General features: G+C 43.3%; 2 protein-coding genes across 2 annotated transcripts; both read right to left on the bottom strand.

Moving 5' to 3' along the window:
• Positions 1-47,606: 47,606 nt before the first annotated feature.
• On the bottom strand, positions 47,607-48,906 carry LOC147885257 (uncharacterized). The gene is made up of 3 exons (XM_087397290.1): positions 48,378-48,906; positions 48,004-48,177; positions 47,607-47,883 (listed from the first exon to the last, which is right to left on the bottom strand). Exons 1-3 carry the CDS (start codon positions 48,851-48,853, stop codon positions 47,607-47,609), a joined length of 927 nt encoding a protein of 308 aa, XP_087253416.1. The 5' UTR covers positions 48,854-48,906.
• A 45,811-nt stretch (positions 48,907-94,717) lies between these two features.
• Positions 94,718-142,481, bottom strand: RAN1 (copper-exporting ATPase / responsive-to-antagonist 1 / copper-transporting ATPase (RAN1)). Its single transcript, XM_087397141.1, has 9 exons — positions 141,839-142,481; positions 118,275-118,895; positions 117,729-118,158; positions 116,138-116,463; positions 101,432-101,490; positions 100,982-101,324; positions 95,914-96,099; positions 95,579-95,836; positions 94,718-95,395 (listed from the first exon to the last, which is right to left on the bottom strand). The coding sequence occupies exons 1-9, from the start codon at positions 142,151-142,153 to the stop codon at positions 94,919-94,921; spliced, it is 3,015 nt and encodes a 1,004-aa protein (XP_087253267.1). The 5' UTR covers positions 142,154-142,481; the 3' UTR covers positions 94,718-94,918.
• Between the last annotated feature and the right edge of the window lie 1,698 nt (positions 142,482-144,179).

Raw genomic sequence — 144,179 nt, 5'->3', positions numbered from 1 at the left:
ATTCATTTTTACACAACATAATTTTCTTATTTAGAGACATCCCTTTGTACCCCTGTTATTACCTTAAAAAAGTGTTGATTCCTTTAAGAAACATTCCTCATAATCACTCTCAATGTAATAATACTATGCATATATAATTACTTATTAACACATTTATATCATATGGAAATATCTTTTTAGTGTTTTTATAGCATATTTATGGACATGTTTCTAAAGAAGTTTAAATTACTATAAATAAGTATTAACTTGGGCTTATATATCACTCTCATAAAATACGTGTAATATTTAATACTATATATGGAAGATTTTCCAAAATATAACTCCATAGATGTGCTCAAATGGGGTGTTCCGATCAATTTGAGTGGTTGAATGACTATATTTGGACATTGGATATGAAAGTTATGTCACTTTTAAAAGTGCTGCCCAAGGTAGTTTCGCCAGCAAAACTACCTTGGGAGACTTGCTTCAAAGGGGTTTCGCTGGCGAAACTACCTGGATGGCTTGCTTCAATGAGTTTTCTTTGAAGAAACTCTTTCATGAAGATAGGTTGAGAGAGGGTTTTCAATGTCACCCCCTATTAAGTAAAAGTTGTAAGAAGGATCATAAGGGAATTTTCATAGAGAAGTCTACTCTACATGTGGGTTTCTTCAAAAGCCATCCCATTATGCTCTCACCATTCCTTCAGATTCACCTAAAGATTTTTGTATAAAATAGGCATTGTTATAATACTTTGCATATTTCTAAGTGAAACTATGTTTTCTTCTGATCGATTTTTGCCATATTTATGCATAGTTGGAAGCTTTTTTTTTCCTTCGCTCGGATGCTCGGAAGATTTCGCTCAGAAAATGCTCGTCCCCTCAATTGCATTAGTGCAAGAATTTGATATTCAATTGAGATATAAAAAGGGATAATTCAAAGTGGTAGTTGATTCCCCAAGCTGAATGCCAATGGTTAATGAAATTGAATTTTACTCAATTCCATCAGCTAATGCCAATGGTTAATGAATTGAGTTTTACTCAATTCCATAATGATTTCCTAAAGTCCCTATAAGGAAAATGTGCATCATCCTCACATTTTTGAAATATGGAAAGCTATTATTGAGAGGGATCCGATACATTGAGGAGCATTCATTTAAAAGTCACATGGTAATGGTGACACACCATAGGTTGGTGATAAAGGACTCAAGTGGAAAAAATATAATACTGAAAACAGCTACCTACTCTACAAAAGTAGAGTATGTGTCCTAGATAATAATGATTTAAGACACAAAATTCTTTCTGAGTGTCATTTTAGCCCTAGTACAAGACACTCAGGAATTCAAAAGACGTATGTACTTCAAAAAATACAATTCTTTTGGCTTGGAATAAATAAAGACATCCAAGATTATATATTGAATTGCAAAAATGCCAAGTTAATAAAGTTGAATGTCTTAAGCTAGGTGATCTTCTACATCCCTTTGAGATACCGTCTGGCAAATGGAAAAGCATCTCCATATATTTTATTGTTGGTTACCTAGGACACAGAGGGGGTACAACTCTGCATCTGATATTGTGGATCAATTGACAAGATGGCTTAATTAATTCCAACCAACGACGAGGTTAAAACTCTAGAATTAGCATAGCTATTTGTGGATCATATCCTTTGGATTCATCCACTAGGGCAAAGTAATTGGGAACAATATTTATCCATATTATAATTTTATACAATAGTGCCTAACATTCAACAACATGTTTCAGTCCATTCATGATGGTGTATAGAAATTCCAACCTGAAGAACTAATTGCAATGGAACTCAAAAAAAAGAAGGTTCAAGCAACTAATACCTTGAAGCAATGAATCAAACATTTAAGTTAACCAAGGATATAATTATAAAGGCTCAAGATAGAGCAAGAAGTATGCAAATCCACACTACAAAGTTGGAATTTGAAGAAAAAGAAAAAGTCTATCTTAGGTTGTTAGAATCTCCTAGGTACCATGAGCCATTCCTTACACGTAAGAGAATCGGAGACCTTGCTTGCAACATTATCTTTACCATAAATATGTAGAGTCCATCAAGCTTTTCATGTAAGTAACCTCAAAAGGAAACTAGGAGATGATGATAATCATATAGGAAACGAAGTCCTAGGTGAACGCAGTGAACCTACTTCTTTACCACATGAACCAAAAAAGGTTAGATAGACAAGAAAAAAGAACAAGACATACAATATATCAAGATTGTCCAATTAAATGGAAAAATAGACTGGGGTGAGTTCAATATAAAAAAGGGTAAGCTATCTCCAAAGAGGTTTCTCCATTTCAATATGGAAAAGGGTAAGAAATATCCAAAGCAATCTCAATATGTGAAACCCGTGGCTAGGAGGATCAATAACCCTTACTTGTGTTAGAATTACATGGCCTCAAGGACAATGTCAGGGAGTTCACATTTGGTTTAAATAGGTAGGTTTGTCTTACTTTTTGCCAATTCACATTTTTGTTTCTTGATGTAAAGATATTGCGATGCATAAAACAAAGAATATGTAGTAATGAAAATGCTCTTGATAATTTGCTTAGGGAGAATTGAGAACTAGACAAGGTGAAAAAAAGGATGATGTTTTCCAGTGTCATGCATAGACAATGTGGTTCTCAAGTACCACATTTCACAACAAACCTGTATTTGTCTTGCTAGTATAGGTGACAGGAGAAAATAGGTGGTAGTTTGCTTTCCCTTGACTCGAACACCGATAACAATGCATGGTACGTTTATCTAGTGAGGTTGATGTGGAAGATGTCAAGAATGTTACTATCACATCACAATGGACTCTAAGGGATGTTCAATAGCACTCGTTTGTCATGGAGGATTGCATGTCTGAGTTTTTGAACTTTGCCTTGAATGGTGTAAGGGTGGGCAAGGGCAAAAAAGTGCACTCACAGTGTTAATTCATCCCTCATGCAACATTAAATATAGTAAGCAAATTGATTTACTAATGTGGGCACTAATTTGGGGATGATATCTCGATATGTAATTTGTGTACGTTCGGGGAGGGGGGCCACAAGAAGGGGGGGGGGAAGGGTTTGTGATGGGATGGATGAGAGGGTTTCTTAGGGGATAGTGAATGATGGGATTACTCACCAACTTGCGAAGATTGTGAGGGGAGATGTCACGAATTTCTAAGAGAATTCTGGAGGGATGGATGATGTATTTGCTAAGAGAATTTCAAGGGGATGGTTAAGGGGAATACTCTCAAGAGCGAAGGGTGCACTTAGAGGATGCCATGGTGCTAGAGGAAGAGCATTAGCCCATGTCGTTATGGGAGATTTGGAGTCAAAAAGGGCCTTATATGGACATGATTAGGGAATGAGTAATCTCCTTAATTTCATGGGGAAAACCATTGGTAAGATGCATTAACTGAGATGATTTCATGGGTCATAAATGTGTCTCTAATAATTTTGAAATAGGCGACTTTCTTGGATAGTCGACATTCATCAAGGATGATGATCCAAGGGATCAAAGGGTCCTAAAAGGCACCTAGATTATAGTCGTAATATCTTCTCCATCTAATGACTCTTGCGTGGTGGTATATTTGAGCTTAGCCATATGATCTAAGGGCATGCAAGTGAGCATGGGAGATCCAATGGATAGCATAGAGCACCAAATCTTGACCATTGATTGCATCTATTCATCCAATGGGCCACGTCGAGCACCAAATATTGAGCTTTGATCACATACACTCATCTGAGGGCTCGTGGCGTGCATTGTTTAATAGCCCTTAGATCGTTGTAGGATCCAAGTTCTCCCAAGTCACCATCCATACTGAAGCCGCCACCTTTAAATGCATGGAGGCATGCCTTTTAAATGCCCCTGCAAGTTAGACCTGCCCGCAATCCCCATGCACCATGTGTCAAATGCCATCCACCATAGCCAGTAGATCTAGTATAGATCTAATGGCCCAAAGTTGGTTGTCAAGCCTCACGTGCGCCATCGTCAGATCTTCCAAGATCAATGACCATCATGGATACCAATTGTAGACCCTTGATGCTCTACTTTAATCCAATGGCCACGATTATTTGCTAACATTTCAAATTCCCCCTTACCATGGTGAAAGGGGTAAACATTCTGACACGGAATTCCTTCCACCAATAAGGAGGAAAATTGCCAACATTCTTTAAATACTTGAGCCTCCTCATTGGTGGATTCCTATTTTTTTAATTAGAGCACAAATTAGTCCCTTAGGCAAAGGGCCCTTTTTGACTCCAAATCTCCCCTAGTGTAATATTCTACTAAGGTCTTGCATTGGAAGGTTTGGGTCTAGCCATGCTTTTACTCCTTCCATAGACAATGAGCATGTTTAAGTTAAAAGATGCCTTATATTCTTTAATAGAGTTCTTTTAGCCCTGTCATTCTAATTAGCACTTGCCATGAGCGCATACTTACACACACATACACACCCAACTCCATGCTTACATACCCAAATTTCTCAAATTTTAGAACAAGTCTTTGACTCCAAATAGTGTTTCACTTTATTCATCACATAGCAATGTACATTCATTCAATAGCAATGTACATCATACAGCGCTTGCCATGAGCGCATACTAACACACACATACACAACCAACTCCATGCTTACATACCCAAATTTCTCAAATTTTAGAACAATTCTTTGTCTCCAAATAGTGTTCACTTTATTCATCATATAGCAATGTACATTCATTCAATAGCCTCGACTTGTCAATGGGCCCTTCAATTGCCTTATCCCATCTTCTATGTACCAAATTGTGACTCCACACCATCTATATGACTTCCAAGCAACATGTCTCTTCGTCTCTATCACAAGGTGAATGTTTTTGCAATTTAAGAGGCTTATGCCCTCCTTATGCCTCACTCTTGAGAGTCCTACCTGACAAACATATATACAACCAGTCAAGCAGCTCATGTAGTGCATCGCTATATGTGATTCCACCAACATGCTTTGAATTCTTGAAGTTAATGTTTCTCTATAGTGCAATTTCACCATGATGTGTCCAAAATCGACAAGGAACCCCCTTTCTCCACAAACTATGCCGATAATGAATATGATACAAACATCAACACATATTATCTTAACATAAATTTAAATGAAACCAATGCCAATGATGGGAAGATTACCACATAATGCATAGCAAATGACGCCCCCATGGTATTATCACTAATAACCCTATGAGTTCTCGCAATGCCATTCTAAATCTTTCATAAAGCATCTAACTTAGCCAAAGCAATTTTATTAACAGATCAAAATTTGCCCACATATTTGCACTCAAAGGATGATTACTAGTGCACTCACATAAAGCTTTCCAATACTCCCAACCCAAGATGCTCAACTTGGTTGCTATGAGACTAATTGTGTTTTTTTGTCATGGCATTTTGGTTGGACAAGAATCTCCTTGCCTTTCCTTTACCCATAGACTCTTCAACAAGAAAATCCCTAACATTTTCTTGTCCTCCTTAAGATTCACTAGGCGTCTAAGGAATCCCACTCTTAAAAGAAGTTCTTCAACTTTTACACTGCAACATGTAAACATTTCTTCGGACCTCAAATTTCAAGCATAAACCATATGCAAATATAGCAACTTGTTAACATGCAAAGTATATATGTATACATACTCTCTCCAATGGCGTAGGCAAAATGGGATCTCACTTAGGATTCTTTCCCCTCTTGTAGTGATTGAGGGTTACCTTTTGGTTACAAGAGAGTGGCATTTTCCCATTGCAAGCATCTCTTTCTACCCATTGAGAGTGGGTGTAGTACAAGATTGTGTATTTTGCCATTCCCCCTGTGTCACAACCATGTAAGTACTTGAGTGCCTTTAAATCACAAACAAGATGCCGTTCAATTCAAAATGTTCGATGCACATCTACCAATAGTATTTGCCCTTCCTCTTGTCTTCGAATAGTTAATGAGATTCTTGAATCTACTTCAATGTTTTGTAGCATCTCCTTTGGAGTCTCACAAATGGCAAGCCACCATATGTCCTTAGATTAGACCAAGAAATCTTACACAACTTCCTCGTCCCCTAAACCAACCATAGGACCTTGTTCATAATGTAAATGTTTAATCTCTCTAGCTTGTCTTCTTTGACTAATTTACCTTCGTCTATTTTCATTAAAAAATCACCTTATGTGTGCACTCTATTGCATGAATGAGTAACTTGTTAGGATACATAAAAGGAAACTAAGTAACACACAACACAAAGACAAGAGTTACTCTTACCATCTTTCATTCAAAATTTGACCATGGCTTTTTATACTTTTTGAACATCGAAGCAGACATTATTAAAAGAATTCATCCCAAATGATTGAATAGTATCTTTCCATGAAGTATGTCAAATCATTATGCTACTTACACAACAACATCCTCCAAGCATTTCGATAGCACAATGGTTTGTTTCCTATCGGGCAAACCCCAATTGTTGATAGAGACACTACAGATATCAAAACCTTTGTTGCAATTAAGGACTTCAATATTTTTTACACAATTGTATAAGCTAGCATCACAAGCGTCTCCTTTACATTCATAATGCCTTACAAGTCCATCACGTTTGGAGTAACTTGCATGTGCAAGCCTACGTTTTTTATCCTTTAGCGATACAGATACATGAGCTAGCATCTGTAAAATTTTCAAGAAGTATGAAGTGTGAATATCATCCATGTCCATTGCTACCATTATATCCTCCATGAGGTTTCTAAAGAAGAGCAAAAGCAAGTTCATAGAAGAAACAAAGCAACAGCATGGATATTCTACAAGATAACATTTTATGTAAAGACTTTACACCAACCTCATATCCCAAATTCTCCTCATGATTAATAGTGTATCCATAGGTTATAGACCTCCTTTCTTGTCCTTCAACAAGTTTCTACACTCATAAGTCATCTTCTCGTAATCCTTTATAAAGAACTATTACATCTAGGAATGCATAGATCTTTTCAAAGACTTTTTGTGACCACCTAGGTCGAATCTTGCAACCCCTGTAAATTCAAGGCCTTCACATTTGCTTTGTCATTCTCCCAACATGCCAATTGGTTTGCTTGGACTACACACCCTTCTTATTTTCATAGCCATTATCTAAGCATGGACCATTCAACTATAATAACCAAGAAATCAAGCATTTCCATCTATGACATACTGAACAAAATAATGCATTGTATGAAATGGAGGAGCCTAGTTTGTTGAAGAGTCCTTAGGATAAAAGCTTCCTTCCACCCAAAAGTCAATGAGCCACTTTCCTTGCAAAGGAAGACATTTTGATCAACTCTCCTAGCCAATTTGCATGTCCTTGCATATTGAGCCTTCAACTACAAGTTCAAATAGTACTTATTTGAAATGCTTTCAAATGGCGCCATGAGTAGTAACAAAGTATGGAGAGAGCATAGGAGGCCCTAATAGAGAATTGACATGGAGGAAATAGAAGATAAGGAAACATGATATGAGACTAAGGCAAAAATGGAGGAGGAAAAGAGGCTAGCGAGGATGAAAAAGGAGGGAGAAAGAGTAGGTGTGGACAAAGGAGAGAGTATGCAAGAGGGAGGAGAAAGAGAAGAGAGCATGCAAGAGCATGAGGAGAAAGAGGACAAGACGAAACAATGTGGTCATGGGAAAAAGGAGAAGGAGCAAACACATAGCAACAAGGAAGAGGAAGGTGGTGAAAGTGGAAGGAGAGAAGCTGGAGAGAGGCGCAGGGAGGAGAGGAGCCAAGTTCAAATTTTAAAATTTTAAATGTGGCCCCTGAGAGGGAAGGAAGAATGAGAAGCACAAGGGGGTGAGAGTCAGAGAGAGAGTAGACACCAAAGATGCGGGTGTGAAGTGATGAGCCACACCACAAACTCATTAGTTTTATTAGGATTAGGTTTTACCCTATGACTGTCTTAAGACAGTCATAGGTGTCCTATCTTTAATAAAGGGGTGGCAATGTGCCTTTACCCCAACAACCTCCCACCTAAAGGCCAATGTGCCTAAAGGGGAGAAAAGAATAAAAATTACAGCAATATACAGTTACTGTATACAAGACCATAAAATAAGAATGGTCTTATCCTAATCCCATGATGTGGCGGCAATGTGCAAACCGCTCTGTAGGCAAGCTCTTAGTGAGCAAATCTGCAGGATTATCATCAGTGTGCACTTTCACAAGCTCGAGTCGCTTGTCTTCCAGTACCTCCCTTATGAAATGATATTTCACATCAATGTGCTTGGTCTTTTGATGAAAGACCGGATTCTTTGCCAACATGATAGCACTCTAACTATCACAATGCAAAACTGGCATATCTCCTGTAATGCCCAAATCTCCCACCAGCCGAGTAAGCCACATTGCTTCCTTGCAAGCCTCAGTGGCTGCAACATATTCAGCTTCAGTGGTTGACAGTACAATGCATTTCTGCAACCGAGACACCCATGATATAGCACCTCCTGCAAATGTGAAAATATAACCGGTAGTAGACTTCCGGTTATCTGCATTCCCTGCATAGTCTGAATCTGTAAAACCATGCACCAATGCATCTTGCCTACCATAGCATATGCACAAGTCTTTGGTACCCTTGTGATACCTCAAGACACCTTTCACTGCTTCCCAGTGCCTCTTGCCTGGATTTGCCATATACCTGCTGATGACTCCCACCGCAAAGGCAATATCCGAACGAGTGGCAACCATGGCATACATCAAAGATCCAACTGCAGATGCATACGGAACCTTGGCCATTTCAGCCTTATCATCATCTGATCTGGGGCTGTCCTTACTGCTGAGTTTTAAATGTGGAGGCAACGGGGTACTAATAGACTTCCCCCCCTCCATTTTAAACCGCTGCAGTACTTTGTCAATGTACTCCTTCTGTGACAGAAACAAAAGTCCCTTGGACCTGTCACGAGTAATCCGCATGCCAAGAATATGATTTGCATCACCCAAGTCTTTCATGTCAAAAGACTTATGCAGTTGTTTCTTCAAAGCACTAATCTCATGCTGAGATTTACTGGCAATAAGCATGTCATCCACATATAGAATGAGTAGCATCAAACTGCCATCCTTTGCCCGTTTGGTGTACAAGCAATGATCGGTCTCATACCTATGATACCCTTGGGACTGCATGAAGGCATCAAACTTCTTGTACCATTCTCTTGGCGCCTGTTTGAGTCCATACAAGCTCCTCTTGAGCTTACACACAAGCTGCTCTTTCCCTTTAACAGCATATCCCTCTGGCTGACTCATATAGATCTCATCATGGAGATCTCCGTGAAGAAAAGCTGTCTTCACATCCATCTGACATAAATCCATGTCGTCATGAGCAACAAGAGCTAACACTGCTCTCAAAGTAGTCATCTTGACTACAGGGGAAAAGATCTCATCAAAGTCAATGCCCTTCTCCTGCTTAAATCCCTTGGCAACCAATCTGGCCTTATACCTCGGTAAAGCATTTGAATCCACTTTGACTTTGTAAACCCACTTGCATGGCAAAACCTTTCTGCCTGCAGGTAGCTGCACCAAGTCCCATGTATCATTTTGAAGTAGGGAGTCCATTTCTGACTGCATGGCTTTCTCCCACTTCTTTTTCTCTGTTCTTCCCATAGCTTCCTTGAAGCTAGAAGGCTCACCACAATCTGTCAGCATGATAAAATCAGCCACATTATTGGCTCCTGGAACAAACCTTGCAGGCCGTTGTACACGGGTGCTCCTCCTAACAAAATGTTCCGGATTAGGCTGCTGTCCAGCCTGTTCGTCATGCATGACGGGTGGCTGTACCACCATATCTGGCTGTTCTACAGCCCCATCTGCTGGCATATCCAGTGGTGCATCATTGGCAAAATTATCTGGCTGATTTTCAACCTGTTTACCCTCTTGAACAAGGTTATCTGCAGCAACCTGCTGCTGCATATAAATGGGCATTCTTTGCTGTCCGACATCATCATAAATAACCCTCCTGTATTCCACAGGTTGCACGGGTTCCTTGTGTACACTATCGTCTTTAAAGATGACATCATTGCTGCGTATAATCTTCCGTTTAACGGGATCCCATAACCTGTACCCCATTTCACCTTCGTCACCATAACCCATAAAGATGCATCTGATAGACTTTGGATCCAGTTTGGTGCACAGTTCTTTGCGTACATGAGCAAAGCACTCGCAGCCAAATACAAGTAAGTGCTTATATGAAGGTGGCTTGCCAGACCACACCTCCTCTGGCACTTTCAACTCCAAAGCCTTGTTTGGCGACCTGTTAATAATGTGAACTGCTGTTTGCACGGCTTCTACCCAAAAGCCATGGGATAATGCAGCATAAGACAACATACATCGAACCTTCTCCTGAATAGTTCGATTCATCCGCTCACTTGCACCATTTTGAGATGCATTATGAGGGGCTGTGAGTTCCTGTTTGATGCCCTTAGCTTCGCAAAACTGCACAAAAGCATGTGACACATACTCACCCCCATTATCGGATCTGAGGCATTTCAGCCTACGACCTGTCCGATTCTCAACCTGAGCGACAAACTTCTTGAAAGCATCTAAGGCATCGCCCTTATGCTTCAAGAAATAGACCCACACTTTGCGTGTGGCATCATCAATGAAAGTAATAAAATATTTTGCACCCCCTAGTGATAACTGTGGCATCTCACACAAATCAGTGTGCACTAGATCAAGCGGTGCTCTATTCTGGGGAGTTCTCCTCTTATGAGGAGTCACAGAATGCTTGCCAAATATGCAATGATCACAAGTAGGCAAATCTGAAAAAGAAAGAGACAGCAGATAACCCAAACGTGACAGTTCTTGCATTCCTTTAACAGACATGTGTCCCAACCGGCTATGCCACAATGAAACCTTTGGCAGCTCGGTTATGGCAACAACATGATTACCCACACTGGAAACTTCTTGGCTTTCTGATCCCGTATGAACTTAAAGCACTTAGACTTCACATGTCCCTTCTTGCCACAGTAAAAGCATTCAATATCCTTTTTACCACGGGACTGACTGCGGGATTTGGACTTACCAGCAGATCTGTCCTTCTGCTGAGTCCTGCCTCTATCCTGTACCTGCAAGGCATTGGAAGACTTGCTGATCGCATTATTCTTCCTGCTCATCTCCTCCATAAGGAGAGAGCTCTCTACATCAGCATACATAAGAGTGACATTCGAATTTGACAGGGTGGTCTTGAAAGTGTCCCAACTCTCGGGGAGGGTACACAACAAGAAAGTAGCCTTGAACTCCTCATCAAGGTTCACTCCCTGTGCAATAAGCTGTGTAAAGATGGCATTGAACTCACTCAAGTGTGAGGTCATAGCTGTACCTTCCTTCATGCGAAGATCAACATGCTTCTTCAACCAATAAACCTTACCGGCTGAGCTCTTTTGGGCATACAACTCTTCTAGCCTCTGCCATAGGCCATAAGAGGTCTTTTCAGCCTGAACATTGAACACAAGAGTATCAGAAATAGTGAGCATGATAGCTGCCCTTGCGGACAAATCAAGCTCTTCCCAGTCATCATTTGTCATGTCAGATGGGTTGACACCCTTCACCCTTATGGGCTTAGAAATCTTCTTTAACAAAAGTACATTCAAACACTGTTCTGCCCATAATGCATAATTGTGTGCCCCTTCCAATTTCTTTATGTTCAGAATTGATGATTCACTTCCCCCTGATGCCATATCAGATAAGGAAAGTACCTGACTCCCTGTAAGTCAAGAAAGACTGAATAAAATTCTGATTTCTCAGAAAAAACCTGCTCTATCAAGAGCCAGGAGCACTCACAATAGTGCTGTTTTTTACTGTCAGAAAATCTGCAGCAAAACAGAAAATTCCCTCCAGTTACTGTACCTTTTGACACACTGTACCGTGCTCAAATAGGCATAAAAACAGTAATTTCAGAATGCTGCAGCTGCTCCACAAGTGCTTTAACAGTGCATCATCAGCTGACAAAGCACAAAACACTGCTGTACTGATCACTTCTCCCACCTCAGATGAGGTATTGCACTGATTTAATATGCATAAACCACTTGGCATACATTTGTTCACCAAAAAAAAATCAGAGACTTCAGCCTGTCACAAACCTGCAACAGAAAATGGGATAAATCCCAAGCAATCACCCTTCTGCCAAGGGGATAAAAGGCATCTGAAGATCTCTGACAGTAACCCAAGTGTTCTCAAGCAAAATCTGGGCAAAAGCCCCTTGATCTGACACTTGTACCAAGTGAAAACAACCTCAACAATGAGGGATAAGGCATACAATGTGCAAATCTCTCTGACAAAATCAACTAATAGTGTAATGCAAATACTGCCCTGTGTAGAAAAGGCATACACAGATCCCAACGTACAAACACTCAATGAGGAACCTTTTGAGCACTGTCAACGATGGACAGTTAGGGACCGAGTAAACTCGATGCGCCCTGGCCAAGCGTGGCTCAACTGAGGTTCTCTGAGTGTTGCACAAGAAATGTGACCTGCATGAAAATGTCACCTCCACACTGCGGAAATCGAGACAAATGTGTGCTCTCTGGCACCACACTACCTCAAGGCATACAAAGCATCAACTGCCAGGCAAAAGCCCTATGATCTGCTCACCCGTAAACTGAGATTCAAACCCAGTAAAAGCATAAGAGTCCTCTGCAAAATCAAGGCATTTCCTTCACGAAAACAGATAACTGTGCAATCAACCACACACTGTGGTTCTATTCACCTCAAGCACGAGGGAGATGAAGGTACTTGCTGTACTTTCAAGAAAACACAGTTTTGAGAACTGAAAGATGATCCTGAATGAAGAGCAGAGTGCTCTTTCTCCTTCTCTTTCTTCCCCAAAAAAAAGATGTACCTGCTATACTTTTGTACCTGTGTACCTGTGCAGGGTACAAATGTACCTGCTGTGCTTTTGAAGAAAATCGGAATTTTCTTCTTCTTCCTCGAATGCCACCTAGGCCTGCGTGCCTAGATGCCTAACGCTGCTTCCTGCAGACAAAAGGGAACACCTCCCTGTCGCAGTTACCAAGGGACAGTACGGCGACGTCCGTACTGTACGGACGCCTGTACGGAGTCCGTACGACGATACGGACGGCCGTACGGCCGTACACCTGCGCGCACCTGCGCGCCGCCTGGACGAAGCCCGAAGGCTGTAGCAGCTAGCAGCTGCTGGCGCGGCTCGGCGCCACCCTACTGCAGCTTGCCCTGCGTTCCTGCCCGCGCCCTACGGTCCTGACCGCGCTATCCCGCTGGCCCGCGATGCGCCGCCCTTGCTGCTGCTGCCGCTGCTTTGCTCGCTGCTGAGGGTGCTGAGGGCACAAGGCCCGAGGGGCTAGGTAGTGGAGAAGGAGGATAGGAGAGGCTGGCTCTGATACCAGTTGAGAGGGAAGGAAGAATGAGAAGCACAAGGGGGTGAGAGTCAGAGAGAGAGTAGACACCAAAGATGCGGGTGTGAAGTGATGAGCCACACCACAAACTCATTAGTTTTATTAGGATTAGGTTTTACCCTATGACTGTCTTAAGACAGTCATAGGTGTCCTATCTTTAATAAAGGGGTGGCAATGTGCCTTTACCCCAACAGCCCCCTCCCATGATGATGTGTAAAGTAATAAGTGGTCCACTGACATCTTTGAATTTCTTTGCCTATCCTACCTAAGGTCTCAAAATTTTTAAAAACGTTTCAATTGTTTTGAACTAGCTTCTTTATATCTTCTAATTTCGCATGGTTGCTCACTCTTTTTAGCCTCAACTTTCTTCTTCTTCTTCTTAAAGTTCATGGAAGCTAAGCTCTTCTTCAACCATATGGGCTTCACATAAGACTCAACAAAGCTAAGCTCTTCTTCAACCATAAGGGTTTCACATAAGTCTCAACAAAGCTTACACAAGGCTGAGTAATTATATTGAGAAACACATTTCGAGGCGAATAATGTTTTAGCTAACCGATAGTTGAATCCAAAGCCAATTGTCAATCGTGGAAGCACACAATCTATATACCGTGATACCAATCTTAAAGGTTAACAGCATTACTTACAGGCCCCATGTCATCTAGATGCATGAGAACACTAAGGTTCAAAAACTTCAAAGCGATGTCAAGTTGAAGAAGGTTGAAGATCTTGGTAGAAACATCTATAGGATGAGCAGAAAGTGCAATCAGTAGTAGGAAGGAGCAGTAGGCAAATCACATTTGATACGATAGGTCTAGGTGACAATTGCCAACGATGAACATATTGTTGGAAAATAGGGTCCATTATCCCACCTGTAAGGGTGTTTACAGACTCGCGCACCATGAGCACCGCCCACGGATCATGGACATGCAAGATTGCTCGCCCACGGCTCAAATGCATTCAATGCACGATGGATGGGCAGGGGCGGCTCTAGTCTGTAAACACCCTAACCCCATATGACCAATGTTAGGAATGGGGTATGAGAGTCTGCTGTGTGCGTCATGGGCAGATCTGAGATATCCACAGAACAGCCACGTGGGCAGCAATGTAGGCTGCCCTGTGTACTGCTACAGAGTCCATTATTAGAGGTGGGCAGGAGCTGTCGATTACAGCAAACCTGTGAGCAGCATAGGGATTGTATAAGAGCAGGTACGGATGGTACAGCAGCATGTACGGAGGCCAGAACAGGACATCTGGTACAGCAGCAGGTATAACGTAATGCAGTGAGATGGAACAGCCATGGCAGAGCATCCACAATGGTCGTGGACTCGTGGATCTGTTGCGTGGCTGCTGCGCAAGTGTTGCCACAGACGGACATGGTGGTAGGCCGTTGCAGGGAAGAAAGGGGCCAGAAGGCTGCACGTATACATGGGCCAGGGAAGACTGCCAGCCCGGACAGTCTGTGGACTTGTCAGGGCAGCAGAAATGGGCCTTATAAAGGCCTGATCAAGTTGGCACCAACTCACAGAAGCAGACTGGCCGGCCAGTCTAGAGAGCCTAAAGCCCTATAATAGGGCCATTTGTGGGGACAAGTAGTTCAGACTGGAAGCAGGAGCGATGCTCGGTGCACACGTACAGCCAGTCGGAGAGCATATGTTTGCTAGAAGGTGCTATCTAAGGGACTCGCACTACGGATGGCAACTGAAGCTCATCGAGGAGCAAGCAACCTGAGGAGTGCAAGGACACACGTAGGAGAGGTACTTGTGCTCACCATAGATCGTCCACAGAAGTGGATTGCTGCATGTTTTGAGATCTCTGGTGGAGCTTTCTGTAAGGAGTTTTTCGCTCTGATTTCGTCCAATACACTCAGAGATATTTTGGACTGTTCTACTGTAGTGTATCTCCCCAGTTTGGTGCTTGTGAGTTCTCTTGCGAGCACAGAAAGTTGAAGTTTTGAATTAAAGCATTAGAGGGTCAAACATGAATGAAGTCATTGGGGATATGGTGGATGTACGAAATGGGCAAGAGATGGCAAGGATAGTTAGGGAGTCAGATAGTTCTATAAAAGCGTCTGCAAGATTAGCCAAAAAGATTTATATAAAAAGCTAAAAGCTGATTTAAGACTACAAAAAACTAAATAAAGTAATCTTGCGCATTCTAACGCATGAAAATCTAGGTTAATTGTGGTATTATTATACAATAGAACTAGTATTTAAATTTCAGTAATACGTTAGGTTGAACGAGCTGGATCTGCTCCATGATCCCTTTACCCTTACATCTACTGAAAACATTTCAAAGTGAAACTTAAGAGTTACCTAGACTTTCTAAGGCTTAACACATAGACTAAAGGTCTCAGAAATTATATACCTAGATGAATCCAGGAACATTCCCAAACTCATCCTCTAAAAACACAACATAGTGCAGTTTCAATCTCATGATAGTCACTCACAAGGTTGAAAACCATAAACTCCATCATGCATAGCAGGGACTAGCTACTATGACATCCCCACTGACGTCATCAGCACCCAACAGTGGGTGTAGACCATAGTATAAAATATGCTCTCACACATACAAATCCACACACCCACACATACTTGAGCATCCATTTATACAAAGTCTTCGTACTGAGTTTCTGTCGGCACTCCGGAGGTGAAGGGCAGACTCAGCCATGATGAAGGCTAGCACTAAAGGAGAAGGCTAATCAAAAGGTAGTCCAAATTAAAGGTCTCAGAAATTAACCATTTTTTTCCCAATTGATTTCTATAATGTGCTAGCGTTCTTCAGTGCCTAGAGTGCAGCAATGACTAGGATTTACTCGACCAAATATGTTCACTAAAACTAACATGCACTAATGGTCTTAAAGGCGCTTGTAGACGTGTATTCCTCAATCACCAATAAAGCTGACCCCCCAAGTCATTGAGGAATGATTTTTAAAAGTAAAGAGTGAGTAGGTGGCATAAGGGGGGAAAAGAGATGTTTGGTGGGACACAAAGACCGCTCTCAAAGCAAAACAGTAGGTCTTGCAATTTAACAAGTAAATCTAGTACTTGAACAATCCAGCTATGGTCGCTATATATCGAAGGTAGTCTCTATTTACTTCTCAAGCCTTTGTACGGCTCTAATCTCTTGGAAAGGGGTCCACGTCATGTAAAGTTCTATAAAAAAGAACATATTTACATAACATCTATAATATGTGCACAAAATAAATTCCTGGCCTCCATCAAGAATAAAGCATGGTGTTGCTTGCCTTCCATGCAACCTCTGCAAACTTCTTGTTTCCCTCCACCATGCCTGCCTTTCGCATCTCTGTCAAACCTGAGAATGCAATGTGACTGAACCCCTCATACCATAATCTTGACATTCCTGCATCTCCTTGTACCATCATTATACTAATCTTGTGGGTCCTCCTTCAATGCCTTGAGCAATCACCTTATCTGTTGCTTTGGACTTGATGATCAATTCATCGAGATAACTCTCATCCTGCTTTTAGAAAATCAACTAGCTGAAAGTAAATTTTTACACGAATCCCGTACATACAAGACAGTTTCACTACCTTATCCTTGACAATACTTCTTGTGAGGAAGCTTCGATTATTGTCCACTCTAACAGATGATCCAGCACTAACATTAGTGTGGTTCTTGAACCTTTTATTTGTCTTTGACATGAGCTTTGGGGCTCCACTATCAACGTACCAATCATCTCCTCCACCTGTCATTGCAAGTGATGAACATCTCTCTTGCCTTGACATCTCTCTCTTGCCTTGACCATGAAGAGTTCCTTTGTAATGGCGTTTGCAGCCTCCGATTTGGTCTCTCCTTTTTTACTTGTGTAAATCCTTCCTTTTTTGGTCTGCTTTCTTCTTTTTACTTGTGTAACTTCTGTGAGAGAATGCGGAGAGAGAGAGAGAGCAAGAGAGTGAGAGCTTGAGAGCTGAAAGCTTGAGAGCTGAGTTGCAATAGAAGAGTATAAAGAGTACAACTGAAAGTGTAAGAGATAAGGTTTTGTCCTAGTGACAAAACCTTAGTAGTCACTAACCATAGTAAGTGAACTAACTGTGGTTAGGGGGAAAAACCTCTTAAAGAGGGAAAAGTACCCCTAACTAGCTTATTAAATTACATTGGTCACTGCTGAATTATATCTATAATTCTAACACCCCCCTGCAGTGCCAATGTCATGTACAAGGGTGATCAATCACCAAATGGATATAAGTTCAGGGCACTGCGAAATGCCTCAAACTTTTCACGTGGTAGTGCTTTGGTGAAAATATCTGCAACGTTGTCATGTGTGGACACAAAGATCATACTGATCTCTCATGCATGCAACTTCTCTCTGACGTAGTGATAGTGAACCTCAATGTGCTTCGTGCGAGCATGAAACACTGGATTCTTTGCCACTGCAATGGCACTCTGACTATCAGTGAGAATTGGAGAAGGACCCTCCAAAGACAGATGAAGATCAGCAAATAGATGTCGCAGCCAGACACATTCAACTGTTGCTGTGAAAGCTGCCTTGTACTCAGCTTCACAGGATGAGGTAGCCACTGTAGATTGTTTCTTGCTCAGCCAGGAAATGCAAGATTTACCCAAAAAGAAACAATTGCCACTAGTGGACTGCCTAGTGTCATAATCACCAGCCCAATCTGAATCACTGTAGGCATGCATCTGCAAGTCACCCCCCCTGGGAAATAGCAAGCCAAAAGACTTCGTGCCCTGCAAATAACGGAAGATGCCCTTAACTGCTTGCCAATGCATAGTTTTTGGGCTGTGCATGTACCTGCTCACCTGAGATACTGCAAACTGAATATCAGGTCTAGTGTTGCAGAGATATATGAGGCATCCAACAGCCTGACTGTAAAGTGTGGCATCAACTAATTCTCCTACATCATGCATTGTGAGTTTCAGCCCCGGCTCCATGGGAGTGGCTATGGGCTTACAATCATGCATGTTAAATCTGTCCAAGAGTTTCAGTACATACTTGGACTCAGACATAACAATGCCACGTCTCTCATGAGAGAACTAGATCCCCAAATAAAAGTGAAGCAGCCCCAAAGCTGACATGTCAAAGTTGGTCTGCAAATCAGCTTTGAAATCTGCAATTTTGTCTTCATTGGACCCTGTGAGCAGTAAGTCATCGACATAAAGAAGGATGACTAAAATTTCCCCCCCATCCATCTTGATGTAGAGGGTGCTCTCAGTAGGACTATTGTGCAGCCCCTTGCTGGTCAAAAAGGCATGAATCTTGGCATACCATGCACGAGGGGCCTGTTTCAGCCCATATAAAGCTTTGTTTAGCTTGCATACTTGAAGTGCATTTGCTGTAATTTCAAAGCCTGGAGGTTGTTTGACATACACCTCTTCCAGCAAGTCCCCATTTAAGAAGGCTGTTTTTATGTCCAACTGATGAACATTCCACTCAAAATGTGTAGCCATTGCAATAACTGATCGGATGGTGGTCATCCGGGATGTAGGATTGAATGTCTCCTCATAATCTATGCCCTTTTTTTGAGCATAGCCTTTAGCAACCAGCCTTGCCTTGTATCTGTCAATGGAGCCATCTGGCTTCCGTTTGACCTTGAAAACCCATCGAGTGCCAATGGCATGTTTACCTGGTGGCAAGTCTACAACATCCCAAGTCTGATTTTTTTCAATGGACTGCAACTCATCGTGCATGGCATGCATCCAATGCACATTGTCCTTTGCCTCTTCGAATGTGGCAGGCTCTTCCTCATCAAGAAGAGTACCTGCATATGCTGATTCCACTGAATTAGCACCTTCCATGTGCCTTGCTGCACTACGAGTCCTGCCAGGTAACGGAGCATCAATTTTACTCTCCCTGAGAGTCTGTAACAGCCAGTTTGGGACTGTTTTTGCTGCATATATGTCTGCAATTTCTTGCTGCACCACCTATTCCACTGCCTGTGGAGGGGGCAAGACATCCTGTGGCGAAACTAAAGCATCTGGAGGTGGCTGTAAATTCTAATTTGCATCAGAAATATCAGCAGGGGAACCCAAGGCAATGGGTAGCAACCCCTCAAAGACATCCTCTGAAGAAGAAGGGATTTGAAATTCAGCCTGAGTGTGAGCTGAATTTTCAGCAAATATCACATCTCTACTAACTATGATCTTGCGTGTAGCAGGATTGTAGAGACGGTACCCCTTGCTTTCTGAACTGTACCCAACAAATATGCACTTAATGGCTTTATCTGACAACTTGTGCCTAAATTTAACTGGCACATGAGCATAAGCAAGGCATCCAAAGACTCGGAAGTGATCCACTGAAGGCTTTCTCCCATTCCAAACCTCATAGGGAGTTTTTGTTTTTAAAGCCTTAGTGGAAGCCCGATTCAAAATGTAATTGGCACACATCAGACCCTCAAGCCAGAATTTGTGAGGCATGTGTATGCTTTTCAGCATACATCTGTCCATCTCCATGAGAGTTCTATTTTTCCTCTCAGCTTTGCCATTTTGCTGAGGGGTCAGCCTGACTATGAGCTGATGCACAATACCCTTGCCTTTCAGAAATGCATCAAAATCTGCAGACAAGTATTTCCCACCTCTATCTGTGTGCAATGTCTGTATCTTGAGTCCGGTTTCATTTTCAACCATGGCTGAAAAGTGTTTAAACACCATGAACACTTCTGATTTGCGCTTCAGCCCAAAGACCCAAGTGAAATTGGAGTAATCATCAATAAATGTAACGAAGTAGAGATGACCACCCAACGATGGAATATATGCATCTTGCCTAAAATGCACCCTTCACAGGCATGTGGAGGAGGTATCTCAAGACGTGGCAATGCATCAACCATGGAATGCTTCTGAAGTGTCATCAAGCTGTTGTAATGCATGTGGCCATATCGGGCATGCCATAATTCTGCATTCTGCATGGCAGCAGTAGGGGTGGAAACTGCAAGAGCATGGGCTGCTCTTTTTTCAAAAAGATCAAGCTGAAAAAGCCCACGCAGCAGAGTACCAGATAATCTTAAGGCATAATCATCTTCCCTGTCTCCGACAGCACATTTGTCATCCTCAAAGATGACCTGAAATCCAGCTCTGTTAAGAGTGGACACTGAAAGAAGATTTTTGGTTATACCAGGCACATATAAGACATCTGAAAGTCTGAAAATTGAGCCATCAATGGCAGTGAGCTCGACATCTTCTGTGCCACGTACTGAATATGATGAGTTATTGGCACAAGTGACTTTCTTACCAACAGGAGGTGGATGCAAGGAAGTAAAAAGACACTTTCTAGAAGTGATGTGCTTGATGCACCGCTGTCAAAATACCAAGTGTTCAGTGTTTCATTGACACTGAAAGCAGATGCATCCGTAGAAGAGTCATAACTGCAAGTCAAAAATGCATAAGTATCATCATTACAAGTGGCTGTACTATCCCGAGCATCTGGAGCAGCCAGCCTAGAATCTGAAATGCAAGATAAAAAGGCATAATCCTGTCCAACAAAGTTGGCTGCAGCATCCCCACTGTCAGATACACGAGGAGCTGAACCTGAAACAGCCATACCGGAGCTGTTTTTCTTCTCTTTTGCAAGCCTTTTCCTGCATTCTGCAATGTGATGACCTGGCTTTTTGCAGTAGTGACAAAAACTCTTCTTCTTGGGCTTACTTGCATCATTTTTAGCCTTTTGTGAAGGCTGTCCTGACCCACTGGAAGGCTGATTTACTGATGTCTTTGCCTGTCCCTTTGTTTTTTATTTAAACTTTGAGAGCATAGCTTGTTCACCTGCACGTGAAGCCAAGTTTTTCCTAGTCCCCTCTTCCTGAAGCAGAAGTCCTATCAACTCATGAAAAGTGAGAGGATTTGCACCCTCCCTCAATGATAAGTTCAGCGAGGTATGAAAGCTGAGATAAGACTCAGGAAGAGAATTCAGAGTGGTTGTAATCATCTCTGAATCAGGAATAATTTCACCTATGTTTAACAATTGCTCTCTGAGATTCTGTAGCTTTGTGAGGTGGACCGACATGGAGTCACCCTCTTCCATATGTGTATTACTTAACTCTCTCTTCTCAAGAAAGATACCCTTGCATCATTCCGGGCTGCATACATGCTTTCTAAAATATCCCACGCTGCCTTCGAGGTCTTACACGACCGGATATGCGGAATGATAAATCTTTTCACTGAAAGAGAGATGCATGACAAAGCTAAGGCATCCCATGAATCCCATCTCTTCTGCTCTGAGTAGTGGCTATAGCTGCACCAACAACTTGTTCTGCAGCTGCCCCCTGTGCACGACCTCTTCCACCTCCTTGCTGAGGAGGGGTATTAGGTGCCATACCTACTAGTCGGATCTCACCCCCATTCACATAATCCCATAAATTGCGAGAAATCAGAATATTGCTTACCATAAAACTCCAGAGGGAGTAGTTGGTACCATCCAACTTGTCTTCGTGTGAAAGACCATTGAACTGGAAGTCATTCTGATTTTGTTGGGCCATATCTGAGAAAGAGATTTAAGCAGTTATAAAACTGAATTCCCTTACTGGGAATGAAATGCACAACTCCCAAAAAACACAGCCAAGCACTGGCTGTAAATGCAACTCAGATTTCTGTACTTGCACTGTCAGAAATCTGTCCAAGCATCAAAAACTCTCCAGAATCTGCCAAAAGTGCTACAAAACACTTCAAGGAAGGCAGTATGAACTGAAAACTCCAAAAATTGCTCTCCCAACACAAAAGCCCCAAAATAGGCCCGAAATTGCAACCAAAAAGGGGCAAATTGATCAAAAGCCCCAAATGTTGCAAGAATTGAGCTCTGTCTGCAAAAGCACTAAAATTCACTGCCAAAGTGCAGTGTAATTACAAAATTCCAAAATTTCTACAAGAAATTGTACTGCAGAATCAAAAGCCCCAAATTTCGAGCTTGAAATTGCAACCAGAAAGGGGCAGAAACTCAGAAATCCCCAAATTTTGCAATTTCAGCAGAAAGCCCCAAATTTCAGACCAAATCTACAATGTTTGCTCCAAGTGCAGCCCCAAATTTCTTCCAAAAAACTGAGCCAAACAATGGCTATCTACAAACAATGCCTGCCAAAAAACTAATTGCTCGAGTACCTGCAGAAATAAAAAATCTGCACAGAAGGCCTGCAACAAAAGTGTACGGACACTTTCAATCTTCAATGAGCTGACAGTACGGAACTATCAGTGTACGGTCTTGTACGAAATTCATACGTTGTACGGATGACTGTACGAAGGTACGGAGTACGAACGACTGGAGCTGTACGGAGTACGGACGACGGCACCACACGTGTTGCAGATCTGTACGGCGGTACGGGGGCGTTGGTACGTACGGGGCTGTACGGCGATGAGTCGTACAGTCGCACGGTACTTCGAGTCTGCATGTACGGAAGGTACGGATGCACTTCAAAACTGCAGGTACGAAAGGTACAAAGGCAACAGGAGCAGTACGGCAAGTACGGTACGGCAAGGTACGGACATGCAGATACCACGTACGGATTCCGTACAGTCGTACGGACTGTACGGGCGAGGTGTAGCAGCAGGAGCGTGGGCTGTAGGCTGGAGCTGAATGGGGAAGAAGCAGGGAGCTGGATCAATTGCTCTGATACCAAATGTGAGAGAATGCGGAGAGAGAGAGAGCAAGAGAGTGAGAGCTTGAGAGCTGAAAGCTTGAGAGCTCAGTTGCAATAGAAGAGTGTAAAGAGTACAACTGAAAGTGTAAGAGATAAGGTTTTGTCCTAGTGACAAAACCTTAGTAGTCACTAACCATAGTTAGTGAACTAACTGCGGTTAGGGGGAAAAACCTTTTAAAGAGGGAAAAGTGCCCCTAACTAGCTTATTAAATTACATTGGTCACTGCTGAATTATATCTATAATTCTAACAACTTCTTCCTTTTCTGGTCTGCTTTCTTCTTTCTGCAACCCTCTGCAAAGTGTCCTGGCTTCTCGCAGTAGAAGCACTTCTTTTTCTTAGAATCTCTTGCCTTGTCATCTTTGCAGTTTCCCATCAAACTACGACTTACCCTTGGCGGACATACCCTTGTCTTTCCCCTTTGCAAGCAACGCTATGTAACTAAATCCATTCAACTTCTTCTCTAGAGCTTCTTCCTGCAAGATTAGGGACACCAGCTCCTCGAATGTAGCTAGTGCCAATTGTTGCCCTATAATCATTGTGGGTACAAATCCTTCACAGCTCCAGAGGAGCATGCCAAGCACAATCCTAGCAATCCAAAACAAATGCATTTGTTGACCAACTACCAAGAGTTGGCCCCTTCCTATCTTCATCTTTGTGATGTGACCATGTACCGAATCCCCCTCATCTATCTTCATGTGTAAAGTTTGGTCTTGAGGTCAAGGACCCTTGCTACTTTGTTAATCTCATATGTGCCATTCAAAATAGTCCATGCTTGAAACGTCGTATCTGCAAGCTGAATGTGGTACAACCAAGTCCGCGGTCATCATGGCTAGGGCCTTTACATCATGCAATCTCCCAAATCACGACAAGGTGGCTCGAGATCTTCGTCTTCCAAAGTGGGTAACTTGTGACATCTAGCTTTTCTAAATCCCCGAAGCTTGGGATGGGTAATCTATTGGCCATGACAAGGATGTAAAAGGCTGAGAAAGGGAGTGTTCACGTGTGTCAGAAGTCAAGTGCTTTCTGTAACACTTGTACAAAGTGCCCAACAGTATATTGTAAATGACTTCTGATGTGCAGAAGGTATGACAGCAAGTAGGATCTAAAAAAGAACCCAATATATTCATCCACAGAAGTGGGAATCTAGCTCACAGTACAGCACAAACTTCATCAGGTGGTGGGTAAAATACAACCAAGGATGCTGTGTCAAGACTGAGGAAGATGAAGACTGCAGCTACTCCATTCTGTGTATGCGCTTGTGTGCTTCTGAAAAAAAGGGCTTCAGTTGGATGCATAGATTGACGCAAGAGCCCCTCCTTATATAGGCAGCCAAACAGACTGTAAGAACGGACACAAGTAGGTAGCCAACAAGACCAGGCTGACCTGGTCTGTTGCAGGTGCAGCATACTTGGTCAAACTTTGACCCAACCAGCAGGTTGGATCTGCTGACTGCAACTGTCAGTTCTGCACACCGTTCCAGGCACTTCATCTTGCTGATCTGATCCAGTTCTGCTACTGCTAGTGGTTGCAAACAGCAAGCCTAAACTGCTGCCAATCACCTCAGTTTGAGGTCTTCGCAGCTGTTAGACGCCTGTGCCTACCCCACCTAACCCCTAGATCTACTGCCCCTGTAAGGCTGCCCTTGGACCTGTCAGAAGATGAGTCTGCCTGTTTTGATGAAGCTGTGTCCTTGTATTTAGATTTGCCCTTGTCCTTCGACCAACAATCCTTTGCCAGGTGACCTCTCTTCGCACAGGCATAGCATTGGCTCCGACAGTTCTTTTACACTGTCGAAAGTGCCAGGTGACCTATCTTCCCATAGGCATAGCATTGGCTCCGACATTTGTTTTACTCTGTCAAAAGTGCCGATCACTACCATGAGACACCTTCAGCTTACCCTAGGATAGTAAAACAGATTCCTCCTCCAAGAGAAGGGAGAAGAGGTCATCAAAATCCAGCTGATTTGTCATGACTTGCCAGCACAATGCTCGAGAAACCGTATCATACTCTTGTGGAAGCTTCGTAAGGATAACTACAGCCAGCTGAGTAGAGGATAAGGCAGCACCAATTGCCAGTAGCTAATCATGGTGACTTGGCCTTCACTAAGCGCGACTGCATCAAGTTACCTGCAAGAGACTAAAGACTGTACAGCTGCTGACCCTGCAAAATAACAAACCGCATAAAGAATCCCGGGCATAGAGATCCTCCAACTTGGACCACACTTCAGAAGCACTAGTCAAGGTTTGCATTGCTGGGGACACCACCTTCGTAATGGTCCGCACCAACACCAAGTGTGCTTTAGAATCATAGTCCTCCCAATCTTGGAATTCCTCAAGAAAAAAGCTCCTCCTGGTCAGTGTCCCAACGCATGCTTCCTCTATACCCCTGAACGATTTCCAGAGGCCCTTGTGCATGAATGAGATGTTCATGTCCAGCTTTCAATGAGCACAGTTGTATCCGTCGAGTTTGTCCTCCTTGCTCATACACGGGGGTGCCATGGATCCACTCCAAGCACTCACACACTTGTGTTGGGAGGGTGAATTAGAAATAAGAGATAGGGAGGGTCATTGGGGAAAGAAGAAGAGATAGGGAGGATGGCTGAGGAAAGAAGAGAAGGGAGGCTAGATGGGTAGGAAAGAAGAAGAGGCTGCTACGACACTTCCTCGAAAAATTCAGAACCCCTTGTTGTCCATGCTTGCAACAGCCTTCTCCAGACAGTCACCCCCTGTGTCCAGGCTAGCCACGCCCTCAGATCGCCTTCAATTGTGGTTCAGTGCAACCGGCCTTCACACATCTAAAGGGCAGTAATCTTCCTCTACTCAATCATAACCTCATTAGCCACAATGCAAGCTTCAGTCACTTTAATCACTTAACAACACTTAGAAATAAACTTCAACAACAACAATGGTGAGGCTAGAATGCCCCTCCTCAGTGAAAACAGTACACAACACGCCCACTGGCCCCAAATGCCTTGGTGCCCCTTTCGGTATTTATTTAATGTTTCTGAAAGGAAATGCTTTACACCAGGGGCTCACCCCTGCCCTGTTTCTCTCTGCAAATCCTCTGTCTGTCTTCTGGGCATCTAATCCAAGTGCCCCACTAGAATCCAACTGGCAAGGCAGTCTTAGGCATCTACTTCTGACCTGACCCAACTGAAAGGCATCCAAACATCCAACCACTAGCAAACTATACCCAAGCAGCCTCAAGGCTTTCACATGCAACACACTGGCCCTCTGGCCTTTCCCTAGGCAAACCCTTTGCTTCTGAGTTCTTGCTTACGCCTGTACCGACCAGAAAATACTGCAAAACACCACACATGCACTGCAAAATGCTTCAAAGCAAGAAATGCAAACAAATGGAAGTCCAAATCCAAATACCCGCTGTCCGTGGAGCTCTGCTCCTTGCGCCTTTCCCCTGTTAGGCTAAAGGGCGGAAGAGGTTCACAGGCTTGCAGATCTGCCCAAAGCCTCGACCTTGGGATCTGGGCCTCAAACTTTGCTTCCAACCAGCCACTGATCACCTCGGGAGTTGTGCTTGCCTCGAAAAGCGTGCCAAAGAATCCATATAGCCAACCCCAGGAACTATGCCTCAGATCCATACAATCCCGTACGGCTGTATGGAGTACAATAAATGCATCGTACAATGCCTTGGGATTTGTGCCAGCAGCCGTACACTACCGCAGGATGCGTGTCTAGAGCAGGGCTGCCTCAAAATCCGTGCAAGAGCTGAAGGAGCAGCCAGAGCAACAGCAGAACAGCAGCAAGAGCCAAAAAGTGCAACAAAAACTGAGTGGAGAGCTTCTGCTAGGCCTACCAGACTCCAAGAGTCAGCACGATGCAGGTGACTTCTAACTTCAGGGAGAAGAGAAATAGAGCAAAAAGAAGGCAGAAGGGAGGCTAGTGCGAGGGGAGAGAGATGGTAGGTGGTAGAAGGGCATGCACCTGCATGCATGACAAGTGGCCCTTCATTAAAGCTCTAACCCACCGGACCAAGGCCAATGTTGGTTGTCCTTGGGGCCAACTTTTAGACCCCTCTCTAGTGCCTATGTCTTGCTCCTAGGACCTAGTGGTGCTCCTAGACTTTGCCCCTAGGAACTTCTAGCAAGTGTGCACATCCTCTAGCCAGTCCCTCGCGGCCAAAAATTGAGGCATCCCGTGATGTTTAAACACATGAGACATAAAAAGTCTCGCCATCTGGTCTGCTGTAATCTTCTTCCTTACGCCAGGAATAAAGTGGGCCTGCTTGCTGAATCTGCGAATAATGGTCCATATCCCATCATGTCCCAATGGTGTACGAGGAAGATCGAAGATAAAATCCATGGCAATGCTTTGCCGGGTCGATCAGGAATACGTAAAGGCTGCAGCAGTCCAACCGGCTTCTGTCTATCATATTTCACCTTCTGGCAGGTGAGGTACGTCCTGACATATGCCTTGACATCCTTCCTCAACGATGGCCAAAAGAAATAATGCTCCACAGCTTTGATGGTGGCATCAATGCCTCTGTGTCCTGCATGGGGTGGGGCATGACTTTCAATCAACACTTTTGGCCTCAACTATTTCGTGACACACAATCTGCCATGCATCATAAAAAAACCCTCTTTGAGAGTATAGTGCTCATGTCTTTGTCCATCGACCAACTGATCATAAATTCGTGCAAAATCAGCATCATTGGCATATTGATCCTTCATGGCATCAAACTCATCATGACATGCAATGGTCACTGTTTTGAAACTTGCGGCTTAACAGACACCTTTTGTGAGAGTGCATCTTCAACAACATTCTTCTTCCCAAGCACATGCACAATCTGAAAATACTAACAGCAGTAAGAGCCAGAAAGTCCAACGAAACTGAGTGGAGAGCTTCTGCTAGGCCTGCTAGACTCCAGGAGGGTGAGGGGAGAGAGATGGTAGATGGTAGAAGGGCATGCACCTGCATGCATGACAAATGGCCCTTCATTAAAGGGTTAACCCACCTAACCAAGGACTTGGACCTAACTTTTAGTCCCCTCTCTAGTGCCTAGGCCTTGCCCTTAGGACCTAGTGGTGCACCTAGACTTTGCCCCTAGGAACTTCTACCAAGTGTGCACTTCCTCTAGCCAGTCCCTCACCGCCAAACCATTACTAGACTTAACCACGACTAACCTCGGGTTAAGTATGGGTTGAGTTACAAAGTACTTTACATCATTTTTCACGTCCTCGTGACATTCACCTTCTTGCTCGCTACACTATATTGCGCAATCAACACACAATCAAGACACGGGTGATGGTTTCATCCATGTGCGATGCAATTAAGGGTGGGTGGGATATAGACAATGACAATATCCTGGATTCAAGAGCAACAACCTCCGAACTGTTCAAGCCCGCCAACAATAAGCTGTGTCAGCCCTAAACGCTCTCCAGGTCCAAGCACAAGGTTCTAGATGATCTTCATCTCTGATACCATGTCAACATTGCAAATTGCAAAAGCATAAACTTGAGAGAGAAAGAAAGAAATATGTATATATTAACGTCTTTAGAAGCCCTCACGGGACTATGAGACAAAGCGCACACATCAAAAGGGTAAACACCAAACAGCAGTTATAGACTTAGAGTCTCTTAGAAGTGCATATACCACTCCTAAAGTTATTATAGAGTAGCTACATTGTACTAAGTAAGATAATATGCCTGTATTACATCAGTTTAAGACTAAGAGTCCTTGGGTTTGGATTTAAAGTCTTTGATAATATGCCTGTATTACATCAGTTTAAGACTAAGAGTCCTTGGGTTTGGATTTAAAGTCCTTGGGTTTGGATTTAAAGTCCTTCACTTTGTTTAGTTCTGTGGACTTCATCTTGAGCTGAGTTGGGGTGAGCTCCTCTAATATCCATAACTTGGTACCTCTCAACTAACTTGTTTGCATAAGAATCTTGGTTCTTATACCTAGATGAATCCAAGAACATTCCCAAACTCATCCTCTAAAAACTCATCCCAGGGTTAGGGTCATTGTCTAGGACCCCAGTATTTCAGATGATCACATCATGCTACAGCGACCCGATGGGTCTTTCTTCCGCTAGAGATTTGAGGTTGCAGGTCGGCAGGACCAGTGCAGGATTTGCAGATCCTCGGGGCACTTCGCCAAAGATTGCCCAAAGAAGAAAAAGAGGCCCACAAAGCAACCAGCTCGTACTCGCTTACGACAGAGAGTTGGAGCAGGACCGACTGCTCCACAGACACGGGCTCCCCCCTCTCCTAGGGCTACTCGAGTCCCTTCGGCACCCCGCCCCATCTCTGGCCCACGGCGGGTTCCGGTCGCAGCTAGGCCCTCTACTCTAGTTCACTCCTCCACCTCTTCGGAGGCTACCCCCTTGGAGCCTCAGGAGGAGACTACTGTTCAGGAGCCTTGTTTGACTCCACCCTTGGATTAGGCTGTACCTTCCTCAGCAGCGCAAGTAGTTGGCACCTCGTCTACACCACTTTTTGATCAGGATCTAGTACAGGTACCTCCCTCTTTGGACAGAGGGAAGGGGGTTCTACATTCTCTTCCTGCTTCGGTAGGAATCCTTCGTACCCCCGGACTGGCTCAGTGGAACTCTTTTTTCGCTTTGGAGGACCTATCTAGCCTCCCAGATGATGATTTTGTACCCTCTACTTTTGGAGAGCCAGTTATCGGCATCCCTTTTGAGAGATCCTTCTCTCTCTCACCTGTGGACTTTCCTCCCCTCGGACCTCGTGTGTATGGCAGGAGGTCTGCTCCGGTAGAGGCTTCTGTTTCCGCCACCAGGTCGGGTAAGATATTCCAACCCACTTCCTCCCGCCGATGAGGATAGCCAGTTGGAATATACAGGGATTGGGCGGCATCCCTCATAGCCGTTGCAGATAGCTGATCAGGAATCAGCTCCATCCAGGTGTTTCAGGTGGTTCCATAGACATTCTTTTTCTTCAGAAACACAAACTGGATTTCAGAGATTGCTTCAAGTCAGGTAAGCTGCTTTCAGGCCGTACTTTTTGGCTTCCTGCCTTGGGAACCAGAGGAGGTACATGCATTTCAGTTTCAGACTCTATTCTCCCTCTGGTCATTGGACACGGTACCATAACCCCCTCCAGGACCCAGTGGGTTTTACTTCTGATTGACGGACGTAAGGTTGGTTTCCTTAACCTTTATGCTCCGAACAACAGAGGGGACCGTGTTTTGTTTTGGAAAGAGTTGCTCTCGTGGGCTGACATTGCGGATTCATGGATTATTGGAGGTGACTTCAACATGGTTGAGGCACCTTCTGATAAGAAAGGGGGCAGAGAAGGTGGTATCCACTCCCTTGAGAGAGCAGCCTGGGATGCCTTTTTGTTCAGGTTTAGTGGCAGAAATGTTTGGTTAGATGATGTTGAAGAGGGCGTGGGCGTCGCCAGCCTGCTGCAGTACAGCAGCATAGTTGCTGTGTTTTACAGCAGTTCTTACATCAGCTGTACGGACAGTCCGTACAGCCGTACGGACTGCCGTACAACTTTGTACGGGAGCTTTGGCGTTGTTGTGTACTGTACGGCAGGTACAGTACGGCTGGCGCCGACATCAGCTGGGTACAAAAGTACAGCTTTTCTTTGCTGCAAAAATCTCGTTTTTTTTTTGGGGGAACTGTGCACCGATAGTACATAGGTACTCTGCAGGGACAAAAGTACAGCAGCAGGTACTTTGCAGGTACTGGAAAGTACAGCACATTTTCTAATTGGAAGAGGGATAATCCTGAAGCATTCTAGCAGTATACTGTGCATTTGTTGAGGTACATCAGGTACTCTCGTGTCACTCACGCTTGAGGTGACTTGTGCCACAGTGGTGGTGTTTGTGCAGTTACTTGTCATTCAGGAAGGTCAGATGCTTGCAGAAGCTTCTATGCATTTACTGAGTGCAATTCTCAGTTTTGGGTGATCTTATCAAAGGGCTTTTGCCTGGATGTGGTTGCAGTATATGCCTTGAGGCAGTGTGTAGCCAGGGAGCACACATTTGCTTTATTTCCGCAGTGCATTTGGTGACATTTGTTGCAGGTCACATTCTTTGTACACACCTTGAAAATCTCAGTTGAGCCACGCTTGGTCAGGGCGCATCGAGTTTACTCGGTCCCTAACTGCCCATCGTTGACAGTGCTCAAAAGATTTTCTTCTTGGTGTCTGTACGTTGTGATTTGTGTTGTTACTGAGTACACAGGGGCAGCCTATGCATTACACATTGTCAGGTACAAGTGTCAGAGAGATTTCATTTTGCATGCTACCTCAGTGTTGAGGTGTTCTCCACTTGATTCAGGTGTCAGATCAAGGGGCTTTTGCCCAAACTTTGTTTGATAGTACGTGGGATACCGACAGAGATCTTCAGATGCATTTTCTCCCCTTGGTATAAGGGTGATTGCTTGGGATTTATCCCATTTACTGTTGCAGGTTTTGTGACAGGCTGAAGGGTCATTTACTGTTTTTTTTTTGGGGTGTTTGTCAAGTGGTTTCTGCAATTTGAGTCAGTGTCATACCTCATCTGAGGTGGGAGAAGTGATCAGTACAGTCAGTACAGCAGTGTTTACAGCAGTGTTGGTGGTTTTGTCAGATAATTATGCACTGTTAAGCTCTTGTTGAGCAGCAGCAGCAGTCTGAAATTACTGTTTTTATGCCTCTTTGAGCTCAGAACAGTTTGTCAGAAGGTACAGTATTTGCAGGGACATTTACTGTTTTGCTGCAAAATTTCACTGACAGTAAAAACAGCACCATTGAGAGTGCTTCTGGCTCTTGAATAGAGCAGGCTTTTCTGAGAAATCAGAACTTTTATTCAGTCCTTTTACTTCCAGGGAGTCAGGTACTTTCCTCATCTGATATGGCATCAGGAGGAGGTGATTCTTCAATTCTGAACATAAAGAAACTGGAAGGAGCACATAACTATGCATTATGGGCAGAACAGTGCTTGAATGTCCTTCTGTTAAAGAAGATTGCTAAGCCCATAAGGGTAAAGGGTGTCAAGCCATCTGATATGGCAGCTGATGACTGGGAAGAGCTTGATTTGTCCGCGAGGGCAGCTATCATGCTCACTATTTCAGACACTCTTGTGTTCAATGTACAGGCTGAAAAGACTTCTTATGGTCTATGGCAAAGACTAGAAGAATTATATGCCCAAAAGAGCTCAGCCAGTAAGGTTTATTGGCTGAAGAAGCTGGTTGATCTTCGCATGAAGGAAGGTACAGCTATGACCTCACACTTGAGTGAGTTCAATGCTATCTTTACACAGCTGATTGCACAGGGGTTGAACCTTGATGAGGAGTTCAAGGCTACTTTCTTGTTGTGTACTCTTCCTGAGAGTTGGGACACTTTCAAGACCACCCTGTCAAACTCAAATGCCACTCTTATTTATGCTGATGTAGAGAGCTCTCTTCTTATGGAGGAGATGAGCAGGAAGAATAATGCGGGCAGCAAGTCTTCAAATGCTTTGCAGGTACAGGACAGAGGCAGGACTCAGCAGAAGGGGAGATTTGCTAGTAAGTCCAAATCCCGTAGTCAGTCCCGTGGCAAAAAGGACATTGAATGCTTTTATTGTGGCAAGAAGGGACATGTGAAGTCGAAGTGCTTCAAGTTCATACGGGATCAGAAAGCCAAGAAGGCTGAAACAAAGGATGCAGGAAATGCAAGCAAAGGCCAAGGCAAGGCCAAGGCAGATGACTTGGATGCAGTGAATGTTGCAGCGGAGGACAGTGACAGTGACATACATGATGTTTTATGCTCTTCTGCTATAATAGCACATGCTTTGGTTATTGATGGCCATGACATGCACACCTGGCTCTTGGATTCAGGTGCCTCTTTTCATGTTACACCTCATAGGGAGTGGTTTACTTCCTACACAGGTACTCATGGAGTTGTTCATCTTGGGAACAACTATGCATGTCAGAGTGCAGGGATTGGCAGTATACAGATAGTATTTCCTGATGGACAGTCATTTATGCTTGATGGTGTTCGCCATGTGCCGCAAATCAAGAAAAATCTGATTAGCACTGGCTTATTAGATGACAGTGGTTACCACACCACATTTGGGGATTCCAAATGGGTGATTACTGATGGCCAACAGTAGTGGCTGAGGGTTTTAAGAGTGACACCTTGTACCCTCTTTATGTTTCCAGTGTGGGTAATCATGTTGTTGCCATAACCGAGCTGCCAAAGGTTTCATTGTGGCATAGCCGGTTAGGACACATGTCTGTTAAAGGAATGCAAGAACTGTCACGTTTGGGTTATCTGCCGTCTCTCTCTTTTTCAGATTTGCCTACTTGTGATCATTGTATTTTTGGCAAGCATTCTGTGACTCCTCATAAGAGGAGAACTCCCCAGAATAGAGCACCACTTGATCTAGTGCACACTGATTTGTGTGAGATGCCACAGTTATCACTAGGGGGTGCCAAATATTTTATTACTTTTATTGATGATGCCACACGTAAGGTGTGGGTCTATTTCTTGAAGCATAAGGGAGATGCCCTAGATGCTTTCAAGAGGTTTGTCGCTCAGGTTGAAAATCGGACAGGTCGTAGGCTGAAATGCCTCAGATCCAATAATGGGGGTGAGTATGTGTCACATGCTTTTGTGCAGTTTTGCCAAGCTAAGGGCATCAAACAGGAACTCACAGCCCCTCATAATGCATCTCAAAATGGTGCAAGTGAGCGGATGAATCGAACTATTCAGGAGAAGGTTCGATGTATGTTGTCTTATGCTGCATTACCCCATGGCTTTTGGGCAGAAGCCGTGCAAACAGCAGTTCACATTATTAACAGGTCACCAAATAAGGCTTTGGAGTTGAAAGTGCCAGAGGAGGTGTGGCCTGGCAAGCCACCCTCATATAAGCACTTACGGGTATTTGGCTGCGAGTGCTTTGCTCATGTACGCAAAGATCTCCGCACCAAACTGGATCCAAAGTCTATCAGATGCATCTTTATGGGATATGGTGACGAAGGTGAAATGGGGTACAGGTTATGGGATCCCGTTAAACGGAAGATTATACGCAGCAATGATGTCATCTTTAAAGAAGATAGTGTACACAAGGAACCCGTGCAACCTGTGGAATACAGGAGGGTTATTTATGATGATGTTGGACAGCAAAGAATGCCCATTTATATGCAGCAGCAGCCTGCTGCAGATCACCCTGTTCAAGAGGGTATACAGGCTGAAAATCAGCCAGATAATTTTGCCAATGATGCACCACTGGATGTGCCAACAGATGGGGCTGTAGAACAGCCAGATATGGTGGTACAGCCACCCGTCATGCATGAAGACCAGGCTGGACAGCAGCCTAATCCGGAACATTTTGTGAGGAGGAGCACCCGTGCACAACGGCCTCCTGCCAGGTTTGTTCCTGGAGCCAATAATGTGGCTGATTTTATCATGCTGACAGATTGTGGTGAGCCTTCCAGCTTCAAGGAAGCTATGGGAAGAACAGAGAGAAAGAAGTGGGAGAAAGCCATGCAGTCAGAAATGGACTCCCTACTTCAGAATGATACATGGGACTTGGTGCAGTTACCTGCAGGCAGAAAAGTTTTGCCATGCAAGTGGGTTTACAAAGTCAAAGTGGATTCAAATGCTTTACCTCGGTATAAGGCCAGATTGGTTGCCAAGGGATTTAAGCAAGAAAAGGGCATTGACTTTGATGAGATCTTTTCCCCTGTAGTCAAGATGACTACTTTGAGAGCAGTGTTAGCTCTTGTTGCTCATGATGACATGGATTTATGTCAGATGGATGTGAAGACAGCTTTTCTTCACGGAGATCTTCATGATGAGATCTATATGAGTCAGCCAGAGGGATATGCTGTTAAAGGGAAAGAACAGCTTGTGTGTAAGCTCAAGAGGAGCTTGTATGGACTCAAGCAGGCGCCAAGAGAATGGTACAAGAAGTTTGATGCCTTCATGCAGTCCCAAGGGTATCATCGGTGTGAGACGATCATTGCTTGTACACCAAACGGGCAAAGGATGGCAGTTTGATGCTACTCATTCTATATGTGGATGACATGCTTATTGCCAGTAAATCTCAGCATGAGATTAGTGCTTTGAAGAAACAACTGCATAAGTCTTTTGACATGAAAGACTTGGGTGATGCAAATCATATTCTTGGCATGCGTATTACTCGTGACAGGTCCAAGGGACTTTTGTTTCTGTCACAGAAAGAGTATATTGACAAAGTACTGTAGAGGTTTAAAATGGAGGGGGGGAAGTCCATTAGTACCCCGTTGCCTCCACATTTAAAACTCAGCAGTAAGGACAGCCCCAGATCAGATGATGATAAGGCTGAAATGGCCAAGGTTCCGTATGCATCTGCAGTTGGATCTTTGATGTATGCCATGGTTGCCACTCGTCCGGATATTGCTTTTGCGGTGGGAGTCATCAGCAGGTATATGGCAAATCCAGGCAAGCGGCATTGGGAAGCAGTGAAAGGTGTCTTGAGGTACCTCAAAGGTACCAAAGACTTGTGCATATGCTATGGTAGGCAGGATGCATTGGTGCATGGTTTTTACAGATTCAGACTATGCAGGGAATGCAGATAACCGGAAGTCTACTACCGGTTATATTTTCACATTTGCAGGAGGTGCTATATCATGGGTGTCTCGGTTGCAGAAATGCGTTGCACTGTCAACCACAGAAGCTGAATATGTTGCAGCCACTGAGGCCTGCAAGGAAGCAATATGGCTTACTCGACTGGTGGGAGATTTGGGCATTACAGGAGATATGCCAGTTTTGCATTGTGATAGTCAAAGTGCTATCATGTTGGCAAAGAATCCGGTCTTTCATCAGAAGACCAAGCACATAGAAGTGAAATATCATTTCATCAGGGAGGTACTGGAAGACAAGCGTCTTGAGCTTGTGAAAGTACATACTGATGATAATCCTGCAGATTTGCTCACTAAAAGCTTGCCTACAGAGCGGTTTGCACATTGCCGCCACATCATGGGATTAGGATGAGACCATTCTTACTTTATGGTCTTGTATACAGTAACTGTATATTGCTGTATTTTTATTCTTTTCTCCCCTTTAGGCACATTGGCCTTTAGGTGGGAGGTTGTTGGGGTAAAGGCACATTGCCTACCCTTAATTAAAGAATTAAAGATAGGACACCTATGACTGTCTTAAGACAGTCATAGGGTAAACCTAATCCTAATAAAAACATAAGTGAGTTTGTGGTGTGACTCACTCATCACTTCACACCCGCACTAGTGTGTCTCTCTTACTCTCACTCTCTTGCTCCCTTCCTCCTCTCTTCCCCCTCACAATGCTATTATTGGAAACAGTAATACATGCGTACAAGTTTGTATGTATGTATGTATGCATGCATGTACACACACAGTGTAGGTATTACCGCTTAAAGGTACTTAAAAGTATACCAAAATAGAGGTTTATCATGAGGATAGCATCCATACGTGTTGTCTATCATCCGTAATGTGGCAGCCCAGCATAGTTACCAGCCGAAACGGAAGAAACGGAAGAAACGGAAGAAACGGAGTTTCCGGGCCCCGCCGAAACGAAAACGGAAGAAACGGCAATATGATACAATTTATGTATAAAATTTTATTTTTTATACATAATATAATTATCAATAGAGTGCAATTTGCAAATCATACATAATACAATTATCTATACTTGAAGCTTCAGCCTTCAAGCATCAATGCATCATTCATACTTCTTGGAGTCACTACCTCCTTTATAACTATCTAGGAGGTAGACATGGACCCAATAAGCATCTCTCGGCATTGAGGAGGATGGAGAGGTCACAAGTGAGAAAGGATGGAGAGGTAGAAGGAGGATGGAGAGCTTAGAGGTAAAAGAGGATGGAGAGGTGGAAGGAGCATGGAGGATCAGAGGTAGAAGTGAAGGAGGATGGAGAGGTTACAGGTAAGATTAAAGAGAGGATGGAGAGAAGTAGGATGGAGGGATGGAGAGCAGGCTGCCAAGCTGCAGCTTTTGCAAGATGGAGAAGATGGAGCAAAGGATGAAGAGGATGGAGGGAGAAGGATGGAGGTTCGAGGAAAACGGGATGGAGAGTCCAAGAGCAAAGGATGGAGGGATGGAGAGAGCTTAGAGAAGGTGGAGAGAGCAGCAAGGATGCACAGGAGGAGTGCAATCAGCGGGAGGCGGCGAAAAATGGAGCCAGGCGGCGAAATCACGACTTTTGGGATTTAGGGCAAAAACAGGTTTTACGAAACGGTGTTTCTTCAAGAAACGGCGTTTCCGTTTCGCCGTTTCCGTTTCCGGCCACGAAACGGCCGTTTCGTGCAACTATGCAGCCCAGCTCTGGTCCGCTTAATGAGGATACATGGAAACATCAAGGGCAAAAAGCAAGGATTATGGTAAATGATTATGCCACACATAATTTCTTAAACTACTCGTTAGTTAAGAAATTGAAGTTGCCTAAGAGTCCAAGTGCCCATAAATATTGGTCTCTCTTGCAAAGGGCAGTGACAACAAAGTTTGGGATACCATGATACATGGTATAGAGGTGGATATTCAAGGCTATCAAAATGTTTGGATTTCCAAATTATGCATCTCGATCGAACATATGTTCTTCTTGGTCGAGAATGGCTTTATAGTCTTGGGCATAGCTTGCAATGGGGTTATTTAAATAACTCTATCATTTTTTAAGAACATGGCAGAGCCTTCCAGATGCAAGGGGAACATGATGTAACCAATTCTCCACTTATTTGTGTGATGGAATTGAACCGACTTCTACATCAAACAAGAATGCAAAGGTATATATTTGTGAACTCGGTTTTTTTGCTGATTTTATTTCTTTTGCAATTGAAAGAAGTAAACCTTTGCTTGATGTTGTTGAAAAGCATAAAGCTTTGTTTAATAATTTAAAGATGTTTTTCCATCTAATTTGCCTAACGGTTAGATCATAAATATAGAGATATCTCCAGATCTACCCCTGCTTGTAAACACCCTAACATAAGGTAGAAATACAACTAACTAGATATCTTCGAAAGGCCAATTCGACCAAGTAGCTCACCTTGGTCTTTATCAGTATTACTAGTAAAGAAAAAGGAACTATGTATGCATAGATTAACGATCTTTCAATAAAACTACAATAAAAAATAAGTATCCTATGCCTCGCATTGATGAGCTCTTTGATCAATTGCAAGAGCTAAATATTTTACTAAAATTGATTTAAGATCTGGATATCATCTCGTACGAATTAGAGAAGAGGATGTCCCTAAGGCATCATTTCATACTAGGTGTGGGCATTATTGATTTAGAGTAATGCCATTTGGTTTAACTAACTCTCTAGCAACATATATGAATATTTGAGAAAGGTGTTCCAGTTGCTTAGAGATAAGTCTCTTTTTATAAATGTATCTAAGTGTGAACTCTTTGCAAAAGAAGTATGGTAATTGGGACATGTCATATCCCAAGAAGAGATTTGTATGGATCCTGACAAGGTAAGGATCATAATAGAATGGCCACCTTCTAAAAACCTAGAGAATTCACAAATATTCTTATGTTTGTCCGGATTTTATAGCAGATTCATCCCACGGTATGCTAAAATAGCTATTCCAATGACGGACTAGCTTAACGGAAAGGAAAGTACCTTCATATGGGATAAACCTCAAAGGAACAGATTTGAAAAGTTAAAAGTAGCTATCGTTGCAGCTCCAGTCTTAAAAGTAGCGGATCCCAATGAACCATTCTGCGGTTTGGGAAATACTTCTACAAAAGTGTCAACCAATAGCTTTTGAAAGTAAAAAGTTGGACCATGCTCAATGGAATTACTAGGCATATGAGAAGGAACTATATGCCATAGTTTACGCTTTAAAGAAATGGAGGCACTATTTGTATGGTGCTAAGTTTGAGATCATTTTAGGAAAGTATCAAATGGAGAAAGGAAGAAAAGCTAGGTGGCTGACATAATGCAAGAGTTTGATATCCAATTGACAAAACGAAAGGGAAATTTTAATGAGTTTGATATCCAATTGACAAACCGAATGCCAATGGTTAATGAGTTGGGTTTTACTCAATTTCAAAATCTGAAAACTATGTCCAAATGTTCTGAATGTTATCCTCCAACTTTACTAAAACATTGATATCACCACCAAAGAACGTTCCGACTAACTTTCGGTACATCGAAGGGATCTTTTCCATCATGCAATCTGTTAGCACCTATGTGTTGGGAGTGTAGGGTGACACCTTAGGTGTAGGCCCGGGGCACTTTTTACTCCAGCTAGTGGAGGTTTTTTCCCCCGAGCTTGGCAGGCACACTTCCATGTGACCTGCAGGGTGTGCTTAGGAAGCGCAACCCTATCCATGTATATGATGTGACTTTAGTCACATCTTCTCTATCAATCATTCCAATCATTGCTATTGCTCACTCCTCGTGTGTCTTGTCTCTGCACCAACAAATGGTATCAGAGCACAACCTGTGAGACCACTGCTCTACGTGCAGTCATCTTCTTCCAGCCGCCGCTGCCAAGCTCGTGGACGTCGCTATCACCTTGCAGCCCTACGCCTTTGCTGTTGCTGCTCGTAAAGCTGCTGAGTGTGGAGCCTGATGCTCGGCTTTGCCTTGCCTGTGGTGATAGTCGCCTGTGCATAGCCGCTCTAGCCCAGCTCTACGGCTGGCTGCACGTCGTAGAGACCTGTATCATCCCGTTTGGAGGTAGTCGTACATGATGCGACATGTGCTTGTGGCCAAAGGCTTTGGGGGCATTGTGAATGGCACTCAATTGCGTCCACATGCACCTGCTCCTTCACCCAGTTCAGAGGGTGAGTCGTCTCGAATTACAGAGATATCTCATGCACCTACTCCAGAGCAGAGTCGATGGGATGGCCGAGATGCCAATGCACATGCCTTAATAGCATTATCTGTTAAAAGAAGCATTATTCCTCACATCCGCTCATGCAAAACAACAAGGGCAGCTTGGGAAAGTTTGGCAAACTTGTACCAAGTCAGGAATGAAGCCCGTGTGGCATACTTGAAGACGAAATTGGAGACTCTTAATAGGCTTGATGGTGATTCCATGGATGATTATCTCACGTAGGTAAAGGATTTACGGGATCAATTAGCATCTGTGGATGAGATTATTCCGGATGACTCGTTGGTTTCTACAGTGTTGTAGGCCATCCCCGACACGTATCAGAATGTGTCCACTACTATGCGGCTCTTGATGAAGGGTAATCCCAATTCGATTACCTTCGATGAGCTTGTTTCTGTACTCTTGCAAGAGGGATCAGCCACACGCATCACGCATCAGGTAAGGCTGCGTTTCAGGGGGGGCAGCAAGCCCAAGAAAGATGCAGGCCAGCCATCTGGCAAGTATGAAAAAGAGGGTGATAAACCCAAGAAAAAGGGGAAGTGCAACTATTGCAGGAAGCCAGGACATTACATTAATGAATGTCGCAAGAGGCTTGAGAAGGAAAAGAGCAAAGAGGCCAGCATGGCAGTGACGGATAATGTCCCCAAGTCGGATAACAAAGAGGCTGCAAATTACACTTATACATCCTCCCATGATGAGGAATGGGCTTTTACAGTGTTATGCAGTTACAATCCGTCTGTTCATGATGCATGCCTATCTGTGAGTGATGCCAATGTATGGTATTTTGACAGTGGTGCTAGCAAGCATATTACCTCACAGAAGGATTTGTTTACATCTTATGCAGCTGGTTCTCATGGAGGCACGGTGACATGTGCCAACAACTCTTCCCATCCTGTGCAAGGAGTGGGAAAGATTGTACTTACCACAGCAAATGGTGGTGCATTTACACTCTCTGATGTGCTATGGGTGCCTGGCATCAAAAAGAATTTGCTTTCAGTTTCAGCCATTGCCCGTGGTGGCTTAATGGTGAAGTTTTTGGATGACAGATGCACCGTACATGACATTAGTGATGGTGATACAATTGTGGCTTCTGGATCTTTATGCCATGGTCTTTACAGACTTGATCACTATGAGAGTGCTTTGCATGATGCTTTATTCACCACCACCCCATCACAGTGGGCAAATGCTGAATTATGGCATGCTCGATTTGGCCATCTCAATTTCAGAAGTTTGCTGCATTTACACAGCCATGAAATGGTGTCCGAGATGCCACACATACATACTCCGACTCGCCATGTATGCGAGGGATGTATCTTGGGGAAGATGCATTGCACACCGATTTCCAAAGATGGGACAGTCAGAGCCCGGAGATTACAGCTTATACACAGTGATGTTTGTGGTCCTATGAGGACTCCATCTATTGGGGGATATCTGTATTTTGTCACTTTCATTGATGATTTCTCTCATTTCACGTGGCTCTACCCATTGAAGGAGAAGTCAGAGGTGTTTACAAAATTCAGACATTTTATTACTCAGGCTGAGAATTATGCCTCAGAAAAAGTGGGGACACTTCGCACTGATCGAGGGGGGGGAATACATGTCCAAGGAATTTCATGCATATCTTGCAGAGAGAGGCATCATCCATCAGTGTACCACTCCATACACCCCAGAGCAAAATGGGCTGGCTGAAAGGAAAAACAGGTCGGAAATGGAGATGGGTAGATGTATGCTCAAAGGCAAAGGTTTGCCCAACAGGTTCTGGATTGAAGCTCTCATGTGTGCAAATTATGTGCTTAACAGATGTCCCACAAAGACCTTGCATAATCTCACCCCGTATGAGGCATGGCATGGTAGAAAGCCTTCTGTTGCTCATCTCAGAGTATTTGGTTGCTTGGCCTATGCACATGTGCCACAGCAACATCGTACTAAACTTGATGATAAGGCTCTCAAATGCATTTTCGTGGGGTACAATGTTGAAAGCAAAGGGTATCAGCTGTATCATCCCTCCAGCAAGAGGATTATTACAAGCAGAGATGTCATTTTTGCTGAGGATTCCACTCAGCCATTGCTGTCCTGTCAAAAACAGCCTGATGTCTACTCCAGGGATGTGTTTGAACAAATGCTGCCCATGACAACTGAAGGTCCCTCATTTTCAGAACATTCCAGTTTGATTCCCCATGCTGTTACGCAGGCCAGTACAGCACCTAATCAGCCTATTGTGGCTGAACCACATATGCCTATGGATGAGGTAAATATTGACCAGGCAGTTGATGAGGAAAGGACAGCCATTCAGTCATCCAAACGGGTGCCCAGGTGGCTGATTGAAACATTACGGGACAGCAGGTTACATACTCCTTTACCTGCAAGGACTCGTGCAAAATCTCATCATGCATCTGGGTTGTTTACTGATTATGCCTTTCAGAGCACATGCAGTGATGAAGAACCTTTGACATTTGAGGATGCTGCAGAGGACAGTAATTGGATGGCAGCCATGCATTCAGAATATGATTCTATCATGCAAAATAAAACATGGCACTTGGCTGAATTGCCTCCAGGCAAAAAGGCCATTGGTACTAAGTGGGTTTACAAGATTAAGCGGAAGGCTGATGGTTCAATAGACCGCTTTAAAGCAAGGCTTGTTGCGAAAGGGTATGCTCAGCAAAAGGGTATTGATTTTGATGGATGATTGCCATGGCAGCCCATCATGGATGGCAAGTACATCAGTTGGACATCAAAACAGCGTTCCTACATGGAGACTTGCATGAGGAGGTTTATGTTACACAGCCTCGTGGATTTGTGCAGGATGGTCAGGAACACTTGGTGTGCAGGCTTCACAAAGCTCTGTATGGCCTTAAGCAGGCACCTAGAGCTTGGTATGAGAAGATGCACACTTACTTGGTTGCCCAGGGATTCCGCAACAGTCCAACTGAGAGTACCTTCTATGTTAAGAGGACTCGGAATATTTTTTTGGTCATTGTTTTATATGTTGATGACATGCTGCTCACAGGCCCCAATTGCAGCCTTCAAGGCTGAATTACATTCCTCATTTGAGATGAGTGATCTGGGCCCTTTGCATTTTTATTTGGGCATTCAGTTTATATAGCGGGATGATGGTATTGTTCTGAAACAAACTAAATACATCCAGAAGTTGCTTCAGCGGTTCTCTTTCCAGGATTGCAAGCCAGTTGCAACTCCTGTGGAGCCTAGCATGAAATTCAGCATTGAAGATTCTGGAGATGCCTTTGATCAGACATTGTACCAGTAGGCTGTGGGCTGTTTGATTTATTTGTGCAATACACGGCCAGATATTCAGTTTGGGGTCTCCTTACTGAGCAGATTCATGCATTGCCTAGGAACTAAGCATTGGCAGGCTGTTAAGCAGGTGTTCCGCTATTTGCACGGTACTATGCACCTTGGTTTATTCTTTCCCAGGGGGGCTGATCCACAGCTGCATGCTTTCTGTGACTCCGATTGGGCAGGATGCTTTGACACAAGAGTGTCCACTTCAGGTTTTTGCTTCTACTTTGGGCAGTCATGCATCTCTTGGTTGAGTAAGAAGCAACCCTCCGTGGCCACTTCCAGTTGTGAAGCTGAGTACAGGGCAGCTTTCACAACCACCGTTGAGTGTGTTTGGCTCAGGCGATTATTTGCTGATTTGGGTATGAGACAGGAGTCTGCTACCTCTATTTTTACAGACAGTCAAAGTGCTTTGGCAGTTGCGAAGAATCCCGTCTTCCATGCTCGCACAAAGCATATTGAGGTTCATTATCATTATGTCAGAGAGAGATTGTCTGCCTCAGAAATCAGCATGATCTATGTGCCTACACATGACAATGTGGCAGATATATTCACCAAAGCATTGTCTCGTGAGAAGTTCGAAGGCTTTCGCAAACTTCTGAACTTACTTCCTTTGGGTGATTGATATCACATTTGCGTTGTACATTGTCACCACTTCACTCCAGGGGGGTTTGTTAGCACCTATGTGTTGGGAGTGTAGGGTAACACCTTAGGTGTAGGCCCGGGGCACTTTTTACTCCAGCTAGTGGAGGTTTTTTCCCCCGAGCTTGGCAAGCACACTTCCATGTGACCTGCAAGGTGTGCTTAGCAAGCGCAACCCTATCCATGTATATGATGTGACTTTAGTCACATCTTCTCTATCAATCATTCCAATCATTGCTATTGCACTTGCTCACTCCTCGTGTGTCTTGTCTCTGCACCAACACAATCTAAAGTAGACAAGGCACACCTGAGACTAAATGGAACCACAAAATACGCTATGTGGAGCACGGAAAGTGGTCCTGCGTATGTCTTCATATAGCAAACCATCATTATTCCATGAACATTTATTTCATTTTCAGGTCATTCATTCTTATTCATCTTGCACACATGTTTACCTACCACACATTAGCATTTTGTGTGAGTTCTTTGTCCAAGACTGCACACTTGACCAATTATCTTCATCAATGACTATCTTCAGTTATAGTGATATCACTCTTTTTCATAGTTTATAAACACCAATTTCACAACTATTTTACTATGGTGATGGCACCTTCTATGCGAGGCGTGAGGATACCCACAAGGACTTTTCATACAATGTACAGCCAGCCAATTCCAGGTGACAAGAGGTTGGAAGCTAATGCATGGAGTAGCTTCGACAACCCACAAGGTTCTTCAAGACCATAGGGCTTTTTTCTTGGATCACCCTGCCCAAACTCATCCTTTGAAAACACAACAAATAGTGAAGTTTCAATCTCAAGACAATCACTCACCAGGTTGAAAACTATAAATTCTATCACATAGCAAGGACTACCTATATGACATCCCTACAGACATCATTAACCCAACAATGGGTATAGAGCACATTATAAATATATCCTGAAATACAAATCCACACACACACACACTTGAGCATCCACTTACACAAAGGTTTTTGTACTGAGTTTTTGTGCACTCTGAAGATAAAGGGGAGACTCGGCCATGGCATTTCATCTTAGTCTCTAAGCAAAAAATGCTTGGAAAAGAGAGCTAATACAGCACTGCACCACTCAAAGATAGATTGAAAGATTAAATTTTACTTAATTGAAATATTAAATTTTAGAATATTTATTTAAATTTAAAGATATTTACTGTCAAAGATGTTTCTGCTTTTCAGTTGCTTTCTAGCTTTTTCTACTTTCTATTGTTAAGATTGGGGGTGTATGCATGTTCCAGCTTCCTTGTTCATTCTCACATGTTCTGTGCAAGAATTCATGCATGCTCTTGCAAAACCAGCCAGCTTATCTCCATCTTTCACAATAGCCTGCTGCTCCTCCCACACCTGTGATTCGATTCCAGCCATCTTTGTGCACTCCTAGCACATACAACCCATTTTCACCCAGTGTCACAAGAAACGTTTCTAGAAACATGTTTCTAGATTTTTACAGGCGTTTCGTCTAGAAACGCCTAAAAATACTATATTTTATAGAAGTTATATATACTTTATAAATAATTTAGTTGAAAGAGTAAAAAGATGTGTCACGCAGCCTATGGATTGAGGTTTACAAAGACATAGATCTTCCAGTTTACAAATTACTATTAACTAATTAGTTGCAAGTGCATATGGCTGCTAGCATATGCCATGGCCCATAGTTCAAACAATAAACTTTTAACTTTATAATTCAAATTTCATAATCAAATTTCAAGATCCAAGATTCAAAATATAACAAAATGTATTATGTATTACTGTTTACATCATACATGTAACATGCCATAATGATATATTGGTAACTGTATGGTGTAAACTGTATACATAATCAAAGCCCGTCGCCTGCAAGCCAGCTGCTAACAACTGCAGTGTACACAGTACACTCTAGAGTCTAGTCTCGACTGTCTAGAGCTAGGGACCGCTGCCCTCTCCAAGATCTGCTGCCTCATCACTGTCATCATCAGCACTAGAATCAGCAGATGGATCTATATCCTCTGTGGAGGAACAGGAAGTGCCACCCTCGAACCAAGTAGGGACTCGCAACTGATCTGAGTCCTCTGAGTCTGCACTATCTACCAATGCCGCCTCCTCCTCTGGCTCATCTCTGCCTCGACGTCCTCAGGATGACGATGCAAGAACAGATACATGTGATTCCCCTCGTGAGGCTCGTGCTCGACGTTGATAACCACGAATCTAGGGTGTCCCTGTATCCTCTGCAACAGTAGCAGCACGTACTCGTGGTGCACGAGCTCGAGCCATCGAATGTGTGTCTGATTTCGGAATCGAGGCATATCCTATCGCAGGAACTCGTAAGCATCATCATTCTCTCGACTGTGCTGGATGATGGACATGTCGACAGGTTTTAGCTTGATCTTGTCAGGATTGACTTGCTTGGGCTTTCACTCGATGCTACCGGTACCATCTGCAGACCTATACTTCTCAAGTAGATGTAGGTTGGCATTGACATATACCAACCTATTGAGCTGCTCCACGCTCAACCTGACATAGTTTACAAAGCATAAAGAAGTCAATTCTCACGACTTAAGAATTGTTTTTCAAAATGTTACAAGCTTGACGCTATACTATTTAGCCTATAAATAAGAACTATAAGAAGTTAGAACTTACTTGTTTCTCTTCCTGGTGTCTATGTCTGCACATATGCTCCATATCCTCTCAGCTGGACCTGATATGCAATCTTGCGAACCGATGCGAAGAGCTAAGTTCTGCAATGAGGGATTCAAAATCCCAAATTTCTCCCACCAAGTAAGAGCCAACGGCCTGTTGTCTCTTTCCTTGGCAATTGCACAGGAGAAATGACCCATGTCATTGCGGAACTCCACTATGTCCTCTTCAATGCTATTGCAATTTGCAATACAGAAGAAAATATAAATAATTAGATAAATCATAAATGAAAATACAAAGTTGAAAGCACTTAGAAGTTAGTAGTGAGCAGGCTGCAAACTTGTACGCCATGCTACCTCACCTATTCTGGACCGATGAGTCGCATACTTTCTCCAAGTATTGGGTCCATCAGTTCACAAGCACCCGATCGTTCCATTTAGTAGGCTCCTTCCACAAGGGATGGAGCATATGTGCAACAGTGTGGATTAGCCTATGAAACCAATCCCATCTCTTCCTCCAAATTCCTAATATGTCATCCTTTCTGAAAATTCACTTCCTTGTACTACACAGAGGATGTAGATCCATCTGCTGATTCCAGTGCTGATGATGACAATGATGAGGCAGTAGATGTTGGAGAGGGCAGCGGTCCCTAGCTCTAGACAGTCGAGACTAGACTCTAGAGTGTACTGTGTACACTGCAGTTGTTAGCAATTGGCTTGCAGGCGACGGGCTTCGATTATGTATACAGTTTACACCAATGTACAATTACCAATATATCATTATGGCATGTTACATGTATGATGTAAACAGTAATACATAATACATTTTGTTATACTTTGAATCTTGAATCTTGAAATTTGATTATGAAATTTGAATTATAAAGTTAAAAGTTTATTGTTTGAACTATGGGCCATGGCATATGCTAGCAGCCATATGCACTTGCAACTAATTAGTTAATAGTAATTTGTAAACTGGAAGATCTATGTCTTTGTAAACCTCAATCTATAGGCTACGTGATGCATCTTTTTACTCTTTCAACTGTGTAATATGTGTGTGCATTGTGTGCACAATATGGATATCTAAGAGCTCTTTTGAGAGAGAGAGAGAGAGAGAGAGAGAGAATCTGAAGACAATTATTTATGAAGTATATATAACTTCTATAAAATATAGTATTTTTAGGCATTTCTAGACAAAACGCCTGTAAAAATCTAGAAACGTTTCTTGTGACACTGACTAGGTCCAATAAATATCTCACAAGAAAAGGAATTAAGTAAAAGGCAAAGCCATACAATGGCTATCAGCCTACTTTCCAGGTGCTCTTTAACTATGATGAAAGATTCGGAATAAGCCACAAAGTATTAAACGTACCTTGCACTCAGAAGCTTCAGCCATGGCAGCGTCAATGGCTCTCAAAGTCCAATCGCCATCATGTAACGAAGAAGAAGGTATATTTATCATTCTTCTCGACGGATGGCGAGAATCCAGCACCGAGCTTATTGTATCGAAGCACTCGGCACCACACCATCTCAGCTCGTTTTCAAAGCTGTCCATTTCAGATTGATCCTTGAAAACGCAGAGGTAAACTGGCCACCCCATTCTGACCCAAAAGTGCAAGAAAACGAGACAGCAGACACAAAACGTCATAAATGAGCGCCCAAAAACTTTCTTTTCACTTCCTGTCGCAAGAGTAACTGCATATAAGAGGTATATTACGAACGCCATCAGTGAATGCTCGCTTGTATGGCGATATTCGGTTGCTAGCATGTGATCCTTTTGGTCCTTCAATCGAAATAGAAGGATGATCAAAATGGCAAAGTAGCATGACGGAAGAATCAGAAACGTGCTCCACTTCCACGCGGGATCCAAGTAACAGTTGGCACATTCGCCGGTTCTACTTAACACGAAAACCAAAAAGACACAAAGCGAGAAATCCAAATGTGAATCCATGCGTCTTGCAGCAGAGCAATTTTGAAAATCATGAAGTTCAAGTAACACGAGCCACAGTTGCTCAGCTGCAAAGATATCGAAAGAAAGATGTTGAACGATTCAAAAGAAAGTTCCAAGACCGTAAGGAGGTGGGTGAAAGCGTACCCTCGTAAGGTGCTTGCACGCATTGCAGAGGCAATGACAGCGAAGATGAAGGCGGGAGCCCAAAGCACGGGGAGGTGCAGCCTCCAAGTGGCGGAGCGAAGGAAAGAGGCACCCCCGGCTGTGCAGAGGATATAAAGGCGATAGAGCCGGAGGATGAGGCAAGCGAGCCATAGCCAAAATCCAAACGTCAACTGGATCCAGAAGCTCCAAAGGGCGCAAGCCTGGAGAAAGCTGCCGTGACGACGGAAGTGGAGGATGACGACGAAGCTGGAAGCGATCCAAAGGAGGCCTGAAGCAGAGCTGGAGAGGATGAGGGCGGAGCCACCCTGAGCTTGAAAGTAGGTACGGTGGCGGAAGAGGAAGATGGCGGCGTTGGCGCAAACGAAGGGGATACTAGCCACCGTCACCACGCCCAAAAGAGCCCAGTCCCAGGGAGCCCCGGGCTTCTCCTGCTCCTCATCGCAACTTCCGTCCATCACCACCACCACTACAACTCTACTACTACTGTCACTTCTTTAGTGCGATTCGCTTCTTTCATCGTCCCTGTCGCTGACTCCCTGCCCTGCCTGCCAATCGTTTGTCTTAAGTGTTGTTGCCTGGCCTTACTAACGGTTGCCTTTCAAAAGTCAATATTAATTTCTTTCGTGTTTTTGGGCTGCCCTTAGGAAGCCTTAGTGACGGTTCTTCAAATTCTTTGATTGGTTGATGTGTTGCCTTTAGAGGATCTCTTTTAAATTTGGGTGCCTGCCAGCCATCGGAAGGCCATAGTGAAGGTATGGGATACTAAGGAAAAAATACGATTTTATTTGACGTTTTACTTTAATTTGATGTTATTGGTCCACATATTGTGTATTCAATGGGAGAGGTCTTCGTGGCACTTATTATTGTGAACGTTAGGTTAGAATGAATGGGCGCTGCTAGTGGATTGCCACGTTTGTGATTGTGGGTTGATTGGGTCATTTGGCATGCAAAGCCATCCAAAGGGGGATTCCAACTTTTGTCATCACACAGAATTAAGGCGCCGTTCCAGGATGGGAGAATTGGAAGTGATTGTCTCGTATCAATTCATATGGGGAATTTTGAGCTAGTGGACGCCTGCAATGGGTTTTGCTATGAGATTGTGTTTGGTATATCTATAACTCTTCGCAAGATTTCTCTAGCTGTGGATGTCTATGGTGGAATTTTTCCTCAGATTTTCTTGCAGAAGGCTTTTAGTGATGCGAAGCATTATGCAGGGGAGGTCTTTTGTGGAGAATTTCTTCTTAAAAGCGGAGGTTGCCCGAGCGGAGAACATACTTTCCATTTTCTAGTTTTTTCGTGTGCACGTCCGATATGGTTGAGCGTGAGCTTTCTGCTGAGTGTGTTGCAAAGGGCAGGGTTCTCCGGTCTCAATGCAGACCGATAATAGCTTCCAATGTGGTGGTGTCACGTTTTTGTTTAAAATCTTCGTTTCATTTCGCTTTCAATGATTCCCTTCGATTCTATTCTACACTGTGTTTTATTGATTGGTGCGTTGCATTTTATCGCTAATTCATTGCATTCTTATTCTGTCATATTGATTGAAATTGTCCATGATTAACGCTTGCAGAAATGCTCAAGCGAGTCAGCGGGAAGCGAGTGGAGGAGACTGTGGATGACACGACATCCATGATGAGCGAAAAACAAAGTATTAGAAGATAGCAATTGTTACGAACTATTCGGATAGTGCTTTGCTATGTTCATGATTTGATTATTGATTCGTGAGTATGTCATGCAAGTACGCGTGCAAGGCAATCGTCGGGCCGCTTGAGCGTTCAGAAGTTAGATTGCAAAAGCAATCAGGTTAACAGTTCTCATGTGTTGATAAGCTCTACTGGCGGTCCACCAAAACAGTCCACTCTTTTGAAGACATCGGCTATCAACAAGAGTGCAAAACGTGATTTACGTAAGGCTTTTCAAGTCGCTGCTCGAGAAGCTTATGCTGAAGGTACGTAAACTTCTTTGTTGTTAAATGCGATGAGTTTTCTATACTGGTCCGCGTATTCTTAGACATTTCCATTCAAATGGAGGAGTATTTTACTCTAACAGTAGGCTCTCTACGTACTGCTGCAAGTATAGTGTTTACAAAGAATATGTCCTTTCTTTTGACGATTAGAGCCTATAGACTTTCGTAGAACTTGGAAATTTACGTTGGCATATTCTCTTTTTGTGTCTGTGGAGTGGGGTTGTCATGTTACTCTTGCTGCTTGCGAATTTATCGAGATTGGTTGGTTTTCAGCTTTGCTCTTGAATTCATTTACAGCATAAGAACATTTCAGTGGAGTGTTTCTCAATAGATTTGATGTCTTTCGCCTTTGCTCTGTGGATTCATTGATAGCGTAAGATCATTACGGGTGGAGTGTTTTGTATTTAGATATGTAATTCTTTTGTTTGGAGGTTTTTTTAACGTTTTTTGTGTGCAAAGGATAACTTTGTAAGGATGTTTTGTTTACTTATGAATTGATGCAATACATGGACTGTTTTTACAATTCTGGCACTTGCATACGACTCTTTTCAATAAACTTCGAAATAACTGTTGTAGTAGAAAAAGTGTGCAGTTTCAACAAGAGAGTTTCGAGAACTCTTTAATTGTGTATGAAAAAGAGCAATTAATTCGAACCAAACCTGTTGAATGTCATACCAGCAATGTAGATGTAAAATCATGGAAAGAAGAGACTCTTTAAACAAAGAGAACTAAATACAAACGAAGGAAGAATTAGTTAAGCAAATTTGGTCATAGTTTTCCACCATCGCCTAATGTCCTAAAATGAAATATGCAACTCTTTGATTACAGCAAGTAAGGCCTCTTCTCACAAGCAAGGTACACTTGATGGGCACGACAATACATTTGATGAACATGAGGTCAGCTCCCAATAGCATCTTCCAGAAGCTTTAGAGCAGAAGGCCTTGGTCCCTGCACAAGAAAGGCTCAATAGCGGGGCAAACAAATTGCTCGTCCTAAACATAGACCTCATTAGTGATGCAATACCTTATAAATTTGCTTTTGAGGGAAGGGTGCTCGTGAAATACGGCACGTTCAAGGCAAAGAATACAACATACGCAACAAGGCTCCTAACTGATCTCACCGATAGCAACAATTGTCAAACCATCACCTTGGTGGTTCCCTATAGCTTCGTGGATCAATACAAAGATAGTTTGGTCCCAAAGTCTTTCTATCAGATTGAAGGCAGTGTCCCACGCAAACAAGGCCAAGGTGAACGGGGAGCTATCAGTTCTCGCTACATGTGGACACGACCACCACCATCTTGAAGAGGGAGCCATTCGAGGGAGCTCTTCGTTTGGTATCGGAGACTTCCATCAATTTGTTTGTCCCTTCAGTAATAGAGATGTTCAATATGAAGAGAGACACCATCTCCACTGTAGTAGGCACCATAAGCTTTGTTATTATCAAAGGCGATCCTGATGGCGGATCAGATCAAATAGTCATAGCCAATGGGCCACGCAATGAAGATCATGCCATTGTGAGAATCATCTCTATTAACTAATTCTTTTTTTATTTTCTCTTTTAAAAGCTTTTTTACAAGGTCCTTCTTGCAGCTATCGTTTCTGGGCGAACGTAAAACAGTGCTCACTCACTTGGTTCAAGAGTACAATGACTATGGCATTGTCATGTACACCATGAAGAATTGTTCTTACATGACAGCAAAGAACACCCTCGATTTCTACGACTTCACTATTCTTGTAGAGTTACTAGATCGAGAGCGTCGTGACGAGTTGCAAGAGGCGTTCATGAGTCAAGTGTCCAAACTTGACTATGGACAAAAGGTGACTAGCTTCTTTTCTTCCCATGGCTTGCCTCATATGACAATCTAACTCAATCTTTCCCATTGGCGTGTAGGTTTCAGGAGTCTTGCGCTTCACAAATTTGAATGCACAACTTGTGCAGTATGTATGCAGCATTTGTGGAGGAGTACGTGTGAACCGTGACCCGTTGTTCGGACCATTCTGCTATAGTTGCAAGGCCCCTTACCATGCAACTAAAGTACCTTTACTAAAAGGACGCATCTTCTTGGGCGATGGAGCTGATGTCATAGTGCAGATACACAATTTCCAAATTGATAACCTGCTTGGGTTTGACTCCCCGTTCTTGGATTTGTATAGTAAGGACGGTCTCCACATGAGGTCCTTGCTCTCGAGCATTAGGCCTAGTGGCCAATTCACAATTAACAGTGCTGGGTATCTGGTTGCTTATGAGCCAAATGCTTGGATGTATTTCATTTTGCATATTGATTTCCAATGCAAAAGCATTAGCGACACACCATCCTTTCCTTGCATTTATTGTGGATCGTTGTGATTTAGGTCTAAACTCAGAGGTCTTTCCACACAAGTCTAGCTTTTTTGGGAGAGGTGAGAGCTTGTAAACACACACTCATTGGAAGAAGGAAAGCTTATTTGTTCTTTGTGTAATAGGCAAGCACACAAAGGTTTAGCCCCGAGATTCTCTTCGTGGAACATGCGCTTGGCTCCTATAGCCCACTTCACAAGCAAGCTGAATTCAGATGAGCTATGTCTCATTGCAATACGAATACCCTTCATGCAAATAGATGAGCGAACCTATGACGGTCAGTTTGGCTTGAGAGGCGCCATCGTGAATGTTTTTGTCGATGTGGATAGAGTGCAACGTGTTCTACCATGTTTTCTTAGCGACAATTCAACAATCATGGTTGCAATAACACGTAAGCTGTCTTACACGCACAACTACCTAAGCAGTCTCATGCATCCCACTCTCACCATGAAAGCCTTGCATGAGCTTCTTGAGACCCCACTTTATCGTGAACACAAAGTGCGCTTGAATCCAAACTGGTCTGAACACATCCAATGCACACAAAGAACTATTGAAGATCCGTTCCCTGTCGATGTTCTTGACAACGAAGAAGTGGACGAACTTGCAACTAACACACTTGTACATGGTATTTACATAGCTCAGCAAGTCATAGATTACGAGGACAAAACTATAGGAGTTGCTCCCACAAAAGGTTATAATCCTCTGAGTATTTTTAAAGACAATCATTGTGAGGAGCTTGCTTTTCCCAATATATTTTATGGTCACCCAAGGCCGTATGCATTGCTTGAACGTATGCCTTACCACGACATAGCGCATTGGGAATTGACAAATAAGGATCGCCACTTTGTGCGCTCCATAGAGAATCTTTTCTTCAAAATGGTGAAAATCTTGGTTGCACAAATTTTGTCATCAACATGGGTTCGCATGCGAAAAGGAAAATTGTAAGGCCAATCTATTCACACTAAAGATGTGGCACAAGACACCAACGTTGAGTGATTGCTCCAATCAAACATTGGCTATCATGATTTCAATTGTATGCATACATCAGCAGACTACAAATACAAGCTCAAAAACAACCTTTTTGCAATGCTCCGCCAGCTTGGTCCCCCAACTTTTTTCATGACATTTTCACTTGCTAAGAAAACATGGGAGCCCCTCATTGCATGTTTGCACAAACTTGCCCAACCCACAAACAACATAGCACCAAGTTCCATTGACATCAACCTACATGATCTTGTATGCCTTGATCTTGTCACAATAGCGAGATACTACGTCCATAGCTTTCAGGCTATGAAACGTCTTCTTAAGAGGGACCCAACAACAATCCTTGGCAGAGTTGTGGATTTCTACTTTGTCATAGAGTTCCAAAATCGCAGAAGCCAACACGACCATGGCTTGCTATGGATTAAGGATGCACCTATGTATGGGGAAGCCACAAATGAAGAGATAGAGAATTTCATTGATCGGTTCATAACAACATACATATCTAAGTTTTCTTATGAACCCAAACACATCCAATAGCACAAGCACAGGAACACATGCAGAAAAAGGAGCAACATTTGTCGTTTTCATTTTCCTCGACTACCCATGCGCATCACTAAGGTGCTATTTCCATTGTTAAGCAACAAAGTCACAAGAACTGCAAAAGATAACTTCAAAAAAATTACACTGGCCTTGGAAAATGGCACGACACATTTCAAAGACTTTGACTCGTTCCTTGGCACATTGTCGATGTTAGAGACCATTACATTGAGGCGCTATAAAGCCACATTGTCCAGCCCACCCTCTTCATCAAAAGACACCCTAAAGACATCTTCACAAACAACTTCAATCCAACAGTGTGCAAGCTTTGGGGAGCTAATACTCACATCCAATTCGTCTTAAACCCTCATGAAACCGCATCATACTGTACATTATACATGACAAAGGTGGACAAGGCAACAAGTGAAGCCATTAAGCAAGCGTACGAACAATGCATGCAAACAAATGCTCCCACAAGTGAGTGTGTAAGTAGAGTCGGCAATGCAATATTGAACACAGAACACCTGAGCGCGCAACAAGAAGTATACTTATCCCTTCCGCTGCCTTTGACTAGCAGCATGAGAGAATTTATCTACATCAACACCAGCCCACCTAAAAATTAAACCATGATCTTAAAGAGACATTCCCAGCTTGAAAGAATGGACCCTGAAAGTAGTGACATTTCTTCAATGATATTATCACAAAGTACACACCTCGAGCCCATAACTTTTCAAACGTTTGTCTTGCAGAATACACAAGCAAGTACTCGCACAATGGTCACAATCTCAGGAAATGCAAGCGAGCTAGAATTATTCACTACAACAATCACAGCAAGCAAAAGCATCTAGACAATCACTACCACGAGCTTTGCTTACTTTACTTACCATTCATAGAGAAAGAGCACACACTAGATGACGAGAACCAAACATGGCATGACATGTACACTGCAAAGTATGACCTCATTGACACCAACAAATCAAAGTTCACCAAACATATGATCGAAATGCAATGACAACGTATAACAACCACATCATCAATGCCATCGTCCGAAACAAGTATTCGCAACAAGGAAAATGATGCCATGTTTGACCTTTAGCATGAGCTTCATGCCCCCTCCAAAGTGCCATACATCCAATAGTCACAACATTTCACATATCGACTCATGCCCAATGAGGAATACCATCATTCCCTACGTATGCTCAACACAGAGCAACGCCTTTTGATCGAGGATATACTATTAAAGAGATGCTTGGGCGATAGATCTCCCCTTTCTTTATTCTTATCAGGAAATGCAGGAACGCGCAAAACCTTCACATTGCTTGTGCTAGTGCAAGCTCTTCTCAGGTCTTATTCACATGAAGAAACAATAGACATTAACCTGTCAAAGGTGTTGCTTCTAGCATACATGGGCAAAGCTGCCTACAACATCGGTGGAACTACACTTCACTCAGCCTTGCATTTGCCATTGTTGTCAAGCACATACAGAAGCCTTTCGGGCAAGGCACTGCAAGCACTGACCCAATTGTACAAAGATGTGAAGCTCCTGGTTATTGATGAAATATCCCTTGTCGGCCTGAACACATTCATAGCGTGTGACATGTGCATGCGAGAAATCAAGCACAACCATGGAGATCCCTTCGGAAGAGTGGACGTTATATTTTGTGGTGATTTATGCCAAGCAAGATCCCAACATAGGATGCTTGGGTTTTCTCTTCCAAGGCCACAAAACTAGCTATGGAACCCTCAATGTGGACCACAAACGTCATGTACTATGAATTAAACACCCCAACACGCCAACAAAACTCCACTTTTTTAGATCATCTCAACCGCATCCGGTCAGGTGCAATAACTATGCAAGACATTGTCTAGCTTAACCAGCTATACTTTCATCGGCCACCTAAAACGGAATCCACTCCGCATCTCTTCTCTACCAATGCTGCAAAGGACAAACACAATGATGAGGTCTTTGAACTCCTCTCTACAAATCCCCACTTCTTAAAAGCCAAAGACATACGCCATTGCACATGCAGTAAGACCATTCGCATTCCATCCCTCCAAAGGTGACAGGAGGCTTGCACAACGAAATACGGCTGAAAGAAGGTAGCATCATCGAAATTTGTTCCGAAAACTTGGACATCTCGGATGGCCTAGTCAACAGAGTAGAAGGGTTCTTTAGGCATGTAGACATTAAGAAGTGTTCCCCAATTGTTTGGATTGAGTTCGCAAACCCAAAGGTTGGCAAGAATACACGTCATGCCCACTCCTCTTTATACTTAGAGAGCATCCGTCAGAATTGGACACCAATCCATCAAATATCACGCGAATTTCAAATAGGAAAGAATCATTTGAATACAATATGTCGCCTTCAATTTCCAATACAGCCAGTTGCAACTAGAATGATCCACCATTCACAGGGACTGTCGATGGACGTAATAGCCTTTGATCCTAATGGGATCAAAGCCCATGGTTTAGCTTACACAACCCTATCTCGTGTACACGACCCTAACTTTCTCTACCTAATATCACCATTGGAACTTAAGCACATAAAAATTGACCCTGCAGTACTCCAAGAAATCAACTGGCTTAGAAGAACTCATGCTTGGACATCAAAACAAAAAGACTTTTCTCAAGGAAGTACAAAGACTTACACATTGCAATCTCTTAACACAAGATCATTCCACGTGCATAGAGTTGATATTGTCGCATGCAAGAGCATCCTGTCCGCTGAATTCCTTTGCTTGCAAGAGCTGCACTGTCACTCATCCACTGACCACAGCATTGAAAGCTTTCAACATGTCTATGGATGTGAAGGATTTGGGGTGGCCACATATTACAAAAGTGCATCCACGATTACTCAAAAAGAATTCTACTATGAAAGGGGTGTTGAATGCCTTCATACAATATTGAATTCAACAAAAAATGGGACAATAGCAATTACAAATGTCTACAAATCCCCTAAAGCAAAAGCATAAACTCCACTACACATCGTCCACAAGATCACACATTCTATCATGCCATGTGTCCCTCACTTCATTGCAAGAGACTTCAATATATGCTACAGAAAAGATAGCACTACTTTGCACAAATTGCAACACTTCATGAGTCAGCACAACATCGTTCAAATGATCAACGAGCCCTCAATAATAAAAGGTTTGATGATTGACCATATTTGGGTCCAAGACACTGTGTAGAGCGAGGTGCACAACAGGGACACACTACATATACTAGTCAGACCATTCACTCGTGTACACGACAATTCCAAGTACTTGAAAGAGGCAGGTCGATTGAATGAAATTCATCTTGTTTGGAAGTGCATTCATTCCCTCTCTCTCCTCTTGTGTTAAATTTGACCCACTATGTCCAAAGTTTTGCAAGCCTCCAAACTCCCTACTTGTGTCCCTAGGGCTAAAATGAAAAGAATGGCTCATCACCTGCTATTATAATAGTTGAGCGATAGCCTCAACAACTATTATAATAGCAGGTGATGAGCCAAATCTTTTGCCCTTGTTATGTTAGAATTTGATACATGTGATGGGAGTCCCTTTGTAAACACACAAGAATTTAGAACAAGAGGATGGGGCTTACACAAGGAGTGATTGCGTATCTGTTGTTCCTTTCTCATGGGAGGAGAAACCACGCACCCCCAAAGGAAGATTGAAAGCTATGTCAGATGCGGAGTTGATTTGCAAAGCAAGAGATCTTGGTGGCCACAAAATCAGAGGCAAAGAATCAAGCATTCAACATCAACTTCAAATGCATCTGGAAATTCTTGGATGACAAGTTCGAGGAAGAGCTGCTGCCCTACAGCGGTGAACGTCTCAGTTTGGAGGAGATGATGAAGGAGAAAGGGCCAGTGTGGGACATGATTGTAGCCTCAAAACTGGACAAAAGATGCAACTGAGGCCTATTGCAAATTACCTTAGCACTTCCTTTCCATGCACAAACATGAACTATGGGGCAATTTAGAGGGAGGAACCAACACCATGTACAAGCACAAAGCTAAATTCCAAGAAAATCCTTCAAATTACAAAACATGATCTATAATATGCTATTCAATATTGTTGCTTTTCCTTATGTAAGCTCTGACATTGTTTCTTTGTGAGTGCATGTATTGTTGTGGTTGCCATTATGCTTGTGACAACCAATTTTGTGACCTTGATCATGTGGCAAACCGCCATCTACCAAGTCTTGGCCTTCACAACCATTTTCACTTTCATCGAGCTCATGTACTTCTCTCGAGGAGGTTCTCAACCAAGGCCACGAGCTCGAGGTGAGCCGAGTTTCAGGCATTGGTCTCCTCAACACGTAGCTAGTGACGGGGTTATCGCCCATCTACTCACACTTCATCGAAACCTCCCAACGATGCACGAGGTGGTGGTGTTCATGAGGGTGACAAGCGTACCAGAGGAGGAGAGGTTTCTGGTGAGGAGGGTGGGGGGGAGGCAGGGAGGGATAAATCTAGAGGCGAGGGTACTACTAGCAGAATTATTTCCAAGGTATGATTTCTTCAGGCTAAGGCTTTACAATTTATTATTGACCTTCCATTGCTTTTCCATCTCTGCCCTATAGGGTCAGGAGCAACAACAATTGTGATGAGGGGCATAGTCAGCATCCTATGGTTAGAGCTTCTTAGGCACTTGCAGGCACTACACACAATTTTGCAAAGAAATTAAGCACAAGCACTGATTATCTAAGAGAAAAGTATGCTTGAAAATAAAACTTTGTGGGTTGTCGAGCAAAATCCTTTCAAAAACTCTACAAAACGGCAACAGAGTGCACTAATCAAGCTCAAAACCCCTGCAATGGTGCAACAAAGTGGCCGAACATATATTCCTACAATCAAGCATGGTAGTTGACCACCCAAAAAGAAAATAAAGAACTAGACATGATTGGAGTCTTAGATACATAGGATAGAAAGTGGAAGTTCTATTACAAGTTCCACTTTCACATGTTCATGTGTAGATCAACTTTCTACAACAACACAGACAGGCCTTTGATGATTTCACATTTGTCATTTTCGTAAAGAATATATATATGTTTCTCCAAGATTCATTTGTCTTCAATGTCTCTAGTGTGATCGTGCCTTGAGATTCGCTTCTTTCATCATCCCTCTCGACCACTATATTCAAGACTTTTTTGCTACACAACAAAATTTCATGTCACTTCTTGCATGTCTTGACTTTAGTACCAATCGTTTGTCTTAATTGGCCTGCCATGGGAGGCCTGAGTGAAGGTTGGCTATCAAAAGTCAACATTAATGTATTTCATGTTTTTTGGATCCGTTAGGACGTGTAAATTGTTGGTTGGCAAGGTCCTAACACACGGCCTCCTATCTCGGACTTCCTTTTTTGCGTGGGTTTTTTGTCGACCATTCTTCTAATAACGTATGCATGCGGATGGTAGTGGATCCTAGGGAGGTGTATTCTTGGGCACGGATGGCAGCGGATTCTATGAGGTCTTTGATCAGTTCTATGGCGGTGGAGCGAATCATGGAGCAGCTAGGCGAGACGGTATGGGCGAAGTTGCACTTCCTAATTTGGCTCGTCATTGCTGCCTACAAGATAACCAGTTTATGCATGCAGTGTGAATCCACTGCAATGATCATGCATGCAATGTTAGTTGTTGAGGCTATGGCTGAGCGTGAATTGAGTAGTGAAGGCAGTGCTGGACACCTAGTTTATACCGATTCGACCCATGGAGGACATAGTTCCCCACAATCAATGGACACGGGATCACAATCTTCTTACTGGGATTCTCTGCCTCCACAGTGAAATTCATGTTGGTCTGAAGATAGTGCAGAGCTTCTACAGATGCATCTGACTGAAGAGGTGCAGTCGTCAACTTGAACTCGGAGATGTGAGCACCTGTAGCCTAAATATTTGTCTTCCTTGGTTATTGCATAGTTTTGGGTAGAAAAGCCTTGATGTTGCTTCTGTTATTGATTAACTCTAGCTGTTTGACTTTGATGCGCTTTAAACTTTGTAAAGTTTTGAGAATTTCCATTTCTTGTGTTTTAATTTTGTGCTATGGAGTGTGATTTGCCTACGTGTTTAAATGTAACATATGCTAATAAGTAAAGACATTTTATTCTGATAAGTAAACCAACAGAGAGCAATACAACATGCAATTCAAATAGATATCTTGATTGAAATACATTAAAAAAATCTTTATGAATATGTGTCATTTGAGACACATCAACCTCGTTCTTTTAAATTCATACACTGATAGTTGATTTCTCACTTGTTACATCCTAGACACTGAAGATGAAGGAAGGGTCGATTTCAACTGTTACAGGCACTATCAGTGTGGTGATCATAAAGGTAGACGGCGAAGGAGGCCCAATTGACCAAATCATTATGGCTGATGGTCCACGCGACCAAGATCGTGCTACTATAATTTTTGACCAAAAACATTTAGTTTACTTTAGAACCTCTCAACACAAAGTCCTAAAACTACTCATTTGTTAGAGCTTGCATTTGTCAAGGACTGGAAGAGCATCTTGACACGCCTCATCCAAGAGTCCAACGAACATGGGATTGTCATGTACACCCTCAAAAATGTTTCATACATGATAACGAAGAATACTTTGGGCTTCTACGACTTCTCCATCTTAGTTGAGACACCTGACAGCAACAAGAAAGCAGACTTCAACAAGTGTTCATGGCTCAAGTGTCAAAGCTTGGCTATGGCCAAAGAGTAATCTCAAATTGCCCTCACCTTCCAAAGTTCATGCAATCATATTTCTAACCTTTGAATTGTCTTTGAATAGGTCTCAGGCATTCTACACTTCATGAATATAAATGCCTAATTAGTGGAGTTCTAGTGTGGTAACTGTGGTGGTATGCGTGTTAGCTGTGATCCAAAACACCCTTACTGCTACACTTGCAAGTCAATTCAGTTCATTTTGAAGGTCATTGTCTTGAAGGGGCGAATTGTTGAGAGATATGGTGCCATGAGCACTTGTAGAGCAAAGGTATGAGCAAAGGGTAAGCTGCCACATGGCATAGAGGAGATATCCCACATGTGAGCAAGCAAAATGGATGTAAGTACCCTCACCTATAAAAGGGAGGTTCATTTGAAGGAATGTCAATCAAGCACTTTGCACTATCTCAAGATTCTCTTTATGAGTCCAAGTTAATCTATCTTGGAACCTAATTGACTTGAGATACATGTCATGAGCACTCTCTTCATCATGCTTGCACTTAGGTTGCATCCTCCATAGATTAGTGTTGTATTAGGATGTTGTCTTAGTGACTAGGAGAGTAGGATCCTCACTTTGTCATGGTATCAGAGCCCAGGTTTAGTCTCCTAGATTAGTTGTAGGTTGCCTTAGGAGCACATGTTTTCTCCTAGGTTAGTTTTTAGTTTTTTAGATTGAAAGAATTCCGTCCATGAGAGATGAAGATTTCCGTTCAATTGTTTTGTGAGAGTTCCATTGTGAAAAGAGAGAGCTCTTGTGAGTCCACTCTTTATGCGGAGAGAGAGAGAGAGAGAGAGAGAGAGAGAGAGAGCTTAAAGCTCTGAGTGGCATATCACAAGCTACTAGGTTCCTCCTGTAGAGATTGCTTCCGGCAAGAGTTTTGGATAGGATATGTTGCAATATCTATGCTGAAAACATTTGAAACAGCTTTGGCAAGCTAGTACTAAGAGTTTTTACGACACGACTCAGCCAAAGGCAGCCAAAGCTTCAACAACACGCAGACTCCAACTTATATGATCTACAGCGACCTCCAACACCGAATGTTTATCAGTGCTCCAGCAGCCACACAAGCCTCGGCCTCCAACCGCTCTTCATCGCCGTCGTCGCTGAAGCTTCACAGATCTTCTATCTTTCTTCAAGGTTCCCTTAGTTTGACACGTGGTAGTCAAAGACGAAGACACGTGGCAGATAAGCCACTAGTCTACAAAGGGCCACGTGGCAAGATAAGGTGGTAATGTTAACTGTGGTTAAGTTAACTGTTCAGGTCAGTTAAACCTTGGTACAGTCTAAGTAACTGTGGTTAACTAAACTGGGGTAATTGGTCACTAAACTGCCACCTAAGCACACAGCCCCTGCTAAGCACAGTTTGTAAGCAGCATGTGAATCTATGTGCCACATCATCAAAGGCCCCTCTTCTTCACAAAAGCTTCAACAAGCCATAACTTCCAATCCAGGAAGAATTTGGACACACTCCAAAAAGGAAAAGTGATCGTCTTTTCAAGCTCTACGCACCTGTCAACTCAGATTTTCTGTATGCAATTAGACACTGCCAGATTTGAAAGTATCATCAAACTGGTAAGACCTTTGCAATGGCAATCCGCACTCCAACTGTTGAGAAGTTCACCGGGGATGGATTTCACACATGGTCTACACAAATGAGATATCTTCTGATGCACCAAAAGCTTTGGAAGATTGTAAAAGAAGATATACCCACTGCACAAAATGATGCTTGAAAGGAAAAAGATGAAGCAGCACTATCACTCATTGGATTGCACTTGGGTCCAAACATAATTCATCATATAGACTCTAAGGATCATGCCAAGGATGCATGGGATGAGTTGAACACAGTGTATGGTGCAAAAGCCAAAAACCAAGAAATCCATCTTAAAATTGAATTCTATGGTATGCACATGGGCTTCAATGCACCCATGGCACAATTTGTCAACAAAATCAAAAGCATTATGACTCAACTAGAGGGCATAAATGCAAAAGTAGGAGAGAAAGATGCACTTGCAATTCTCCTTAAAAGCATGCCTGCAGAGTATAGTGCATTGACAACCACTTTGAAGAATTTGCCAGATCCAAAGTTTGAAGAATGTGTATCCTCTCTTCTCGAAAAAGAAAGAGAGTTAAAGGCATCCACATCGACATCGACATCAACATACAACAGCTATAATGAAGAACAAGCACTATTCAGTAAAACATCAGTGAAATGCTACCATTGCGGAAGGATGGGTCACTATCAAAGTGACTGCAGATTGAAGAACAAACCAAAGTGTCACCATTGCAAGAAGCTCGGACACAAGGAAGAAGATTGCAGATTAAAGAATCAACAAGTCAACTACATGGAGTCATCATCAAGCCATGAGCCAAAAGGTGACATCAATGGAATGTATTGAAAAGCAAAAACCTTGCCAACCTTGCCTATTATGTTTTGTAATCAAACCTGACCACCTGAGAGTAGCTATGAAAGCACCCAGGGGAGGTATTGACATGTAGAAGCCACACTTGACCACCTTAAGTAGCAATGCATGCACTAAGGGGAGGTGATGGATTTGTAACTCACATTTAACCACCTTGCAGTAGCCAAAGGATCATGGCACCAAGGGGAGGTGTTGAGAGATATGGTGCCATGAGCACTTGTAGAGCAAAGGTATGAGCAAAGGGTAAGCTGCCACATGGCATAGAGGAGATATCCCACATGTGAGCAAGCAAAATGGATGTAAGTACCCTCACCTATAAAAGGGAGGTTCATTTGAAGGAATGTCAATCAAGCACTTTGCACTATCTCAAGATTCTCTTTATGAGTCCAAGTTAATCTATCTTGGAACCTAATTGACTTGAGATACATGTCATGAGCACTCTCTTCATCATGCTTGCACTTAGGTTGCATCCTCCGTAGATTAGTGTTGTATTAGGATGTTGTCTTAGTGACTAGGAGAGTAGGATCCTCACTTTGTCACGAATCTACAGCTGCGATGGAAATGATGTATCTATGACCATCCGAGGAGCACAGGTGGATGCTTTGCTTCAGTTTTAGACACCTTTCTTGGATTTGTATGCAGAGAATGTTTTGTCTGTTTGATCCATGCTCATAGCCATAAAACCAACTAGAAGTTTCACTATCAATAGTTCTAGTCACTTGGTGGCATTTGAAGCAAACACTTAAGGAGTGCCATTGTAGTTGCTCATCCTTTCTTGCAATAAAGTTTGCCTACTTTGTGGCTTTGGTTCACAGTTTCATTTGTTCTTCTTTTGTTCCTCCACTTTCTATGTTGTAATAGCAATCAACATGTCTTCGCATGTTGACATAAAAAAACACAACACAGAGAGACACAAAGTTTATGAGAATGCACCCACAAAACTATGATGTCGTGCCATTCTTTTCATTTTAGCATTGGGGGCACAGGTAGGGAGTTTGGACATAGTGGGTCAAATTTCTTGCTTGGGTTTATCATTTGATGTATATAGTAAGAGGGTTCACAAAACATCTTCAACACCTTGTAGGTGACCAATTCTACATTTTCATGTCTTCTCACTGTATTATCATCACAATGGCATTTCTTTTCTTCGTAAACTATACTCTTTCATCCCATTTATAGATTTTCGCTCTTCCAGAAGATTGAGTCGCATAGTCTCTCCTCATGTAGACTTCTGGACAAGTATCCCTCACGTGTAGCTGAAAAATTAGCCTTAATATATATCTAGAGATCCCTTGATTATACATTTGTCAAGAATTTTTCCAAAGCAAGGATTTTGGGATATTTGTGATCAAGGGATTGCTCTAAGGTGCATGTGTGCATCTAGTAGCAGTCACATGTTTGTGTGTGTGAAGCACACTTAATGCTATCTAGGACCATGACCATGGTAGGAGGGCACCCTCTTCAGGAGGTGCCAATTTAGGAAGTCCCTATGATGTAGGGATGATTGCCTTTGATGTAGGAGAGGTGCCTATGATCTAGGCCACCCTCTCTCCCACTCTATAAATGAGAGGCTTCTCTCTCACAATCAATAGAATACACATTTTGGTCTTCTCTGGTGTTTTCAACTCTTGTCATGATGCATATCTTCTCTCCCATCACTCCCCAACATGTGGTATCAAAGCCCTAGGTTTTAGAAAACCCTTTAGCCCCCTATTTCGCCACATCATCATCTTCCTCAATTCCATCTCCTTCTCTCCATTTTGCCTCTTTCTTGGAGATTTTTGTAAGAGCTTGTTCTCCTCTGTAGTGCGCTATTCTTCAAACCCTCTGAATTATAGTTCCACCTTAGTAGGGTGCACCTCCACCTCACAAATTTTCCCAATATTTGCCCTCTATAGCTCGTGCCGACACAAACTTCACCCGATGAACTTCTGCACAATTCAACTTCTACAATCACAATTTTGACTTGCCCTTTGAGCACAAGTTGAGCGAAGCTGCAAGGTAATCTCTAATGAATTTTGAGCCCAAATGGTTGCTGGAGTGAGGAGAATTTAAAGAAAAAGCATTCAAACTTTTTCAACTTGGCTATGGCAACCTGACGCACAATTGCACCTATCCTCTGGTGTAGCCCTTGGCTGATATACAAGCTTTATTTCTGATTCAAAATCCCTTTAATTTCTTCTTCTATCAATGCAAAATTTGGTCTCCAAGATTGCTACTATTTATGGTTACTTGGCCAGCACTAGGACGTTTTTTCAAATTCTGAAATCCTGTGCTTCCACATGGCACAATATACACCCTTAGATTTTTCTAATTCTGAAAGCCCAAAAGCCCAAAAGCTTTTTTTTAAAATTCTGAAAGCCCAAAAGCTTTGCTTTGAAAGCTTTTGAAAAGCTGCATAAAAAGCCATGGCAAAACCTTTAAATATAGGCGAAACATTGTAATTTCAAGTGTGTTGCTGTTTCTTCATCATTCATCATCACCATCAGGTTTGCTTCTACTTCCTTACTTGCCAATCCATGTAGGGAATACCTGTTTCGTAGACAACCATTCCGCAGCGAATTGGGAATCTTGCTATAGAAATTTCTGATTTTGCAGTTTTTTTCCACCTTCCCTCTTTGCTCGAATATACCATTTCTCGTAGCAAGGCCACTGCCAGTTCGGGTCGTTCACATCCCCCATGCATTCTTGGGACTCAGCGTTCATCTCGCTGCAGCAGAGGCACGATTAGTCTCTAAGTCGCTTTTGTGCATTTGAAGCAAAGTATAAGACACAGAACTTGTGCAAAGATGAAACGTCTAGTCTTTACCTCAACGTGTCCTCGTTGGGAAGGAAGGCGGAAGAACGATTGCGTTTAACAATATGAACCCAGGCGAGACGGCTATGATCGAAGGCGGCGCTTTCCAAGACGTTGGACACCGCTCCAAAGTTCCCAAAGAAATTGTCCGCCATGGCTAAACCTTCCAGTGAGTGGGAAAGGAGTGAGTGCTCACAACGACTGCCGCTATGAAATGAGTTTGCGGAGCTACGAATATATCGATGTGCAGGCGTGACTAGACGCTCAAGAGGAAGCTTCAAATCCGCATGCCAAACAAGAGCATTCCGCCCAAGGTCACGATCGCTGCCGCAACAACTCCGAATATGACCTTTCGATTCTGATGGTGCGACACCCGATTCTCGGTGTCGCAGATTCGGTGCACAATTTCTCCACAGAGCCCTGGGTTTCCTGTTAAATTTGTAACAGATGCATTATTGAAGGGCGCTATCAGGCCCAGTAAACTTGTTGACGGAGAGATCAAGCACATTTAAATTCTTAAGATTTCCCAGGATACGTGGTAAGTTACCACTGAGCTGGTTGCTCGCTAGGTTCAAACTGATCAATTCAACGCAACTGCTCAGGCCAGGGGGAATGTTGCCCGACAGTCTCTTTTATGAAATCAGAAAGCTTGAAGCACGGACAGCGGTGTAATGGAGAGTCTGCGAGACTTATGTATCCCAAAATTGCCACGACGATGCACTCTACCTTATGTCAAATATCTGTAGATTGACGAGTCCAACAAGCTGATGGAGTATTTGATTGGATGAATTACAGCTCAAATTCAAAGCCAGAGTCATTACGAAAAGCTTCAATATCATGAATTACAGCTCAAATTCAAAGCCAGAGTCATCACGAAAAGCAGAGAATTGTTAGATAGACAATCTCAATATTCCTGAGTGATCGAGTTTGAATGTGAATGCAGCAGAGGTTCAATATCCCTGTGGTGACGGTGTTTGAATCTGAATGAATGCTAGGGGCTAAGCGAAGATTGTTGCTGCTCTTACGAGATAAGGGAGAGTTGCGAACTAAGAAGAGAAGAGAAGAGACAGGGTTGAGAGTAGTGGCTGTGGGACGTAAGGCGAGGCTTGCAATTGTATGAAGCAAATGTGGAAACTATACGGGAGTTTGTACGAAAGCTCTTTGCAAGGAGCCTCCTTGAAACCTCCACACGTCAAAGCTTGCAATGAAATGTCGTTCATGTATCGTGTTAAATCCAATGCTTTTGTATCCAACCCGTATATACCTGCAAGACGACGGGTTGCATGTTAGGGACTCCACAACCAGACAGTCGCCTGGCTTTCTAGGCGAGATAGAGATCTGCAAAAGCTCACCTAGAATGTTTTTCGTGGTAGGATCTGAATGACCAATTGCACATATGCTAACAAACATATCCAAACATGTTGAACACGAGGAATGCATATTGACTAATCATGATTGTTTTTCAGATTCCAACACTCTAGCAAAGAAATAGGCCACTTGTCGTCGAGCTGTGGACGTCAGAAAGGATACTCCACGTAAGTACAATGTACGGTCATTTCAATTCTGAAATGTTTCTGCACCGTCTGTTGCTCTGGTCTGCATTAATGCGCTACACCTCCAACACTGGAGGTGACTATTCGAAACGGGGGGATGGCACGTTCCCCTATGATATATAATTTTTGGAGAGACATGTGCCGGCTCTCCACCATACATTACGTATGGTTTTTTTTTTAAAAACTCCTCATCTTGAGCACGCACACTTCTTTGCACATTCTGTTTCCGCAAGGGAACATTACATTTGCTTGGTTCGACCAACATACTAATCATGTCTGCAACACTTCTGTTTTCGAGATGTTTGCAGCCTCCAAACGAGTGTCTTCTCCTAAAGGTACGCACAACAAAATGTATTTGCTTGATTCAATTTATTTTATCAATTCTTTCACCTTCTAAAGATAGAGGTTCAGTCCATTTTGTTTTTCCTGTTGCGTTTAGACAAAACCACGTGAGTGAAATTGTAGCATGCTTGATTCAATTTATTTTATCAATTCTTTCACCTTCTAAAGATAGAGGTTCAGTCCATTTTGTTTTTCCTGTTGCGTTTAGACAAAACCACGTGAGTGAAATTGTAGCAAAGTTTCGGATGGTTTTTATTATTAATCCATGTAGGTGTTTAAACCTGAACATAAGACATCGATTCATGTCACGATGTAGAAATGACCACCGGAAACTCCTTCGAACATGACCATTCGTCAACGCTCAGAGCAGCCAGAGATCGAGCTATTCAACTTGATATAACATCAAGAAAGATGTCCTTGAGGCCAGCTACGTCATCGTGGTTGACCATCGCAGATAGATACAAGCAATGGGTTAGTAATTGCGCGGCTATTTTCTCTAGCCTTCAAATCTGCGGTGTCTGTGGCATAACCACGCTAGTGTCTGCAAACCAAAGGATCGTTTCTTCGCAAGGCATAGGGATCTCAAGCCACACCGCCGCACTCGGAAACATGATACTTTTGGATGCCTGCGAGAATATGGGCATGCAAGTGACTTACTGGAAATGCCAAAGCTGCACACGAGATGCCCAGCGGAGCAGATACATTGTGCGGTTGATGCCACAGTACTCTCGGCAGTTGCTTAAAACAAACCACCTCCACACGCAACTGCTAAGCATCATAGATGTATCCATTTCAGTTACCACGACTGCAAATGCGATTGCTCGTGGCACACTCGATCGAAGGTCACTTCTAGACAATCCTCTGATATCTTGGCGAAACGTCCCACTAAGCTCGGCTCAAGAAATCGTGACGAACGAGCTGTCAGGTGTGCTCGCATACAACATCGAGAACAATCCAATATTGCGCAAGTACAATTCTTTAGCAGAGCATGCGGACATCAAGATGGGTATGTGCATCTTGAGTCCTCAAACCATTGCAGGTATCTTGGAACTACACGATGAGACAGCTCCCTTCGAGTTAATGTCAATAGCGGAATCTCAGCCTGAGCTCCTGCTTTTGCAAAACATGGTGGACCCCGCGAACCGTCGCGCCTTTGATGCACGGGACAAGCATGAGTTTGCCTCCATACAGCTACGGGGTACAGAAATGCTTTCAGAGAGGGTCGCTTTATTCCACGTCGACGGAGTAGCAGCAGCTGGCAGTGCGTGCGTTGACATAACCATGGAGTCAGCAGTGTTCCCATTCCTGTTCCCTTTCGGACGGGGCTACTATGATGGCTGCATACAGTTCAGCAACTATGTGAAAATGAGAATATGCACCTTATTCTCTATCTACACGCTCTACAAGCCGTACCTGTTGATCATGTTCCAGTTAAAACAGGCAGTGATGATTGCCAATTCAAGCAACTCTACATGCTTGCAACGAGACATCGACCAATATAGGAAAGCCAACCCTGCCATGACCGATGAAGACGCAATGAGACACGTGCTTCACTACAGCATGCCATCAACAATGCCGGGGTCCCCATCGTGGCATCGACGGCAACTGAAGGACCTCATAACGATGGTCGATGCTTAGGGCCTCCCAGATTTCTTTCTGACATTCACTGCAGACGAGGTCACCGATACACGGTGGCAAGAAATTAATGTGATCGAGAGCATCGCAACGCATTATAATGCGCAATTCACTTGGAAGGACTGTCCTGTTGAATGCGTGGCACTTTTCCACGCACGCTTCCACATGTTCATGCGCAAGCATTTGCTTTCATCCGACGGTCTGCTTGGCCGAATACAACACCATGTCGTTCGTTATGAGATACAAAACAGGGGCTCCCTACACGCCCATGTCATATTGTGGGTCCACCATGATGATCGTCGGCGAATTGCAAATGAGATTGCAGCTTACGTCCCCAGGGACGAGGCCCTGGATCCTCGAAACACAAGGCTGCGAGAACTAGTTCTCAGGAAGCAATCGCACGTATGCAGGAAAGCGTGCTACGTCGGACCGTCACACCACAGTTGCAAGCACGGCTTCCCTTTCGCAACACAGCCAGAATATGAACCCATCCTCGACCCTCTGACGCAACGTTGGTTGTATTACCGGCCGAGACATGCACACCAAAACGTCGTCCCCTACCACCCTTCCGTGTTACTGTTGTGGGGTGCGCACATGAACATACAGCGGGTGACAAACTCTTCAATCTCTCACTACCTCCTCAAGTACGCGATGAAATCTGAACCAATGGGCAAACTGAACATCCGTTCAGAAGACGCCTCACGTTTGGGGTTGCAACATCTCGACGAAGTAAAGCTGAAACTCATCGCTGCGAGCCTCCTATCAAAACCAACCTCTCCAACAGAGGCCGCGCTAAACTGCATGCAGATACCAATAATCACAAGGAGCGAGACCGTTCACTATGTCGACTCCTCGCCACCATCTCTAAGACAACGCATCGTCTCGCGAAACAACAACGTCACCCTGCACCCGGTCGACATATACTGCGGGAGACCGAGCGTCATCGAGGAGAGCACGTTCTACGATTACCATAGGCAATATGTGATACGAAAGCCCAAGGAAACGCAACGTGGAACGGTCGGTCTTGACCTCTTCGGCAACAGGATCGCAAAATGTGAGCGAGTAGTCAGATTCACTGACTACCACCCTGGACATCAACCAGAGGGGTACTTCTACAACGTGCTCTTGCGAAAACTCAGCTTCAGGAATGAAACGGAGCTCATATCACCTGCCAACATAGCTGGATCCTACTTTGTCGAATGCCAAATGCGCGGCCTCATATTGAGCAACGAGGACCTCGAGATGTATGTGACCGAATACACGCAAAGGAACTTGCTAGCGACTGACCACACGGACCAGTTGATCAATATGATATTGCAAAAGGTTGCGATCATCCGAGACTGCCCGATGGAAGCGCCTAACATCGACCAGCAAACCGTCGAAGGGCCAACACGCGCGAGGATGTTGCAAAAAATGGCCGAGTTTCGCACCGTCGCCAATGCCGCATTGACAGTAGAACAACAAAGAGTCTTCGAAAGCTTGGCTTCAACAAGCTCGGGGCTACACGTTGTCTGTGGAACACCAGGTAGCGGCAAAAGCTTCTTGATACGATACTATGTTTCGCATCTGGTAGCGCAAAACAAAACGGCAATACTCTGTGCATCAACAGGGGCGGCTGCGACGCGGCTGAGCGGGATTGCAACCACTGTACACTACCAATTCAAGATCCCTGTGCGCAGCAGTCAATACCCACTGAACATCCATGAGACGGATGAACGACACCTCGCAATCAAGGAAGCCAACGCGATCATCATTAACGAGATGTCCATGCTAACAAGGATGACTTTCGATCTCGTGGTAAGACAAATCGTCAATGTCACGAATGGCACATTGCATGAGCCATTCAGACACAAAATGCTGATAATTTTTGGAGACCTGGCACAATTACCGCCAGTCTGCAAACACCGCGAGGATCTCTGCGAGCCGTGCCACATCACGTCCTCCGCGCACTGGCCTGCAGCGAAAATGTACCACATGCAATTCTCGGTGCGACATGCACGAGACATGCTGTTCCTGGCATTCTTGCATACCATAAGACTCAGGACGCCCACAACTGACGAGATTTCCGACTGTTTGGGGCAGTGCATTGTCGACAAGGAAGGTGCATGCCACTTCATCGATGCCGAAACAACCATCATTTGCACACACAGAGTCGATGTCGCTACCTTCAACGATGAGCTTGTGGAGAAATTCAACACTCCCGAGACGATTGTGCATGTTCAAATACACAGTAACGCCGCGAGCGAACCAGCTCTCAAAGAATGGTTGGAGGACAAAAGCTTCAACGAGATAGGAAAAATTTGCGTGGGGGCGAAGGCAATGATAACGGAAAACATCGACCTCGCAATAGGTGCCGCAAATGGAGCAATGTGCAAAATCAAGAGCATCAATGCAACTAGCAGGGGGGAAATCAACAGTATCACTGTCGTCGTGGACACAACAGCGGCCGTGCTCACATTACGACGCTCGAAGCATCAGCGAAAGGCAATAAATGGAAAATGGTTCCACAAGTCCACATTTCCACTGACCCTAGCATACGCTATCACGGGACACAAATCCCAAGGCGCAACCATATCCAACAAAGCGCTGCTCATATTCCGAGGAGTGTTTGCCCCTGGCCTGGCATACGTGATGTTGTCCAGAGTGACTGAGAGAACGAGGCTGCGCATACTACATTGCCCACATCCAGACATATTTAGATCAATTCCACGAGAGTTCTCATAGCCGACAACACAACCACGCGCATAAAGGTATTCACTACCAGAGATTGAAAAAGGCAGAGGCAAGTCATGAATATGTTGCGTCAAACATGCGTGCAAGGAAAATGGTTTTAATATCTTGTCTGTTATCGAGAACAGGTGCAGAGAATCATAAAGCTCGGGACATTGCAGCATAAGACATGGACGCAGACAAGGTAAATTCCACCAGCGTGAAAGAATCTTTTTTTCTTGAAGATTTAAAAAGACGGCTCATTTGAAAAGACGGTGTAATAAGTCGTGCCTGCAAGCAGCTATTTGCGCTATACAAAAGCAACGCGAAGGCAACAAAACCTCCACCAGCAAAGAGGAGGTTCTTCCTAACCACAAAGCAATTCCGGCTAGCAAACAATGCAGGAGAACGTCCGGGAGCTTACATCAACGGCTTCAACACGTATGCAGAACTACGCGACTTCATTGACAACTGCAATAGGCGTTTGCCAGCTAAAAGAGAGCCGGGAGGCTTGAGATTCGCAAATGGTGCGTAATGCTTCCGAAAATTAAAAAAAAACACAACAATTGAGAAAAAGAATTAACGAGTTGCAAGAACAACAAAACTCATCATCGATTGCACTTCTCCTGCAGGACTCCTCAAAGAGATCCTTGTCGAGCTTGACATTGAGTTCGATGAGACCGATAGGATGATGGAAAGTTTGGAGGGGCAGAAGCTACTAGACACGAAGACGAAAGGGATCACAGCGTATGCGTGTGAGCTGCTGCATTACGGGTACAACGTATCCTTGGAGTTGCTGAGGGACACGACGCGCGATCAAGCAACGGCTATACTCGAACAATTCATGGAACAATTTGGAGGGACGCACGACGCGACGCACCCGGTGACGACAATGGAGAAGCTAACGTATATTTTCGACAGGGACTTATACGAGGAGCGCTTCGGTATTGGAAACGATCCTTTCACGGCAACAGAGAAAAACCAGGGCAAGTAAATAAATGCATTCTATTATGGACGTCAAATGAAAAAAAAAGACCGAAAACCTCGATGACTAACGTAATTGTCAATGTTTACGCAGGTACGACATTGAAAGATGCGAGACTCGAGATGAAGAAGGAGCCTCCACTGAAGCGCCCGCGCAAGGGAATCGCGCGAGCCTCGTCGTCTACTGCATCACGTGCAAGCCCAACAACAGAAAGTACATAGGGAGCACGACGGACCTGCCGCGGAGGATCAAACAGCACAATAAAAAACCACCGGCGAAAATGAAAGAGGACTTGCAACGTTACAAGCCCTTTGAAGAAAATTTCGAAATCAAAGTTTTGGAAACAACAGACACCGTAGACAAAGCACGAACTTTAGAGCAGTACTACATAAGGAGCCACAACACAGTAGGTCCATTAGGTTACAACACGCTCGAGGGCCATCTGGCCAGAGCGCGGAAGTACTATTTCCTAAAGCGTAGGAACATAATTTGACCCAAAAAATAAACATTTGTGCCTTCGAAAAAAGGGATCCAATGAAGTTGCAAATGGTCTTGGAACTTTTGTCGCACATGCAATGCAGCTTTGGGTTTGGTTTTTATTTATTATTTATACATTTCTGAAATACATCTCCTCGTCGTTCGCTCGAAGTGGAATGACAATAGATTTGCCTACAATGCAAAGAATAGGAATTTGTCTTTCTCCGAAAAAAAGAAAAACTACGTTTTACTGTCGACATGAACAACATCTCTAAAAAAGGTTGCATGCAATTGAACATCAATCTTCTGCATCATTTCTGACAACGTGACTCATGTGAACCTCAACAAGATAGCAAAAGAGAGAAGTATTCATCAAGAGCCCAGCTGGACAAGCACTCTAGTTCATATTCTTGACAATTTGGGAAATGGATGCTTGATGTAAGTTCAAATATGATAAGGATACTTTATTGACAGTAAATTTTCAATTGGTAATGATTGTTCACAATGCCTAGCTCTTGTTGTTCTTCTAATGCTTCGTATGTGAAAGCAAAAGGGAAGAAGAAGAAAGAAGCACCTAGATATGTCAATAGAAAAGTGACTAAGCTTGTGAAGAAAAAGCCATATTATTATTTTGAAGCAAAAAGACTAGGATTCTCTGATTTCATTGCTTGTAATATGCACTTATATGGTTGATATTTATAGCCATTTGTAAGAGAGCAGACACTGCCTAATCATAAAGGTAAGACCCTCTCATGGCTACCTTTAAAATAGACAAATTCAATGGCCAAGGCTTCCATACTTGGCAAATGAAAATTAAATTTGTGCTTATGAAGGAGAATTTGTGGGATTTAGTCAAGTTAGGGAATCAGTCACCACAAGAGGGTCAATCCACCACTACCAAAGGAAAGGAGAAGGGCACGTGACTCTACTTCAACAACACCAGGATGATGGTAAAAGGCTAGAGAAAGCCTATGCAATCATTGCATTAGGTTTGGGATATGATTATGTGCATCATATTTCTGATTTGGAGATTCCTTATGAGGCTTGGCATAAGTTAGATGTGCTATTTGGTGCTAGCTCTCATAACTCTAAATTGACTTTGAAGATTAAGTTCTTTGAACTAAAGATAAATGGAGACTCTATTGCAGCTCAAATCAACACTATGAGTCATCTTATGACACAATTGGCCTCAGTCAACTCTCCAGTCACTGAAGATGATGCAATGGCTGTGCTCTTGAAGAGTATGCCTCGGGATTTCGACTATGTTGTGACTACTTTGAAGAATCTTCCCCAACCAACACTAGAAAGCATCATCAATGCTCTACAAGAAGAAGAGAGAAAGAAGACTTCAAGGAAGGTAGAAGATCAAACTCAAGCAAGTACAAAGCATGCAAGCATTGTGGAAAGATCAATCATCTTGAAAAAGATTGCTATAGGATCAATCCATGCACTTATTGTGGCAAAAATAATCACCTTGAGAAGTTTTGCAATGAGAAGAAGAAAGACAAAGCAAATATGGTTTAAGAAACAACTTCATCGCAACACATTTTGTGGTAGATAAATATAAAGATTGGGCCTTCTAGAGTCCACAACATCTTTGAACTTTTGTCATCACTTGGTCATGTAGTCAATTTTGAGGTTCCTTGGTACTCCAACATGAATGTCATAGTTATGTGTTTGATCCTTATAGTTTTTGTAAATCACCTCTGGTCACCATATGATGTAGGCCATTTGATATGTCTTTTCCTCCATGGTACCTCTTGCAGACATGAAAAGCTAGGTCCACACAAAGGCCTAAGATTAATCCTTGTGCATGCAAGGGAGATAACCATTTAGGGGGGTCTATCCCATTTTTGTAAACCTTGAACCTTGGGCACTCTTGCTAGCATGAGATCCTAGCCATAGATTTGTCCTTGACCATCATGAGATGGCATGTGAAACTATGTGACTAGATGTATCCTTGATATAGCATGAGGCAAACCCTTGAGGGGGGTATGTTGGGATATTTGTGATCAAGGGCTTCCTCTAAGGTGCATGCGTGCATCTAGTAGCAGTAACAGTCACATGTTTGTGTGTGTGTGTGTGTGTGTGTAGTGAAGCACACTTAGTGCTATCTAGGAGCATGGCACATGTGATTATGCAGTAGAAGGTGCCCTCTTCAGGAGGTGCCAATGATTTAGGAAGTCCCTATGATGTAGGCTTGATTTCCTTTGATGTAGGAGAGGTGCCTATGATCTAGGCCACCCTCTCTCCCACTCTATAAATGAGAGGCTTCTCTCTTACAATCAATAGAACACACATTTTGGTCTTCTCTTGTGTTCTCAACTCTTGTCAAATGATGCATCTCCTCTCTCCCACCACTTCCCAACAAAGGACACTACCAACACTGTGAAAACCACCCAGTTAGCAAGCACATTAGAAAGATTTGACCTTTTTACTACCTTAAGCATAACCAATTCGACATCGAGAGCCATCATAGCATCCTCTTCAAACTCAAACTATGAACCTAGGGATACTATGTTCAAAAATACTGATGGCATTAAAAATAGATTTTTCTAAAAGCTATATGCTTGAAATTTGATTGGTCAACAGTTTGTACGAGTCCAAACAACAACCATGCAATTGTTTGCAAATAAAATGGAGGTTTTTTCATAGTTTTTTTTCTATGGAAGTAGTGCAGATGGTGGAGTCAAGGTTTCAAGGTTGCCAAATAATATCTATGATGTGTTGAAACAAATAAGGCAGTACTTTCCTAGTATGAGAGGAACCATGAAGATCTCGCACATTCAAACAACAATAGAGAAATTGAGCAGATGTACAGCCACTTTTTGAAAGGTGATCTCTCCGATAAACAACGTGATCACATTGTTTTCATGCTAGTTTAAAGCGTAATTAGCGAATGCTAACAACCCATTAATGCAAACGTGACAACATGAACATAATCCTTGTTCATAGGATCAGATTAGCATTGAGCCAAAATCAAACTATAGTAACAATGACTTTGCATGGGGGACCATCTAGTTCACAAGCTTAAATTAGCATTCATTTGGTTCATTAGACTGTAATAACAATAGTTCTCATTCTTATGACCAAGAACTATTGTTATTACAATCTTATGAACTGACTCAATGCTAATCTGATGTCCTGTTTTGATCTTGCCTTTCTTCAACTGACTCTAATAACAATGACTTTGCATGAGGGGCCATCTAGTTCATAGGCTCAGATTAGCATTTAGTTAGAATCACACTCTAATAACAATGACTCTCCATGAGGGAGCATCTAATTCACACGCTCAGTTCATGTATTAATGTCTATGTAAGGATCTACTTAGGTAGAAGGTTAACTACCTCTCTAAGAAGGTATTGATAAGGCAAGTATTTTACCACTGAGATGACCCACTGGAAGAGTGATTGAATCATACATAAAACACAACCCCTTGAGGCATATCTATTGCCCTTGTTATGTTAGAATTTGATACATGTGACAAGAGTCCCTTTGTAAACACATAAGAATTTAGAAAAAGAGGATGGGGCTTACACAAGAAGTGATTGTGCATCTGTTGTTCCTTTCTCCTGGGAAGAGAAACCATGCACCTCTAAAAGAAGATTGGAAGCTGTGTCGCTGATTTGCAAAGAAAGAGATCTTGGTGGCCACAAAATCAAAGGTAAAGAATCAAGCATTCAACATCGACTTCAAACACATCTGGAAATTCTTGGATGACAAGTTCGAGGGGGAGTTGCCGCCCTACATAGCGGTGAACCTCTTAGTTTGGAGGAGATGATGAAGGAGAAAGGGTCAGTGTGGGATGTGATTGCAGCCTCAAAATTGGACAAAAGAGGCAATTGAGACCTATTGCAAAGTACCTTAGCACTCCATTTGCATGCACAAACATGAACTATGGGGCAATTTAGAGGGAGGACCAATGCCATGTACACGCACAAAGCTATATTCCAAGAAAATACTTCAAGATTGCAAGACATGATCTATAATATGCTATTCAATAGTGTTGCTTTTCCTTATGTAAGCTTTGACATTGTTTCTTCGCTAGTGCAGTATTGTTGTGGTTGCCGTTATGCTTGTGACAACCAATTTTATGATGATGATCATGCTCATGGTCTAGCAAACCGCCATCTACCAAGTCTTGGCCTTCGCAAAACCATTTTCACTTTCATCGAGCTCATGTACTTCTCTTCCAACCTTTACAAGTTCAACCAGGGAGGCTACTTACCCATTGCCTTTGTAGCCATTCTCCTCCTCATCATGTACGTTTGGGAAGTGTCTGCAAATATGAGTTCAAAGCCTCAATTGAGGAGGTTCTCAACCGAGGCCAAAAGCTAAGAGAAAAGTATGTTTGAAAATAAAACTTTTTGGGTTGTCGAGCAAAATCCTTTCAAAAACTCTACAAAACGGCAGCAGAGTGCACTAATCAAGCTCAAAACCCTTGCAATGGTGCAACAAAGTGGCCGAACATACATTCCTATGATCAAGCATGGTAGTCGACCACCCAAAAAGAAAATAAAGAACTAGACACGGTTGGAGTCTTAAATACATAGGATAGAAAGTGGAATTTCTATTACAACTTCCACTTTCACATGTTCATGCGTAGATCAACTTCCTACAACAACATAGACATGCCTTTGAGGATTTCACCTTTGTCATTTTCGTAATAAATATATATATGTATCTCCAAGACTCATTTGTCTTTCAATGTCTTTAGTGCGATCGTGCCTTGAGATTCGCTTCTTTCATCATCCCTCTCGGCCACTATATTCAAGACCTTTTTGCTACACAACAAAATCCCAGGTCACTTCTTGCATGTCTTGACTTCAGTACCAATCGCTTGCGTTAATTGGCCTACCATAGGAGGCCTTAGTGAAGGTTGGCTTTCAAAAGTCAACATTAATTTATTTCATGTTTTTTGGATTTGTTAGTACGTGTAAATTGTTGGTTGGCAAGGTCCTAACACGTGGCCTCCTATCTCGGGCATCCTTACAAATAGGTTGGGGTTGTGCATAAAGCCTGTTTTGCATGGGTTTTTCATCGATCGTTCTTCTGACAACGTATGGGCGCGGATGGTAGCGGATCCTAGGAGGCGCCACATCATTTGCCATGCCATCATTAGCTCTATGGATGCCACATCAGCATCCCTATCCTTGTGCCATGTTAACACCGATGCCACATCATCTACCATATCAGTAAGGCCACATCATCAAGCCATGTCATTCACACGTCATCTTGGCCATATCAGCACTACCACCTCAACATTCCCACCTTAGCACTATTATGTGGCAGTCCCCTGTCGAGCACACAATCCTCTGTAGGCACACTATGCACATAGCATGTGCATCCTCTTGACATATCAGCATAGTGCCCCATAGGCACACCCCTTTGCAAGCACACATTTTGCATGTGACTCTGAGTGCCGCATCATCACTAGCACCCTTTTTGCCCCTTTACCTATGATCTAGGAAGAATTTAAGGCACTCCAAAAAGGAAAAATGCTTGAATTTTCATGCTCTAATGCTCGTCACATCACACACACATTTCGGTGCAAGTATCACACACTTTTGAGCCTCGATGACAAATCCACTTCTTAGCCAACAACCATATACTGTGATAATCGATCGGTCCAAGCATTGGCCAAGAATCCAGTATATCACTCCAGGAAAAAGCACATTAATGTCAGAGAGCACTTCATCATAGAAAGAGTGCTACTCGGTGACATCACATTGTAGCATTGTGATCGCAAAGAGAATGTTGCAGATATATTTACCAAATCACTTGGCAAAGAGCTTTTCAAGAAACACTGACAAACTCTTGGTTTGATGTAGAGGAAGGACATTATCATTAAAGGGGTCCATTAAAGGGGTGTGATGCAATGTAATGCTTAGTCCTTCTTCAATTCCCCAGAATCATCATCTTAAGGGAAGGCCTAATTCATGATGTTGATCTTGAGGGGAGGTGTTGAGAAACCATCTCAACATCACGAGTTCAATATTGTGCATAGCACTAACACATAGAGTACTATAAAGGAAACCATTAGATGCCCTAACCCTAACGCTAACCCTAAAAGGTTTGTATATATTCTACATTTTCAACTAAATCTAGTGTACAGTTAGTCATTTGTAGTATGCTCTCTAGCTGTGCCCTCTCTCCTCATCTCCACTCTTCTCCTCTCCTCTCTTCATATATTTTCAAGAATTAGTTTGCTATCAAAAGTATCTACAATGAATACAAACAACTAGAAATCCTATTGGTGAAATTGTTGATGCTTTCTTTTTATCTCATTATATTGTCAAAAATTTAAAACAATTGCAAAAAATATCAAGTACTTATCAAAATGAAGAAAAGGCCTCAAGCTACAAACACTTAATATGGTAAGACACATGACACAAGCAAATGAGCTCAAAGGACTAGCAAGAAAAATGCAAGTGCATTGAGAGAATCTTGTACAAGCATAAAATGATCACACAATAGCTTGAAGGAATGATATATGATTACATAAAAGGGTTGCAAAAGGAGAAGATGTGCAAGAAAACACAACAAAGATCTTATTTTAAAGAATAAGAGTGAGGCTAGCAGATGATGGCACACTATAGAAGCAACATACACCCACCAATGTGATGACTAAAGATCCAAAGAGCATTGTGAAAGTAGAATATTAACAAAAGGAAGAAGATTTGAAGGCTAAAACAATAGTGGCACCATAGAGAAGGGGTAAAGTTAGCATGAAAAAGGATTGATTGAAGTGGCAGCCACACATTGGAAAGGCTAGTTGCAACAAGGCTCATGATGCTGAACTAGAGGCTCATAAAAGTCTAGTAACAATGGCTCAAGCATGTGCAGAGAGAAGTGAGCTTGAGAAGTAGTAACTATCGTCACCAATAAAAGATTGCTTGAAGAATTGGTTGATAGTAGCACAATAGCTTGAGGAGGAAGTGCTAATAAGAGGTGCTTAGATCACCTCAATGAAGGTTGGTGATCCCCTCTAGCTCCAAATGTAGCATCAAAATGCTATAGGAATCTTGTTGGATCACCTTGGCCATTCTATTTTGGAAGTTCTAGTTTGTCCAGGGGTCGCCTCCCTTGATTGTTATTGTGTCGGTCATAATTGTTGAACAGAGAAAATAATTGTCCCCATCCACTTCTAGGTCAAGGTCACCATCATCACAATGGCAATCTACCATGCTATGAATTGGAGGAGCCAAATGGAATGGATCAATTGCAAGGGAGAATTGGGGCAGAGGGTGGTTGGAGACATTGGCCAAAGCGTAGTTGCATGCATAATTGTCGAGAGGTCGATTGGGTACGTCGTCCTCAAGTTAGGTTGTTGATTTATGTGTGTTAGGGGGGTTAGAGAGGCATCAATGTATTAGCGATTGCTGTGTCATATTTGTGCCTAGGATTGTCCCCTTTGAGTGTGGGAATGTGCCGGTGCAAATGGATCTTTAATTGGAGGTCACGAGCGAAAGTTATAATCAAATTAATGTAAAAATTACTCCACATGGGGGCACAAATTTATGAGTGCTATAGATGCGGAAATGGTGTGAATTGGTCTAGAAAATTTCCTTGTAGTGTGGTGTTTCCATGTGTGAAATCTAGGTTCCAAATTGGGTTCAACTTGGGTCCCAAATGGACGCATTATGGTTGGTTCAAGGAGGGGTGAAAATGGCCTTTTGAGGGGGTTTTTGGGCTTAATTGTTTGTGTGAATGTGCTTAGTCTTAAAGAAACTAAGAAAATGTAGTTAATATAACTAAGCAATTACTATAACTATGCAGTTAACTTAACTAACCTAACTGTTCAGTCATATAATCAATCAACCTATCTTTCGGTTAATCCAACTAACCTAAAGAATCTAAGGAAGTTTAGTTAATCTAAGTAAGTAGTTATTGTAATTGTGTAGTTAACCTAACTACTAGCTAATCTGGCTGGTCAACTTACCTATCGATTAATCTAACTAACTAATTGAACCAATTATGCTAACTATCCAGTTAGTCTAACTATCAGTTAGCCAAATTAATCTAACTAAAAAATTAGCTTAACATATCTAACAGTTAGCCTAACTAACTTTAGTCTTACCTAACCTAGTATAACCAACCTAACCTAACCTAGCATTAACCTACCCTAGTTAACATTACTAGGATTAGGTATTTAGGGGGGGAATTTAAGTAGAGGGAGGGGCAGCCACAGCCGCTGCCAAACAAGATGGCCTGGTGGGAGAGGGGAGGGGCTATGGGCTAGGGAGGAGGGGCTAGTGAGGGAGGAGGGAGGGTGGGGGGGGGGGGGTGATTGGTGGTGGTGGAAGGGGGGGGGGGGGGAAGTGAGTGGTGGTGGTGGAAGGGGGTGGGGGTGGAGGGGGAGGGTGAGTGGTGGTTGAGGGAGGGGGTGGGGGTAGGTGGAGGGGTGTGATGGAAAACTCGATGGAATTTGAAAGGGAGGAGGAGATGATCAACTACAATGCTCTCCCAAATCTTTGTTGACGTAACGGGATTGTTGAGGTCAAATGTGGGTGGATGGCTAGGTTATCTATGAGAAGGGCTCAAAGCAACTCAATGATGAGGATGGGGGTAGGGTGGTGATTGATGGAGAGGGAGGACGGTCTTGCGTAGGGCTCAGAATTTGGAAGAGAAAGGAGGATACATGTGGAAGAAGAAGAATGAAGAGGTGGAGAGGGATTTTATAGGAATGGAGGTGGGAGTTAAGGTTAGGGTTAAACATTAGAACCTTCCCATGCCCATAACTTTTCATGGTTATCTCGGATCGCTTTTCTATAAAAATACAAAAGGTTTAAAATTTTGAGCTCTGCACATTGATGCCCATAAGATGGTCTAATTTGTTCATAGCTAGTAATAAATAAAAAACTTCTTCTATTAACCCAAGATTTCTACTTGGGATTCTTATTTCTAGCTAGAGTTGGAAATTTTTTTACTCTTCTAGCCCTTGAGTGATATGTTCATGATAGTTCATGGTGGTTTGTTCTTCACACATACTTGCATATGTCTACTTGTTACTTGAAATGCTAATCTCCCTGACAATGGTGCCAAATGTTGGCTCTTTCCCATGGCTTTCATAAGAAGAGCAGGGTGTTCAAGGTATGCAGGTATCTGAGGCTTTTTGTCACCTACAGATATATCAGTGCCATCATTTGTAGTATAAGTGTAGCTTAGGACCTTGGGTCATATTTTGATGAGAGACATAGGCTCAAGTGTCGGGAGCAAACATCGTGCATGCTTGTGTAAAAGTTCTGAACGTTCATCAACATGGCCGGGGTAATGAAGGCTTGTGGGGAGCAAACATCAAGCATGCCTGTGTGAAAGGAACATTCATGAACATGTTCGGGGTAACAAAGGCTTTCGCGTCTTTGGGGAGTTGAAAGGTTTAGAAAGAGTTTAAGGGCTAGAAGGAGGTTCAGGTTTTAGAAGAGGTTCTAGGGTTCAAAAGGGGTTCCAAGGTTTAGAAGAGGTTCCAAGGTTCACAAGGGGATTCAAGGTTTAGAAGAGGTTCCAAGGTTCACAAGGGGGTTCAAGGTTCAAAAGGTGTTTCAGGGTCAGAAAAAGAATCCAAGGTTTTGAGTAGAGTACATGGTGGAGAACTCATCTCCCTCATAGATCATGGAGGTCAAGGGTTGAGGAACTAACCCTATGAGGGTAAGGGTTTAGGGGAAGCATAGGAGTGGGAGAGAAAGAAGGTGTAAAAGCATGGGGGAGGGGGAGATAAAGGAGAAGGAAGGGGATGAGGGAGAGGAGGAGTTGCAAGGTTGGATGAGAGGGGAGTAGGAGACAAGATCAGGACATGCTTTTGGATGTGAAGTGCAAGGGATCATGGACACTTGGAGACAATTGCATAGAACACCAAAATAGAACTCAAGTGCATAGACAATTGCATAGAACACCAAAATAGAACTCAACACAATGCCTCAAAGATTCCATTATGGGATATTTATACAAGTTGGAGACCTTCTCTCTCTCCATGTAGGAAGTGTAATACTTTCTCTCTACATGTAGAACTTGCATCTAGGATGCGCATGTAGAAGTTGCATGTTGCGTGTAGGAATTGCATCTTGCCCCAATAGCTTACTACTCTGCTATTGTCAACAACTCGTTGTTGTGACATTGGTCCTTGATTGCCCTGCATTACCTACATTTCTAAAAGAATAATTTTAGCTAGTCACATTGCCAAAAGCTCCTTCCTATGTTTTTCTTTCTCTTTTGTGGAAATAGCATCCTCTCTAAAGTCCCACATTGTGACCCATCTCAGAAAATGGAAGGTGCAAAGAATTGTGTGCCTTCTTCCATCCACGATTTTAGTAAGGGAAATAATTTGAAAAAGGAAAATAGCAAGGGAAAAGAAAATATCGATGACAAGAAGGAAGAGAAGTAACAAAAGAAGCTCATTCGTGTAGAACCAACAATTGTAGCGGTATGCGAACTGATAGCATAGCGATACAAAAGGTAGCAATCATAGCATTTGGATCTACCTCAGTAGTTTTGACATTAGGCCCATCATAATCATTGACACCTGCCATACTATCTTTAGTGATGATAGGACCACCACCTTTGGAGGTGATAACACCATTATTAGGGATGGTAGCACCATCATCAAGGTTGGTTTTGGCATCTTTCTAGCCTGCTGACCACCAATGTACCACTCTATGCCTCCCTATAGCATGCCTCCTCATTAGCTCTATGACTCACTTAGCCACCTTTCCCCTCTATAGTTGGACTTACCTCACACAATTTCCATGTGTCTCCTCACCACCCTCAATCCCATGCCATTGTACCCACACCACCCATCACTAGCCCCTTTCCTGCCCTACCATACCCGCCACTGCAGTGATACATAATCCCACTAGATGCATAGGAGTAGATTGCTGCAGGTTCTATACCTCAGTGCATGAGAGATGGAGCAAGCTTGTTTCATACAAGGGCAGTAGTAGCGACAGTAAGAGACTCTGTGATAGGGTGTCCTTATGGCACACATAGTGGGAGATGATCTTTGGGAGGAGGAGAATGACCTCTATTGTCATATAGAAGGATCCCCAGAGAGTAGTCAAGTAGTGGACTAGAAGATTGCCACAATGGAGAGTGTCATTAAGGAGGCCTCCAAGATGATGTTGAGGTCCTAGTTGATGAGTGGCCTCACCTTGGGAATGAAGTTACACAACATGGATATAACATACCCACCAAGGATGTATGACGAATTGATCCAACAAACAATTTCCGTAGAGAAGAGGAACTTAAAGTCCTAAAAGAGAAAGAAGTTGCCTAAAGGGTGAAGAAAAAGAAGAAGGCCAAAGCAGAAGAAGAGATGCCAAAAAAGGACACTATGAAGTATGAGCTGAAGAAGCTCTTAGAGGAAAAGGGCATTCATGGGAATTCACAAAAGGGCAAGATCTAGTGCCACAAATGCAAACCCAAGGTAGCAAATGAGTGTTGGTCGGGAAAATGGTGCAAAATCTACAAGCACTCATGCCACGTGATCAAAGTCTACAAGTACAACAAGTAGAAGCAAATGGTAGACGAGTGAGAGCAAAAAATGTGCAAGACCAAAGAACACTGACATGATGTGTTTCTTCTACAAAAAGGATGGTTACCAAAAAATCAAGTGCCAATTGTGGGAGAATCAACTCAACATGCTCTAGAAAGCATGCGACCAAGAAGACTATGCACCCTAAGATGGCATGGTCATAACATTAGTCATCCTGTCCCAAGGGCCACCCTAGATAGAATCAAATAATTTGAAAGAGCCTCAGTTCCATTGGAACAAGGAGAATAATATGGCAACAAGTACTATCATCAATGGAGTAAAACAAATTAAACACATATTGGGAGAAGTATGGGCCCTACACGTGATGATTTTGATTGGTCGACTAATGGAACTCGCCCCCCATTGAACAAAATTCTACCAGATTTTGATAATGGAGCATCAACCCATAGTCGCATCCCTGGCATCAAACATTGAAGTGATCAAAATTGGGATTGGCTTGATGATCCTCATAAAACACGAAAGGATTATTGAGTAAATAGTGTCTTAGTTTCTGCACACTAAATACCATTCCCAAAGCTTCTCGCTCGATAGTGCTATAATTTGATTCGATAGGTGTTAGTAATCGTCTAGCATAGTATACGGGATAGTCCAGCTGACCATCCAACTGAGCCAGCATAAAGCCTAAAGCATAGCCAAAAGAATCCACATGTACATGGAATGTGACATCCCACTTTGGTTGCATAAGAATTGGAGTAGCCATTGCTTGGTTCTTCAAATAATTGAAAACTACAGTTAACGAGGCATTCCATTCAAACTTAACACCTTTCTTTGTCAACTCGTACAAAGGTGTTGCAATCCTTGCAAAATTTTTGATGAATCTTTGATGAGTCAAGTTATGAGTCTTAGGAATCTATTGTATAGCTTTAATTTTACTTGGTTCGATTTTGATCCCATCCTTAGAAATAACATGGCAGATTAGTATGCCGACTCGAACACACAATATACTCTTAGCTAGATTCAAGGAGATATCTACTTGTTTGCATCTCAAGCAGACCTTCTCCAGGTATCCAAGATGATCTATATTTGAAGAATAGACACATAAATCATCTAGATAAATGGCAATGAACGTGATGAGGTAATCTCTAAAAGTTTCAACCATAAACTTTTGAAAAGTTGACACAGCATCTCTCAATCCAAAATGCATAACTTTGGTTGCATAGGTACCCCATTCTGTAATAAAGGAAATCTTGGACACATCTTCTAGAGGTGCCTGTGGTCAACATCAGGGACGAGCATTTTTCAAGCAAAATCTTTGGAGTGTCTGAGCAAAATATTTCATTCAACCACTCAAATCTTTGGAGTGTCCATATAATATCTTTCGAGCATTCGAGCGTCCGAACGCTTCCAACTATGTAAAAATATGATAAAAATAGATAGTAACAAAACATAGTTTCAGTTAGAGATATGCAAAGTATTATAGCAATGCCTATTGGTCAACCCGTATGCGATGTTGTTTGGCACTTCAAGTAGAAATAGGTTGGGAAAAGAAAACAAACAAACAATAAACATGGCCAAGGTTGAAGGGATCCCTCACTCAACACAACATGTCATTCAAAACCACAAACGTAACCCCACTCAAACCCAACCTCTTTCACAAGGATTTGTTTGCAAATTGTAGCTCAAAGCAACCTTAAGGAATTATTTCTCCCACTCAACTTGAGATGTTTACAAACTACGGCACCCATGACCACCCATGATGCATTGAAATGCATTTGGGCCATGGGCTGGATGTGGGTGGGCAATCTTGCCTCTATCAATGATTCGTGGTGGGGTAGTCTATAAACACCCTGTCAACAATGACATTAGCTTTAATAGCAGCCCATTTTCCAATGAAATCAAGGTGATACAACCTACTGTATCTCCTTGAGGGTCATGCCTCATGGAATTGTTCCATCAAAAGGTCATACCCTTCCAAAATTGTCATCCATAATCTATAATATTAGATGTCAAAAGAGGATCAAAGTACACACTTTTGTCTACATGTTTTCATTTCCAGGTTATGAGATCCAAGCCTTATTTTGCTTTAGAGCTCGCGACAAAAAAAGAGGAAAGAAATGAAAACCCATAAGGTCTTATCAAACCAATACAATTCAATGAGAGAAAATACTTAGGTACAAGAATATAATAAATATCATGAGTTTTTGTGATGCATGCCATAAAGACATAATCCATGAGAGTGGAGATGTTTTTGTAGCTCTCCATAGAGTGGTTTTCACTTTTGTATGCCTAGCACTTGTTAGGTGTGGCACATGCATGCTCTCGGGCATTGAGCTACCCCCATTCTCCTAAATATGTCTAAGCATTTTGTGAATGTTTGTGACACTTAGTTTACTAGGAGATGATGAATATATCATACTAGCATTTTGTTCAATTGGTTAATGTGTGCTCTAGAATGTTAGGACTTAATTGTCCTCCCTTTCCTTCTCAACCTAAGATTTGTAACATTCCCCTACACACACACACACACACACTTATTCCATTAGTTGGTTTTTCACACACGGTAGGACTATGGTAATAGGTGTCTAAGGCACTACTTTTTCACTAACTTTGATTGTGTTTCATTAATAAAAACAATACACACATGGTCAGACTATGGTAATAGGTGTCTAAGACACTACTTTTTCATTAACTTTAATTGTGTTTCATTAATAAAAATAATACATTCCCATATAAAGTTGACTCTATACATTGATTACATTTTTTGATTTGACATTCGAACCGCAACCTCTCAGATTTTGTTCTCTGCTTTCCTTTGGTGGCACGTAGGATCTTGCCTATCCCAAGTTGCTCTAGTTGGATAAGGCCGAAAAATGCCTTTAAGAATGGGGACTTCTTTACCTTGAATTCCCTTGGTAAGGCATAATTAGGCTAATAAGAGGGGTACTGTAAAAACCACAAGTATTGTGATGTACACCACATGCCATTACCGACTACAACCTCAATGAGCAGGATCATCACCACATGAGTTTCAGCTTACCAACATGGAAAAAAGGCTATTTCGATGTCAAATGAAGTTGTCTAATTTTGAGCACTCCTACTTTATAGCTCAATATCCCCTTAATCTAATCCATCCCCTATTAGAAAGTAATTGCATATGGCCAAATTTTATTATTGACTCTATTACTCACTTAGAGAAATTCCATACTTAGTCTCCCTAATAATGCAAATAATAGGTTTAATAGTCCTCTCCCTGAGTACCACCTTCAAGCTCTATAGTGCATAGATACCTGCTACAAAATGATCTAGTTAAGATGAACAAATATTGTAGAAGTAGGGACCATAATAGCACATTTCCCTGAAAAGTTGACCTTGGACTTTAATTGCTTACTTACTTCCCCATGCTCCATAGGGATTATTTGTCTATATCCAGAGAAATTGCCCCCTCCTCCATAGGAAATAATTATCCCATGTGGGTGATTGGAGTGCCTTGAGAAGGTCCCTCCCAATAGTACCACTCTTGTCTCACTAAAAAATACATAGCATGGCTCCAAAAGACCTTTATTATTGATGTAATATGAGTGGGTAAAGAGAACAACTATCCTAACCGATTTCTTACCATTTTCCCTCTCGTCTATCTATGCCCTACCTATGTATTCCCTTCTCTTGCAAGCTCTTATGCTCTTCCCTTACCCCATGCTCCTACTGTTTTCCCCTCATGCATCCCTCACTTACCTTTGCCCTTTCTCTCCATTCCCTCGTCCTCCTTCCTATCACCCTACCTTTCTTCCCCTCTCGTCTCCCATACTTAGTCCTCCTGGTGGATCCTTTCTCTATTCCCTATCATCCCTCCAACCTAGTTCCCCCCCCCTTCTGTCCCTCTAGCAACTTGCCTACTTCCCTTTGTATCCATATATTCCTAATCCATGATTCAATATAGACTTCAGGCCATATTCGAATCCTATGAGAGAGTGGATTTTGAGGCATGCCAAATAAGCCAAATATGACTTTACCTATAGGCTCATCATTTTGAACCCCTCCTACTAGCTATTCGAGATCTTAAGCATTGTCTAATGTAGTGCCTTCCCCATTTTTAAGTTCTCTTAGGGCCTTTGCATTACCTCCTACCAAATCCTTGAGATTTTTCCCTTCCTTTCCTTGGGTGTCTTCTGTAGCATTTAATTTGGCTCTTATAGTGCTAGGATTATGAGATTGATAGAGAAAAGGACATCAAAGATTCATTCTCTAGAGGATTTAAGGGCATCGACATAGCTTTATTTAGTGCTTGGTATGGAATAACTTGAACAAGAGGGAGACGAGGAGAGAGGGCACAGCTCTACAAAGCACACCACAAATGACTAATTGTATACTAGATTAGTTGAAAATAATGAATATATACAAACCCCTTTGGGATTAGAGCTTTTACCCCTTGTACCTTTCAGCACTCTATGTGTTACTGCTATGCACATATGATAACACATGATGTTGAGATGAATTCTCAACACCTCCATCAAGGTTAACATCATGAAGTAGGCCTTTCCTCAAGATGATGATTATGGGGAATGGAAGAAGGACTTAACATTATTACATTCCATCACAACCCTTTAATGGCAATGTCCTTCCTCTGAATCAAACCAAGAGCTTGTATGTGTTTCTTGAAAAGCTCTTTCCTAAGTGGTTTGGTAAAGAAATCTATAGAATTTCTTTACTGTCACAATGTTGAAATTTGATGTCACCAAGTAACACTCTTTCTCTGATGAAGTTCTCTTTGACATCAATGTGCTTTGTCCTTGAGTGATATACTGAATTCTTGGCTAATGCTTGAGCCGCTTGATTATCACAGTATATTGTTGTTGGCTTTGACTCATCAAAGTAATCTATTTTTAACAATAGCTCCTTCAGCCATATAGCCTTACATGCACTGGTTGTGATTGCCCTATATTTTTCTTCTATTGAAGACAAAGAATTAGATCGTTGCTTGTTTAAAAATCGTGATATAGCACCTTGACCAAGGAAAAATGCCTATCCTTGTGTGGATCTCCTAGTCAGCATAGTTGGGTCCGTACCCGTATGGTTGGCTGAACCATACATGTATGAAATAATTATTCCGTATGCGTATGATACGGTCACTATCTTAGTATCCAGGCAACCTTGGATGACTTCCTCTATATTCTATTCCAAATTTTGTTATACCCCTGATGTATCTCAAGACTCTCTTGGATGCATTCCAATGAGACTGTTTTGGATTTGCCATAAACTATGCAAGTGAGCTTACTGCATGACAAATATATGGCCTTGTGATCTTCAAATATATAAGAGATCCAATGAGTTACCGATAGTACGTATCATTGATTGTATGCTTTTTTGCATCTTTTATAAGTTTTAAACTTTGCTCCGTGAGAGTGGTTGCAATCTTGCAATCTGCCATATTAGGAGACTATCCACATATTTATGTTGTTGGCTCATGAAAGTGCTATCTGAATCTCTCCAAGACTCAATACCAAGGCAATCATGCATAAGTACAAGATCTTTTATGTCAAACTCTACAAATAAATCTTGTTTTAGCTTGCTTCCCTTCACAATCAGATCATCTACTAGAGAGTATGATTTGAAGTTGACTTTATGTATCCCAAATTAGCAAAATACTTGTCAATTCTACTGTACCAACTTCTGGGTGCTTGCTTTAAGCCTTAGAGGCTTTTCTTGAGATGGAAAACCTGATTCTTTTATCCTGGTTTAACATACCCTGCTAGTTGCTGCATGTATACTTCCTCGTCTAGGTAACCATTGAGAAAAGCATTTTGACATCTAGCTGGTACACATTTCATCTGCTGATTGTGGCTAGTGATATCAAAAATCTTATGGAATCCATCTTTGCTATAGGAGCATGTCTTATTATAACCTTGATCATATTATTGTGCAAAACCTTTTGCAACTAGTCTAGCTTTGTATCTTTCAATGCTGCCATCTGGATTGTACTTTACTTTGTAAACCCATTTGTTTGCAATGGCCTCTTTCCTGGTGGAAGGTCACATAAATTTCAAGTGTTGTTTTTGTACAAAGCATCCATCTCTTCATTCATAGCAGTTTGCCATTCTGGCTTATCAATTGCAATGGCTCTTCTGTAGCCATGATGGTAGTAGCGTAGTCCTCAAAGAAAGTCAAGTAGTACATTGAACCATTGATGTTGCAGGTCTGTGCATAACCCCATACATATATATGAATCAAATCAAGAATATCTCTTACTCAAAAGGTGCTTCTCCCAGATTTTGTTTTATTCTGTCTTCTAAAGCAACATGCTTCACAAACTTTTTCAAGAAACTGAAGTTTCAGAATTCCAAGTGTCATATTTTGATTTCTTAATTGCATTAAGCTTTTGAAATTGACATGGCCACATCTTTTATGCCATATTGCAGAAAGTGGCATCGATTGCTATTGAGATGACATGACATGCAAGTCTTTGTATTGAAGTTAGCATCCTAGACAAGCGTCCTTCTTTGACTACTTTTCCCACTAGCCGATATCCTCTAGATTTCGCTCTAATCGTGCATTCATCTCCATCAAAAATGACTATGTTTTATCACTTGTCCAACTAACAAAAGGTTCTTGCTGAGCTTTGGAACATAGAGTACATCTTTCACAAATCCTTTTGTACAAGTAAAATTGTTCATAGAGTCTATGTCTTTCCCTTGAACTAGATATCATTCTTGGGTCCTTCTAATAGTTTCATATTTATAAACCATTCTTGATGCTTTGTCATGTGTGTTGATGCACCACTGTTGATGTACCAAGGATCTTGATCAGTATGGTCAACCCGATAACTGCATTCCCCCTTGGATTCACAATCAATGTCAAGATACATTGTGTCAGTCTTCAGCATATGCTCACTTAAAAGATACATTGTGTGAGGTTCATTGGCATAGTGATTGTGACTTTGATGTCCACTACAACGATTTTCTCTTCTACGAAAATTCTCTCTGTTGTGCTAGCTTAACCTCCTTGGTCATACTGCTTCTTGCAGCAATCTCTTTCATAGTGCCCAAACTTATGACAGTAGTTGCACTGAATGTTTGGTATATTGGTGGATGCATTCCCACTTCCTTGAAATCTCCCTCCATTGGAATGATTTCCTCATGGATGCTACTCTGAGATGCTATGCCTTTGCCTCTACCTCTGTTTGAGGCTGATCATTGGAATGACCTTTCCATGCTTGAATCGATTAAGTCCTCAGTTTTTCACCAAGTAATACTAATTGTAATTCTTCTAGTGTTGGAATTGGCCTTTAAATGAGATTCTCATATCCCTCTCCTAGTCCATTCTGAAGCATCTCTACAAGCTTCATAGTCTCTACTGCTACTGCAAGTTGATTGTTGTAATCCTTTATCCTAAGTACATAACTATGGGAAGATTCATTTCTCTAATTACTAAGTACATAACTATGGGAAGATTCATTTCTCAGCATTAAAATCCTCGAAGTGTTTTTGGACTCATAAAGAGCTACGAATATATTCCATGCTTCTTTTGATGTCTTCATTGTATTGAGTTGTTCAAGCATGACACATTGCACATTTTTCTTAATCAATTGATATGCATATTGTCATTTCTTGTCCCCAATCTACCTATGCTTTGGCTATGGTAGGATCTACTGTAGGTGTGGATCCAATTGGTGAAAGTGTAGGCCCTTCTGTCTGTGGTTTGACAATGGTGGGAGTTGATGCGAGTTCACTAGATGGTCTAGGTGTAGACCCATCTACATACTCCCATTTGTCTTAAAGTACAAGAATGATCTCCATTCAATATTTCCATGTGCCGTGGTTGGATTTGTCTAACTTAGAAGATGCTAGACATAATGCAAAATAGTACTCAAAGTGCCTAGGCAAAATACTATCTGAATCAACTACAATTTGAACTGTCGGTGGGTATAGAACTACAATATATATCCAATCTATTACAAGGCTTGTCACTCTGTTACAAGGCTTGTGTGGCAAATGATGTGGAGAGCAGCCGAGAGGCTTAACAAGGTTGAAAATAGCGTGCACAAATGCCAGAAAATAGTAATAAGACTTTACAATGAAGGCATGTGAGTACAAAATGAAATTATGTGCAATCTGCCCACTGAATAATCTACCAATACCTTTGAATACTCTAAACTCTGCTCACTGATCTATTGATGATAGGATTCCAAGACATGTTATGATGTGAAACCACATGTAAGTGAAGGGATGGACTCCGAGTAGGAACTAGTTGAAATTTTTTTAGCATGGCTTCAATTGGTTGCTTGGAGAATTTTTAGGCATAACTGCCTGGAGAAATGTAAACATCTTTTCTACGGCAAACTAATCTATGCTAGGCCAACCGTCCGAGTGATGAAAAGCAAAGTTGTAGCAAGCATCAATTTTTGTTGAAGAGGGAGGGTTATGTTTCCAACCCTTTTTCCTTTTAACACTGTGAGTGCTGCACACATATGATAACACATGATGTTAAGATGAATCCTCAACATGACTTCGCTTGTTGACATCTACCTAGGTATGTGAGTGCTACAGCCGCTAGAGGAAAAATGCTGGTCTAGCTATTAGGAGGCAAATTCTCTCATGTGACACCTACCTATGGCTATTGCAAGAGTGCTATAGCTATTAGAGGAAAAATGCTAGTCTAGCTATTAGGAGGTCAATTCTCTCATGTGAGGGAAGAACCATAGCCAAGTTTATTAAGTCACTATAGAGGTGCTTGCCCACAAGAATTGTAACACTATCTTCATTCAATAAACAAGGTTCCCTTCTCTTTCATAGATTTCATTGAAGTTTTCACATTTACATTTTTGTTAGAAAATGTGTATAGAGATACACGCGCGTGCACACGTGGGGGGTTGCGCGCACATGTGTGTACTATAGTCATTCATGCCTTCTAGTCCATGTGATAAGTCACGTATAGTCCTCAACTCACATTATAAGTACCGGTGTGCTGCATGAGCGCACGTCCATCCGGTCATCATTATCAAATGCGTATGCGCAAATGATTCAAGTAATAACAATTGGTCAAGATGGGTGATATTAGTCATGATGGTTAGGTGGCTTTGGTTAGGATGATTTCTTGAATAACTTACTCATGGTTCTTATAATGTTTACTCAAAGGGCTTGCAAATTTTCCAAATGCAACAACTGTATGATATATCCTTAGCTCTTTAAAGCCCAAAAGGAGGATCACTTGCAAAAAATGGCACTATTGCTCCATACTTGACTGTAATGGCTCAATTTCTCCAACGTCAAAGCAACTAGTGAAAATCAGCATTGCATTCATTGTGTTGATAGAATAATCAAACACGCATGTTTGTGTGGGTGCACACACATGCATGTGGTACACAAGCAGAAGCGGCTACAGTTATTCTCAGTTTCGTGCGTATGCATGTGATTGTTTGAAGTCCACAAGGATAACATGTTAAATACAGTTCTAAGCAGAAAAGCTTAGAAAAAAAATACATTATCTTTGAATACACACGATCCTAGACCTGCTTTACAGAAGATCGTGAGTATCAATGGCAAGAATGAACCCTTACAAGACATTGCAGCCATGTATTTCATTTCATCCAACTTTCAAAGAACCTTAATTTGTACTAGTTCACGAAGCCGAGGCCTCTTGTATCTCTTCAACAATAAGGAAGAGCAAACAACACTTAGTGAGGAACAAGCCATTGCAGCTCCGGAAGCCCAAGGAGGTAGACACAATCTCAAAGCAGGATACAAAGCCCCAGCAGCAACTGGAACAGCAAGCACGTTATATCCCATGGCAAACAAATAGTTCAAGCGGATGCGTGCGAATGTTTTTTGAGACAGGTCTATGGCTGTTAACACATCTTCAAGACTGTTTCTCATCAATACAAAATCAGCAGCTTCAATAGCAATGTCTGTGCCTGCACCAATTGCCATGCCAACATCTGCTACTGCTAATGCAGGGGAATCATTGATGCCATCTCCAACCATTCCAATAATAGAGCCATCCTTCTGTAAGTCCTTGATTTTCTGTGCTTTTTCAGCTGGTAGAACCTCTGCTACAACCCTCTCAATGCCCACCTGCACTAAGCATGTCAGTCCAAAACCCTCGGACAGGTCCATTGTCAACTGAAAAATGTTTAACAACACCTCTACGGTAGAAGGAAATACTTCAAAACCTGATGCTGATCAGTTGTGAACTCAGGTAAGTACAGGGAGATACTCATGCAATCTGAGCTTTCTCTAATTGGGAAGGAAACTAACCTCTTGTGCAATGGCGTTTGCAGTCCTCCAATTATCACCTGTCACCATAATGCTAGAAATGCCCATTCTCTTCAATCCTTGCACCACAGCGGAGGCCTCCAGCTTTACGGGATCTGCTATACCAAAAATTCCCTCCAAACGACCATCGATTGCTACGAGGACAGATGATCTTGCTCTCCCTTCAGTTTCTACTAGATGGTGTTCCACATCTGTAGAAATCTCCACTCCTGCATCATGCATCAATTTCCGATTGCCTACCTGTATTGTGGCCACAAAGATCAGAAACCTCCCAACCATGTTCAAACAAAACAATGAAGGTACTTCCTAGTCTTTACCAGCATGTTTTTGCTATCCACCACACAGCACACTCCTTTGCCAGGAAAATTCTGAAACCCGGAAACCTTCCTCAACCAGCTAGTGTTAGTGATTTTTGGCATTTCAGGACTCCAGTCTTCCTTAGAAAAAACATCCCCATTCCTGTAATCGACAATTGCTTTAGCCAATGGGTGTTCACTGCCAGACTGCACACAAAAGGCGCAATTTTCTTAATCAGCTTCACAAATCTTCATAAGATGAGCAATCACATGCATCAACTGTGACTTATACAGTTTAAAAGAAACAATAATAGCTCTACTTAAAACAATCTTATTCAGACAGCTGAAGACACATCACTGGTTGCACTGCTAGACTATCTTCATTTCAGAAAATCCAACCTCAAGCAGGGATTTGCACCCAAAAAATTCACCCAAGATATTCTTTTCATGATGCAAGCATCAGCTCTCTTGATCATCGAGGATTGTTCCAAAAAGTTGTTACTGTGACTAAGCAGCAGAAATAATTCCAGAACAGGTTTGCATAGGTGTCACAAGGAGACTGCCAGCCAAAAACTCCAATTACAATGCATGAACTGAAAGTGCAGTAGCTAGTCGCAAAACACAGTGAGACCCCATACATACATGAGCTGAGAGGGGTGAGGACGTGAGAAAGAACGGAACCAAAGCCCAATGCATCAGGGTCAAAACCTCCAATGTGGAACTGATACAATCTGCCCAATCAGAATACGATACTAACCTGATTGGCTGCCCTAGACTGTGTGAGGAGATGAGTGCATGCTTGAGTGTGGCACCCATCCATGGTGGATGCATGGGGGATATGCCACCTCATGTAGCCCCTTCAAAATCTCTAAACCACCTAACAACAACATAATGTCATAGGTGATCTGCTACCTAAGATCGAACACACAGTGCTTAATAAAATCTCACTCCGTTTCTTTGTGCACACAGCTTTATATAGAGATGATGCAGACACAATCATGCACAGTACAGAAGAAAGAGTATACTTCTATTGCTCCAAAGCTAGACAAAAACTGATACAAAAGGTGTGCTCCATGTGCCACAATCTAGCAGATAGGGTATTGCCTAGATGTCAATCCCTAGCACCTCAGAACTGTCTCCTACCTCGATCCTGGCACCTCCAAAACTCTGCCAGCCTGTGTGCCCCTATGGAGCTTCGGTGGGCTACTTTGATGCCGCACAAACAGGTCTCCTTGCTGCTCTGCACATTAGCCAATGTGTGAGACTTTGTTCACCTCTCCTTGACCTCCCTCTTGCTCTGGATGCAGCAGGCACGAGGTGAGCCTGATTCCTGGCCTCCTTGTTACTAAGTAAATGATCTCTGCAATGTATTGCTCTTCATCCTAGAAGGTGATCCTGCAGACTGGACTGCTGGATACATTCCAAAGTAGCTTATGGGACCCTTTTGTAGGTCAATAGGCTCTGCTAACTTGGTCGACCAACAATCTAAGCTGCCCGAATGGTTATGTGGACTACTAGGGCCACCAAGAATGGATTGTCTTGGATCAAGCCTGGGCTAACTATGATCTTGGATTGGATCTAGGGTTAGGGTGTAGGCTAACCTAGGATTTAGAATAAACTAGGACTGATACTAGAGCTAGCATGAATGAGGTTTGCATCCCATGGATTGGGCTAGTCTAAAAAAGGCATGGCTATTACAGGATAAGAATTTAGCAGATCTAATCAGGTAAAAGCGTGGCTTTAAATAATGTAACACTATTTTACGCATGAAGCCTAAAATTAGGTTTAATTGCAAAAAGATAGTCAGTTCTAGGCCTATAAGAGTGTGTGTGTGTGTATATACACATACATACATACATACATACATACATACATATATATATATGTATGTATGTATGCATGCATGCATGCATATACATACATACATACATACATATATATGTATGTATGTATGTATGTATGTATGTATGCATGCATATATATATATATGTGTGTGTGTGTGTGTGTGTGTGTGTGTGTGTGTCACACACACACACACACACATATATACATATATGTGTATGTATATGTGTATGTATATATATGTATGTATGTATGTATGTATGTATGTATGTATATGTATATATACATACATACATACATACGTATACATACATACATATACATATATATTTATATATATATGTGTATACATACATATATGTATGTATACACATATATATGTATATACATATATATATATATATAATTGTTATGATTCAGAGATGAATCAGAAGCATGATATCCAACAGGACGTTGAATATTGCCTAAACCCTCATATAAAAATTGAGTTTATAATCAATTTCTAAGTTTGCTTAGAGGATTCTAGACTCACATTCGCAATAAACCTTGTATGGTAATTGTAGATTCCAAGTTCTCCACAAATACTACATTACAGCTACTATTATTGGAATGTGATTCTCTTAGAATCCATCTGTATACCCATAGGTAAAGAAAGAAGTATCAGTCTACTATGCACTTGGCAGATTTAGAGACTGTGATTACTACACTCTTACTAACTTTATTAACTGAAAGTTAAATAAACCAACAGTAACAGCTGACATAAGTTAGCATAAGAAAACTAAACAATAACACTCAGGCTATATTTCTCATCCAGAATCAGTTTTCAATAATAGTATATGTAATGTAATATCTGTGGAGATAGCTACCAATGTAACATCCAGGACTTGCTGTGCGGAAATATGAACTGCATGCTGTCCTCGTGAACTGCTGAGGACTGACTGGGCTACAGATGCTGAGGACTAACTGGCATGATACTCTGGTCATGACAAAGCCACTAAGGCTAGGCTAGGTGATCACAAAGACACCTGCCTCCTCTGCTGGCATGATAACTACTAAGGGTAAAACACCCTCCTAGAATCTAGAACTGTGGATGTAAATGCCTCCCGAAGGAGCCAGAGTGATGTTGAGAGCTGTTGAAACTGTGGTTGTGTCCCAATGGGACTGAGAGATGGTGGGGACAGATAAGAATTCCTTTAATGAATGGACTGAAAAGGATGCCGCCCGAGAGAATGGAGCAGCTGCTGAGCACCCTCTACTGAATCTACTGACTGGGATGCTGCCTGAAAGGACTGTGAGATGTCCAGAACTGCTGAGAACACCTCGAATGAAATAGCTGCATCTCGAAAGAACTCAGAGATGGAAGGAATTAGATGCTCCTGGAAAGGATGAAGAACTATCTAAAGCTAAGGATGCCTTTCGGAGGAATAGGGAGAGGGACCCGACTGATTCCCACACCAAAGGCACTGATGGTGAGGACACTAGTCACTGCTACTTCTAGTGGCTCGAGATCTGATGAAGAGGAACCTGTATGACTAACCTCCAGCGTAAAGGCCACAATAATGGCAAGGTGTCGTCAGCCTCTCTACCGACTAGTACTGCAACTTCTGCCTCTCTGAAGAATTGAGGAAGGGGAACTGTCGAGGAACTGCATGACTATCCTCACTGACTACCGAGGAATCGTCAACCTCTGTACTGCTGATAGCTACACCTGAGTGTCAGGCAATGTTCATTGCAAAAACAGCAAATCTGGCAAAAAGCCCCAAATTTAATGAGGGCAAATACAAATTTTGCTGAGATTTTTGCAAATGTGACCCAAAGTATGAGAATCTGACTCAATGTCCTTGCAGAAAAAACTCAATGTCTGAAAATCTGACTCAATAACCTGCAAATGTGACTCAAAGTTCTCCAATCTGACCCAATGTAATGCAATCAAACGAGAAATTGCAAACCAAATCCCAAAAAAAATAGCCTCAAGGCTTGCAACTGCAAAATTAGGACTGCTGTCCACAAATTGTTTGCAAAAGTGCACCAAATCCTGGAGCAAGTACAATGCAGGTACAACATACAACGCGGGTATCGAACTGATGTATGGATCTCAGCACAGAATCCAATGTATGGCTGTACGGATGCAAGTACTACGTAGTACGGTGTACGGAAGCTCAGTACGAAACAGGTATGCTGACTGTACGAAATACAAGTATGAAGAGCAGTACGGTACCCTATACGGACAAGTACGTAGTGCCGGTACGAAGAGCAAGACATTGCCCTGTACGGGACAAGTACGTAGTGCAGGTATGGAACGGGTACGGAGCCTGTTGTACGGCTGTACGGCAATGTAGATACAGATCTATACGACTATACGGCGGTGCAGGTATAACGCAAGTACGGCGGCGCAGGTATAACGCAAGTACGACGACGCAGGTACAATGCAAGTACGGCTGTATGGTGGTTGTACGGAACCCAGCTGGTAGAAGCCGTACAGGATCCGTACATATCTGTACGAATGTCCGTACAATCGTACGGACTGTACTGAAGGGGATGCATGGAGCAATGAAAGTCTGAGGGCAGGAGGATGAGTCAATCGTGGCTCTGATACCACTGTAGGATCGATATGCAAAAGAGAGAATACAAGGTACAAAGAGTCGATGAGTCTTAGCCGTCACGTCAACTAGAGTAGTAGAAAAGAAAGAGTACAAAGTACTTGTACCTAGACCTAGGACTAAGTGTCCTAGGTGTCACATAGGACTAAGTGTCCTATGTGGCCTAAAAGGCACTAAAACTATAAGTGCCTATATTTATGCCTACAAGGCACATGCCATGGTTTATAGGGCATCACTAGAACCACCAGAAGATGACCTACATGTTGGTCTCCCGTGGATATTAATAGACTTCCTTTCTTTCTTTCTTCCTGGCAAAATGATCTTGATTTTGCCACTCAGCATACTAAGAATCCTAGTGTGCCCTTGCACTTGCACCAGCCCACGATGGCTTGTATTTGGATGGACTTTGGATGCCCTTTTGTCTCATGGGCCCATGAGGCCTTTGGAAGACGGTAATCTCTCTCTCTCTCTCTCTCTCTCTCTCTCTCTCTCTCATATACACACGCACACGCCGTGCAGCACATGCATGCGCAAGGACAAATGGGTTATTGTGTGTATATACAACCTGTTCAAAACAAGGCACTCGCAAAACATGAATAGATTGTCACCATAGCACTCCAAGAGCTAGTTGATAGGGGCCTACTCACCTCAGCACATGCAGATAGCTCGAGAAAATCGATCAGTTTCATGTCTGAAAGTACTTTAACACTTTGCACACAAGGCTTTCCCTTGGTAAGTGTCCCCGTCTTATCAAAAACAACGCACCGGATTTTTTGTGCACGTTCTAAAGCATCTCCACCTTTGATGAGGACTCCATGAGTTGCTCCGACACCGGTTGCAACCATGACAGCCGTTGGTGTAGCTAGCCCCAAAGCACAGGGACAAGCAATGACCAATACAGAGATAGAAAACATAAGAGAAAATACAAAAGGATTGGTACCAGCTGGTAGCCATGTAGACGAATACATGCCAAGTTTTCCAGCCATGTACCTGCATGCACAACATTCATTATTTGAGAAATTCCCATTTCTAACAATGACTAATAAGGTGTGAGAAAAACTTGTCCATATGTTCAGAAATTAGAATTAAAACCATACCAGCTCAGCCATGTTATGATTGCCATCACAACAATCACCGGGACGAAAATGCTAGCCACCTGCATGGTCAACCCACCCCATTAAAAAGTACTCATCACAAAATCTTTAATCAAGACAAAAGCATTTCAAAAGGAAGTAAACCTTGAGAATGCTTTAACGCTATATTAAGTATCTCTAGCAAGTTGTTTCAACAAATTCCAATCTACAAAAGCAGCACTAAAAAGGTTGGCTCTACTAAATACAGATTGCTCGCCAGCTTCTCCAAGGGCATTTTTGCCCCAGGAGCCACAATAAAGAAAAGCCATTAATTTTGCCAATATCCCATGGTACCTTTTTCAATTCCCTTTAGGCTTTATATAATTATTAGAAAGCAAGAGACTATTTTCATCCAAGGCAATTATCAAAACATGTGTATCGCAAAGAGTGCACAATCTCTAATCTCTACCATGTCATGTGGCTGCAATCTCGCCTCCTACCTCTATCAAGAATCAGCGGAATGAGCCTTGATCTGCCCAATGTTGATCTATGCTGAATGGGAGAGATGGATTTGTAGGTACCTTGGTGCCTAGATGAAGTCATCCTTGCTCAAGTGGAGGAAATTCTCTCTGTAAAAGGCCATCTTGGTCATGGGAGCCCTGACTTTAGCTAATTCAATTGCCTTAATCTTGAGTTGAGTTTGTGTAAGCTCCTCTGCTATCCATACTTTGGTGCCCTTCGGCTTGTAAGATTGTCGAAGAAGCTTGATCCGCATATCTTTTGACTTCAGTGTAAGGATTGCATGACCTCTATAGTGCAAAATAGAAGCTGGCCTGGAGTCGTCATCATCCTGCTCATCATCATTCACCCATTCGATGTTGGGCAAACTTGATTTGATCTTTGTCAATATTTCACTATATGTATCCTCCTCTTCGTACCAATCTTTTGGGAGCCCCCCTATTCTAATCTTCAGCGCATTATCACATCTAGCTTCATGTTCTTTAATCTCTGCTTGGATATCAGACTTACTTGCTTTGTTGTCCACTTCCACAAACACTTCCTTCCTAGCAGTTTGTACTTCAGTCTGAACAAGATCTTTGACTGTAGAGACTAGCTGCGGGGTAGGGGGGGAATCCTTACAAGATTTTACAGCCTCATCAATTACTGCCTGCTTACCAGGCCCTTCCAAGATGTGAAGTCGGGCCTTTACTTTTGCCAGCTCCAGTCGTAGCTCTCTCACTGCCTGTTGCAAATAAAGAGCATGAAGGTGGTAAGAGCAAGGGATGCCCTCTAGAACGGGAATGTCTTGGTCAAGAACGTCATAGAGAGTGTCCACATAAGCTTTGCAAAGGCCAGGGTTTTTTATAGAACATGGAGATCCTTCCAACAATTTCATCCAAATGTTTGAAATTACTACTACGCAGAATACTTAAGCCTTCTCATGGTAGACAAGGACCTGTCTTTTATTCCAACGCACTAAACGTCGATACTCTTTTCCAATCTGTTTCTAGTCACGTGTTCTCATTTGGTCTTGGAATGCCAAAGTTGTTAAGCGCTTTACACTCGTCATCATACCAACTATTTTCAGGAACACACTCCTCTGGCAACTTTCCCATGCTTTTGACTATGTACGGTAAGGAGTGTTGAGTTGCGATGAAGATGGAATTGGTGAGGAGAAGAGCTTTGGCATCTATGTTTGATTGCTTCTCCATGTGTTTTAGAAAAGTGGCAAGATAACTACCATAGATGAGGACTAGAGAGTGATTAAAGTCATTGATAGTATGTGGAGGGGGTGACCTTGTAGTATAAGATGAGGGAGTGTCATATGAAACGATGAGATCAGAGATATGTGACATGAAGGAAGGGGATAGTCCACTACACTATGGCCGCCTCCATGTGGGAAGCATGCATATCTTTCTAACCCTAGCAATCTCTGTAATCCGTAGTAGATGAGCAGTTCATGCCCAGTGCATATAACCGTGTTACGGAAGACTCAGTGAGTGTATCATCTGACCTGCGGCTTGAGGATCTAGGAAGATTAAGGCATCCCTCAAGAAGTCCAAGATCTCTACATGTGTCCCCTAGTGGAGTCCCCAATGAGGAGGACCTCACGTTGCGGCCTATATCTCTGTATTTCCTCATTAAGTACCAAGAATGGTAAGGTCTCCCTCTCCCTAAGCTGATCCTAGTATAATGTGATGTTTGTGGAGGAAAACAGCATGCTGTAAAGTACAAAAATGAGTGGTATGGGGTCTCATGAGTCGCATCCACATAGAGCGGGTATGCTCATCAATGCCAGTGACTGTGATTATGTGCCTGACTACCTCCCAAGTCCCAACTATGGCAAGTTTTTAGGATAAGTTTGTGCACACTCATAATCAATGCGACAAGGCCATAACTAGGAAGTTAAAAGCAAATGCAAAACTACACGAGTAGCAATTGATAAGCCGAATGATAGAGCTATAGAAACCCACTAAGGCAACAATAGTGGACTATTTAGTGTGCTTGTTATATACATTTAAAAAACTACTTAGTTTCACTATAAGCTTCCATCTTTTTGGAATCCTCTATTGCCTACCCCTATGCTTTCTGCAAAATTGTCAGGCTCTTCCTCAAATCTATGTTTTCGTGTCTCAGCACATCTAGATGTGAGAGTGGAGTGTGTGCGGAAGCATGCAAGAAAGAGAGAGAGAAATTGACATTCGTATGAGGCAATAGCAATTGTATATTATCTAGGAAACAACTTCAGCCTGAGGGGTACAAGTATGAATGGATGCTCCAAGTGACTGCAAAGACAGGGTAGGGGCGGCCCTATTTATGGGGTTGTGTATTGGCCGACCCAGGGGGATGTAATAGCCGACCCAAGGTCAATCAATCAACCCAAGTCAGGTCAGTTGACCCAATCCACGTCAGTCGACCTGCGTGACCCGACCAAGCTTACTCAGCCAGGTTCACCCAGGGTCTAACCCCGGGCGGCCTAATTGGTCACTCTACAATGAGCCTCTTTCGTAGGCAAACACCTCAGACGCAGTCCGCAAATGGACCAATAAGCCTACTCCCATCTAGGCAGGCACACCCACAAATAAGCCCTCTCTCACTATGAGATGCCATAACTTTAACACCCTCTCTGCAACTCATGGTGAGCACAATGATCTGAAGAAGCAAGCCGATTAAGATGCACCCATGGGCCCTCCAACAGTGCGCCTACTGGATTCAACTCGGTGATAGGAAACTGCGAGCCTGGATCCTTGAAGCAGAATGCTACCTTGAACAGAAAATGAGATTTCCTCAGCTTTGATTTCTCATGCTAGTCTACACTGAGTTCCACATGTAGAATGATGAGCTAGGGAACATACCACGCCCAATAACCCTTGGTGAACACATCATGTCCAGGAACCTCAAACAATGAGCTCTAGAACACACCGTGTCCATAGTCTTTGCAACGTCAAGCAACGCACCTCAAACATATCTAGTCCACAGCTCCAGAGCCTTGCTTTGCCTACCAAACTTTCAAGTGATAGGAGATGTAATCAGCTCGCATTCTCGCCCAGAAGCCCTCTTTGGCTGTGACATGTGGGAAGACACGTACTAGCGCTAGAAGCTGGGCAACCTAAAGATTCTAGGCAACGGTTGCTGCCTTGGAACCACCTAACTGATTCAAGGATAAACCCAAATTTCTTGGAAAGAGGTGGAGTAGGGCGGAGCCAGCCACCAAGAAGCTTGGGTAAGCGAGTTCCCGCGAAAACACTAGCCAGAGAAGAAGGGAATGGCAGCCACGTGTTAGGGAGGGGAATGGATGCGGCTTGCCATTTCTCCCTATAAGCCAATAATGCCTCCTTTGCAATTTTCCTTCGTTACAGTGATTTTCCTTGTTGCAATTTTGCTTCGAGCCATTGGGAGTGGGGGATTTATGTTGCCCCCATCTCAAGGTTTCAGTTTCGCCTATTTGTTTGTTCCTCACTTGCTCTCGCTCGCTTCCATGTCTGTCCTCTCTCATCTGGTCTTTCGATTTGTTTAAGCTAACAATCCTTGGCCAAATGCCCTCTCTTTGCGCAAGCATAGCACTTATGCCTACCTTTCTTGTGCATTACCGAAAGTGCTTCACCACTTGGAGTGATCCATAGCTTATGAAACCTTAACCACACTACAAACTCGTCTCCCGATAAAAACACAACTGCTAGAGTCAACTCACACCTTGGAAACAAGCCTGGAACTAGCTGGAAACTTCAATTGTAGCAAGAAGGATGAATCGCACCAATTTGGAGCAAATCGCAGATGAGGGTAGACCTCCTTTGCAAGTTGGAGACTTTGGACAACGCATTAAAAACTCAATGATGAAGCTAGTAGGTGAATCATTGTAGAGAGAGAAGATGGAAGAGAAAGAGAGAAACAAGAACACAACACTAGGCGCAAGAAATAAGGGCTCATCCCCCCCCCCCCCCCCAAAAGGTCATATTGCAATAGAAATCTCTTTGATCAAGGCGGCTCATGTGGGAGCAGAGTCTAGGAATACAACTGGGAGCCAAGAGGCCCTTTTTCTATAGACTAAGCCAGCCAGCTCGAAAGCATGTGCTTTCTAAAACTAGGTCTTCTTTTCTTGCCTAAAATAGGTGTTTTTTTCTAGCAAGTCGAGCTTTCTGCAAAATCTTGGGCTTTCCCCAAAAATTGTGCCACTTGTCTTGTGCTTTTCCCCTTAAAAAGTGGGGGAATTTAGCACTCTCTAAAGTCATGCACCTTGCACAAACAATATCCAACAATTTTAACCCATCAGAGGTCAGTCAAATGCATGCATTCTAGTTCTGGACTAACCCTAGGCACTTGTCGGCATCCCCACAATGCTATTTAACCCACAATATCCAACACTTTAATCCATTAGAGGTTAGTCAAATGCATGCATTCTAATTCTTGGACTAATCCTAGGCCCTTATGGACATCCCCACAACGTTATTTAACCAATGCAATGCAAACAAAAATAAAACTTGTTCTCATTAACGCAATTCAACTTTCTTTGACCGAAATTAGTCTTAAAGATTTCTCTTTATTTCTTGGGAGACGTTACAAACTTGTGACAGCTTACCTGGGATATAAGAATTGTTTCCTCCTCTAGGAGAAGGGAGCATAGGTTGTTCTCATTAACGCAATTGTTCTCGTTAATGCAATTCAACTTTCTTTGAACGAAGTTAATCTTAAAGATTTCTCTTTATTTCTTGGGAGACGTTACAAACTTGTGACAGCTTACCTGGGATGTGAGAATTGTTTCCTCCTCTAGGAGAAGGGAGCATAGGTTGTTGAAATCTAACTGACAGGTCATGACTTGGCACCTCAATGCTCAAGAAATCCCTAATTGGAGAGATGTTAGGGCAGCTCCCATTGCCAAAAGCTGGTCATGAAGGACCTTAGCCTGCATCAAGAAGGGCTGCATGGTACTCCCTATGGGAAGCTCGAGCTTGTATTCCTGTCCCTACAGTGGCAACTCCCATCACTAAATCCCTTGCATAGAGATCCTCCCATTTAGACCATACCTCATATGCAATAGTCACCGTTCGAACTGCCAGAGAGACCTCCTTCGTGATCGTGCGTACCAATGCTAAATGTGCCTTTGAGCCATTCTCTTCCCATTCCTTAAGCTCCTCCTGGTCGAGCACCATCCCAATAAATAGAACTCCTCGGATGTTCGGGCTTCCTTTCGTACCCCTGAACTTTCTCCCATAAGCCCTTGTGTATAAACTAGATTTTCATATTCAACTTCCAATATACATAGTTCATGCCGTCAGCTTGTCCTCCTTACTCATACACCAAGTTTCCTCCGGAGTATATGACATGGTAGCCCGAGCGTTGAGGTGCCAAGTCACCAGGAGCTAGTTGGACTTCGATCATCTAAGTAGTAAACTCCCTTCTCCTTAAGGAGGAATCAATTCTTGTCTCCCAGGGAAAGCTCAAGGTCACTCCAAGTGGCACTCCAGGAGGAGCTGAAGCACTTTCGATAGTGCACGAGGAAAAGCAAGCAAGTGCCACAAATGCAAGAAGAGAGGGCATCTAGCCAGAGATTGTATGTCCAAAGGAAAAGCTAACGATCAAGACCCCGAGTCAGATTCTTCTTCCTAGGCAGGCTATTCCAAGGCAGCAATGGTAGCCAAGGGTTTCCAGACAACACCACCCTTCTAACCGTAAGACAGCCTCCCCCCACGGCTCACAGCTAGAGACAGCATGTGGGCGGGAGTGCGGGCTGATAACCACCCTGATCATTTTACCAAACACATATACTTGAACTTAAGAGTTTGCAATTAAGCTGGAATTAAGATTTATACAGCTTAAACACAAAGTGACATCATTGGAAAATGCAATATGATTGAGGGGCCAAGATGGGCCCCCCCCTTTATCCAGGCTCACTTTATTCTTGAAAATGGAGATACAAGACCAAGGTGCAATGCACCTTCCAAACTGATGAACTCAGTGAAAACCTAGGACCTAGATACAGGACTCGAGAGCATATGTACAAGGTAGACAACAAAAAGGAGGACTCCAAGCTCAGGTTTCAACTCTTGGCTTGCCCAATCCACAAGGAAGAAGCCTGCAACAATCACCACTTACATCCAACATTAGAGGCAAGCACTAGTTTCTAGAAAGATAGTAGAAACAACATGAAATAGTGCTGTAAATGAGATAAACTTGACAATACAGGCTCCCTTCGTGACTTGACCCTTTTGTAGATGAAGTCCTTGATGCCTCTGAAGCTACCTTGGGTGAGGAGAGTGTGGAAATGGGGCTGGAATGAGAACAGCTTAGAAAAACAGCCTGTAGGCTAGAGAGAGAAAGCTTTTATGGAGTGATAGCTGTAGAGAGAGAGTGCCAATGCTGATCCCAAGGGAGGAGATGTAAGAAAGGAGCTGCTGCTGTTCCAGAGGTTCACAGAAAGGCAGATTTCTGCAAGGGAAATGGGCTGGAACAGTAGAGAGAGAAATTCTGCAGTAGAGAGAGAAAGACTGCAGCAGGAGAGAGAAAGGGGCTGTGGTTGCTCCAGGCTAGGTGAAGCAGAGAGGATGCTGCTGCTGTTCCAGAAGAGCTGAGAGGGGGCAGATTTCTGGAGAGGAGGGGCTGGAACTGTAGAGAGAATGTGCTGTTGTAGAGAGAGAAAGTGCTGCTGAGGTGAGAGAATGGCCTGGGGAGAAGCTGGCTGCACCCAAGGAGCTGGAGAGGCTCTGCTGCATCATCCAAAAGGAGGGAGAAGAAAAGTGACGAATTTTTCATGTGAGGAATGAAGGGGAGAGGCCTTCTTTTATAGGCTCAGCCCCCCCCCCTAGCCTAGAGTGGAAGGTGGACACTTGTCCCAGATTTTTGGTGGGCTGCAGTCCCAAAGAGGACAGCCCACAACTTGCCCCAAATCTACCAGATTTGCGGCCAAACACTTGGCCTGCATGCCCTGCCACTTGCCATGCATGCTGCCACATGTGTGGGACAGGTGGACTGACCTGCCAGCTCAGATTCCATGTGGCAGTCTGCCACGTGTCAGCTGCCACGCCACTCCCAAAAACCCTAAAATTTCAAAGTTGTCAGAATTCAATTCTGATCGCACCCACGGGTTCCTAACAACTTAGACTATCTATTGACGTACTCTAAGGTCATAATTGAGCCATACTGAGCTCATTTGTTTGTCGTCTTATCTTGTATCTCCATTACTCTTGGCATGCTGCCAGGCCCACACCCAAAGCTCAGGGAACATTCTCTTGAATGGTTCCTAGGTCGGTATGCAATCTGTGCATTTGATTGGTCCCATGTTTGGGTACTCAGGTGGGGTGTGGTTTCCAGATGTCCCTCTCAAAGAGAGGCCATCACTCTTGTGGGTCACTAATGCCCATAACCCCAAGCAAGGGGGTCCACCCTCAAATGCTAGACCTAGTCCCCATTGGTCCGTGACTGAACAGTAGGAAAACATTTCATTTCTTAATAAGCATACTATTGAAAAACAAAAAGAAATAGTACCAAGCAAGTGGATACATGTTGAAGCAGGATGACAATATCTATCAGGAAGTTCTGTGTCTCATCACATCGACTCCATATTGAGATTGGTTGGGTGAAGGGTATACCCAAAAACGGTCGCATCTGCACCCTATGCAATCACTAGGATATCGAGTCAAAGGAGCACTTCGCTTTCAGATCCCATGTGTACTATGAGATCAGAGGCTACTATCACTCCTCTCTTCAGGGATGGTTTCAAAACCCTATCCAGTCTCCTATCCTACTCAAATCAGAGATGTTTGGCGGCCTTGATCCACGAGGCTGTTCGACACAAGGAGCACTTGCTCAGGATACATGGGTGAGATTAGGGTACACAACCAAAACTCCACTCAAAGCATGATCACTAAGTTTTTCCGATCAAACAGCACCAATCAGCAAGACCCACGGAGACGGCGACTGCGAGGACTGAGCCAGAGACACATTAGACTCACCAAAGGACTGAGGCCCAGATCACACTAGAGGACCTCCCTCCATGCTCATCAGACCAGAGACGTGACCTACAAGAGTGGCAATGGCACTAGTTCGTCGCAGGGCTATGGCCAGGAGACCATGGCAGGCCACACATGTTGACAGCAGCCAATGCTCCATCACAGGTTTTATAGGTTTTATGCTGCCATAGCAGCCTCGCACATCGCCGACCCCCTCTTAGGCTTGACATCTCCGCCAATTTCTAGATGATCACCACAGTGCCACCAGTGCCCCATCCTCTCCGTGAGCTCAGCGAGTTCTCTCTATATATTGACAATGTTATGATTATGGAGTTTTTTTGTACTCACCATGGGTGTAGATGCCTGCTTAGAGGCTCCACCCCTTAGTTCATTGTATCAGGTTCTATTAGTCTCATAGCCCCTTTGGTCTTCGGAAGACTTTCAAAACTCGAATGATTTGCAAACTCCGTGTGTGTGTGTGTGTGTGTGTGGTGAGAGAGAGAGAGAGAGAGAGAGGAGGAGAGCTCCTGCTCAGCCCTAGCCTAGCCTGCCGTACAGCCTTCATGTGTTATCCGTATAGCCTCTGTGAATCACGGCTTTGTGTCTTCAGCAAAGTTGTAGAGGACCTTGAGTACTACAAATTTCATTTTTACATCATTGCAATCCGAGTTTTCTGTGAAAAGTTACAGCCCTTGCAAGAAGTGACGAAATTTGTTTCTGTGCGCGAATTTCGTTCTGGAGCTCAATGATTTGATAGCCCAAGCATGATGCAACCAGCTCAACGTGAAGCTATCCATCCTCTTCATCATTGACCTCTGCTCCAGCCCACCATTTGCTCCTTCTGCCCGACATTCTCTTGGAGCTGTTACCCGCAAGTTTGTGCCCGCATTCTGCCCGTCATTCTCTTAGAGCTGCTGTCCACGCTGCCTCTATCTTCTCTGCCCGTCACTTGATGTGAGCTCTTGACATTACATTGCGGTGACTCCTTCACGTGACTACTCCAAACTTTGGTGAAGACTTCCCGAGCTAAATGTGAGTTCTTAGATACTACAGTGATCTCTCTGATTAGTGTATTATATCGAGCTTGATGTAGACCACTCTACATCAACAAGTGACTTCTTCAACATTGCTTATTCGATCGGTGCCTGAGGTACTTCGCATTGATTGACTTTCCAATTGGTCGTGGTACCTAAGGCTTCTACTTCGACATTGGTGACTCTCCTTCCTGCATTTTGAGAGTCATCATGTAATTGCTCCATGTAGCTACCCATGGACTTTACCGACACATATTTTGAGGCATTCCTGCCTAGTGCTTCATTGACATTGTCATCGACTCGCAGGGATGTGCACACATGTGCATTAGCTACTTAGAGGACATCTCTTTCTCAAAGAGAGATTTTTATTTATTACAACACGCTTGATGTATTTTGGGGTCCTCTGCCCTGGGTAGTCCCCCTAAAATGTTATGTATTAAGTGTTTGGTTTTCATTGAGTCTAAAGATCCTCTGCCTTGGATAGTCCTCCTAAAAAGATGTATTGGTTTTCCTATTTTTTTGGTGTGTGGCTTCCTAACATGTCCTGTTATGAAGCCAAGGGGGGATGTACTGCGGGAGCCATATGTATTAGCTTTGATAGGTCTATTTGTTTATCACGCCTGGCTTGAGAGTTCCAGGATGTTGGTGCATTCATCTCCTAGACCTCTGAGTTGGTCATGCATCCATGCATGATGAGCCTCTGAGCCATGCTAGATGAGATTTCTATGTTATGCTCACTAGCCTCTAAGCCATGCTCACTTGCCTCTGAGATTGTGTGGGAACCATGTCTAGTTCTAGACCGGCATGCACAATTCTGATGACTGTCATTGTCATGTTCTGTTCTTGGTTCCATTCCAGTAGTCTCTCACCTTGCCTTCATGAGGGGTTGTTGGAATATGAAGCCAAAGTGAGTAAAAAATGAGTGTACTAGTGGTTTTATAGTCTAGTGAGTCCTAGACATGCCACGTGTCATATTGGGAGATATCCCATAGACATTGTGACTTTCTAGAATCTAGTGGCACACTATATATTGTTGTACTTGTCTATTATCTAAGATATCAGTCAACATCAAGCTTTATATCATGTGAGTATTTTGGTTATCATTGCCTAGCACTTATTCTTTCATTTCCCTTTTCATTTTGCTTTTCGTTATGCTTTTCACATTTCCATTTCATTCCTAGCTAGCTACTAGATCTCTTCATGAATATGCCAAGTACACGCAGCAGGATGTTTTGCTCTTACAGATTGACATTGCCAAAGCTTTTGACACAGTTCGATGGGAGTTCATCTCGCAAACAATGCGATCCTTGGGCTTTGGAATAAAAATGCAGCAGGTTATTTATTGGATCTATAGGACGCATTGACTACGAAGAGTCTTGACTCCAAGGAATACTCTGCCAGATCTTTCTGCTTTGATGCAAACCCTTTCAATTTATGGTTTGGCAACTGGCCTTCATGTTAACTTTCAAAAGTCTAAGCTGCTCCCATTGCATCTTAAAGACTAACACAGTCTCTTATGGCCAGGGGAGATCATCCCACCCACTCAGTTAGTTCGACACCTTGGTTATCCTTTGGGCTTGGGACTTACTCGTCGACAACAAATTGATTGGGTTCTAATCAAGCTCCGGAAAAAGCTTAAACACTGGAAAGCCTTTACATGTTCGCCTCCAAATAGTGTAGTCCATTCTTGTGGCGTACATTCAATTTTATTTGCCTTTGATCATGTTCACCAAGGCAGATCTTGATTCCTTTATGTCTATCATTATGGAAATCTTTTGGCATTCCAAACATGGCAGAAAATATCTCAGACTGCTTTCGGTGCATCGAATTTGTTTCCCTAAACTGCATGGAGGATTGAATATCACTAATATCCAGGTGCACATCCTTGCTCACAGTGTCAAGAGGCCGTGAAATTATGGGACTTTTGATTTGCGACTCCCATAATTTGCGCGTGACTGCCTTGAGCCTCTGGGACGCAAGGGTCCGGCCATGGGACGAGACTTGGGAAATTAAAATTCCTAGTGGGCCCTTGGAAATAGTGAATGTGCGGCCAGTTACTAGGCAATTAATTCCTAGAGCCAAAGTGTGCAACAGGTGGGCCAAAAGAGTGGTGCAATTAAAAACTGCTATTTTTAGCACAGGTCTACAAAAGGAACCCAGAGCTCTTATTTTGGGGTCAATTGGCCAAATCAGTTGTAGAAGGAGTCAGAGCATCAGTTGTGAGCTGCCAGAGCCTACCAGGTGCTGCTAGAGCAAAATCGCAGATTATTAGGAGCTTCTAGAGCCTCCCAGAGGAAATCATCACCAGTCAGGGCCTATACTAGCACTTCCACGACCTGCCAGGGGAAAATGCACCAGATCCAAGGCCTGTTGTTGCAGATTGCAATTTCTGCCAGGGGTGTGTGCTGCAAATTGCGATCCAGTTTCCAAGTCCTCCGAGCTATGCCAAGTGACTGCGACCTGTTCAAGTACTATTTCCAGGTATTTTCGGGCTGCTACAAGGATTGTGATTTGTTTTTAGGAGTTTCAAGGTATTTTTTGGGCTGTCCAGGAAGATTGCGATTTGATTCTGAAGGCTTCTGGGCTGTGCTAGCTGACTTTGGCAACTTTCCAGGCGGGGGTGTTCGCTTCTAAGCTGTGCTTGGGGCTGTGCCAGAGCAGAATCAGCTTATCTCCGCAGGATCTTGGGTTTTCTAGCCAGGGTGACCTGTCTTCTGTGGATTCCAGGTAGAAGAAGGCTTCTCTTTGCCTGCTTTTGCCATTCCCGAGTTGGTTGCTGGCTCGTTATCACGTTTGGATTTCTTTCCTCGCGAAGAAGGGTTGATTTATGTTGTTGGGCAATGGCTAGGGAGGCTATAGACTGAGGCAACCCGTTGGGAAGTGTTTGGTTGTTTGATTGCACCAGAGTTCAGCTGTTGAGGGCTTTGTCTTGTAGTTGTTCAGCCATGTTGGCTGGTTGGACACTTGGATGTGCGATTGCAGGAGTGGTTCAGATGGTGGATGCTATTGGGGTCTCTGTTGCATGCTTTGGTTGGTTGAGAATACAGGATTGTCTAGTGATTGGATGCCATTCACCGTTTGAAGTTGAGCAGGGAATTACAGGGTGGGTTGGACAAGAAGTCTGAGGGCGTTAGTTTGCCGTGGAGCAGCTTCCCAAAGACCTTTGTAATCAGCCTCTTGGCTTCAAATGAATGTTAAATAAATACTGCAAGGGACGCCAGCGTTTGGGGCCAATCAATGTCTTTGTTTCTGAGTAGGAACGCTCTAGCTCCCTTGTGATTTGTGGTGTGTTGCAAATTTACTTGTCTATTTATTGTATATGCTGTATTTACGTGAATCCTACCACCCTTTATGTTGTTGAGACTGGTTTCACACAGGGGGAAAATGTTGCTGCAATTTCTGAAAGGTGATCAACTCTGGGCTCTCATGATTCAATCTCTGGTCACACATATCAGCAATCCTGCTTTTGGTCATTCGCAACCCACTCAGTGGGATTTCTTGTTTGGGTGCATTGATGGCACTTTGCATGGCTGCCCTATGGTCTCCAACTTGCTTCTTGGTTGGAAGCATATTCTGTCTCACCTGAAATGGCATGGTCAACAATCTCTGATGGGTATTTCTTTGCGGGCTGAAAGCATTCACTAGTCCAAAGTTTTTCAGACTCCGCTTGCTTTACAGGACCTCGTCGTTCTTACTTTATTTCTTTTAAAGGGATCAATACTGTTGCTAATGTTATTCATGATGATGGCCCTAGGCTTCCCTTTTCTCTAGCAACCACACAGTATGGTTTGGGTTCTCATTATTGTGCTTTGTGGCAGCAGATCACTTGTATGCTTTCCCCTTTGGTTCCGATTCCCCCTTTGGAACTCCAGGATCGATTAGAGGATTGGACATTGACTTCCCTTGGGTCCTCCTCTCGTCCTTTGAGGCTATCTCAGATTACTGTGCCTATATTATATAAAATCCTTTTGCCTCAACCCTCGGTTTCAGAAAGGGGTAATTCTCTTTGGCAAATGCATCGGCCAACTAAGTGGTGGAGAAAAAGACTGCGGCAACTTTGGGCATACAAGGCTCCACTTCTGCAACAGGTTTTTTATGGCGAGTGCTTCTGGGAATTTTTCCATCTAGACAGTTGCTAGCCCATAGGCACATTGCTCCTGCTTTATGTCATCGGTGTCTGATTTCTCAGGAGACTGTGCCTCATTTATTCTGGCATTGCCTGTCTTCTCGGCAGTTTCTGGATTCTCTTTAACAGAGGCTATGAGCGAGATTCCAGACTCTTCGCTTCGGGAACTTTTTCTAGCTCTTTGGTTTTTATCCACAACGACCGGAATTTCATCTTTTCTCTGTTTGGGCTCGCTATTGGGCACTTTGGACTTTATGGACAGACCGCAATTGTAAAGTCTTTAGTGATCCCAAATTTTCTTTGTTTGCTTTCTTTAAGCATTCTCTGCAGAAATCTTTCTTTAATTGCTTGCAGACTCGCCAGATAGATCAGTATGTATATTTGGCTTATACTGAGATCTCAATTGATGTATTTTCTAGTGCCTCTTTTCTGAGGTGACTATTCTTGTAATATAATCAATCAAAGCTTTCACTATTTAAAAAAAAAAGTGTGTGTGTGTGTGTGTGTGAGAGAGAGAGAGAGAGAGAGAGAGAGTTCTTGAAAAAGAAAGTGTGTGTGAGTGAGTGTGTGTGTGAGAGAGAAAGAACCAAAATAGAAGGGGGCCACGTGGCAACAAAGTGTGTGGGACACTTTTTAACAAAAATGTAACTAGAGCACTCCCTAGAAGGCAGTGCTAACAAAATTATTTTTCAATTGAGCACAGATATCACAGCATTTGGTGAAGTAAACAAAAAAGCTGACCAGTAATCAAATTTTCCTATATTTTGTCTTCCAACCATGCTACCCTCTCATTGATTGCTAGACAACAGCATAAGGACTGCAAAAGTTTAATCAACAAAAGATATGACAACAAAAGAGAAAGCACGATCAAAACCATCATGTAAATGTAATTTCTATTCAGCAAAAAAAGTGAAATCCACTTTCCAAATGTATCATATCGCCAATTTGGTAAACAAATAAACAACGAAGAAGCCAATCAAGCACACCAAAGAAACAGATGCAAGGGAAGGAATTATAAAGCAGTCTTGTACATGCGTGGGAATCTTTGCAGGTGCTGAGAGGTTTTGAAACCATATGAGAAGGTTAAAAATGGCAGAGGGAAGGAGAAGAGCAGTTCCCTACTTACATAATCTGCAAACTTCTGAATGGGAGGTTTGGCCATCTGAGCAGTCTCCACAAGATGAACAATTTGTGCTAAAGCAGCCTCTGAACCTACACGTGTAGCTCGAATATGCAAGACTCCATTCATGTTAAGGGTACCCCCAATGGTATTATCGCCTGTCCCTTTCACTATTGGTGAAGCCTCGCCAGTGATCATACTCTCGTTAACACGACTGGAACCCCATATGACAAGTCCATCAGCTGGTATCTTTGACCCAGGAGAAACTTTTAAGATATCCCCACGCTCTATCAATTGAGCATCAATCTCCCTCTCCTGGATAGGATTGCCATCTACAAGGAAAAACAACTAGTTAGACTTTGTCACCCTCAGTCTCTGACCCATTACTTTTACACAGTTCAAAAGGTATATATAGATGAATCCAGGAGCATGCCCAAACTCTTCCTCTAAAAACAAAACAAAAGTGCAGTTTCAATCTCATGATAGTCACTCATAAAGTTGAAAACCATAAACTCCACCACGCATTACAAGGACTAGCTACTATGACATTCGCACCCATGCCATCAGCGCCCCATGGTGGGTGCAGACCATAGTATTAACATATGCTCTCACAATACAAATCCACACATCACACATACTTGAACATCCATTTACTTCGTAGTGAGTTTCTGATCGGCACTCCGGAGGTTAAGGGCAAACTCGGCTGTGACAGGCTAGCACTAAAGGAGAAGGCTAACCAAGAAGTAGTTCACATTCTCTTTATTGAATCTACAACTGCTTGTGAAGATTATACTATTTCATTTTAGTCTCTCCCTAATGAGCATCTATGCGAAAAATTGCTTAGACAATCTAGCTGATAGGGCAACGCACCACTTAAGATGAAAAGAATTTATCGCGATATCAGCAAGCAGCAACATGGACGAAAGCTTCACACAGAGAAATTTGCATGTCCGCTAATACGGCAGGAACATATATCTAGATGAATCCAGGAACATGCCCAAAATCATCCTCTAAATAAAAAACAAATAGAGCAGTTTCAATCTCATGGTAGTCATCATAAGGTTGAAAACCATGAACTCCACCACACATAGCAGGAAGTAGCTACTATGACATCCCCACAAACGTCATCAGCACCAAACGGTGGGTGTAGACCATAGTATAAACATATGCTCTCACACTTACAACCAGGACACCCACATATACTTGAGCATCCATTTATACAAAAGTCTTTGTACTGAGTTTCTGTCGGCACTCAGGAGGTGAAGGGCAGACTCAGCCAGATGTTGAAAATTACACTGCCGATCAGAAACAGCATGGCAACCACAAGATCAATCAAGTACACATAAGTATGCTCAGCTCTGCTTTTTTGACCAAAAATCTTCTACATCTCACTAAAAACGTACAGCAAGCCACATTGTTATCCTCATCCCTCTTGTAATATGCATATGCTTATGCCCTTGAGTCTGTGCATGTTCCAGGCTCATTCTCTTAAAAATTGCAAACATTCCATTCACTTTTCCCTTTTCTCTGATCCATAGCTTCTTTGCCCTAGCAGTCATCAGCTAGAACTATTAAACACAAAAATGTCGATTCCTACCGGGATCAAGAGTAAGCAGGATGGCCGTTGCTGGAGCAAGTTCCAAAAGTTTCCCAATGGCCTCAGTTGTTTTCCCTTTGGCAACAATCTCCAAGTATTTGCCAAGTAGGATGAAATTAATTAGCATAACCGTAGTTTCGAAGTATGTGACTAATGGATGTCCACTCATCGCAGAATACAAGACGGCAAAAACAGAGTACACATAGGCAGCTGTTGTCCCAAGGGACACCAACACATCCATATTTGCTGATTTGTTCCTTATAGAACGATATGCTCCGACATAGAAGCGTCTGCCGATAACAAATTGAACAGGGGTTACCAGTGCCCACTTTAACCAATCCACTATCAAAAAAGGCCCACATCGCAATGTTAGCAGATGGTGGAAACCGGGAATGTGTGGGCAAACAATACCAAGGAAGAAAACAGGAATCTGCCACCACAGAACAAGAGATAATAGTTAGAACATTCTCCGAAGCATCGTAGGTGAAACCGACAGATGGAAACATACACATGATGCTACATGCAAGGTTTTGGGAAAGGACTCACACTGAAAATTAAGCTGGACCGCAGCAACTGCAGAGTATATGCAGTTTCTATCCTGCCCTCTGGAGTGTAAGAACTGTAAGGGTGGGGCAATAAAACTTTATATCTGCCACCACCTTTACTTTCTATAGCATCTACAATGGATCTCAGCCCAATAACTTCCGGATCAAATGTTATTTCTGCCCTCTCTAGCAATGGATCAACAGAAGACTCTTTTATACCCTGCAGCTGCCAAAACAAATCCTGCACAACTTTCCCATCCTCCTCACAGAACATGCCTTCAACTGTAATCTTTACTTTATTTCTTCTCCCACTTTCTAAAAATTCAGCTCCAAATCCAGCATCATTGATAGCAGCAATAATATCTCCTCTGTTCAGAACATGGGGATCATACCTTACCTCACCCATGCTAGATGCTAGGCCCACTGCTGCAAAGCTCACACCTTCCAACTCGAGTAGAACCCCTTCAACTGAAGCCACACAAGCAGCACAGCTGAGCCCTGTAATTCTAAAATGCCCTGTTTCAGAAAACTTATCTGCAGCCAAAGTAGATCCAACAACTTCTTTGGATAAAATCTCAGCATCAAACCCAGCATCTTCTATGGCCTCCTTGATGGCTTCTTCCTGCAGAAATATAGAGACAGTTAAAACTACAATACATCTGGATATGACATCAAAACAGATCAAAAGACCGGGTAGATGACCAAATACAAAGGCAGTTCAAGCAGATTATGATGCAGCAGTTAGTGCAATTTCCCACTTTATGTGGATATTACAAAAACAGAATAGAAATACCCAAAAAAGTTGTTCCAAAGCCAAATGAAGAAAAAATCGATCGGCATATTTGAGCAGTCGTGGAAAATCCCAATGGAAACAACAATATGGGCCTCTGAAACGAGGCTGATTAGGATAAATAAATGAAGAAAATTGGAAATCGCACATTCTGCTGCTCTAGAAAGAATGTGCAAATATGCAACAATGACGACGTATTAAAAAAATGTGCATTGGAAAATTCCAAAGTTGAAAGCAGCCATGTGGAAAGCCGAAAAGAATAGGAGCTAATTCGCTTAAGCTAATTTACCACTGACACGACATTCAGTCGACTCCTATCATCTATGTCACAGATTGACAATGATATTCTCTTATCCACCATTGGAAAGGAGAATAGAGCTTGTGTGAGACAGTTTGTTCCACATACAACATGCCCAGTGATAGCTTGGATCTCAACAAAGAAACAACACAGCTCAACCCCAAAAGAGAGACCATTTTAAAATGAAGATGGGGGCGACCAAAGCCACATGTTACAACATTCTTGACTGCAGAGGACAAGACAAAATCTATGTCTTGGTAGCATCATCTGCTAGGCACTCCACTATATATAAGCCTCGGTACTCTAAGATAATTCAGGGCTAATTTTCAAAATAGATGACAAAGGAGCAGAAACACTTTTAAGATACATCAAGGATTGTGCTTACAGTAAGGCAAATCATCTCACCCCTTGTGTGCTAAAAACTTGCAACAGAGAATAACACAGGTTTTCACTTCCATAACAAAAACCCAACATGTCCTTATAACATGTGGCATAAAACTGCTCCTCCTCATCAAAATTTCACACCTCTCATCAAGCTTTCCACTCTCGTATGCTATGATTGTTTGATGACCTGCTTGTACAACTCCCACACCACCTGCATCAGCTTGAAATAAGAAATGGCCATGAAGAATCTGGACAAATGAATATGGGTACCAAAATGAGAACTCTTCTGAGATCTTCCATAACTTCTTTGGCAACTTTCTTAAACAGGTCTGTGACCGCAGCAACCCCTTTTACTAACTTCTAAGACGTCCCATGTAATGGTCTCAACCCCAAGAATCCGCTAAATTGGGTTGGATCCTTAGGAGTTGGCAATCCTTAACCACTTGCACCTTTGCTGGATCCGGTAACGATATGCCCAAAATATTCCAGTTGTGTACCACAGATGGTTTGGCAAATAGATGGCTGAGCCTTAAGAACTCAAACACTTGTACATGCAAAAATGCTTTTAGACTTGTTGTATATCAAGATGTCATCATAGAAGACTAGTACAACTTTGACCAGATCTTGGACTAGAAAAATCTTGAAACGTTACTGAAGCATTAGCCAACACATTACGACCTCAAGTCAATTTTTGTGAAGTATGGCACCCTTCAATTGTAAGCAACGTCACTTGCTCTTGGAATTATAAACCTATTTTTTAATAATCGTCCCTATTTGTAGTCAATACACATCCTAAATGACCATCCCTGACTTTTTAAAAGTTCATGAGTATTTTAGCGACCCTCCCTGTTGGAAGTCAATGTCCCCCACCTGTGAGCCGCCATATAGGAGAACATGGGGGGGCATATAACTGTGAGGGGAGGGATTATGGGGGCCTATCATGGGCTGCAGCATGCAGCATATGGCTGCGCAGCAGGAGCTCCAAGGCGGGCTGGAAAGGGCGCAGCAGCAGCAGGAAACGCAACCCCTGGCAGCCCTATTTATAGGTTGCCCAGGGGGGAGGCAGTTTTAGCCGACCAGGCTGATCGGACAGCCAACCAAGGGCTGTTCGGTCCAGCCCTCGTAGCCAACTAGGCAGTTGGCCTCTCCAAAGGGGCAGCCTCCTATATATAGCCCCTTCTCCCCTCACTTTTCTATCAGTCACGGAAGCCAACAGAGGTAGCACGGAGCAGGAGAAGACCTACAGAGAGTTCTCAGTTTGCAGTCCAGCCCTTGCTGGTCCTTTTGTGCGCACCTTGAGCTGTGTTTTGCCCACTACTTGGTGGAGGAATAAGATCTGAGTTCTCTTTCTCTCGAATACTGTTGGGGTAAAGGCACATTGCCTACCCTTAATTAAAGAATTAAAGATAGGACACCTATGACTGTCTTAAGACAGTCATAGGGTAAACCTAATCCTAATAAAACATAAGTGAGTTTGTGGTGTGGCTCACTATCACTTCACACCCACACTAGTGTGTCTCTCTCTCTTACTCTCACTCTTGCTCCCTTCCTCTTCTCTTCCCACTCTCAACTGGTATCAGAGCCTACCTTGCTCCCCCCCTTTTCCTACCCAGCCTCCTCTGACAGATCCGTACGGCCGTACGTCGTCCGTACAACCGTACGGACGGGCTCGACGCAGGCTGCAGGGCGGCGGCGCAGTTAGCAGGACGGCGACACAGGGCGTTGCATTTCGAAGGGCAGCTACAGGGCGGTGCAGTTCAGGGCGCAGGCGGCGCAGCAGACCAGAGCGCAAGCGGCGCAGTAGGTCAGGGCGGAGCTACTAAGGCAGCTGCATAGCAGCTGCATAAGCTGCTACGCTCTTCGGGGGTCGCACAGCATCGCCATCTCCTCCAAGGGCAGCCGTACGGACGACCGCCGTACGGACTGCCGTACAGTCGTACGGCCTACCGTACAACTGTACGGACGACAGTTCTTCACAGCAAGGCTTGCGTGGACAGCAGAGTACAGTGAGGTACAGCAAGGACTCGTTTTTGCTGCAAAGACTCGTTTTTTTTTTGGGGGAAGTGTACCTGCTACAGGGACAGAAGTACAACAGGTTGTTTGCAGGTACTGGAAAGTACAACAGACATTTTTTTTTTTTGTTGGAAGAGAAATAGTGCTGAAGCACTCTGCTTTGTGCATGTACACGCAGTACATGAAGCATTCCGATGCATTCCTGAAGCATTTCAGCGGTATACTGTGCATTTGTTGAGGTACAGCAGGTACTCTCGTGTCACTCACGCTTGAGGTGACTTGTGCCACAGTGGTGGTGTTTGCGCAGTAACTTGTCCTTCAGGAAGGTCAGATGCTTGTTTTGCAGAAGCTTCTATGCATTTACTGAGTGCAATTCTCAGTTTTGGGTGACCATTTCAGAGGGCTTTTGCCTGGATGTGTTTGCAGTATATGCCTTGAAGCAGTGTGTAGCCGGGGAGCACACATTTGCTTTGTTTCCGCAGTGCATTTGGTGACATTTGTTGCAGGTCACATTCTTTGTACGCACTTTGAAAATCTCAGTTGAGCCACGCTTGGTCAGGGCGCATCGAGTTTACTCGGTCCCTAACTGCCCATCGTTGACAGTGCTCAAAAGATTTTCTTCTTGGTGTCTGTACGTTGTGATTTGTGTTGTTACTGAGTACACAGGGGCAGCCTATGCATTACACATTGTCAGGTACAAGTGTCAGAGAGATTTCATATTGCATGCTACCTCAGTGTTGAGGTGTTCTCCACTTGATTCAGGTGTCAAATCAAGGGGCTTTTGCCCAAACTTTGTTTGATAGCACTTGGGTTACTGACAGAGATCTTCAGATGCATTTTCTCCCCTTGGTATAAGGGTGATTGCTTGGGATTTATCCCATTTACTGTTGCAGGTTTTGTGACAGGCTGAAGGGTCATTTACTGTTTTTGGGGTGTTTGTCAAGTGGTTTCTGCAATTTAACTCAGTGCCATACCTCATCTGAGGTGGGAGAAGTGATCAGTACAGTCAGTGTTTACAGCAGTGTTGGTGGTTTTGTCAGATGATTGTGCACTGTTAAGCACTTGTTGAGCAGCAACAGCAGTCTGAAATCACTGTTTTTTATGCCTTTTTTGAGCTCAGAACAGTTTGTCAGAAGGTACAGTATTTGCAGGGACATTTACTGTTTTGCTGCAGATTTTACTGACAGTAAAAACAGCACCATTGAGAGTGCTTCTGGCTCTTGAATAGAGCAGGCTTTTCTGAGAAATCAGAACTTTTATTCAGTCTTTTTACTTCCAGGGAGTCAGGTACTTTCCTCATCTGATATGGCATCAGGAGGAGGTGATTCTTCAATTCTGAACATAAAGAAACTGGAAGGAGCACATAACTATGCATTATGGGCAGAACAGTGCTTGAATGTACTTCTGTTAAAGAAGATTGCTAAGCCCATAAGGGTAAAGGGTGTCAAGCCATCTGATATGGCAGCTGATGACTGGGAAAAGCTTGATTTGTCCGCGAGGGCAGCTATCATGCTCACTATTTCAGACACTCTTGTGTTCAATGTACAGGCTGAAAAGACCTCTTATGGTCTATGGCAAAGACTAGAAGAATTATATGCCCAAAAGAGCTCAGCCAGTAAGGTTTATTGGCTGAAGAAGCTGGTTGATCTTCGCATGAAGGAAGGTACAGCTATGACCTCACACTTGAGTGAGTTCAATGCTATCTTTACACAGCTGATTGCACAGGGGTTGAACCTTGATGAGGAGTTCAAGGCTACTTTCTTGCTGTGTACCCTCCCTGAGAGTTGGGACACTTTCAAGACCACCCTGTCAAACTCAAATGCCACTCTTATTTATGCTGATGTAGAGAGCTCTCTTCTTATGGAGGAGATGAGCAGGAAGAATAATGCGGGCAGCAAGTCTTCAAGTGCTTTGCAGGTACAGGACAGAGGCAGGACTCAGCAGAAGGGGAGATCTGCTAGTAAGTCCAAATCCCGTAGTCAGTCCCGTGGCAAAAAGGACATTGAATGCTTTTATTGTGGCAAGAAGGGACATGTGAAGTCGAAGTGCTTCAAGTTCATACGGGATCAGAAAGCCAAGAAGGCTGAAACAAAGGATGCAGGAATGCAAGCAAAGGCAAAGGCAAGGCCAAGGCAGATGACTTGGATGCAGTGAATGTTGCAGCAGAGGACAGTGACAGTGACATACATGATGTTTTATGCTCTTCTGCTGTAATAGCACATGCTTTGGTTATTGATGGCCATGACATGCACACCTGGCTCTTGGATTCAGGTGCCTCTTTTCATGTTACACCTCATAGGGAGTGGTTTACTTCCTACACAGGTACTCATGGAGTTGTTCATCTTGGGAACAACTATGCATGTCAGATTGCAGGGATTGGCAGTATACAGATAGTATTTCCTGATGGACAGTCATTTATGCTTGATGGTGTTCGCCATGTGCCGCAAATCAAGAAAAATCTGATTAGCACTGGCTTATTAGATGACAGTGGTTACCACACCACATTTGGGGATTCCAAATGGGTGATTACTGATGGCCAGACTGTAGTGGCTGAGGGTTTTAAGAGTGATACCTTGTACCCTCTTTATGTTTCCAGTGTGGGTAATCATGTTGTTGCCATAACCGAGCTGCCAAAGGTTTCATTGTGGCATAGCCGGTTGGGACACATGTCTGTTAAAGGAATGCAAGAACTGTCACGTTTGGGTTATCTGCCGCCTCTCTCTTTTTCAGATTTGCCTACTTGTGATCATTGTATCTTTGGCAAGCATTCTGTGACTCCTCATAAGAGGAGATCTCCCCAGAATAGAGCACCACTTGATCTAGTGCACACTGATTTGTGTGAGATGCCACAGTTATCACTAGGGGGTGCCAAATATTTTATTACTTTCATTGATGATGCCACACGTAAGGTGTGGGTCTATTTCTTGAAGCATAAGGGAGATGCCCTAGATGCTTTCAAGAGGTTTGTCGCTCAGGTTGAGAATCGGACAGGTCGTAGGCTGAAATGCCTCAGAACCGATAATGGGGGTGAGTATGTGTCACATGCTTTTGTGCAATTTTGCCAAGCTAAGGGCATCAAACAGGAGCTCACAGCCCCTCATAATGCATCTCAAAATGGTGCAAGTGAGCGGATGAATCGAACTATTCAGGAGAAGGTTCGATGTATGTTGTCTTATGCTGCATTACCCCATGGCTTTTGGGCAGAAGCCGTGCAAACAGCAGTTCACATTATTAACAGGTCACCAAATAAGGCTTTGGAGTTGAAAGTGCCAGAGGAGGTGTGGTCTGGCAAGCCACCCTCATATAAGCACTTACGGGTATTTGGCTGCGAGTGCTTTGCTCATGTACGCAAAGATCTACGCACCAAACTGGATCCAAAGTCTATCAGATGCATCTTTATGGGATATGGTGACGAAGGTGAAATGGGGTACAGGTTATGGGATCCCGTTAAACGGAAGATTATACGCAGCAATGATGTCATCTTTAAAGAAGATAGTGTACACAAGGAACCCGTGCAACTTGTGGAATACAGGCTGAAAATCAGCCAGATAATTTTGCCAATGATGCACCACTGGATGTGCCAACAGATGAGGCCGTAGAACAGCCAGATATGGTGGTACAGCCACCCGTCATGCATGAACAACAGGCTGGACAGCAGCCTAATCCGGAACATTTTGTGAGAAGGAGCACCCGTGCACAACGGCCTCCTGCCAGGTTTGTTCCAGGAGCCAATAATGTGGCTGATTTTATCATGCTGACTGATTGTGGTGAGCCTTCCAGCTTCAAGGAAGCTATGGGAAGAACAGAGAAAAAGAAGTGGGAGAAAGCCATGCAGTCAGAAATGGACTCCCTACTTCAGAATGATACATGGGACTTGGTGCAGTTACCTGCAGGCAGAAAGGTTTTGCCATGCAAGTGGGTTTACAAAGTCAAAGTGGATTCAAATGCTTTACCTCGGTATAAGGCCAGATTGGTTGCCAAGGGATTTAAGCAAGAGAAGGGCATTGACTTTGATGAGATCTTTTCACCTGTAGTCAAGATGACTACTTTGAGAGCAGTGTTAGCTCTTGTTGCTCATGATGACATGGATTTATGTCAGATGGATGTGAAGACAGCTTTTCTTCACGGAGATCTTCATGATGAGATCTATATGAGTCAGCCAGAGGGATATGCTGTTAAAGGAAAAGAACAGCTTGTGTGTAAGCTCAAGAGGAGCTTGTATGGACTCAAGCAGGCGCCAAGGGAATGGTACAAAAAGTTTGATGCCTTCATGCAGTCCCAAGGGTATCATCGGTGTGAGACCGATCATTGCTTGTACACCAAACGGGCAAAGGATGGCAGTTTGATGCTACTCATTCTATATGTGGATGACATGCTTATTGCCAGTAAATCTCAGCATGAGATTAGTGCTTTGAAGAAACAACTGCATAAGTCTTTTGACATGAAAGACTTGGGTGATGCAAATCATATTCTTGGCATGCGTATTACTCGTGACAGGTCCAAGGGACTTTTGTTTCTGTCACAGAAAGAGTATATTGACAAAGTACTGCAGAGGTTTAAAATGGAGGGGGGGAAGTCCATTAGTACCCCGTTGCCTCCACATTTAAAACTCAGCAGTAAGGACAGCCCCAGATCAGATGATGATAAGGCTGAAATGGCCAAGGTTCCGTATGCATCTGCAGTTGGATCTTTGATGTATGCCATGGTTGCCACTCGTCCGGATATTGCTTTTGCGGTGGGAGTCATCAGCAGGTATATGGCAAATCCAGGCAAGCGGCATTGGGAAGCAGTGAAAGGTGTCTTGAGGTATCTCAAAGGTACCAAAGACTTGTGCATATGCTATGGTAGGCAGGATGCATTGGTGCATGGTTTTACAGATTCAGACTATGCAGGGAATGCAGATAACCGGAAGTCTACTACAGGTTATATTTTCACTTTTGCAGGAGGTGCTATATCATGGGTGTCTCGGTTGCAGAAATGCGTTGCACTGTCAACCACAGAAGCTGAATATGTTGCAGCCACTGAGGCTTGCAAGGAAGCAATATGGCTTACTCGGCTGGTGGGAGATTTGGGCATTACAGGAGATATGCCAGTTTTGCATTGTGATAGTCAGAGTGCTATCATGTTGGCAAAGAATCCGGTCTTTCATCAGAAGACCAAGCACATAGAAGTGAAATATCATTTCATCAGGGAGGTACTGGAAGACAAGCGTCTTGAGCTTGTGAAAGTACATACTGATGATAATCCTGCAGATTTGCTCACTAAGAGCTTGCCTACAGAGCGGTTTGCACATTGCCGCCACATCATGGGATTAGGATGAGACCATTCTTACTTTATGGTCTTGTATACAGTAACTGTATATTGCTGTAATTTTTATTCTTTTCTCCCCTTTAGGCACATTGGCCTTTAGGTGGGAGGTTGTTGGGATAAAGGCACATTGCCTACCCTTAATTAAAGAATTAAAGATAGGACACCTATGACTGTCTTAAGACAGTCATAGGGTAAACCTAATCCTAATAAAACATAAGTGAGTTTGTGGTGTGGCTCACTATCACTTCACACCCACACTAGTGTGTCTCTCTCTCTTACTCTCACTCTTGCTCCCTTCCTCTTCTCTTCCCAGGGTCAGCTTCAAAGGTGCGCAAACAACAGAAGGCATTATATGAGCTGAAACAGGCCCCAAGAGCGTGGTACCAGCGCAGCGATGCGTTCTCGAAGATGGGGTTGAATCGAAGTCCATCGAATGCAAATCTTTTTTCAAATGGGGGGACAAAGGCTGGTTCTGATCCTATACATGGATGATCTCATCCTTACCGGTGACCACGTCAAGAAGCTCTCTCAAGTCAAGAAGCCGCTCATGAAGGAGTACGAAATGACAAACTTGGGGTCTCTCCACTATTTCCTTGGGATTGAGGTCAAGTAGAACAAGGGCAGCATCTTCATTTCCCTGGCAAAGTACTGCCAGGAGCTGTTGAAGCGGTTCTACATGGAAGACTGCAAGGAGGCAATGAAACCTATGGAGGTTGGGCATAAGCTGAGTATTCATCATTCATCTCAGCCGGTGGATGCGAGTGAGTATCGACCTTTGATGGGCAGTTTGCTTTACTTAATCAACACCAAGACGGACATCTCCTTTGCCATTGGGCTGTTGTGTTAGTTTTTTGCGAAACCAAGGGAGAATTATTGGAAGGCAGGTCTACGAGTGCTGAGGTATATGAAGGTACTTGCACATACAGGATTACATACACCACAGGGAATGTGTTAGGTAGATTATGCGCCTCAGGTTAGGCAAGTGGCAGCAACATCAGACGTCCGACAACAGGATATTGTTTCGTGCTTGCATTAGGGACCATCGCTTGGGTGAGCAAGAAACAACCCTCAGTTGCCCTTTCTTATACAAAGGCGGAGTACGGAGCTGCTTGCACTGCAGCATGTGAGACGTGGTGGCTCAGGTGGATCCTTGAGGATATGGACATGACTCAAGAGAAGGCAACACTTGTTATGTGCGACAACTAGAGTTGCATTGCCATCGTGAAGAACCCTATGTTTCATGCATGGACAAAGCACATTGAAGTCCATTACCACTCCGTACAGGGAGCTCACGTCATGAAGCTGATGTACTGTCCGACCGCTGACAATCTTTCCAATGTATTCACAAAGGATCTCCAACGGGAGCAATGGAGCACCTCATTCGATGCATACAGTGGCGTCATTGAGAGGGGGTTTTGGAAGTCAATATCCCCCACCTGTGAGCCCCCATATGAAGAGGACATGGGTGGTCATATGACTGTGAGGGGGAGCCATTATGGGGGGGCTCTCATGGGCTGCAGCATGCAGCATATGGCTGCAAATCAGGAGCCCCAAGGCAGGCTGGAAAGGGCGCTGCAGCAGCAGGAAATGCAACCCCTGGAAGCCCTATTTATAGACTGCCCCAGGGGGAGGCAGTTATAGCCGACCAGGCTGGTCAGCCAGCCAACCAAGGGCTGGTCAGTCCAGCCCTGGTAGCCGACTAGGCAGCCTATCCAAAGGGGGGGGCAGCCTCCTATATAAACCCCCCTTCCCTCCTCACTTCTCTATCAGCCACAACAGAGGCAGCGCAGAGCAGGAGAAGACCTACAGAGAGTTTTCAGTTTGTAGTCCAGCCCTTGCTCATCTTTTTGTGCTCACCTTGAGCTGTGTTTTGCCCACTACTTGGTGGAGGAATAAGACCTGAGTTCTCTTGTGTATGCTATTTATGCTCTAAGGTTTGAGTGAGGTATTCAAGTGTGGTTTGCATCATTGAGTGTGAGGCGGAGCTGTTCCTATTCCCCATGGGTTGTGAGGTAGAGAGAGTCTTTCCTCATTTCCAACACTCCCACCCTCTATTTTGGACATATTATAACACACTTCCTTAATTAGACTTGACCCATTTTGAGTTCTATGCCATGGTCAATGCCCCTGTTGGGAAGTACCCGTTTTGAGTTCCATGCCATGGTCAATGCCCCTGTTGGGAAGTACCCATGTTGGCTTCACAAATATGTCACCAAATCCTTGCAGTAAGCTTTGCGTATCCTTGTTTTCAACTACAAGGCCCTTTACTTGCTTTGCTCAAGCTTATTTCGCTACACACCAACCAAACACATATGTTAACTGATGTGCAAGAATTCCAGCTTCAAAGTTTGTAAATCCAAGACCAAGTCCCCAATGTCTTGGCCAATCAGACCCGAGATGCATTGATAGGGCTCAAGTCCAAAGCATACAGATCAACTCTAAAAACATACCCATCAAAAGTTATACACATGACCTCTAAAAGTATATCATGAAATGTAATTTGTATCTTGGCAAACACTTCTACTAACAATGAAGTACCCATCGGCAACTTCCAACCCCATGCCATTATCCAAATCCAGATTCCATAGATACCACTCTAGCACCCCTCATAGTCCTGGAATTGATGAAGGATTAAGCATTTCCAAGGTCAACATGTGCAAATCATTCCTTTTATTTAATTACCCTTTGCGCATATAATTCCTTCTATTTAATTACCCTTTACGCATAAACCTGAGGACCCATTGAATGCACCTTTTGAGATGTGGACGATCCATCGTGAGTATCCCATGCCAATTCCTCCTCTTCCACAAACTTGCCATTTGCTCTCCTCTCATCCTAAAGAGGAAAATCTTGCAGTCCTTGTCATGTTGAAAGATCTCTTAAACTTCAATCTTGCAATATCATTTCAAGTTGAGCTCCACATTTTTTAGCTCTCTTCATCACAGTATTTGCCCTTTGGAAGACCTTGAAAGCTGATCTTGTTGTTGCCTGCCCCAGCCCATTCGCCTTATTTCAAGCCACAAGTGCTGGTCACATTGGTTGGACTAAGTGGAAGAGTAGCCCAATGAGATGCCTTGGGTTTTGGAGCAATGTTGCATTGCTTGCTCCAGAAGAGACACGTTTCAGCCTCTCCCATTTGATAGGAGAGAGTCATAGGATATGCAACTGTCCAAGATGGTGGGGGGATTGGACCTTACCAATGACACACCCCTATAGATGCTGCTCCCCAAGGGAGAGAGTCAGGGTGCACGTTTCCTCCTATCTTTCAGGAGATTGGATGGTGGAGGATATTCAGCAACTAGCAATCCCCAATTTCTGGGGCAAACATAACAGTCTGCAGGCCAGCCAAAAGGTCAGCCAGCAGGGCCAAACAAGTGGCCAGAAAGGGCCAGAAATGGCCGACCAAATTCAGGCCAGCCAGCTGGTCTGGCCGACCGAACTGGCCGACCAGCTGGCAGGCCCGCCGACCAGCTGGCCGACCAGCTAGGTCTGGCCTATAAAGGCACAAACCCCCCAAACTCTCATTGACAGGATAGGACCTGCAGCTGCTCCTCATCTCCACCATTCTTTGCTACAGCCCCGCCTGCTCCATCTACCTCTCCTCTTCACATCTGCCTTCACTCTGCCTCTCCTGGCTGCCTCCTCTCTGCCTTCTCTCTGCCTCTCCTTCCTGCCTCCTGGCTGCTCCATCTTCTCCTCCAGATCTTCCCCATCCTGCTCCAGATCTGCTCCTCTGCTCCTTCTGCTCCAGATCTGCCCCATCCTGCTCCAGATCTGCTCCTCTGCTCCTTCTGCTCCAGATCTGCCTCTCCTGCTCCAGATCTGCTCCTTTTCTTCATCATGTTGCTATTCCAGATAGCCTGAGGTTCCTTCCTCAGAGCATGCTGGTTTTCAGCCATTTCCTAGGGCAGCTCTAGCCCTTCATCTTCTTCGTCATCATCGAGCTACACGGAGGACTGCGTTTCGCTCCCTCTGCTGCTATCTTTTCTACTGTTTCTCTACATGGAATCATCTTTCTGATTCACCTCAGCCACGGTCCTTGAGACACACCGGCTTGAGGTTCTTGTATTCAGTTTTTCATATTACCGACAGGCACTATGTTTTCTGAGTTCCGTTCTTCAGTTGTGTCTAAGTATTGTCTATTTTCTGATCGCTCCACTGCAAACCCTATCGTTTCTCTATATGGTATCAGAGCCATGGTGATCTAAAGACCCCAGATTTCTGGTGATCTAAAGATCCTGCTTCTTCATGGAGGCCATAGGTACGGGGAGCATCACTCCTATGAACATATCAGTTTCCTCTTCATTCCGCTGCACACTACGGGAGAGAACTCCATCTTCTACTCCCATCCCTCCCTCCCTTTCAGAACTCCATCTTCTACTCCCATTCCTCCCTCCCTTTTCGGTTTCAGGCTTGACACTCCCCATTCCTTCGAACAAGGAGGTCATGATCCTTCATCTCTACCAGATCTCCATCGGCACCGACATATTTGCTTTTCCCTCCACCTTTCGGTGTTGAGAGGGGGTGGCTTATTCTCTCAAGCTTCACAGTGTTCTTAGTTCTATACGGTATCATACGTGTAACTCAGGCACTTGAGGAAGTGAACAATTCCCTTGCAAGGGCACTCCTCTTGTGACCTTCTCTGCATTTTTTTGCATTTCATCTCTAGGGCATTTGGCAGGGATAGCCACCACCACCGTCGACATCCCTACACGAAGCTCCAAGCACACAATGTCTGCCCCTCCAAATTGGCAGAGGGGGTATTAAGCAACTAGCAATCCCCAATTTCTGGGGCAAACATAACAGTCTGCAGGCCAGCCAAAAGGTCAACCAGCAAGGCCAAACAAGTGGCCAGAAAGGGCCAGAAATGGCCGACCAAATTCAGGCCAGCCAGCTGGTCTAGCCGACCAGCTGGCAAGGCCCACTGACCAGCTGGCCGAGCAGCTAGGTCTGGCCTATAAAGGCACAAGCCCCCCACACCCTCACAGACAAGACAGGACCTGCAGCTGCTCCTCATCTCCGCCATTCTTTGCTGCAGCCCCGCCTGCTCCATCTACCTCTCCTCTTCAATCTGCCTTCTCTCTGCCTCTCCTGGCTGCCTCATCTCTGCCTTCTCTCTGCCTCTCCTGGCTGCCTCCTCTCTGCCTTCTCTCTGCCTCTCCTTCCTGCCTCCTGGCTGCTCCATCTTCTCCTCCAGATCTTCCCCATCCTGCTCTAGATCTGCTCCTCTGCTCCTTCTGCTCCAGATCTGCCCCATCCTGCTCCAGATCTGCTCCTCTGCTCCAGATCTGCCTCTCCTGCTCCAGATCTGCTCCTTTTCTTCATCATGTTGCTATTCCAAATAGCCTGAAGGTTCCTTCCTCAGAGCATGCCGGTTTTCAGCCATTTCCTAGGGCAGCTCTAGCCCTTCATCTTCTTCGTCATCATCGAGCTACACGGAGGACTGCGTTATAGAGAAACGATAGGGTTTGCAGTGGAGCGATCAGAAAATAGACAATACTCAGACACAACTGAGGAACGGAACTCAGAAAACATAGTGCATGTCGGTAATATGAAAAAATGAATACAAGAACCTCAAGCCGGTGTGTCTCAAGGACCGTGGCTGAGGTGAATCAGAAAGATGATTCCATATAGAGAAAAACAACTGAGGAACGGAACTCAGAAAACATAGTGCCTGTCGGTAATATGAAAAACTGAATACAAGAACCTCAAGCCGGTGTGTCTCAAGGACCGTGGCTGAGGTGAATCAGAAAGATGATTCCATATAGAGAAACAGTAGAAAAGATAGCAGCAGAGGGAGCGAAATGCAGTCCTCCGTGTAGCTCGATGATGACGAAGAAGATGAAGGGTTAGAGCTGCCCTAGGAAATGGCTGAAAACCAGCATGCTCTGAGGAAGGAACCTTCAGGCTATCTGGAATAGCAACATGATGAAGAAAAGGAGCTGATCTGGAGCAGGAGAGGCAGATCTGGAGCAGAAGGAGCAGAGGAGCAGATCTGGAGCAGGATGGGGCAGATCTGGAGCAGAAGGAGCAGAGGAGCAGATCTAGAGCAGGATGGGGCAGATCTAGAGGAGAAGATGAAGCAGCCAGGAGGCAGGAAGGAGAGGCAGAGAGAAGGCAGAGAGGAGGCAGCCAGGAGAGGCAGAGAGAAGGCAGAGAGGAGGCAGCCAGGAGAGGCAGAGAGAAGGCAGATCTGAAGAGGAGAGGTAGATGGAGCAAGCGGGGCTGCAGCAAAGAATGGCGGAGATGAGGAGCAGCTGCAGGTCCTGTCCTGTCTATGAGAGTGTGGGGGATTTGTGCCTTTATAGGCCAGACCTAGCTGGTTGGCCAGCTGGTCGGTGGGCCTGCCAGCTGGTCGGCCAGCTGGTCGGCCAGTTCGGTCGGCCAGACCAGCTGGCTGGCCTGAATTTGGTCGGCCATTTCTGGCCCTTTCTGGCCACTTGTTTGGCCCTGCTGGCTGACCTTTTGGCTGGCCTGCAGACTGTTATGTTTGCCCCAGAAATTCGGAATTGCTAGTTGCTTAATACCCCCTCTCAATTGCCAATTTGGAGGGGCAGACATTGTGTGCTTGGAGCTTCGTGTAGGGATGTCGACGGTGGTGGTGGCTACCCCTGCCAAATGCCCTAGAGATGAAATGCAAAAAAATGCAGAGAAGGTCACAAGAGGAGTGCCCTTGCAAGGGAATTGTTCACTTCCTCAAGTGCTTGAGTTACACGTATGATACCATATAGAACTAAGAACACTGTGAAGCTTGAGAGAATAAGCCACCCCCTCTCAACGCCAAAAGGTGGAGGGAAAAGCAAATATGTCGTAGCAGCATTGATAATCCAAAGATGGTAGGATTCCTACCAAAGGAAGAGGTCATAGCTGAACAGTGAACCAATGTGTGCCCGATCTTGGACCTCTCGAGAGAGGAGTCTATCCCTGCCTCCATGAGTGTAGAAGAATCGAAACAACAGTCATCAAGACACATCTGAAGAGAAAAAGGGTCCCGCCTAGGGAGAACTTGTAGATCCTGGAAGTCGATGCCGATGGAGATCTGGTAGAGGTGAAGGATCATGACCTCCTTGTTCGAAGGAATGGGGAGTGTCAAGCCTGAAACCAAAAATTAGATCACCAGAGATCTGGGGTCTTTAGATCACCATTTCGCCTTATTTCAAGCCACAAGTGCTGGTCACATTGGTTGGACTAAGTGGAAGAGTAGCCCAATGAGATGCCTTGGGTTTTGGAGCAATGTTGTATTGCTTGCTCAAGAAGAGACACGTTTCAGCCTCTCCCATCTGATAGGAGAGAGTCATAGGATATGCAACTGTCCAAGATGGTGGGGGGATTGGACCTTACCAATGACACACCCCTATAGCTGCTGCTCCCCAAGGGAGAGAGTCAGGGGGCACGTTTCCTCCTATCTTTTAGGAGATTGGATGGTGGAGGACTCCATCTAGGGACCTCAGTAGTAGTTCCATGTAGTGGACTTTTCCTTAGTCTAGATATCTTGGAGAGGGTCAAGGTGATTAATTGGTAGGGAAAGCCTTAGCTGTTGGGTGAAACCCAGCTATTTATTAAACCAATCCCAATTAGGTGCTAGTTCCAATGGAGACTTTAGTTTTAGGACATAGGGGTCTAGTTCTAGCCAGAGTAATCTTTCAGCTAGCGCCAATGCCCCTTTTCTATTACTGGTACCAATAGACACATTTACCTTTCCTCCAAGGTAGATACCTATTTGAGGGGAGAGCTAACAAATCTCAATGGGTGACTAGGTGGTTGACTGGACCCCCCACATAGGGCTTAACAGTCGACATGGGATTGCCATGGAGCTACCTTTAATTGGAGCTGGGGTTAGCCCAACCCTGTATGTGGGCAATGGAGATGGAGTACAGTCATCAAATAGGGGCTGGAGAAGCGAGTTATCGGCCCTCTAGCAGGTGTTGGTCAGCCAGCAGGGCAGTCCACAGACTGCCACAGACCAGTCAGCTGGCCCAGATCTGAAGGCAGCCATTCGGCCATATGTGGAGGCTTTGTACTCTATGAATAGCCCCGATGGGAGGGGTAGATCTGACTGTGATCTTTATTTTCCACTCTGTTTAGCGGCTTGGGCTTGGGCTAGCAAGCAAGGCTCATGCACACATAATGTCTAACAAAAAGACTGGGAAGGCATGAAAGTTCCTCACATACACTAAAACCCTAGGGTGAGTCAAAACTGACAGCACCACTAGCTGTGGTTAGGCAAAAAAACCTTATAAAGGGGAAAAGTGCGCCTAACCCCCTTATTGCATTGGCCACCACCTTAAAGATTAATATTTCTAATACCCCTGCAATGACAACGTCTAAATGTAGAAGGCATAATGTCAATCACCAACGGATATAAGTTCAAAGCTCTGCGGAAAGCCTCAAACTTTTCACGGGGTAAAGCTTTGTGAAGAGATGTGTAGGGCAGAAGACCAAGCTGATCCTCCCCTACATGTAATCCGCTCCGTGACATAGTGATAATGTATCTCTATGTGTTCCGTACGTGCATAAAACACGGGATTCCGCACCACTGCAATGGCACTATAACTATCAATTGAGAACTGGAGTAGGCTCCTCCAAAGATGCATGTAGATCTACTAACAACGTCTCAACAAGACACATGGTTGTGAAAGCTGCCCTAACTCAGTTCACATGGTGTGGTAGCAACCGTCCATCGTTTCTTGCCCAACCAAGAAATACACCAGTGCCCAAGGTAAAAACAATTACCACTAGTCGATTGCCTAGTGTCAAATCACTGGCCACAATCCAAATGCCTGTAAGCATGTAAATGCAAGTTTTTACCTAGGGAATCAAGAGACTGAGTACCTTGCAAATATCTCAAGACACGCTTCACAGCCTGCCAGCAGTCTTTGGGCTGTGCATAAATCTTCGCAACTAGGATATTGCATTTTGAATGCCTTGCCGTGTATTGCACAAGTAAATTAGGCATCCTATAGCCTGGCTGTAAAAAGTGGCATCAAACAGCTCACTATCATCATGCAAGATAACTTAAGCCCTTACTCTATAGGAGTTGTAATAGGCTTACAAAATTTAAACTGTTCAAGCAGTTTCCCAAAGTACTTGGACTGCAACAAATTGTCATCTTGTACAAATTGTATTCCCGAGTAATAGTGTAGCTGCAACTCAGCCTTAAAATCTGCAATTTTCACAGCATCAGTACCCCGTAATTAGCATATCATCAACATACAGGATGATGATGAGCAAATCACCCCCTTCTTTCTTGACATAAAAGGTGCTTTCCTTCGGACTATTCTACATACCCTAGCTGGTAAAAAAAGGTATCAATCTTTGCATACTAGGCTCTAGGAGCCCGCTTACAAGGCTTTCTTTAACCTGCAATCCTTGTCTTTGTTGCAAGATACAACAAAACCAATAGGTTGAGACACATAAAGCTGTTCCAAGAGGTTCCCATTCCAAAATGCAGTCTTGATATCCAACTAATGGATATGACATCCATAAAGTGCAGCCATGGCAATCACACACCTAATGGTAGCCATACGAGACGTGGGAGCAAAGGCCTTGTCATAATCTATGCCCTTTTTCTATGCATAGGCTTTTGCGACAAGAAGGGCTATGTACCTGTCAACGGATACATCTGAGCTGCATTTCAGCTTGTACACCCACTTTGTACCAATTGCTTTCTTGCCCACATGAAAGTCCACAAAGTCCCTAGTGTGGTTTGTCTGAATAGAGCCAATCTCTACTTGCATAGCCTACATCCAATGCACATTATCACGTGCATCATCAAAACAATCAGGTTCGTCCATTTCCAACAACTTATGGCCCAGCTGAATCAACACAATTGGCATCCTCAGTGTCTTAATTGCCACGACGTGGGTGGCCAGGAAGAGATACAAAGAGCTTGCTGTCCTGGAGAGTACGGAGCAGCCAGACCCTAGCATCTTGCATTGCTGAACTTTCTTGTGCCACAGCATCCTCGACTACTTGCTTAGTGACAGGACCAACCATAAGCTGAACTGAGGCATCAACAATTTGTGAATCCCGCTGCAAGTTCTAATTTTCAACAGGCATATCAGCTCCAATATCAAAAGAAATGGGCAGCAGCCCTTCAAATGCATTCGATGAACCCTGATTTTTATCAAATACAGCAAGGGACGAATCTGATTTCTAAGCAAAAATGGCATCTATAGTAGTGAATGCCTTCTTGGTAGCGGGATTGTAGAGTCTGCAACCGTTGCTTTCAATGCTATAGCCCACAAATATGCACATCTCACCTTTTTCATCATTCATAAGGTTCATGTGCATATGCTGTGTGTCTGGGGATAAGGAAAATTCACTGTCAAGACAAAGATGGGATGGCTGCCAGTGACAAATGTCAGCTCTAACCCCCCTTGGAGATAAGGCAAATCCATTGTCAAGACAAAGATGGGGCACTAACCTTTATGTCAAAAACCTTTTGGAAAGCAAGGCAGACATTTGCCTTGATAAGGCCTTCAAGGCCTTTAACAGCTCCACATCTGTAAATCAAGCTTCCAAGCACCTCATCATGTTCTCAGAAACCACCACACAAGCCTATGACCAAATCTTCTCTCGATCTATCTCTACCTGAGGCATGGAAGGATAGCTGGCTCTGAAGGTAGTGGTCATATCCAAAACCTCATGCAAGAATCCTGGGCCCACGAGTCATCCTGTGGCCCTGCTAAGTCCATAGAAAGAGTTGGATAACATATGCTGCATGTCAAGCCTCAATTGCATGAGGTTTTAGTAAGGCCCATTCAGACTGACCAGCCAACCAGCTAGAGGCTGCCTACTGCTCCCTAAGTCTTTATGGAGGCCCCAACCGTCCTGAATGCCTGCTCCCTGCCTTGCAATGACTGAGTGCCTTCTGTGTTGTTACTATAGATGGTTATCGAAGTCTAAAAAGCTCATCCATATTTGGAAGGCTCCTCAAAGGCCCAAATCTGCATGATGCCCCCCCTGACCTCCTCCTCCTGATAAAGCAAGTCTGGAATCCGCACACTTCTCTAAGGAAATCTCCTTCAAGCCTACCCATGGTCGTTCCTGTTGGGGTAAGTATGATCAAGGGCTTGCTCTATGGTACATGTGTGCATCTAGGGGAGTCACATGTGTGTTTGTGTGTGTTGTAAAGGCACATCAAGTGCTATGATGTGTCTAGTGTGTGACCTAAGTGATGATGTAAGACAAAGGGAATCCCACTGATGTAGGGATTGATTCCCACTGATGTAGGGACTGATTGCCACTATGTAGGAAAGGTATTACCTTCTCCCCCTTTCTATAAAAGAGAGTCTTCTCTCTCACAATCAATATAGAGATTTCATTATGCTCTCACACCTCTTGCAAGATGCATCTATTCTATCCTACGGGATCCTACAAATGGTATCAGAGCTTTAGGTTCTAAATCTAGCCTAGCCTAGCATTAGATGCTATCTCTAGCATAAACTACAAGTTTCTTCATCTTCTCCATTTTCCTCCTTCTTCCCAAAATCTTTGAGAGCTCTGTTCTCTGCCTACAAACGACCATTGCCCAAACCCTCTGAGCTGCAAACTCCTCTTGTATGGGCGAACTTCCAGCTGCAAGCTTTTGCTGAAATTTCGACTGTATGTGAAATGCCAACACTCACACTCCCTGACGCCTTTTCTTGCAATGCGACTTGCTGGAGCAGCCATTCCAAAATTCCTCTGAGCCAAGCTTGCACAACAGTATGAGCTACCTCCTGTCCAGATTTGAAGGGAAATGGTCCACCAGGGAGGTAGAAACAGCAAAAAAACCAGTCGACTTTCAAGCTGTTGGCTATGGCGACGTGACGCGGCATTTCGCCTCTCCTTGCTGGTAGCCCTTCTCTGGTATAAGGCCCTTCTTCCTGCATAAAAATCCCCTTGAATAGAGCTATGAGCTGTGAGAATTGCACCCTCCAAGTTCTGGTCTCTGTTTTGGACAGTTTTGACAATGTTGTGAGTTTGATGCTGCATTAGATGCTACTTTAGCATTTCTGATGTTTTAAAGTGTTGAATAGCTTCAGTACAACTATGGCTACAGCTTTGCTTTAAGTTGCTACACCTGGATTTGCTTGGAATGCTTTCATTTAGCCACCTCTATGAAGCATGCAAGTGAAAGCATCATTTCCATTATGTTTTGTAGTATGGAATTTGGTTACAAGCCTTTGTTATTCTAAATGCTTGTATTTTGAAGCTCTTCAACTCTTTCTAGCCTTGTAAGAGAGTAGACACTGCCCATTTTGGGTTAGACCCTCTCATGGCTACCATCTTGAATATGGATAAGTTCAATGGTAAAGGCTTTCACACATGGCAGATGAAGATTAAGTTTGCATTGATGAGGGAAAACCTCTGGGGACTTGTCAAACCTGCTTCAACTACTACTTCAACAGCCTCTAATGCTGGAGAATCCTCAGCTCCGACACATCCGGCAAGAGATCCTGCTAGAGAGGAGAAAGCCTATGGCATCATTGCTCTTGGCTTAGGAGATGACTATATTCATCACATTTCTGATTTAGAGTCTCCTTCTGAAGCTTGGCAGAAGCTTGACATTATTTTTGGTGCTAGCTCTCACATCTCAAAATTGTCACTTAAGATTGCTTTCTTTGAATTGAAGATGGCTAGTGGCACTCCTTTGGCTGCCCATGTCAATTATATGCGGAGTCTCATGACTCAACTTGCTTCTATCAACTCTCCAATCACTACAGATGATGCAATGGCAGTATTGCTCAAAAGTATGCCTGAAGATTATGATCATGTTGTTACCACTTTGAAAAATCTTTCTAATCCTAATCTTGAAGGTCTTATTTCTACTTTTCAAGAAGAAGAAAGGCACATGGAACTCCGGAGAGGCAATGACACAGCATACCAGAGAGGCAATGACACAGCCTATGCCATAAAAATTCAAAAGGGCAAGTTTTCACCTTGCAAACATTGTGGGAAGACTAATCACCTCTCAAAAGATTGCTTCAAGATCAATCCATGCAAACATTGTGGCAAAAACAATCACCATGAAAAGTATTGTAAAGCCAAAAAGGAAGAAACTACAAAGTCAGAAAGTGCCAATCTACTTTCATTTGATGAGTCTCCACATGATGAAGACTATGCTTTTTAGGCACTTTGTCTTTTTGTTTATCATCACTTGGTCAAATTTTGAGGTTCTCTGCCTGGAGTAGTACTCCAAAAAGAATATGTAAATCACCTCTGGTCACCATATGATGTAGGCCATGTGATATGTGTTTTGACTATCCCATTTCTGTGAACCTCACACCCTTGGGAACCCTTGCTAGCATGAGATCCTAGCCATAGATTAATCCTTGACCACCATGAGATGGCATGAGAAACTATGAGACTAGATATATCCTTGACACTGCAAGAGACAATCCCTTGAGGGGGGTTTGTTGGAGTAAGTATGATCAAGGGCTTGCTCTATGGTGCATGTGTGCATCTAGGGGAGTCACATGTGTGTTTGTGTGTGTTGTAAAGGCACGTCAAGTGCTATGATGTGTCTAGTGTGTGACCTAAGTGATGATGTAAGACAAAGGGAATCCCACTGATGTAGGGATTGATTCCCACTAATGTAGGGACTGATTGCCACTATGTAGGGAAGGTATTACCTTCTCCCCCTTTCTATAAAAGAGAGTCTTCTCTCTCACAATCAATATAGAGATTTCATTGTGCTCTCACACCTCTTGCAAGATGCATCTATTCTATCCTACGGGATCCTACAGTTCCTGCCAAGATGCTCATGAGACCTCCTTGCCACATGGCCCGATCTCCAACATAAAAGCAATCTAGTCACGTCAAAAGTCCATCGTATCTAGGTAGCCCAAAGAAATAAAGGAGACCCAAAATCCAGGAGAAATCCAACTCGTGACATGAAGAGCTATTGTTGTTACTGCATCATTTGTTTATCTCACCCAACCAGGATCATATTTAAGGAAGGTGATCCAAGCCTGTACTCAAGCCCATAACGTAGCTAGCCAGCCTTCAGCCATCACATGTCCCTTGGTTTTAAAAAGACCTGAGTGCACTAACCTCAACTTGATTCCCTGTACCTAACGGAAACTCGTCAGTTTCGTCTCCTGGATGTAGACTCAGTAACTTTGGTTAAGCCTTGCAACAACAATAGTCCTGAAGATCTAAATGATTGCTTAAACTAGTAGAAAGTTGAGCGATTGGTGTTGGACCTGAGTATATGTCACTTGCCGTTTTAACTCAGAAGAAAGGTTTATAAGTTTTTATTGCCCTATATAAGTGAAGCGAGCCAAGCTCTGCTTCTTTAGTGGCATTTTCATCTCTCTTTTTCTTTTTGGCAAGAGAACCTTCATACATATTCACAAGCTTACAAACCGCACAATCAACAGCCATGTATGTAAGTTTTGTTACCTGTACAATTTTAAGGAAGAAAGCATTATTTTATACGAAATGCACTAACTATGGCATTGCTCCTATGCGAACAGATGAAGTAGAAAGCAAGGTTTACTAAACACAGATCTCAAAAAGACCCATGAACCTGCTTCTTTTTCTCCCAAAATAAAACGATACGACTCTTATCGTCCCGCCAATATAGATGTTAGTGATGCAAACATACGGAGGCGTAGCTCTATGCGCCAACTCTGGTAAATCGGCATTTTAAGAGATATAGTGCAGCGTTCTGGCTGCTTTGGGAACACATCCCACAACAATATTATTGGGGAAGTTCAGTAGACTTAAGATTTGTCCGTCAAAATGTAAACAATGGCTCCAATTCGAGTGGTGTACACACCTGGACCCTCGCAGAATCATACTCGACAACCGCCTTATTTTGAAGAAGCGCGACCGAAGCGGAGATAATACCATCTAATTGCGAAAGTGCTTTCTCCACTGAGCTTGTGCACGCAGCGCATGTCATGCCTAGAACTTGCACCTCCAATTTGTGACGGACCTTGGTTTCCACCTCCCCGCTTCCAGTATCAAGAGGCGGAGTCAGCAAAGGTGCAGCCTCCGAGTCCAATTCGGCTGTGCCGTCCAAGTCTTGGAGCTCTGTTAAGGGATGGGCTTTCCAGCCCATTAGTTGCACAACCTTGCCTGGCAGAGGCATTGTGGGAGAGCAGTCGATCGGGCGAACTCAAATCAAGCGATGAATTCAGCGCCCAAATAACGAAAGAGGCAATTGTGAAGCGATCGAATGAGGGGGAACAAGGCGGCGGCCGAAGATCTTCCTGTGGATTCAACTCAAAGCAGAAAGATGCCAGGAACCCAAAAATTTGAGAAGCAAGGACCAAGTCAAGAGAGAGGAAAGAAGTCGGAAGCAAGCAAGGAATGGAAGGTGTGCTTCAAGGTAGTGTGGTGGAGGTGGTGTTACGTCGGAAAGTTCAATGTTGCCTCGTTGATCTTGCCTTGGATTTTCACGTTGGTTTTCAAGGCTTGGGGTTGTACTACTCTTGTGTTTAGTTTGTTTGTGTAGTACACCTCCCCCCCCTTCCACCTTCCCTCAGGTAAGACGTCTCCATCATCCTACTCGTCAACCTTTCCACAAACTTGTGAAATGCTGTCCCATGCCACTCTAGATTGCTCTTTTTTCAAGTTTTTTTAGATGGGACATTTCTCCTTGTCTTACACCCACCACCATTATCACCCTCATCACGTCTTAGGTTCATGGTTATACCCGGGCATTACATTACATAAATCCCTAGGGCCCCAGTCAATAAAAAGGACCTATTAATTAATCAGTGGGTGTGGAGGGGAGGGAGGCATGCGAAGGGGGCTAGAATAGTCAAAGTAAGCCTGGTTAGACATAGTACGAATTGCGAGGCAAAATCTATGAATCTTCAAAATCTGGGAAAACTCCACAGCCTTCCAGATGCTTCCTTCAACCACCTCTCGCAAGCTATAAGAGCTATGAAGGACCAAAGGAGGAGCAGGCGAGGCTATGGGCTGAGGGAAGGGCTAGACAAAAGGGGGGGCAGGGGGGGAGAGAGAGTACTTGGGGAGCAAGTGAGGGACAAATAATTTGTCTCTCCTCGCACAGGTTAATTTGATGAGTAGGCGAGGAGCGGAGAAATTCATTAACTGTTTTGGAGCTAGGAGAGATTAGATACACTTCTTACAAAAGTAAATAACCCACTTCTTACTTTAAGTGCTCCTTCCCTTTAATACGTGGAAGGGAAAATCACAAGCATCTAGATGTGAATATTCTCAATGATGGGCTCAACCTTTTATTTTACGAGAGGGTCCTTCACTTTCCATATAACAAGTGAGCCTATTAGAACACCCACCCTAAGACCATAATTTAAGTGTGCAACTTGAACTTGCTCCTTTGTGTTTTCGCCTTCCAATGTGAACTAAATTTTTAAATAAGTCAACCAACGATAACCTGGATAAGAAAATAAATTAATATTGTAAGATCATGCTACAAAGGCTTTGAAAAGAAAAGTAACTATAACTTATTAGGAAGAAATTCATCAACATTAAATGCAATGGAAAGACGAAATAGCAAAAATGAATGTCCTTTAAGGCGATAACAAAGATCAACCTCACTAGGATCTCTCTCTCTTTCTCTCTCTCTCTCTCTCTCTCTCTCTCTCTCTCTCTCTCTCTCTCTCTCTCTCTCTCCATCACTTTAATACCTTTGAACTTTCAATGCAATTTTTTTCCCATTCTCAATGAGTAAGTTTGTTTGAAAACCTCCCTTAATGTATTCACTATGTAGCCCTTCTCCCTTCCTTGATCTTTGGGTAATGGATCCCTATCATAAAAAGTATCAAAGGCCATTAGCAAAAGGAATAATATGTATCTTGTCAAGCTTAACTAGTAGTAGATAAATGAAACCTAATCGAAAATCAAAAAGGCATTATAGTTGGCATGTGCATTGTATTTTACTTTTAATTAATTTTGTGTCTAGAATTAATAAGAACAAAACAAGAAGATTCTATAAAAAAGGGGCCAAAGTGGTAACATTATCTTGGATCACTCAACTTTAAGATGGATACCACCAAATCCTATAATCCTATAAACAAAGAAAGCTTGATTCAAAAAATTATCAAGTATGAGAATGCATAATAATATATTTAACTTAGGAATCCCCTCTGACAAAGGTTTGTTTCATCCATGGTCAAGAATCTTAA

This window comes from Dipteris shenzhenensis, chromosome 26 (genome assembly GCF_047967505.1).
Source record: "Dipteris shenzhenensis isolate YYH24624 ecotype China chromosome 26, Dip_SZ_1.0, whole genome shotgun sequence".
Lineage (NCBI taxonomy): Eukaryota > Viridiplantae > Streptophyta > Polypodiopsida > Gleicheniales > Dipteridaceae > Dipteris > Dipteris shenzhenensis.
This window is presented reverse-complemented; position numbering and strand designations above follow the sequence as displayed.

What these genes read in the sequence shown, in the direction of transcription:
- LOC147885257 (XM_087397290.1), bottom strand. Translation starts at nt 48,853, where the DNA reads ATGGACGGAAGTTGCGATGAGGAGCAGGAGAAGCCCGGGGCTCCCTGG. An exon ending in CGTGCAAGCACCTTACGAGG is followed by an intron (nt 48,178 to 48,377) that starts GTACGCTTTCAC and finishes CGTGTTAAGTAG; the next exon opens with AACCGGCGAATGTGCCAACT. An exon ending in AGCGAGCATTCACTGATGGC is followed by an intron (nt 47,884 to 48,003) that starts GTTCGTAATATA and finishes CTTTTGGGTCAG; the next exon opens with AATGGGGTGGCCAGTTTACC.
- RAN1 (XM_087397141.1), bottom strand. Translation starts at nt 142,153, where the DNA reads ATGCCTCTGCCAGGCAAGGTTGTGCAACTAATGGGCTGGAAAGCCCAT. An exon ending in GGTCCAGCTTAATTTTCAGT is followed by an intron (nt 118,159 to 118,274) that starts GTGAGTCCTTTC and finishes CTGTGGTGGCAG; the next exon opens with ATTCCTGTTTTCTTCCTTGG. An exon ending in CCTGCTTACTCTTGATCCCG is followed by an intron (nt 116,464 to 117,728) that starts GTAGGAATCGAC and finishes TTTTCCTTGTAG; the next exon opens with ATGGCAATCCTATCCAGGAG.